Below are 137107 nucleotides of genomic sequence, written 5' to 3'. Positions count from 1 at the left end.
CACTTGTAACAGCTTTTCCATATCAGTATACATATTTTTCGTAGTAATCCTATTTACGAGAAATTCTATCTCTACATCACTATCCTAAGTTATGTCCTTATTTAAATACCCTCTCTATATTCTATTTTTACCCTTTATACCTTAAGTTTTATATTTACTCTCAGGCCAGGGATCCCATCTATTCCAAATTTGATAATACTCGGTTTCTTCCTTCTCCTTCATTTCCATAGACCGTCTGTCCATTTCTGCACATTCATAGATTTTCCTTCTTATAATCGGGTCTGGGGGAGTTACTGTTTGTTTCCAATTCTGTGCTAGTACAATTCTACTTGCAGTTAATATGTGTAATAATTATGTTTTGTAATTTTTTTCCATGGAAGTGGGGGGAAATGGCCAGCAGAATAACATGTTTTGCATCCAAGGAGACAGCAGGGGGCGCTGTTTCATCCCCGGCTATTATTTTCCTGTCTGAAATTGGAAGAGGTTTGGCTAGAAATCTGAATTTCTTCGATGCTGCAGCTCCTGCTTCGTTTTTGGACTCCTGTGGTTGTTTTGAAGATAAATGGCCAGACAGACAGAGAGACAGGCAGGCCCTGTTTTCCACCTCGTGTTGTGGGAAGCTGGCTGGCTCCTGCTCTCCCCACCTTCAAGAGTTGAGCACCCCAAACACAGGCTGGATTTTAATTTCCTTATTTTTTTATTTTATGGACAAGCATTCTGGCAGCCTTGCGGGTTGGGGAGAATGGACGTTGTAGTTGAATGCCTTAGAGATCATCTACATGTAGTCTTCGACTTACGATTGCAACGGAGTCCTAATTTGTTGCTCTTAAGTGAAACATATGTTGAGTTTTTACCCCACCTTACAACCTTTCTTGCTAAGTGAATCGCTGCAGTTGTTAAGGGAGTAACATGGTCGTTAAGTGAATCCAGCTTCCCCCATTAAACTTTGCTCGTCAGAAGGTCGCCAAAGGGGATTACGTGACACACACCCCACCCGGGACACTGCGACCGTCGTAAGTATGAGTCAGTGGCCAAGCAGCTGAATTTTGACCATGTGACCACGGGGACGTTGCAATAGTTGTAAGTGTGAAAAACGGTCTTAAGTCACTTTTTCAGTGCCGTTGCAGCTTCGGACGGTCACTAAATAAACTGTTGTAAGTCGAGGACTACCTGGCAGGCAGAGGCCCCTCTGATCTTGGGAAGTTTTGCGTTTAACCTGCGAGTTCAACTAAGAAGGAATTGCGTTTAACCTGCGAGTTCAACTAAGAAGGAATTGCTGACGTGTGGCATCCTTTCCGTGTTCAACTTTTCAAGGGTTTGAGTTGCGTCAATTAATTTGATTGATTGATTTCTAGAGCAGCCCTTCCCAGCAAACAACTCTGAGCGGCTCAGAATTCAAAACATATTTTAAAAATATTTTTAAAACAATTGAAGATGATTTTGCATTATTGTATTGCTACTGTGTGAACATCTCTCTCCAATGCAGTGTCTCTATAGCAGGGGTGTCCAAACTTGGGAACTTTAAGACTTGTGGACTTCAACTCCCAGAATTCCCCAGGGGAATTCTGGGAGTTGAAGTCTACAAGTCTTAAAGTTCCCAAGTTTGGACACCCCTGAACTAGGATGTCCAACAGGGGTGACTTTATGACTTGTGGACTACAATTCCCAGAATTCCCCAGCCAGCTCTTCCAACTTCCCCCAACAAGACCTATACCCTCCTCCTCTGGGAACTGTAGTCCCACTCTCTTAAAGGGGCCAAGAAACACTGGACTAGGCGACCTCATCCCTCCAACTCCATCCTTGTACAGGGAGGAGGATTCTGGGAGCTGAAGTCCACAAGTCTTAAAGGCACCAAGGTTGCTATAGAGCAGGGGTGTCCAAACATGCTGGCTGGGGAATTCTGGGAGTTGAAGTCCACAAGTCTTAAAGTTCCCAAGTTTGGACACCCCTGTCCTAGTTTATATGTAATAAACTGCTAGCTCTTCCTATTCCCAACTGCCCCCCAACCACATCCACCTTCTCTGCCAGGGGAATTGTGGGAGTTGTAGTTGGCTCCTCTTTTTTTAAAAAAAGTTTTTTTTTAATTTTTTTCATTTTCATAACACATAACCAACATTGTTTTATATTATTAAATCTTATCAATTCGTCTTACCATCAACTCCCCAAAAACGATTATTGGTTCCTCTGCTCTCCATACGCCATATTACCCTGTCCATCACTTTCTTCTCCCTCTCTCCTCCTCTTCCTCCCTACCTCCTTTCTTCCCTCTTAAAGGGGCCAAGAGACACTGGAAAAGATGACCCTTCTAGTCCCTTCCAACTCATTCCATAAGGTTGAGAAACACACTGGAGAGCAAGGCCGGTCCATGGGCTTGGCTGTCACCTGCTGGTCCATTCCTTTAAGCCCCTCGTTCGAATCCTGGCACTCGTTGCAGAGCGTTTTGCTCCCGATCCTCCAGGACAGCGTGTGGCCTCCACCTCTTTGCAAGTGAGACACTCCAAGAATTTGAACTCTATTTATTTTGAAACAAATGATCCAGTAACAAGATATGAAATCCTCTTCCCCCCCCTTTTTTTTAAATCCCTCCCCCCCCCCCCTGAAATGCAAAAGGGGCTATAGGGAAAGCGGCCCCTGAAAGCTACAGTAACAATCCTACAGTTTAAGGCTAGTCAAATCTCACTTTTCTTGCTCCACTAGCCTTCCACACTCGGCAGGGGGCAGTGAGAGTGAGAGAACGAGAAAGAGAAAGAGAGAAAAATGGAAAGGGAAGGGGAAAGAGGGGGAGGGAGAGAGAAAGAGAAAAAAGAAAAAGAGATGGATGGATGGGTAGATAGAACGAGAGAGAATGAGAGAGAAAGAATGAGAGAGAGGGGGGGAAAGAGAGGGGGAGGGAGAGGGAAAGAGAAAAAAAAAAGAGATGGATGGATAGAGAAGGAGAGAGAGAGAGGAGAGAGAGGAGAGAGAGGAGAGGGAAAGAGAGAGAAAGAAAAAGAGAAAGAAGAAGAGAGACAGAGAGGGAGGGAGAGAAGGGAGGTCTCATGGAAAGCATCCCCCCATATCTCCTGCTGCTAGACCCCCAAGGTAGGGGCTCCCCCACCAGGCAAGTTTTTCTTCCCCAGCACAGAAAGAGTCTTAATAATCACAGAACGAAGGAAGCAGGTGGGAAAGTTGCCTCAGTTGTCCCCAGCTGCCTTTACAAGCTTGGTTTCAGGGAAGGAAGGGCAGAAGGGGGGGGGCGTCAAAAGAGGCCCCAGCGTAGAATCCTGACACAGCCACAAACTAAGCCAACTTCCCTTCAATCCCCTCCACTCTAGCAGGGACTGACCATGAGACGATTCCCGGGGCTTTGAGCAATAAATCAGGTTCACTGAACCTTCACCTGGAGACCTGGCCTTTCCCACCTGGATTGGCCCAAGATGGGAAGGACCCCCCCCCAAATCGGCTGACACACAGATACACACACCCCCAAGCTCAATTTCATTGGGAGGAAGAGGAGCAGAGGGCAGAGGTGTGGACCGGTTCAGCTGAATAGGTAGTAACTGGGCCGGACAGGTGACCGTACCCGTTCTATCCTAGACGCTGCCATCTTTATTTTCTGTTCTGCACATGTGCAAGACAATCTTCATTGAAAAAATGTAATCCCCCCTTTTTTTTTAATGGTGTGCGCATGCACAGATCCTTTTATGTGCAGATGTGCAAGTGCGCGGAACAATTTTTATCGGGCACCAAACCGGTAGCAATGCTGGCAGGAACCCACCCCTGGCAGAGGGTGTCCAGCTGCAACCCATTGAGGGTGGCAAGGTGACTCTGCTCTTGGAGCGGCCCACCTGGCAGCCAGAGAGGGCGGGTGGCACGTTCTGCTCGGTCCCACCGTCAGAACATTGTGCCTCCGTCCCTGGCGGCTTCACATGCCCGTTGGCCAACAGCCTGGAGACCTCAAGGATCCTCCGTGAGGCCCTGCAATGGAGATGTCCTCTGCAGCAGGGGTCCCCCACCTTGGCCGGCTGAGGAATTCTGGGAGTTGAAGTCCACAAGTCGTAAAATAGTCAAGGTAGAGACCCCCCCCTCTACAGGATGGACTCTCCTTCTCCGGACCAACCCAAGAGCTGGCCCAGAAGGACCTTTGCTTCCTGGGGGTCCCATCGTTCTCACCCGGGGCCCAGCTGAAACCAGCAGGGTCAAAGGAGGGGCTGATGTCCCCCCCCAAAGTAGCAGAAGGCTTCCCTCCAAGCGGAAGGACTTTACAGGTGGTCACGGAGGAGGCAAAACTCACAGCAACTACAGAAGGCAGCCAGATGTTGGCAGTGAGCCAAGGGAAAGGGTCCGAACCCCAAAGCAGAGAAGGGTTGGGGGTCCACCTTCTCCTTCCAGTTGCACTTCATGCCCATCTTTGTATAGGTAGTCCTCGACTTACGACCCCAACATTTCTGTTGCAAAGCGAGGCATTTCTTAAGTCGAATTTTGCCCCATTGAACAAAAGGTCTCGCCACCGTTGTTAAGCAAACCACTGCAGCAGTTCAATTAGTAACACGGCCATTAAGCGGATCCAGCTTCCCCCATTGACTTTGCTTGTCAGAAGGTCGCCTAAGGGGATCACCGTGTGACACACACACCGGGACACTGTGATGGTTGTAAATATGAGTCTGAATTCTGATCACGTGACTATGGGGATGCTGTAACGGTCGTAAGTGTGAAAAATGGCCATGGGTCATGTTTTTCGGTGCTGTTGTAACTTTGGTCGCTAAGTGAACTGTTGTAAGTCGAGGACCACCCGTGAGGTGAGAAAGCAAGGGGACGTGCTACGGGTTGCAGTGACCCGTGGCCCAACAGCCAGTGCTTTCCACGAGGGCGGGGGGAGGGGGCCACGGGGCACAGGGGGCCCTTGGGATGCTGCCCTCGAAGCTCTGGAGGCGTTTTGTGCCCCTTGCCCGGGGGAGGCAGGCCAAAGGCAGGCAGACCCACCCTGGCGGCCCCCCTGACCCATCCCAGAACTAAGAATCTCGGGGAGACCCATGGGGGAGGGGAGACTCTTCTCCTTCTTGGGTCCAGAGATGGTGGGGAGGGGGCCTTGGCGCTATGTGTGTGCGTGTGTGTTGGGGGGGAGGGTGTCTTGTCCTGTGGGGAGGGGCTGTTTGGTAGGGTCAGATGCTGCTGTCCACTTGGATGCAGCCATAACACAACACCAAAGCGGCTGAAGGCTTCGAAACGCCCCCCCCCCCAACCCCTCCCAGGGCTTCCTTGGCCAACGCTGGAGGAAGCCGAAGACACTGGAAATCCAGCAGCCTTCCTCATCTTGCTGGGGGGGGGCATCAGCTATGTCCTCCCCCCAGTGAAGGCAAAAGGCTTTGCACGGGGGAGGGGGATTTTTCCCTGCCAAGGTAGCCCCCCCCTCCCGCCCCCTCCAAGGAGCAGTAGGTGACTTCATGGGAAGAAACGTCCTTCTTCCTCCAGATCATCTGCCTTTGTGCAAAGCTCAGGAAAGACACCCCCCCCACCGCTCTGCTTTCCCCCCCCCCAACCCCCCCAGGGCAGCCAAAGGAACGGGGCAGTTGCAGAAACAGCCAGGAAAGAAACCAGCCGCAGGACGGGGGGGGGGGGGGGTGTTTGGCCTGGGGGGCGGAGGGGAAACTGCCCACAGGAGGGGCCGAAAACTTTGCTCTCTGGCTGAAGCACCCCACGATCCCCCGACACCCCACCCCCACTCTGGAGCAGGAGAAAGAACCCTGCCCTACGACCGGCGTTAAATGAGGCCACCCCCCCTCCTCCTTTGCAAACCCCGGAGGGACCCAGAGAAGAAGAAGCCCAGGTGGAGAGGGGGGGAGGGTCAGAGTGGGTGGGGGGGCACGGCTCTCCCCGCCCTCCGCCTGCCCCCCCTCAGTTGAGGCTGTCCTCGTCGCTGCCCTCGGCCCGCTCCTCCTTCCCCTCGGCCAGGCTGCTCTCGTCGATGTTCTCCAGGGAGTCGGCGTGCTGGATGGAGAGCTCGGAGAGGGCCAGGCTGGGCAGGGCGTTCTGCTCCGGGTAGAGCCAGGGCTTGAAGTGGGGGCTGTGCTTCTGCTTCCACTCGGGGTACTTGGCGCAGGCCTTGTGCATCTTCTTCATGGCCTGGAAGGGGGGGGGGAGAGGGGCAGGAACAAAGTGAGACCAGGGAGGGAGGGAGGGAGGGAGGGAGGAGAAGGAGGAGAAGGAGAATTTTAAAAACAGCCCAATAAATGCCCTGAAATCAGCCCCAAAATGATGTGGATGGAATGATGTGTTCTCACACCTTCAACGTCACTGCTGAATGGAGTGCAGCATCTGAACCTACAAGGAGCCCCTGCCCACATGACGGGACACCCCCACCCCCACCCCCGCCCTCTGCCAAGGCCCTCCCCCCAACCTCTCTGGGTCCAAGGAGGAGCAAGGAGCCCCCTTTTCTGTGGGTCTCCCCAAGAGTCAACATTCCCTGCAAATCTCAGGGCTCGAAATGGGCCAAGCCACGTTTGCAAATCTCGTATCTAACCTCAAGAGCCACTGAGCCCGTCTCGGTCACGGGAGAGAAAGGCGACGCTCCCCTTTTCAAGCAGGCCGGCTTTGTTGGGGAAGACAAAGCCACCCTGGACACCGGAGAGCTTTTCCGTCTCTGGAAAACCGATACGCTTCAAGCCCACAACAAAGGCAGCCGCCTCCTCCTCCTCCTCCTCCTCCTCCTCCTCCTTTGTCCGCTTCTCCAGCAGGTTTTTTTCCCCACCCCCTTTTCATTAGCTGGAGGTTAGGTTGCATGTGCGGATGGGCTGGTTTTCCACGGCCATTGTGAGCAGGGCACTCGATGCCATCCCTCAGCCAGCAGGAAGGGAGGGGAAAGGGACCAGGGTACAGAATAGCAGGGTTGGGAAGGGACCTGGGAGGTCTTCTAATCCAACACCCCCCCCCCCACACTCGGGTTAAGAGCTTGTTAAGTCTTTCCTCGTTTATCGTACGGTTACCTTAACACAGGGGTGTCCAAACTTGGCAACTTTAAGACTTGTGGACTTCAACTCCAAGAATTCCCCAGCCAGCTCTGCTTTGGACACCCCTGCCTTAACAGAATAACAGAGGTGGAAGGGACCTAGTCTAACTGCCTACGCAAACAGGAGAGCCTGTTTCAGTCCAATGGCTGCCCAGCCTCTTCTTCAAAACCTCCAGTGATGGAGAAGGCACAACTTCTTCTGTTCCACTGGTGAATTGTCCTCCCTGTTAGGGAGTTTCTCCTTAGTTCCAGGTTGCCTCTCTCCTTGTTCAGTTTCCCTCCGTTGCTTCTTCTCCTGCCTTCCTTCAGGGGCTTTGGGGAATAAGTTGACCTTCCTCAAATACTGGAGCTCTGCTCTCCCGTCTCCCCTGGTCCTTCTCTTCCCTAGACGAGAGCTGTGCCCAGTGCTTGCAATTGTTCATCGCATACGTTCGCCTCCAGTCCCCTCGTCCTCTTTCTTGCTCTCCTCTGCACCCTCTCCAGAGTCTGAGAAGTTTGTGGGATGAGAAGTGAAACGTTTTCAAGGGGAAAAAACAAACAAGGAAGTCCAGTTGCCTTTTGAAAAAAGCACCTTTTGATCCTGGGTGCAAAGCACTTCACACAACCCAGAAGTGCAACCCCTTTGTGAGTTCGGAAGGCCTTGGCAATCTTCTCTCCTCTTCACGGCAGGTCTTCCTTGACCAAAACAAACCAATTTTGTCCAAAGCCCCCGAAGGCAGGAGAAGAAGCAATGGAGGGAAACTGACCAAGGAGAGATCCAACCTAGAATTCGGGAGGAATTTCCTGACAGTGAGGAAAATCTCAGGTGGTCCTGGACTTACAACCGTTCACTTAGTGACCATTTGAAGTTACAACGGTGACTTACGACCATTATTCACATTTATGGCCATTGCAGCATTCCCATTTGGATGCTTGGCAACTGACAGTTGCAACGTCCTAGGGTCACGTGATCCGCTTTTACAACCTTCTGACGAATGGGGAAGCCGGATTCCTTTAACAACCGTGTCACTAACTTAACAACTGCAGTGTTTCACTTAACCACTGTGGCAGGAAAAGTTTGTAAAATGGGGCAAAATTCACTTAACAACTTTCTCTCTCAACAAGAGAAAAATTGGGTTCAGTCGTGGTCATAAGTCGAGGACTACCTGTCACCAGTCATTTAGCCATCTTCCTTAAGAGCCAGTCAAAACCTTCGCTATCTTCAGTCAGTTTCACTTCCCAAATCCAAGCCAGTTTATATTCCAAGCCCTGAACTCCCTCTCAAACAGCAAAGCGATTGCCGGCAAAAACTTATTAAAAACTCTTCTTTGAAGAGCCTCATCATAGCTTTGAAATATTTCTTCTTCTTCTTCTTTTTAATTCCATCAACCTCATTTTAAGATCAAAGCAACCCCCCCCCCCAGCCGTTCACCGGCAGAGAAGATGCGAAGTCTTCCTTCCACGCCTGGCATCAATAATTCATCTCCATTTCAACTCCACTTTTCAGCTTCCCATAAAAAGGAATCAATGACACCGGAGTCTTGATTGATTAATCCCAAAACCTCCCAACCCCTGAAATTATTTTCAGCAGCAGCAATCCCGCCCCCCCTTCTCCTAAGAAGCAAGCGACCAAGAATCAGAGATAAAACTTTTGAAAATCTCCAAGAGTCGGTTTTGCAAGATCTATTTACTATCCAGAGTTGCTTAGCTGCAAAGGTGGAGAAACAGAGCTTTTCAAAATTTAAATCGCCTCTGAAGTCCAATTGTCTCTCACCCTCACTATCTCATCCCATATAAACCAACAAGGAGAACCCTTTTTTACCCTCTATTAAACATTTTCTTAGGCAGCCCTGCCAGGACAAGCTACACTGCACAACAGAGAGCAAACCCCACACTCTGTAGCACTGATGATGTTCCCTACTTGGGTCATGAAATGTCTAGAAGAAAACCAGCAAGCTCAAAGAGCATCAAGGACCCCACAATTCTCCTTCTCACCTTCTCTCCGCAAACCCCACGCCCTCCTAGCACTGATGATGTTCCTTAGCTGGGCCATAAAATGTCTGCAAGGAAACCATCAAGCTCAGAGAGCAACAAGGACCCCTTAATCTTCTTCCTCCTCCTCCTCCCATCCACAAACCCCATTCCCTTCTAGCACTGATGATGTTCCCTAGCTGGGTCATGAAACGTCTGCAAGAAAACCAGCAAACTCAGAGACTACCAAGGACCTCACAGTCCTCCTTTTCCTTCTTCTATTTTTTCTCCTCCTTCCTCTTCTTCTTCTTTCTCCTCTGTTCCTTCTCTTTCTCATTCCCTCCTCTTTCCTTCCTCCTCCCTCCTCCTCTTTCTCCCTGCAAAACCCATACTCTTCTAGCACTGATGATGTTCCCTGGCTGGGTCCTGAAATGTCTGCAAGAGAACAGCCCAGGTCAGAGAATGCCAAGGATCCCACAGTCCTCCTCCTCCCTTATAGCAATAATGACATTACATAGTTGGGTCATGGAACGTCTACAAGAACACCACCAAGCTCAGAGAGCACCAAGGACCCCACAGTCCTCCTCCTCCTCTCTGCAAATCCCACTCCCCCCCAGCACTGATGTTGCTCCCTAGTTGGGCCATGAAACATCTGCCAAGAAACCACCAATCTCAGAGAGCACCAAGGATATAACAGTTGAACCCCAAGCTATGAATATTATGATTTTAATCTTCCCATGAACTCCTAATCCTGAATGGATTTGAAATGGAATAAACAATGGATGAAGTTGGAGCTGCGCTTGGATCATCTCCTTATCCAAGGTGCGTCTCCCACTTATTCCCAAAGGTGTTTTTCCAAAAGACAACAGGATTTTCGCTTCTCATTCAAGAAGCTTCTGCAGTTCTGGAGAAGTTCTGAAGCTGCTTGGATGAGAAGCGAAACGTCTTCAAAAAAAAACAACCAAGTCCAGCTGCCTTTTGGGGAACAAAGCACCTTTGGGGACAACCGTGGCCTGGATGGCTGAGAATCTCCATGGACAGATTCCCAGCAGCCGTCCTGGCCCCCGTGACCCCAGGGGAAGAGGAAAAGGGCTCCCCGCTTACCTTGGGAGCCAGGAATTGAGAAGACTTGTTCACTACCCACTTTGGCAAAGATCCTGCAATGGAGAAAATCAAAATACTCGTCACGGCTGCCCCAAATGATGCGCAAAATGGACACAACACCTGGGAATTTTGTGCAGGTGCACCTACACAAACACACCCTTGCAACACCTGAGACACCCACTCCGGATCTGAAGCAGGAGGGAGACCCCAACCCAGCTTGTGACATACAGGCAGTCCTCATCTTGCAACGCTTACAAGTTCGTTCAGTGGCTGTTCAAAAGTTACAAAAGCACTGAAAAGAAGTGATTGTTCCATTGTTCACACTTATGACCGTTGCAGCATCCCCGTGGTCACAATTATTGTCAGGGAGTTTGGAAGCCGCACAAACCATGAATATTTGATGCCACAAAGCGATTCCATGTTGGCCCCAACTGGAGTCTGTGGAAGGTTGTAGTAGCTATTGATTTATTTATGCGATTGGAAATACAGATGCTCTCCTTTTCAGGAATCAACTGGCATCAACGGATGGGAGTTTGGGTAGTCCTCGGTTTATAGCCATTCCCTTAGCGATGGTTCAAAGTTACAACGGCACTGAAAAAATTGACTTATGGCCAATTTTCACCCTTGCAGCATCCCCATGGCCCCGTGATCAAAATTTAGTCAGTCGGCAATTGGTTTCATATTTACGACGGTCACAGTGTCCCAGGGATCACATGATCGTATTTTGTGGCCTTCTGACAAGCAAACTCAATGGGGAAGCCAGATTCACTTAACAACTGTGATACTAACTTAACCACTGCAGTGGTTCGCTTAACGACTGTGGGAAGAAAGGCCGTAAACTGGAGCGAAACTCACTTAACAACAGAAATGTTGGGCTTGGTTTGGTCATAAATTGAGGACTACTTGTATTTATGGCAGTTGCACTGTCCTGGGGTCATGGGGTCACCACTTGGAACCATTCCAGGCAGCCTCTGGAAAGCAAAGTCAATGGAGGAAGCCAGATTCGCTTAATGACATGAATCACTTAACAACTGCATTGATTCAGTTACGGCAGTTACGGCAAAAAAGGTTGTAAAATGAAGCACAACACATTGGACCCCTGCCTTGTTTAGGAGCAGAAATTTTGGGCTCCGTTGTGAACTATATAGGTAGTCCTCGAGTTATGACCAAAATTTATTTTGCTAAGTGAAATGTATGACCCGAATGGAACACAAAAATTCTGTGGACAAGCCAACATTATGTGGAGAAGAGAGGAAGGAAGAGGAAGATAGGGAGGGGTAGGAAGAGGAGGAGAGAGGAGAGAAAGGGGAAGAAGAAAAGGGAAAGAAGAGGAGGAGAGAAGAAAGTGGAGAAGGAGGGAGGGAGGAAAGGAAAGAAAAACAGGATTGTGGTAAAATAAAACAGGCATACGGGATGGCAAGCAAAGCGATCTCGATCATATATTTTAACTTTTATAGGGACAAATGAATATTTAAAATTGCTAATACACAATGTTAATAATAACTGTGAGGATGTATATTCGCAGATGTATGGATGAGATTAAAAATAAAAAAACTTTTTTGGAAAATAAAAATTCCGTGGACAAGCAAGACCGTTCTTAAGTGAGTTTGCCCCGTTTTACGACTTTTCTTGCCAATCGTTAAGTGAATCGTTGTGTTTTTTAAGTGAGTCACGTGGTTGTTAAGGGACTTGGTTCGTCGGAATGTCGTCCAAGGGGATCCCAGGGACTTTGCGGCCGTCATAAATATGAACCAGCAACCAAGCATCTGAGTTTTGATCATGTGGCCACGGGGATGGCTGCAATGGCCGTAAGTGTGAAAACTGCCTCATAATTGACTTTTTTCAGGGCCGTTGAGGCTTCAAACGGTCCCTAAAGGGAGGCTGTTAGGTCAAGGATTCCCTGCAGAAATATTTGCAAGCTTCCCCGGAAGCCAAAGCCTTGCCCCTCTGCCCAACCAGCGGCATTGCCTCCCTTGGCGCACCCTTACCTTTGGGATCCACCTGAGCCAGGTAGGTGAGGCTGCAGTTCTTGGCTCCTTTCCCCTGGATCAGGTAGCCCGTTTGGATAGAGACGGCTCTGACCATGTCCTTCCGTGGAGGGTATTTCTACAACGAGACCCATGGGAAAGTTTAACTCCCACCCGCAAAGTATTGGAACTGGCCCTGACATGATGTGTGCATTGATTTCAATCAGAAAAGATCTGGGAGGGACCTTGGAGGTCTTCTAGTCTGACCCCCCCTCCCACTCAAGCAGGAGACGCTATAGTTATTAAAAGCACAGGAAAATGAAATGCTTAAAAGGATATTTATTTGTTTGTTTTATTTATTTTTTTGTCAACTCAAGTCAGCATAGACCAGGGATGTCCAAACTTGGGAACTTTAAGACTTGTGGACTTCAACTCCCAGAATTCCCCAGCCAGCATGAAGCGTGAAGTCCACAAGTCTTAAAGTTCCCAAGTTTAGACACCCCTGGCATGGACCTACCAAACCCAAATGCTATTACTTATTTTTTATTTTACTTTGTTTAGTTTTGATGCTTCAACCGTAGGCCTTTCTAAAGTTAGTTCCTGGGTAGAGTTCTGGAGACAATCCCAAAAGAAAGACACATGCAAACAAAACTACCAAGAGCTTAAAATTAGTTCTGTGTTATCAGATATGCAACAAATATATAATGCTACAAAATGCAGATCTGGAAACTTTCACAGCTCAGGAGGTTTCATCAAATTCACTTCTAACACAAGGAATGCAAACTAGTGATGGGTTTTTTTTGTGTGTGTGGCCATGAACAGAAGGAAAGGGGAAACTGAGGTCATAAAATGGGAAGGACCACATTAACCGGCATAGGCTGGGCTTGTTTTTTCCCTGGGACTTTGGAGAGGGTTTTTTTAAAAAATTCCTTGTGATCCATTTTCAAACTTACACCACAGCTTTGAAGTTGTGATGGAAAACCATGGTAGCAGCTTCCAGCTCTTATGTTTGAGGACAGTGCCATGGGGCAGAAGTCAGTCAGCCGTTGCTGCACTGTATCATTTCATGGCTGTTCAATCTCTGCTTTAAAACCTCCAGTGTTGGAGCATTTGCAACTTCTGGTGGCCAGCTGTTCCACTGGTGAATTGTCCTCACTGTTAGGAAGTTTCTCCTTAATTCCAGGTTGCTTCTCTCCTTGGTTAGTTTCCATCCGTTGCTTCTTGCCCTCTGGCGCTTTGGATAATATTTTGATCCCCCCCCCTTCTTTGTGGCAGCCCCTTAAATATTGGAATGCTGCTATCGGGTCCCCCTTAGTCCTCCATTTCTCTAGACTAGGCAAACCATAAATCCTGCAACCGTTCTTCATAGGTTTCAGTCTCCAGGCCTCTCATCATCCTAGTTTTTCTTTCACTCGTTTTCTAACAGCCACAGACGGAGCCCGTGGAAGGATCCTAAAGGAGGCTCTCCAATCTTGGCAACGTTTTAGGATCTGTGGACTTCAACTCCCAGAATCCCCCAGCCAGCCAGGTTTCTTAGCCTCAGGTGGAACTAGGGGGCTGAGCCCAAAGGCACCCTGTCCGAACGGCCACCTCAGGGATTTGTTATTGGGAAGTGAAATGTTATAGAGAAAATTAGGTTTATGTAAATGTAAAGTTGGGTTTGCTGGAATGATACACCCCGAGAATCCATCGGAGAAAGTGAATGAGCAAGGCAGCAACGGAAAGGAGGGAGGAAGAGGAGGGAAAGGAAGGAAGGGGAAAGCAGAGGAAGGAAGGGAGGGGGAGTCAGAGTAGGAGAGAGGGGAATGAGGAGGAGGAGAAGAGAGGAGGAGTGGGGGGAAAAAGAGGGTGAGAAGGAAAGAGGAAGGAGTGGAGGAAAGGAGAAGGCAGAGAAGGGAGGATGAGGAGACGGAAGGAGTACGGTGGTTGCAAAATAAGATGGAGATACGGGGTGGCAAGAAAATGACCCAAACTTGTGTTTTTTATATTTATAAGAAGATAATGATAAATGTTAATAATTAATACATCCGTGTTAATAGTATCTATAAGACTGCATATTTGTGAATGTATTTGAAAGGAAAAAAAAAAACTTTAGGGGGGGGGAAAAACGGCCACTTCACATTTGGGAAAACACTTTTGCTTCCGTGCCCATCTGCCTGAGGGGTGGGAGGGAGGGAGGGAGGGAGGGAAGCCGAAGGGGAGGGAGAGTATGTAGGAGACCACGGTTCACTTTATCGGCCGGAGACTGGTATTCAAGGACAGCCGCCCAGGAAGGAATGTGGCCGCATACCAAGGAGGAGGAAGGTCCCAACAACATCAACACCTAATTTGAAAAGGATTGGACAATCGAGGGCTAAGGGGGGGCAGGGGGGGAGGATGCTGGCAAGGGGGAATTAGGCTTGGGAACCTTGCTTTGCTCTGCTGCATTCTGCTTGAAAACTCTGCCTTTTACACCCAATAGTATCAAGGACCGTTCTTACTGAAAGGCTGAGGCCGGGCAGAGCCATCGTCCACCTGGAGGACTATTCTACGGTGGGGACTGTGGCAGCCGGCCGGGAAAAGGAGGAGATGGAAAAAGTGGAAGGGGCCACGTCGAGGCCAGAGGGCACAGGTGAGATTCCCGAGCTGGAGGCGGAGGTGGAATCCCAGTCAGCTCAGAGAAGAACCTGGCGTGGCCAGGCTGACCTTGGCGCACGGAGGAAGACATTGAGATGGAAACCGAGCCCTTGGTCCCCGTGCCCCGAAGGGTGGTGGGAGCCCTCCCCAGAGAGAGGGCGACCTCGACAGTCCCTGGGAGTCAGGCAACTGGAGGAGGAGCCCCCAGAGGCAGCCACTGTCGCCCGAGGGCCTGGACCCAGAGATTGGCATCCCAAAGTGACAATCGAGCCAACACGGGCCGAACCACAAGACCGCCAAGCCACGGCTGTTGAGCGAGCAGTTGGCTTGTCTGGAGAGCGTTTTGCAAGGCTAATGCTTCGTGATCCAGTGGACCGAGCCATTGCTACAGCTCAGCCCGTCCCAGCACTGCTGGTCCCTGCCCTGCCCCCAGCCCGAGCCACCCCGATGACCAGAGGTGCTTGTGGGCCACTGCGGATACAGGGGAAATTCAACGGGGACCTGAAGCAGTTGTGGCCATTGCTCATCCACGTATATAATTTCATGTCAACATACGCAAACGTCCTCCCCAATGACGAGGCCAAGGTATACTGTGTAGTGAGAGTCCTGTACGGGGAGGCTGCCGACTGGGCCGTGACCCTGTACGAGGAGCAGGCCGAGGAGCTGCGTGACTTTGAGGCGTTCATGGCCACCCTGAAACAGCGCTTCAAGGACCCCCTGGCCGATCGGAAGGCCATGATAAAACTGCAAACCATCAAGCAGGGCGGACGAAAAGCCTTCGCTTACATCCAGGAGTTCCGCCCTCTGCACGATCAGCTCAGGAGAAAGGCAGAAGAAATGCTCATCGAGTATTTCCAGCGAGGCTTGGACCCAGAAGTGCTTTTCGTCTGCCTGCGCAGAGGTTCAGCCAAGACCCTCCAGGAGTGGTATGTCCTAGCCCAAAAGGTGGACTTTGACCTGGCTGAGATTTACAACCGACAGGACAGGAGCCCAGGACGGGGCAGGCAGGGACCCAGCTTCAGGCAACGCCCGACCTGGTGCGTCCGCTGTATGCAGCAGGGCCATGAGTTGAGCGACTGCCCTCGCCTGCGACCGAGCGCCAAAACCCTGAGGCGAGGGAAACTGGCTGCCAAACGCAATACAGCGGCACGCAAAACTCCACCATCAAGCGAAGACGAGGAAATTGCGATGGAAGACGAGGAGTCAAGCGTGGAAAGCGACAGCTGATCGCAGCTTTTCCTAAGGGAGGCTGAAGGTCAGGAGTACCACTTGACATTCGTCTTACACCTTTTCTGGGGGTGGGGGGAGACCGAAGGGGAGGGGGGTAGAGGAGCCCAGAGGTCGCTGTAGTGGCCAGAGACTGGAATTCAAGGACAACTGCCCAGGAAGGAATGTAGCCACGTGCCAAGGAGGGCCGTTCCAGCAACCTCAACACCTAGTTTGATTGGACCATCGAGGACTAATGGGAGGGAGGGGAGAGGATGCTCGCAAGGGGGGATTCTTTTTGGGAACTTGGCATAGGAGCCTTAGATCTGGCTTTGCTCTACTGTAGTCTGCTTGACCTTTAGTAAACTATACCTTTTTGCCCAATGGAGTCCAGGTTGGTTCTTACTTAAAGGTTGTAGCTGATTCAGGGCCGACTTTCATCCCAAGGCAGAACTAGAACTCACCCTCTCCTGGCGACTGGCTCAAAGTCCCCCAGCCAGTTAAGGCAGGACATAAACTCGCAGCCCCCTGCTTTCTAGCCAGGTGCCTTAACTGCTGGACCAAACTGGCTCTCATCTGGAGTTTTCCTTGGTCATAGTTGGGCAGGTTTTCCCATCAGAGGAAAGTGGAGATGGGATGGAAGGAGAAGGGACTGGAGATGGAGATGAGATGGAGATAGTCTTGGAATTGGAGATGGGATGGAGGTGGAGGTGGAAGTGGAGGAGGTGGAGGCCGAGATGGAGATTGTCATGGAGATGAAAGTGGAGATGGATGGAGGTGGAGGTGGAGATGGAGATTAGGGTGGAGATGGAGATAGTCTTTCAGATGGAATTGGAGATGGAGGTGAAGATGGAGAAGGTTTGGAGAAGGCGATGAAGAAGCAGGAAGCATTTCTCTTCTCTCTTGCCTTGGCTTTCCAAAGAACTGGGAAGGGGCTCTTCTGAGAGGCTTCACACTCACACACACACACACACACACACACACACACAAACACACACACGTTCCTCCCAGGGGCCAAGATCTCTCTTGCCTGCCTTGCCTACAGCTCTTCCTCCTGCCTCCCCAGGTGACTCTCGTCCCACCAGAGCTCCAAGGGCACAGGTGGTGGCTACAGAACCATCTCAATTTTAGGGACCCCCGCTGACTGCCCAGCAAATGCCCCCGCTCCCCCCACCCCACCCCAAAAACCCTTGTTACCTACAGGATGCTTGACCGAATAGTTCATGATGATGTAGTCGCTGCCCATCGGCAGCCAGGAACGCAGCGTGATGACGTCCCGGTTCTTCAGGGGTTTAGGACACTTCCCTGCCGGGGAAGGGGGGGAGGGGGAGGGAAGAAGAGAAGGGGACCTGGGTGAGTCGGGGGGCTCCAAACAGCCGGACAACCTCAGTGGCCCATTTCTGCTTCAGATGGGAAGGGGCTTCTGGGTAGCCAAATGTCCCGGGTGGGATTTGAATGATTCCACCAGCTGGGAGACTTTAGGGGACGGGGGGGGGGGACGGGGGGCGGAATCGGGACTCTAACGGAGCCAAGCCTCAATGCTTGTGGTCATTTGAGCCAAGCTACCCCCCCCCCCGCACCTTCACAGAAATGTATCTAGCATAAATAAACACCTGAGCTACTAAGGGGTCCCTGGTGCTCTCTGAGCTTGGTGGCTTTCTTGAAAATGTCTCATGGCCCAACTAGGGAACCTCATCAGTGCTAGGAGGGAGGGAGGGAGGGAGGGAGGGAGGGAGGGAGGGAGGGAGGAGGAGGACTGTGGGGTCCCTGGTGCTCTCTGAGCTTGGTGGCTTTCTTGCAGGCGTTTCATGGCCCAGCTAGGGAACCTCATCAGTGCTAGGAGGGGAGAGGGTTTGCTCTCCGTCTATATACAGAACCTGGCCCTGTCGATGGGAGCGGGGATGTCCTTGAGGGTTCCTTGATGAGGCCGTTCTTTACTGTTTGACTGGTGGTCTTGAGTTGGTTGTTCCTTGATCGGGGCAACACTGATAGGGCGACCCCCACTCCCTTCAAGCACGGGGGATGTTCCCTAGCTGAGTCACGAAAGGTTATCAAAGACCACCTATATGGGATGAGGACGTTTGCTGCTCTAAGTATCAAATCCGAAACCACCCCTGGGCACCCCTGGAGCGGATCCCTCTGGGACTTATCTGGTCCCACCGTCCCCCCTCCCCTCCCCACCCGTCCACCCCCGTTTCTCACAGGCGTAGTATCCCACGTCTGCGTTGACGGTCAGTTTGCCGATGTCGAAGGTCTCGATGACGTTGGTGTCCCACTTTTTCCTGTACTCGATGTCGTGCAGGACGTCGTACAGCGTTTCTGCGGAGATATCTTTGCAATCCATCCTGCACTGGAGAGAGAGCGGAAATCAGAATCCTCCGTGGGTTTACGCAGGAGTAAGCCCAGCCACGTTCCCCAGGAGGGCTTTCCCTCTGCGGTTAGCCCACCTCGACTTACGACCACAATGGAGGCCAAAATTCCGATCGCTAAGTGAGACACTGGCTTTGTCCCATTTTATGACCTTTCTTGCCACAGTCCTCTAGATACGACCACAACGGAGCCCAAAGTTTATTTTGCTAAGTGAAATATACGACCACAACGGACCACAGAAATTCTCTCAAGAAGCAAGACAGTTCTCAAGTGAGTTTGCCCCGCGGTATGACCTTCCTTGTCACAGCTGTTAAGTGAATCACGGCAGTTGTAAAGTGGGTCACATGATCGTTAAGTGACTCTGAGTTCCCCACTGGTCAGGAGGTCGCCAAAGGGGACAGTCATAAATATGAGTCAGTTGCCAAGCATCTGATTTTTATCACATGACCCTGGGGAATGCTGCAACCGTCATAAGTGTGAAAAATGGTCACAATTTTTTTCAGTGCCATTGCAATTCTGAATGGCCACTAAATGAAGCTGTTGTAAGTCGAGGACTATCTATATTGCCCCAAAGCGCCTTCCTCTGAATCCAGAGAGACAATTTCTGGCGTTTGGGTCCAGTTCCTTCCGGTCCAGTGTCCCCTTCCTAAAGCCTCCTCTTCCTCGTCCAGGGCGGCCGGCCAAACAATTAGGATTAACGATGAGCTTTTCAGCTGATGACTCTCATTGAAATAATGAAAGGAGAAACTCTGTCCCAGAAACAGAAACGCAGAGGCCGCCTTCAAAGCGGAGGCAAAGGAAAGCTGATATGCAAATTCAGATATGCTTTTTGTGTTAAAAATACTTTAGGAAGAGATGCATTATTTATATATATATTTCATTTATTCATTTAGAAACCGCCCTGCTCTCTCGCAGAGCGTGGAAGGAGGCATAAAAACAAAGCGGCTATATACTATATATATTACAAACAAGAATAAAACCATAGGATTTTAGTAGTGATGGAATAATAGCATTATTCATTCTTCCCCTTATGGGGCAGCCCTCTGCCTAGATTCTAGTAGGAAGAAGCCTCGGGGAATTCAGAGGATTTTACTGCTGGATAAAAGGAGTATAACATTTCAACATTTGTGTCATTACCTATATAGGAAGTCCTCGACTTATGACCACAACAGAGCCCAAAATTTCTATTGCTGAGTGAAACATTCAATAAGTGAGTTTTGCTCCATTTTATGACCTTTCTTGCCACAGCTGTTAAGTGAATCACTCGGTTGTTAAGTGAATTTGGATTCCCCATGGACTTGGCTTGTCAGAAGGTCGCAAAAGGAGATCACATGACCTTGGGACACAGCAGCTGTTGTAAGTATGAACCAGTTGCCAAGCATCTGAATTTGGATCACATGATCGAGGCTGCAATGGTCGTAAGTGTGGAAAACGACCGTAAATCATCATTCTCAGTGCCATGGTTACTTTGAAAGGTCACGAAATGGACTGTTGCATGTCGAGGGCTTCCTGTGCCTCTAACAACAGGAATGTAAACGACAGGACTTACGACCCTCCATTGAGTGACGGTTTGGAGTTACAAAGGCCCATGATAGATTCCTCGGACTTACGACCATCGCAGCATCCTCATGGTCAAAAGGTCTTTCCCACGCCCCCAGCCTACAGATCTAAAAGCTAGCCCTGGATGTGAACTTATAGGAGATGTCCAGGGACGGAGGGGTCAAACACGTCATCAGTCTCGAGTCCCTTCACACCGTTAGTAGCTCAGATTCTTATAGAGAATTTAAGCTTGTGATAAATCTCTACACCCATTTTAACTGCCTGGACTTCCTGATTTTCCCACGCTGGACAAGGCTTGTCTTAAGTACCAGAGGTCACTACCCTTTCTTGGCCCATCTGCTCCAACATCTGGACCCCCGGCCCAGTGCCACCAGCATCTTCCTCTTGCCCTGCCTTCTCCATCACACTGCCCTTTGCAGTGAATTTGCAATGCATTTGCCAAAAGACGACAAAATGCAGAGGGTCCCCAATTTACGGGCACAATTAACTGTCCTTAAATAAAGCGAGACCTTTATTAAGTGAGTTTTGTTCCATTTTACAACCTTTCTTGCCACAGTTATTAAGGGGATCTTTGTAATTGTTCCTGACTTGATGTAGCATCTTGAGCCACGCTTCTAGACCTCAAGAAGTTCAAGATGGGTGGACTTCAACTCCCAGAATTCCCCGAGGTCCAGAAACACAAATTTAGATTATTGTTTTGTTCCTGAAATCTGCCCAGCTCTTTTTCTACGGATAGTCCAAAGCTCCACCAGACACACGGGTGTGCGTTTGTGCATGTGGGCAGGCAGGCAGGGGTCCCTTGTGCCACGAGAGGACCGCCATGTGCCCGCCCTGCTTCCCCAGCCAAAAGGGGCCTCTGGTCTTGCTTTCCAAACTCACTCATTATTAATCAAGTTATAATTTACGCCGGCTGGCAGGCTGAGCTGCTAAATATTTCATCGACCCCGTGAAATGATGCCTCTTCTGCCACCCGGCCAGCGCCTGCCAAAGAAAAGCAGAGGGGTCTCTGCCCCACACAAAGGCCCTGCAACCCGAGACCCACCGCCAGCTGTGAGCCTCCTCTGCGGAGGAGCCTCAGGTGGGGAGGAAGGAGAATTCAGTCTTTTGTCCGGGGCGACATTGCATAACTCCGCTGGTTTCAAAGGCTGATTTTTCCACCCTGCGCGGATGACACCAAATAGGACCTCTTGCAAATGATGGGCAGTTTTTGAGGAGCTGCCCCAAAGAAGAGTGGGTCAAACTATTCTCCAGGGCCCCTGAAGGCAGGAGAAGAAGGGGTGGATGGAAAGGCATCAAGGAGAGAAACTTCCTAACAATGAGGACAATTAACCAGTGGAACAGCTTGCCACCAGAAGTTTTGGGTGCTCCATCCCTGGAAGTTTTAAGAAGAGGCTGGACAGTCATTTTTCTGAAATGATATCAGGTCTCCTGCTTGGAAAAGGGGTTGGACTAGAAGACCTCTAAGGTCCCTTCCAACTCTATTGTATTAAGATTAAGTGTGCTGGCACAGTGGTTAGAGTACAGTATTGCAGACTTATTCTGCTGACTGCTGGCAGTTCGAGCCTCACTGGTTCAAGGCTAACTCAGCCTTCCATCCTTCCCAGGTCGGTCAAATGAGGACCCAGATTGTTGGGGGCAAAAGGCTGACTCTTTAAACTGCTTAGAGAGGGTTGGGAAGCACTTTGAAGGGGTATATAAGTCAAAGTGCTATTGCCTTTTGTTCTTCTTCCCCCATTCTCCTTCCTTCCTTCCTTCCTTCCTTCCTTCCTTCCTTCCTTCCTTCCTTCCTTCCTTCCTTCCTTCCATCCTTCCCAGGTCGGTAAAATGAGGACCCAGATTGTTGGGGGCAAGAGGCTGACTCTGTAAACCGCTTGGAGAGGGCTGTAAAGCAGCCTTCCTCCTGCTCCTCCTCCTCCTCCTCCTCCTCCTCCTCCTCCTCCTCCTCCTCCTCCTCCTCCTCAAACCCCCCTCTCTTCTAGCACTGATGATGTTCCCTAGTTGGGTCATGAAACGTCTGCAAGAAAACAGCCAAACTCCAAGGGCTACTCAGTCTTCCTCCCCCTCCCCCTCCTCCTTTGTGGGCTGCCCCAAGGAAGAGGGTCTCAACCTATTCTCCAAAGCCCCCGAGGGCAGGACAAGAAGCAATGGGTGGAAGCCAATCAAGGAGAGAAGCAGCTTAGAACTGACAGTGAGCACAATTAATCAGTGGAACAGAAGTTGCCTCCAGAAGTTGTGAATGCCCCAACACTGGAAGTCTTTAAGAAGATGTTGGATAGCCATTTGTCTGAAGTGGTGTAGGGTTTCCTGTCTAGGCAGGGGGTTGGACTAGAAGACCTCCAAGGTCCCCTCCAACTCTGTTATTCAGTTTTCCTCCTCCTCCTCCTCTTCTCCACAACCCCCCCCCTTCCTTCTAGCACTGATGATGTTCCCTAGTTGGGTCGTGAAACGTCTGCAAGAAAACCACCAAGCTCAGAGAGCACCAAGGATCCCACAGTCCTCCTCCTCCTTCCTTCTAGCACTGATGATGTTCCCTAGTTGGGTCGTGAAATGTCTGCAAGAAAACCACCAAGCTCAGAGAGCACCAAGGAGCCCCTCCCATCCACCTCTGTCTATCCCAAGTCATCGGGAAGGAGTCAACAGGCTGACAAAAGTGCCAAACAGTCTGAACATCTGGTTGACTGATCCAATCGACTTAGCAATTAATTTATTCAACGCGTATGTCAGCCGAGCCCCAGCAAGTGCGAAGGAACGGCAAAGCTGAAAGGACTCCAACATCAGCACCACGAGAAAGTGAGAACAGATGTGCAGAAATATGCAAAGCGAGAGGAAAGTTGGATCCCAATGATAAAGCCTTTTGGGGTCTTTTGTTCCTTTATAGGTTGATGGTTTTACAGCTTATATCTCCTGTTCTTCTCCTCTCACTCTCTTTCTCGGCTCTCACCCTCCTTCCTTCCTGCTGGGTTTCAAGGTTGCAGAAGATTTGTTAAAAATAGTCCGTGGCATAATTGGGAATCTGGGATTTAAATTTTGTTTTTGTGTTTTATAATCTCCAGGAATTTTTTCTATCGGCCCCTCCCGGCAACCAGCAGCTTAAAATAAGAGGAGGAGGAGGAAGAAGAAGAGGAGGAGAATTGTGGGGTCCTTGGTGCTCTCTGAGCCTGGTGGCTTTCTTGCAGACGTTTCATGACCCAACTAGGGAACATCATCAGTGCTGGAAGGGAAGAGGGTTGTGGAATGGAGGAGAGTGAGAGGAGGAGGAGGAGGAGGAGGAGGAGGAAGAAGAGGAGGAGAATTATGGGGTCCTTGGTGCTCTCTGAGCCTGGTGGCTTTCTTGCAGACGTTTCATGACCCAACTAGGGAACATCATCAGTGCTGGAAGGGAAGAGGGTTGTGGAATGGAGGAGAGTGAGAGGAGGAGGAGGAGGAGGAGGAAGAAGAGGAGGAGAATTGTGGGGTCCTTGGTGCTCTCTGAGCCTGGTGGCTTTCTTGCAGACGTTTCATGACCCAACTAGGGAACATCATCAGTGCTGGAAGGGAAGAGGGTTGTGGAATGGAGGAGAGTGAGAGGAGGAGGAGGAGGAGGAGGAGGAGGAGGAGGAGGAGGAGGAGGAGGAGGAGGAGGAGGAAGAAGAGGAGGAGAATTATGGGGTCCTTGGTGCTCCCTGAGCCTGGTGGCTTTCTTGCAGACGTTTCATGACCCAACTAGGGAACATCATCAGTGCTGGAAGGGAAGAGGGTTGTGGAATGGAGGAGAGTGAGAGGAGGAGGAGGAAGAAGAGGAGGAGAATTATGGGGTCCTTGGTGCTCTCTGAGCCTGGTGGCTTTCTTGCAGACGTTTCATGACCCAACTAGGGAACATCATCAGTGCTGGAAGGGAAGAGGGTTGTGGAATGGAGGAGAGTGAGAGGAGGAGGAGGAGGAGGAGGAGGAGGAGGAGGAGGAGGAGGAGGAGGAGGAGGAGGAGGAGGAGGAGGAAGAGGAGGAGAATTATGGGGTCCTTGGTGCTCCCTGAGCCTGGTGGCTTTCTTGCAGACGTTTCATGACCCAACTAGGGAACATCATCAGTGCTGGAAGGGAAGAGGGTTGTGGAATGGAGGAGAGTGAGAGGAGGAGGAGGAGGAGGAGGAGGAGGAAGAAGAGGAGGAGAATTATGGGGTCCTTGGTGCTCTCTGAGCCTGATGGTTTTCTTGCAGACGTTTCATGACCCAACTAGGGAACATCATCAGTGCTGGAAGGGAAGAGGGTTGTGGAATGGAGGAGAGTGAGAGGAGGAGGAGGAGGAGGAAGAAGAAGAGAAGGAGAATTGTGGGGTCCTTGGTGCTCTCTGAGCCTGATGGTTTTCTTGCAGACGTTTCATGACCCAACTAGGGAACATCATCAGTGCTGGAAGGGAAGAGGGTTGTGGAATGGAGGAGAGTGAGAGGAGGAGGAGGAGGAGGAAGAAGAAGAGAAGGAGAATTGTGGGGTCCTTGGTGCTCTCTGAGCCTGGTGGTTTTCTTGCAGACGTTTCATGACCCAACTAGGGAACATCATCAGTGCTGGAAGGGAAGAGGGTTGTGGAATGGAGGAGAGTGAGAGGAGGAGGAGGAGGAGGAGGAGGAGGAGGAGGAGGAGGAGGAGGAGGAGGAGGAGGAGGAGGAGGAGGAGGAGGAGGAGGAGGAGGAGGAGGAGGAGGAGGAAGAAGAGGAGGAGAATTATGGGGTCCTTGGTGCTCTCTGAGCCTGGTGGTTTTCTTGCAGACGTTTCATGACCCAACTAGGGAACATCATCAGTGCTGGAAGGGAAGAGGGTTGTGGAATGGAGGAGAGTGAGAGGAGGAGGAGGAGGAGGAAGAAGAAGAGGAGGAGAATTATGGGGTCCTTGGTGCTCTCTGAGCCTGGTGGTTTCCTTGCAGACGTTTCATGACCCAACTAGGGAACATCATCAGTGCTGGAAGGGAAGAGGGTTGTGTAATGGAGGAGAGTGAGAGGAGGAGGAGGAGGAGGAGGAGGAGGAGGAGGAGGAAGAGGAGGAGAATTATGGGGTCCTTGGGGCTCTCTGAGCCTGGTGGTTTTCTTGCAGACGTTTCATGACCCAACTAGGGAACATCATCAGTGCTGGAAGGGAAGAGGGTTGTGGAATGGAGGAGAGTGAGAGGAGGAGGAGGAGGAAGAAGAGGAGGAGAATTATGGGGTCCTTGGTGCTCTCTGAGCCTGATGGTTTTCTTGCAGACGTTTCATGACCCAACTAGGGAACATCATCAGTGCTGGAAGGGAAGAGGGTTGTGGAATGGAGGAGAGTGAGAGGAGGAGGAGGAGGAGGAAGAGGAGGAAGAAGAGGAGGAGAATTATGGGGTCCTTGGTGCTCTCTGAGCCTGGTGGTTTTCTTGCAGACGTTTCATGACCCAACTAGGGAACATCATCAGTGCTGGAAGGGAAGAGGGTTGTGGAATGGAGGAGAGTGAGAGGAGGAGGAGGAGGAGGAGGAGGAAGAAGAGGAGGAGAATTATGGGGTCCTTGGTGCTCTCTGAGCCTGGTGGTTTTCTTGCAGACGTTACATGACCCAACTAGGGAACATCATCAGTGCTGGAAGGGAAGAGGTTTGTGGAATGGAGGAGAGTGAGAGGAGGAGGAGGAGGAGGAGGAAGAAGAGGAGGAGAATTATGGGGTCCTTGGTGCTCTCTGAGCCTGATGGTTTTCTTGCAGACGTTTCATGACCCAACTAGGGAACATCATCAGTGCTGGAAGGAAAGAGGGTTGTGGAATGGAGGAGAGTGAGAGGAGGAGGAGGAGGAGGAGGAGGAAGAAGAGGAGGAGAATTATGGGGTCCTTGGTGCTCTCTGAGCCTGATGGTTTTCTTGCAGACGTTTCATGACCCAACTAGGGAACATCATCAGTGCTGGAAGGGAAGAGGGTTGTGGAATGGAGGAGAGTGAGAGGAGGAGGAGGAGGAGGAGGAGGAGGAGGAAGAGGAGGAGGAGGAGGAGGAGGAGGAGGAGGAGGAGGAGGAGGAGGAGGAGGAGGAAGAGGAGGAGAATTATGGGGTCCTTGGTGCTCTCTGAGCCTGGTGGTTTTCTTGCAGACGTTTCATGACCCAACTAGGGAACATCATCAGTGCTGGAAGGGAGCGGGGCTTCCTCTCTGCAAGCAAGCTACCGGTACTTGTATATTGAGCAAACCCCACTTCCTTCTAGCACTGATGATGTTACCTAGTTGGGTAATGAAATGTCTGCAAGCAAACAATTGAGTTCAAAGACACAATTGTCCCCTCGAAATGCCTGCACTTAGAGGAGGTTTTTAAATATATTGATGCATTGGGCACAGCCATTAATATGCATAGCCATGCAGGAAGTTCTCGACTTATGACCGTTTGGCTCAGTGGCCATTTAAAGTTGCAGTGGAATTGAAAAAAAGTGGGTTACAGGCTGTCCTCGACTTACGGCCATTCACTTACTGACCACTTGAAGTTAAAACAGCACAGAAAAAAGTGACTTACAGGGAGTCCTCGACTTATGTCCATTTGCTTACTGACCATGTGGAGTTGTAAGTCAGAGGAAAAAGTGACTTTCAGGTAATGCTCAACCTACACCACTCATTTAATGACCATTCAAAGTTGGGTGCCAGGTGACGGTGAGTTCTAGTCCTACCTTGGCCACGAATGCCAGCTGGGTGACGTTGGGCCATTCTCTCCCTCAACCGGTCCTGCCCAACCTACCTCACAGGATTATTGTTGGTGGGCAAAATAGAAAGAGGGACTAGGAAGTATGTTTTTCACCTTAAATTATCTACAGTAATAATAAATGTGGGATGCAAGAAAGCAAATAAATATGAATCAAGAAAAATTCTCTCTTGATTCCCATGGATGAGAAGGTGATAAGGAAAATATTAGAATGTGCAGGAATGAACAGATCAACATTAGCAATTAAGGAGAAAGAGCAAACTGAATATTATAGGATTTGGGAAGTATTTTAGTAATGGTTGGAGAGAGAGAAAGGGAGTTTGGAAATGAAGAAAACTAAAAAAATAAGTAGATAATACACTTAGATAGAGATATAAAACGGTTAGTATGTGTATAAGGAGAATGATGATGTTTAATGTTGATATGATATCCTTACTAGAAGATATTAAGAAGAAAAATGGAGAGTTTTATAATGTTTTTAAATGCTCGATCTATTATAATACTAAACGTAGGGAAATAATGTTCATATGAATGTGAAAGATGTGGCAAAAGAGGTGTTTGCGCCCAGACGACACGCGGCAGAAGGAAAGATGGAATGCTTAGCTTTGTAATTGAAAAATAATAAAACTTTTTTAAAAAGGGAAAAATTCTCTCTTGCTTGGATTCCCTGCCACATGTGTGCCCCCACCTAGCCCCCCCTTGTGTGTTCAGGCTCCCCCACCCCACCTGGGTTTCTGGGGGCTCCCTCCAAAGGCTCCCCCCCCCAGACCGATCGCTCAGTCAGATTGGAACCCGTGCTGGGCGTCTCGCTTCCAATGAGGCCACCGAGCGACAGGATGGCATTTTCATGGCTTTCCCGTCGGTGCTTTGATCTCCCTTTGGCCCACCTGGAACCGCGCCAGACGCCACACAGGATGGGGGGAGGACTGTCTTTTCCCCCCAGTCCTGCAATTTTTGATATCCTGTTGGCGATTCACAGGTGCATTGCTTCCCCCCCCCTGCCCCCCAGGGACGGAAGGCCGGTTGTTGGCAGAGCCTCTGCGCATGACGGAGCCAACATGCCAACCAACTCCTGAAAAGCCTTTTTCTCACCTGGGGGGGAAGGGGGGGTGCCAGACGGTTGCTCTTTTCTTTTTCACCTGCGACTTCAGCAGCTGCAAAAGCTCTCCGGGAGCACGCCCAGCCGAAAAAGAGGGAGTCCTCAACTTACGACCATAATGGGGCCCAAGCTTTCTGCTGCTAAGTGAGACATTTGTCAAGTGGGTTTGGCCCCCATGTTATGACCATTCATGCCGCCGTTGTTAAGGGAATCGCTGCTATTGTTAAGTTAGCCACATGGTTGTTAAGTGAACCGGGCTTCCCCCTGCTTGTCAAATGGTCGCAAAGGGGGACCGTGTGACCCCGGGGAGGCTGCAGCCGTCATAAATATGAACCAGTTGCAAAGTGTCTGAATTTTGATCATGTGGCCATAGAGATGTTGCAACGATCATAACAGTGGTGGGTTTCAATTCATATTACTACCGCTTTGCTCGTGCGTGTACATGGGCATGCATCTGGATGGGCGGAGCCTCCCGCCGCCACCACTACCGGTTCTCCTGATCCAGAGCGAACCAGCATAAACACACCTCTGGATCGTAAATGTGCAAAATGGTCGTAAGTCACATTTTTCAATGCTGTTGTAGCTTCAAACCATCACTAAATGAAGTGTTGTAAGTCAAGAACTACCTGCATACAACAAGAGAGAGGTTGAGACTTGAAGGCATCAAATCCTAGGCTAGGAGGGGTCTTGGAGGTCATCTACACTATCAACTCACAGGGCCAGAATGATCAGATCAGAGAAGCCAGCTCACTCCTTTTTACACATCGGAGCAAAGGTTTCTTAAGTCTTTACGAAAATTGGAGCTGTATGTTGTGTGTGAGAAAGAGAAGCTGAGGAAGGGGCAGGGGATGCGAGGGGGCGGTTCACTCTTGCTTTACAATGGGGATTTCATTCTAGCTTTGCAATGGGGACGCAAGGGGATTTACTCCTGCTTTAGAATGGGGGTGCAAGGTTTAATTCAGCTTTGCAATGGGGACGCAAGAAGGCTTACTCTAGCTTTACAATGGTGATGTCAGGGGAAAGTTAACTTCTGGTTTTCAATGGTGTTGCAAGCAGGAGATTTACTCCAGATTTACAATAGGGACCCAAAGAGGAAGTTGGCTCCAGCTTTACAATGAGGATGCAAGGAGAAAGTTAAGTCCTGCTTTATAACGGGGCAGCATGGAGGAGTTTTACTCCAGTTTTACAATGGGGAGGCAAAGAGGAACTCTACTCTAGCTTTACAATGCCTGCCAGGCCTTGACTGCATAAACCCTGTCCTGATGTGGAATGCATTGAAGATAAAAGCATGTCCAACCCCCCCCCCTCCCCAAATTCTTCCCCTGAGAACCCAGTTTGCATAAACAGCGGAATAGGGAAGGGGGGGGGGGAGATAAAGATGCTCATTGCAGCGCCCCCCCCACCTGCAGCCAGGGCAAGGAAGGCAGAACTGGGAGGGGGGAAAAGACCGAATCAAAATGCGGAGGATTTGAAAGGGGGGGCTGAGACCCCTGGGGTGGGAGGGGGCTGTGAGCCGCAGAGAGAAGCCGAGATGGAAGTGGAGACATTAATATTGGCTCTCAGTGGGAAGGAGAAGTGAAAGTGTGAGTTCCCTTCCTTCATGAATTAGGTGCTGAAGAGGGGGAGGGAGGAGAGGGAGGGGGAGGAAGGGGGAAGAGGAGGGGGGAGGAGGAGATGAAGAAGAAGAGGAAGAAGGGGAGGAGGAGGAGAGGAGGAGGACAAGGAGGACGAGAAGAGGAGGAAGTGGAAGAAGAGGAGGGGGAGGAGAAGAGGAAGAAGAAGAGGAAGAAGAGGAGGAGGAGAGGAAGAAGAGGACCCACCGGTTACCACACTTATGACTCTTGCACCATCCCCGGGGGTCTCGTGATCCAAATTCAGACACTTGGCCACTGACTCATATTGGTGGCCCAGCTTGGGGGAGGAGGGGGGGGGCTGAGGTTGTGCAAGTGGTGGGCTAGTGTGCCTGCAGATGTGCACACAGCTCGACTGCAAGTGGAGTTGCCCAGTTACTCCAGCGGGGCCCAGTTGCAAGTAGGCCGAGGACCCCTGATTTAAGGGGCTACCCCAAAGAAGAGGAGGGGTCAACCTATCTTCCAAAGCCCCCGAAGGCAGGAGAGGAAGCAACAGATGGAAACTAATCCAGGAGAGAAGCAACCTGAATTAAGGAGGAATTTCCCTGACAGTGAGAACAATAAGCCAGTGGAACTCCTTGTCTCCAGAAGTTGTGGGTGCTCCAACACGGGAGGTTCTTAAGAAGAGACTGGACAGCCGTCTGTCTGAAATGGGATTGGGTTTCCGGCTCAAGGAGGGAGTTGGACTAGATGACCTCCAAGGTCCCTCCCAACCCTGTCATTCTATAATTCTGTTACAGTTGTTAAGCTAGTCACACGGTTGTTAAGTGAATTGGATTCCCCATTGGCTTTGCTGGTCAGGAGGTAGCAAAAGGGGATCGCGTGACCCCCGGCATGCTGCGACCGTCATAAATATGAATCGATTGCTGAGCCTCCGAATTTGGATTATGTGACCATGGAGAGGCCACAACAGTCGTAAGTGTGAAACATGGTCATAACTCGCTTTTTCAGTGCTGCTATAACTTTGAATGGTCATTAAACAAACAGTTGTAAGTCAAAGACAATCTGTTGAGACACGTTTTTAAGAGACAGGTGGAGACGCCAAGTCATAGAATCCTAGGGCTGGAAGGGACCTGGGAGGTCCTCTAGTCCAACCCCCTAAATCTCAGCCCCTGGGACCAGCATTTCCCAATCAGGGAAAGATTCGTTGTAACTTTGAAACTCAAGGTCGTAAGTTGAGGAGTACCTATATCTTAAGAGTTGGCAAGCAGGCCAGAGAGATGCCCCACCTCCCCCCAAAGCCCCCCGCCCCATTGTGCCCCATTTTTCTACAGTTTCTGGGAGAAAATGGGAAACCTTCAAGCAGATCTCAGACCGGGGCGGGGAAGGGGGGGAGACACACTGCAGAAAAAGCCTCTTTGTGGTGCCAGAGAAAAAACTCATCCGGACTTTGGTTGCTTTTCCTCTTAACAAAAGCGAAGGGGTTTGTGGGGCAGAACAAAGGCAACCGCACCTTCTGAAGTGGGGAGACTAGGGAGAAGGAGCCTCGGTCTCCCCGTGGGGAATGCGCCAAGGCCGCCTGCTGCACCGCGAGGGAAGCTGGCGCCGTTTGAGTTCTGCTTCCCCCTCTTGCCATAAAACACCATCACAACAGCCGCCACCCACCGCTCATAAACCCTGCAAATATTGACTCGGGGAATGTGTGAAAACAACACCAGGAGGATCCTCCGAGTAGGAGGCAGGGCAGGGGGGGGGGGAACCATCTGGGCTTTCGCAGCAGAAGTCAAAGCTGGGAGGCCCCCACCGTTTTGCTCAGCCCAGGCTTCAACTCCCAGAATCCCCCAGCCAGCAGACCCTAAGTGTGAAAAAACGGTTGTAAGTCACTTTAGTGTCGAAGAGTCACTAAATGAATGGTCGTAAGACTTACGGACACGATTGAACCCAAAATTTCTGTTGTTAAGTGAGACATTTCTTGAGTGAGTTTTGTCCCGTTTTATGACTTTTCTTGCCAGGGTTGTTAAAATGAATCACTGCAGCAGTTACGTCAGTAACACAGTCGTTAAGCGAATCTGGCTTCCCCATGGAGTTCACACACAGGGATCACAAGGGCCCCGGGGACACTTCGACCATCGTAAGTATGAGTCAATTGCCAAGCATCTGAATTTTTGGATCATGTGACCCTGGGGATACTGCAACGGTCATTAAGTGTGAAAAATGGTCATAAGTCATGGTCATGACCCTGGGACACTGCAACTGTCAAAAGTACATGCAAGTTGCCAAGCGTCTGAATTTCAGTCATGTGACCCTGGGGATCCTGCAACGGTCGTTAAGCGTGATAAACGGTCATAAGCCACATTTGTCAGGGCCGTTGTAACTTCAAATGGTCACTAAATGGATTGTAAGTACAGGTAAGTTGAGGCTACCTGCTTTTGGCTCTTTTCCTGCCATGGGGAGGGAGGGCCATGCACACAGCAAAGGGCAACAACCCACAACCCCCCCCCCCCGTGGGAATAGAGTGACATCCACCCTGAAGCCCTTTTGCCAAACTGGAAAAACAAGACGGGGGTCCCGGAAGTCCCCGTCAGCCCCCGCAGGAGGAAGCGAGGAACCGGTTCTCAGCACCCGGCATGAATGACGTGGCACCTCTTGGCACACAAGGGAGGCGCTCGGTTTTCCCCCTGGGGGGAGGGGAAGGTCACACATTGGGAGAAGTTGCCATTAAGTGAATGGGGGAGGGGGGGGCTGTTTGTCCAGGAAGAGTCTGACTTAGCTGTTTTATTAAGGATCGATGGATGGAGGGATGGGATAGGCTAGGAAGGGGGGAGGAAGGAAAGAAGAAGAGAAGGGAGGGAGGGAGGGAGGGAGAGAGGGAGGGAGAGAGGAAGAGAAGGGAGGGAGAAAAGAAGGAAGAAGAGAAGGGAGGGAGGGAGGAAGGAAGAAGAGAAGGGAGGGAGGAAGGAAGGTTCTATATATCTACCTTCTCTTTCTACCCACCAAAGGACCTTCCTCCAAGCTTCCTCTGGTTTTGGATGCAATCGATGGGGGGGCGGGGAAGAAGGCCGAATCCCAGGGCCGGGAGGGGCCTCCTGAGACCCAGCCAGCCACCTGAGCCACCGCTTCTACAACCCCTGTGCCTCCCCACCTTCATAGCTCCATCCTGGCCATAACTCAAGGGCTCCCTGTCTCAGAGCTCATGGCAGATCCAGATCTGGGCCTCCCCTGGGAATTCCTTCCCGTGCAGGTGCCGTGGTCTCAAGCAAACGTGGCTTGGACCCGAACGGCCAACCACGCCGGCTGCCAAAGGAAAAACGCTTCACGGCTGGCCTTCCAGCCCCTGCTGGGAATTTAAGCAGAGTTAGGATAAGCAGGGTGGGAGACGGGCAGCAGCTCCCAGACCGCCAGCGTAAACGGCGGCCGAAACGATAAAAACAACGCACACAGCTAACCTTTTACGAGGTCTATTAAGGAAGTGGAAAAGCTCAGGGTGCAGCAATTACTGGAGGGGATTTGGAGGGGAGGGGGCTCTGTCAGAAGGGCACTTTGCCCCAAGGGTCCCATCCAGGGACTCTGGAAGTGACCAATGGAAGGGAATATTTATCGCTGTGAACTGGGCTGTTCTCTTGCAGACATTTAATGACCCAGCTAGGTTATATCATCAGTGTTAGAAGAGAGTAGGCTTGCAAGGAGGAGGAGGAGGAGGAGGAGGAGGAGGAGGAGGAGGAGGAGGAGGAGGAGGAGGAGGAGGAGGAGGAGGAGGAGGAGGAAAAAGACTGTGGGGTCCTTGGTGCTTTCCAAGTTTGGTGGTTTTTCTGGCAGACATTTCATTACCCAATTGTGTAACATCATCAGTGCATGGAGGAGTAGGAAGAGGAGGAGGAGGACTGTGGGGTTGTTGTTCTCTGAGCTTGGCTGCTTTCTTAGACATTTCATGACCATACTAGGTAACATCATCAGTGCTACGGGTAGAAAGGAGTGTGGTTGCTCTCTATTTATATCACAGTAGCTTGCCGTGACATTGTTGGTGAGAATATATTGTTTTCTTCTTCATTGTTCCTTACTTGGCCTATTGTTTGTCTGGGGTGAGTCCCTGCTTATCTAAGTGTTGACTGGTGGAGGCCCAGCCTAATCAAGGAACTACCAAGGAAAAGACTACATATCCCCTGCAACACGGGCAGGGCAAGCTACTGATGTAAACAGGACTGATGATGTTCCCTAGTTGGGTCATGAAACGTCTGCAAGAAAGCAGCCAACCTCAGATAGCATCAAGGACCCCACAGCCCTCCTCTTCTTCTCCTTCTTTTCCTTCTCCTTCTCCTTCTTCTTCTTCTTCCTCCTCCACCTCCACTTCGCAACCCCCCTCCCTTCTAGCACTGATGATGTTCCCTAGTTGGCTCTTGAAACATCTGCAAGAAAACCACCAGGCTCAGAAAGCACCAAGGATCCCACAGTCCTCCTCCTCCTCCTCCTTCCTTATAGCACTGATGACATTATATAGTTGGGTCATGAAACGTCTGCAAGACCACCACCAAGCTCAGAGAGCACCAAGGACCCCACAGTCTTCCCCCTCCTCCTCCCATTCCCCCTCTCCTCCTCCTTCTCTCTGGAAATCCCCCCCCCCTTCTAGCACTGATGATGTTCCCTAGTTGGGTCATGAAACATCTGCAAGAAAACCATTAAGCTCAGAGAGCACCAAGGACCCCTCAACCTGGAAGTTACTTTGCCCTCCGATTTCTCCCTTTTGCTCTCTTTCTTCCCATGTTAATCAAACGACTGACACCCCCCCTCCTGCTGCTCCATCTCCTTCCCCTCTGACCACCAGGGATCCCCCCCCCCTTCCATCTTCCTTTGGCAGCGCATCCTTTGTCCTTTGGAGGTTCTTCTCCGCCAATAGAGCTTGCCAGCCTTTGCTCAACCAAGAGCAATTTAGAGCCCAGGCTCCCCCTCCCTTTGTGTGGATGGGTCTTATGGGGGGGGGGGAATGGAAAGGCACAGGGCCATTAGTGGCTGCTGACATCACAAAAAATACAGTCAGCTGCACTGCAACCTTTGGATGCAAATAAACTTCATTTCACGGCCTCCTTAAATTAATTAACTGGAGTAAGCATCGACAACAAGGCCCCCAAGATCAGATTTAAGCAGGCTGGCAAGGCCTCTGGACTCAACCAGAACAACATGCTGAGTAGAATTAGTCCTGGACTTATAACCCTTCGTTTGGTGACCCTTCAAAGTTACAATGGCATTGAAAAAGAAAAGAAGAGAGAAGAGAAGAGAAGGAGGGAGGGAGAGAAAGAAGGGAGGGGAGGAGAAAAGAGAAGGAGGGATGGAGAGAAAGAAGGAAGAAGGGAAGGGAAGAGAAGGAGGGAGGGAGAGGAGAAGAAAATAGAAGAAGAAAAGAGGATGGATGGGGAGAAGGAAGGAAGAAGAGAAGGGAAGAGAAGAGAAGGAGGGAGGGAGAAAAGGAAGAAAGAAAAGGAAATGGAGGGAGAGAAGGAAGAGAAAAGAAGAGAAGAAATTGGAAGGGACCTTGTAGGTCATCTAGTCCATCCCCACCCCCAAGCAGGAGGAGATCCTGCACCATTTCTGACCGATAGCAGTCCAGACTCTTCTTGAAAACATCCAGTGATGAAACTCCCACAAAAAATGACTTATGGCCATTTTTCGCACTTAACGTCCATTGTAGCATCCCCAGGGTGACATGATCAAAATTCAAACATTCGACAACTGACTCATATTTATGACGGTCGCAGTGATCCCCTTTTGCGACCTTCTGACGAGCAAAATGAAGGGGTAGGCCAGATTCACGGAACCGTTGTGTTGCTAACCACTGCAGTGATTCACTTAACAAAAGTGGCAAGGAAGGTCCTAAAATGAATCAAAGCACGCTTAACAAAAGTCTCATTTAGCCACAGGAATTTTGGGGCTCAATTGTGGTCATAAGTTGAGGACGCCCTGCCCCCTGGTTTGTCAGCATTTCAACCTGGTCCTGCTCTACCTTTGAAGGAGAGATCCCTCACCCCAGCAGAACTGAAAAGTTTATTTAACAGATGAACAGAGTTGGAAGGGACCTTGGAGGTCATCTAGTCCAACCCCCACCCACCCCGCCCAAGCAGGAGACCTAAACTGTTTCTGACAGATGGCAGTCCGGTTGTATTTCTGTTCTATGAAAAGATTTGGCTGCAAAACTCGTTGTTGTTGGACATGCTGACCGCAGTGAAAATCCTTTATGTGCCCAAACGGAACAAAGGAACAATTCCCGCAATGGGAGAACGGGTGAAGTTAGCAGAGGTGGCCCAATTAAGGTCTTTAACTAAAGAAAAGATCTGGTCCAGTTTCGTTTCTGCTGGGAAATCAGTTCTAGACTTCTGGGGGCTTGAAACTGGGGGGGAGGAATGAAATTTTGACTTTGGGATTTATTGATAAGTTTGTTGTTACAAAAATGCCTAGTATACAAAAGTAAAAAATAAAGTTGAAGCTGTATATTATTCTCTTTGTTCCACCACACTGAATAAAGTTGGAAATTAATGCTTTTTCCCCTTCTTTTTTCCTTTACCTTACACTTTTCTTAGACTCCATTTCCCTTCCCCATTTCCCTGATCTCTTTGTTTTACTTTGTATTTCATATGACCATAATTTCAATGAAACCTACATTAAAAAAAGAAGAGAGATATCTGCAGATTTCTGTGGGTGAACCTGCTGCTAAAAAGGCAAAAAGACATTCCTTTTTTATTTATACAGATAATTTCAATAAAATCATATTAAATTATATATCTTTAAAAAGAAAAGATTTATCTGCAGACTTCTGCCAATGGAAAAGGCAAAAGGACATTTCCTTTTTTCTTTATATTGTGATAATTTCAATAGAATGATATCAAAGTATATTTTTGTTAAAAAATAAGATTTATCTGCAGACTTCTGCTGATGAACTTGCTGTTAAAAAGCCAAAAGGACATTCCCTCTTTTTTCTTTACGTTATGACAATTTCAATGCAACGATATTAAATGACATTTTCAAAAAATTATCTGCAGATTTCCACCAATGAACCTGCTGTAAAAAGCCAAAATGACGTTACCACCTTTAGCTTATTTATTTCAGGACTGGCTAGGAATTTTAAACAGAGGTTTATAATCCACGTGTCAAAACCAGACCGAAGAAATCCGTAGCTTTTCACCCAAAAACGCAACTGGGGCCTCCTTGATCCTCTGGTTTTGAGTGGGATTCTTGGAGATAAAGGACAGATTGTGTCACTCTAAAGCTTTGGGGCTTTGATGGGGATGGAGAGGACAGCCAGCCACATAAAACGGATTGCTTCCCCTGATCTCTTGAGATTAAGGGAAGGGGGTCTTGGCTGAGACGGCTGGTCTGAAATCGAGAAATGGCCAAGGGAAGCTGGATGGAGGAGGGGGCCATAAAATCTCCCCTCCCTCTGTGAGGCAAATGGGCAGCTTAAAAATCTGATAAAAACAAATAGAATGCAGAATAGAATATAATAGAACCTAACAGAAGAGATGATTAGACTTGATTAGAATAGAATAAGAAATAGAATAGGAATAAAATAGAATTAAAATAGAATAGAATAGAATAACAGAGTTGGAAGGGACCTTAGAGGTCTTCTAGTCCAACTCCTTGTCTAGACAGGAAACCCTATACCATTTCAGACAAATGGTCATCCATATATATAATACAAAGCTATAAATATAATACAAAATGATAAGAAAAAATCATCCCAATTCCGTAAAAGAAAACCTTTGGGCCCGTTTGTATCCCACTTTTATTATTTTTTATAAATAATTCAAGGTGGCAAACCTATTCAATACTCCTTCCACCTCCTGTTTTCCCTACAACAACAACAACAACCCTGTGAGGTGGGCTGCGCTGAGAGAGAGGGACTTGGTCTAAATTACCCAGCTGGCTTTCATGCCCAAGGCAGGACTAGAACTCACAGCCTTCTGGTGAGTGTCTCAAAGTTACTCAGCCGGCTTTCATGGCCAAGGAGGGACTAGAACTCCCCCGTCTCCTGGTGATCAGCCCAAAGTCATCCTTTTGTGTCTAAGGTGAGATTAGAACTCACCGCCTCCTGGTGATTAGCCCAAAGTTACTCAGCCGGCTTTCATGGCCAAGGAGGGACTAGAACTCCCCCGTCTCCTGGTGATCAGCCCAAAGTCATCCTTTTGTGTCTAAGGTGAGATTAGAACTCACCGCCTCCTGGTGATTAGCCCAAAGTTACTCAGCCGGCTTTCATGGCCAAGGAGGGACTAGAACTCCCTGTCTCCTGGTGATCAGCCCAAAGTCATCCAGTCACCTTTTGTGTCTAAGGTGAGATTAGAACTCACCACCTCCTGGTGATTAGCCCAAAGTCACTCAGATGGCTTTCATGGCCAAGGAGGGACTAGAACTCACCGTCTCCTGGTGATGGGCTCAAAGTCCACCAGCCAGCTTTCATACCCACAGCAGGACTAGAACTCATTAACTCCTGTTCTCCAGCCTGGCGCCTAACCACTAGACCAAACTGCCTCAGCCTATTTTACTGTGGGCCCCTGGGTGACCCGGGAGTCCTTTCCCTTCCGTTCCCTGGGCGGGGCTGGAGTTTCAGCTTTATTTTCCTTGGCGTTTCGAAGCTTTTTTTCTTTCCCCCGGACGGACGGTGCAGGGAATTTTGCTAAATGCGCAAAGAATCTGCTAATCAGCTTTGAGCCAAGAGGCAAGAATGGCAGCTCGGAGGGAGGATTGTGGATTGTGCTTTTTGTGGTGGCCTGGAAGCGAAGTCCTTGGCAGCCTGCAGGCCAATTCAAAAGCCAAAGAAAAGAGGAGATAAAACACACGGAGGTGGAAAGGAGTCTTAGTGGCAGAGGTCAAACCTCCCTGGGGTGTGTGTGTGTGTGTGTGTGTGTGTATAAAACCTTTGTGGACGTGACTAGATGGGGAGGGGGGATCCCACCTGTCTTACTCTCCAGAAAGACCCCTGGGCTTTGGGCTTCAGGTAGAAAAAATGAAACTTTTGATTTTTGTGTTTTGCTGATAGGTTTGTTACCATAGAAATGGCTGGTCCATACAGCTGATGACTGTGGAAAAGTAAAAAGTTGAGGTTGTAAGTTACTCCGTTATTTCACTGTGCTAAAAAGAATGGGAACTTCGGTGTTTTCCTTCCTCTTTTCCCTTTTATCCTACACTTTTCCATCTTCCTGCCGTTTTCTCATGGTTTCCGTTTCTCTTCATTTCCTGCGTTTTGTATCTGGATAGACAAAATTTGAACGCAGACCAAAAAAAGAAACAAAATAATAAAAAGGAAAACTAGCAAAAAGATCACTGGGGGGGGGGTTGGAGGTGGGATTGGGTCTTTGGGATCCTTCGATCCCAGATCCCTCAGGGAATCCAAGGTGAAAGAAGGCCTTGGAACAGATCCCCAAGAGGGCATCAACGCGCCTCACCCACCAAGCGGGCTTCCACCCCTTTCGCAATGCAGTGCATGGAGGTTGTGGCAAAATTCCAGGTAGGGCATTAGGGGGTGCCCCCTTACACACACACCCCCACGCCCTGCACCCATAACCTCTCTTGTGCCTTGGAAGGAGACGAGGACACCCCAACGGGACTTGCGGGTGCCTTGCCTGATCCATCCTCTGCGGGAGGTCCAAGCCAAGGGCCACCAGATTCCCACCTCAGATGGGTCCACCTCAACCCAGGGTCTCCATCCAGCCCGAGACCTTTCTGATCACACCTCCCCCCTCCCCTAATCCCAGCTGCCCCTCCCCCCCTTAGGGCACAACTGGAGGCCAACCCACCAAGGGCAGGTTGGCCATGCACAACCGTCCACCAAGGAAGTCCAGCCTCTGCACCTGGCTGGGTGGGAATTGGGCTCTCCGGCCTCTGAACCTTCAAAGGAAGGTCAAACAGGTCAGAGTTCGAAATAAGCCTGCGTCCGACACAACCACGAGACAGAACCGGGGCCTGTTGCAAAGCCTGGGTTTGTGTCGCAGGCCAAACGAGGGTAAAACGTGTAGTTTGGGTCTGGTTGTGTGATGAGAATCCAACTGTGGGTGGAGTAGAGTTGGTGGGCGAAGGGCCACACTCCACCTAGGGGGGGCAGATACGCGAACCAACGCTTTGCTTCAGTTAACCTGGTTATCTTGGGGAGAGGCGTCACGCGGCCACGGCCACTGCTCCAGAAGGGGGCGTTATTGCAGAATATTTTGGTCCAAATGCAGGCAGCCTTCGGCTTACGACCACAATGGACCACACAAATTCTGTTGACCTGCAAGGCAGTTCTTAAGTGAGCTTTCACCCAGTTTACAACCTTTCTTGTCACAATTGTTAAGTGAATCACCGCAGTGGCTGAATATAAGTGAATTAAAAATGAATAAATACAAGTGGTCCTTGACTTACGGCCACAATGGAACCCCAAATCTCTGGCGCTAATCGAGAGAGCTTTTACGACTGTTCTCGCCACAGTTAAGAAAATTCAGCTTTTAGAAGAGATTGGATGGCCTTCGGTCTGAAATGGCATAGGATCTCCTGTTTGAACAGGGGGTTGGACTAGCAGACCTCCAAGGTCCCTTCCAGCCCTGTCATTATATAATTCGGTTACGGTTGTTAAGCTAGTCAATGGATTCCCATTGACTTTGCTGGTCAGGAGGTCGCAAAAGGGGATCGCGTGACCCCGGGACACTCCAAGCGTCATAAATGTGAGTTAGTTGCCTAGGCTCTGAATTTTGATCCCATGACCAATGGGATTATAACCATGTAACAACCATGCAATGGTCGTAAGTGTGAAAAATGGTTGGAAGTCACTTGTTTCAGTGCCGTTGTAACATTGAACGGTCACTAACCAAACTGTCGTAAATCGAGGACTACCTGAAGAACCTGGTTCACACAAGTAAGTCCCAGGATTCTTCCTTGAATGGCAATTGTGATTCACTTAACAACTGTGGCAAGGAAGATCATAAAACAGGGCAGAACTCATTTAACAAATGTCTCGCTTACCAACAGAGATTTTCTTCTCGGTTTTGGTTGTAAGTTGGAGACTATCTATATTTCAAGTTTCTCACAGCAAGTGTGTGTACATGCACAAACGCTCCTCAAATACACAAACGCACCACATTTGCTCCTTTTTGGAAGCTGCTCAGACCTACAACCTACAGGGGGTTCTCACAATGGAGCCCAAGCATTTATGTGGCTAAGCGAGACATTTGTTAAGGGAGTTTGACCCCATTTTAAGACCTTTCTTGCCACCGTTGTTAAGTGAATCACTGCAGTGGTTAAGTTAGTAACACCGTTGTTAAGTGAATCTCCCCCCCCCCGATGGACTTGGCTTGTCAGGTGGTGGCAAAAGGGGCATCTTGGACCCTCTGGGACACTGCGACCATCGTCCTAAGTACATGCCAGTTGGCAGGCTTCCGAATTTTGGTCCCATGACTGTGGGGATGCCGCAATGGTCATAAGTGTGAAAATGGTCATAAATATGAATTAGTTGCCAAGTGTCTAGATTTTGATCCCATGACTATGGGGATGATGCAAAAAAAAGAATAATAAGTCCCTTTTTTCAGTGCTGTGGTAACTTTGGACGGTCACTAAAAGAACAGCCATAAGTCGAGGACTGCCTGTATGGGAACTGGCCTTCTAAGGAGTAGACCCAGCGGCAGGTTCCTCTATCCAGCTGCAAAGTCTTCCAAAGTCCCATCCTGGTTTATGGGGTAAACCCAGAAGATCACAGACAGAGAGACAGACAGACAGAGGGAGCCCAGAGTCAGCCTTGCCGGCTTCCTCTTCCGGTGGCAGCAGCCCTGCCTGGCCGGCTGACCACACCGCCAGCTCCAGTGCTGCCCAAGTGCCTCTGAAGGGCCCCTCTGGCGTAACAGTCGGACAGCCCGAAATGCCCACAGCCCCAAGAGCCAGAAGGGGCAGGGGGGAAGTGGATGGGGCAGGGGGCTAGACCCAAGCGGCCCACCTGGCCAGTCCCAAGCCCAGCCCTGCCAAAGCCTGGCCAGCAAAGCAGCAGCGGGCAGGACCCCTCCCCCAGCCCCCAAAGGGGAGGGGGAGGCTGGGCAGGTGTGTGTGGGGGGGTGGGCTTACCTTGATTTTCTGCAGCGCCTTCTCCGCCTCCAGCACCTGGATCCAGACGGCGATGCCCCCTCGGTGGTAGGTCAGCTGCCAGCCGGCCTCGGAGTTGCATTCAGTTCGGAAGTGGCCGAAGTCGGCGTCGTCCGGGATCTGCACGCTCTCCCGGCCGGACATGCCGCCGCCGAGACCCCCGGCTGGGGAGGGGGAGGAGGAGGCAGGAGGAGGAAGGCTGGCGGAGTCCGGGATGCGTCTCTGGGCGCCTCGGGGCGGAGTGGCGTGGCGTTGGCGGGCAGCCAAGCGGACAGGTGACTCACGCCCAGGTGAGCCTCCGCCGGCCCTCCCTCTTCCTCCTCCTCCTCCTCTTTCCTCCTCCTCCTCTCCCTCCTTCCTCTTTTTCCTCCTGTTTCTTCTCCTCCTCCTCCTCCTCTTTTCCTCTTCTTCCTCCTTCTCTTCTTCTCCCCCTTCCTCCCCCTCTCCTTCCTCCTCTTTTTCCTCCTCTTCTTCCTTCTCCTCCTCTTCCTCCTCCTCTCCCTGCGGCTTCTCCCTGCCGCTGTCCGGGCTCCGCAGCCGGGCTGGGCGGAGGCTGCCCGGGAGCAGCTGCAGAGGGGCGGCCGGGCAAGCTCGCCTCTGTCGGGATGCGGCGCAGGAGCAGCGGCAAGCCGGCGCCCCCTTCGCCTCCCCCCCCACTCAAGCCGGGCGCCGCCGGTGTCCGCTGGGTCCTACCGTCGCTCTCCGGGGCGGCTGCCGCCTTCCCCAAGCAGGCGCCCCGCGGGCTCCCGCCATTCACACCCTTGGCCCCCAACGAGTCAGGGTGCTTGCTTAGTGAAGGGGGTCGGACCCCCGCGCCTATGCTCCACAGCCAAGGCAGGAGGGACGCCCTGCTACCTGGACTCCCCACCACCACCATAGCCAAGAGGGTTGCTTTGAAACTGGGTTACAAGTAGTGCTCGACTTACAACCGTTCATTTAGTGACGGTTCGAAGTTACAAGGGCGCTGAAATAAATGGCTGATGATCATGTTTCACACTTACGCCCATTGCAGCGTCCCCCATGGTCACATGATTGAAATTAAGACACTTGGCAACTGACTCATATTTATGACGGTCACAGTGTCCCCAAGGGAACGTGATACCCTTTTGTGACCTCCTGGCAAGCAAAGTCAAGGGGAAAACCAGATTCACTTAATGACCGGGTTACTAACTTAATAACTGCAGTGATTCACTTAATAATAGTGGCTAGAAAGGTCATAAAGGTCATAAAATGGGGCAAAATTCCCTTAACAACTGTCTTGCTTAGCAGTAGAACTGTGGGTCTCCCTTGTGGTCGTAAGTCGAGGACTACCTGTATTTTGTGGTTTCCTGTGGGTTCAGCTCCCTCTGCCTGCAAATTGACCCTCTGGCTATATTTGTTTATTTGCCATCAATGCAGAGGCTCCCTCTGAATTGCATTGGTTTATTGGTAATTTTACATCTGCCCCCTTTTGGCAGGCAAATGGTTACCAACGATCCAAACTTCATTAAATAAAGCAAAAAAATCAATAACACTAAAATTAAAATCACAACCCTCTTCCTTCTGCCATTTCAGAAAAGCACGGAAGATTGGGATGGTATGAGAACTTCTGGCCTGGGTGGGGGTTGGACTAGATGGTCTCCAGGGTCCCCTCCAGACCTAGGATTCTATAAATTAAGCCCACCTGTTACCTTTTCTCTTCAGGCCACAGTGAGAAGCATTTAGGGTGGGGGTTGTTTTGTATTTTGCTTTTTATTATATTTGATTATGTTTTTATTTATGTTTTTATTTCCCCCCCCCCCGCTGGTTTCCTAGAGTTTGCGACTGGAAATTCTCTGTTACTTCCAGACCTTATCACAGGTAGTCCTCGACTTACGCCGCCCCGAGTCCCTTGGTGGAGAGGGTGCGGCATATAAATTGGATTAATAAATAAATAATAAATAAATTACGACCTTGTCAATTAGCACCACAGTGCCACAATGCAGCCCACAGGAGCAAAGGCCACAGGGCACCCCTGGCTCTGGGTGAGGCTTTTACTGGCCCTGCCAGGAAACCTGGCCAACCCCCCAAAATAAACCACATTCCATGGAATATTTGCCCACGGAAAACAAACCGGATTTCCCCTCCCTGGGCAGGGAAGAGGGAGAAGGAGCAGGCAGGCAGGCAGGCAGGAGAGGCCGTGAGACAGGAGGGGCGTTTCCTTTCGCCTCTTTCCATAATGCTCGGGGAGGGAGAGCTGGGCCCCTGCTTTGCCCCCGGTGCCTTGCGAAGAACAAGGAGAAAAGGTACTGAGCCCCCAGGCCCCACACATCCAATGTATATGCCGCCTGCCTCGCTCTGTATGCGGAATTCATCTGGGAATTAATTAAATTAAGAACCACTGTGCTGTGATATTGAGGTGCTGGTCTGTAAACCAGGAGATGGGGAGTTCTAGTCCCGCTTTAGGCATGAAATCCAGCTGGGAGAGTTTGGACCAGTCCTTGTCATCTCAACCCACCTCACAGGATTGTTGTGGGCAAAAAGGGGGAGGAAGGAACATGAGATATATTCATGCGTTAAAGTCATAAATACAGGATAAAAATATAATAAACAAACAAAATAAACAAATGGGCTACCTGGGCTTCATTTCAGTGTTTCCAGCTGTGGCCTGAAGTCCCGTCTTCTGCCAGTTGTGAGCATGGCCAACAGCCAAAGACAAGACGGCAAACGCTTGGATCCCGCTACAAAGAGTCGGAAGGGCTGTGAAGGGAGTTGTGTGATTCATACACACACATACACAATCACACCCCACTGCCCCATTGTGGCTTTTTTCCCTTTTAAGCCTCGGATTTGGCTTAGAGGTTGACTTGGAGCCCGTGGGATACAGTCGTTGTTGAACTGGTTCACACGGTACCCTAAAACCAGGACTGATTTAACTACGGCTTGTTGATTAACCGTGATTGCCTGGATTTGGACAAGCCATTGACAAGCCATAAACCATCCGTCAGCCAGCAGAGCGGCTGAGCCCACAAAGTAGGATAATCCCCATGAATGTGTGCAACGTGACCATCCTTGCACACAACCCTTTTTTAAATTACATTTATACGCCACTTGTCTCACTGTTTCGAGCAACGCTTGGGTGGGTAAGAAAGCACACAGGTAATCTTCAACTTCCAACCACAAATGAGTCCCAAATTTCCGCAGGTCACTGTGCCAGGCCCATAAGGCCCATAAAGGCCCTGGGAGAAATGGGGGGGGGGATGGATGCACGACGAGCCTTGCCCGAATTCGGGGCTGCAGGTCGATTTCTTTGCACAGGATTTAGGGCGGGGGGGACACATTTGGCAGAATTTGCTGACACCAGCAGGCAGCTTAACCTTCTGCAGTAAAAACCAGGAGATTTTATTGCCCCTTCAAGCCCGGCTCCTTTATTCAGCACTTAGCCAGATTTCTGGGGAATCATAAGCAGAGGTCATGGAGTGTGTGTGTGTGTGTGTGTGTGTGTGTGTGTGTGTGTGTTTTGTAAGAATTTCTCCCTGCGTCTTCCAGGCCTGCAAAGTTGATGCTACGTGGAGTGGAATCTCTTCGGTTTCTTGGCAACGCTGCTCTAGGAAGATCGGCTTCCTCTGGAGAAATGCTGTGTCGAAAACCGTCTGAATGCGCCAGTGACCGAATTGTGCAGCTTGGAATAAATAAATAAATTGTCTAGGTTTGTAGAAACCAAGGTTTAAGGGACCATCCAAGATGTAGCTGGTGCACCCGACCTCTGCCTCTTTTCTGTTTTGTTTTGTTATGTTATTTTATCTTATTTTTATTATATTTTATTTTATTATTTCTTATTGCCACCTATCTCAACAAGAGTCCCTGGGCTTTATTTGATGCTTGATATTGGATTGGATTTCATTGTAGTTATTTTTAGCCCAATTGTGGGTTTTTTGTGTGTGATTTATTTATAGCAGGAATGGTTGATGGATTGATCTGATTTGATTTCTATAGTCGCCCATCTCAACAAGCGACTCTGGGCTTCAGCTGGTGCTTTATGTTGGATTGGAATTATTATGGTATGTGTTTGAATTCAAGTATTTTGACCCTCTTTTAGTTCTGTATTAGATTAAGGAGCAAAAGGGCCCCCTGGTGGCAGCCTCTAGCCAATTGAGGGTGAGGCGGATGGGAGACCACTTGGAAATCTCAGCCTGCAAGCTGGGCTGGAAAGTGGAAAACGTGTGGAAGGCTGCCCAGGTCATTGCAGGATGCATCACCAGGAATTGAGTGTGTCTTTGTGTAAGGGGTGAAGCTGGTACACAGGGCGAGGGCTGGCACGCACAGAAAAGCTTGGGTGAAAAGGAGTTCCCCTCTGCGGATGCCAGGAACGGATGGGAAGGTGGGTTTCCTGCAGCTGAGAAAAAACTACATTTGTCTCTCCAGCTGAGTAGCTGCCTGTCTGTCGCTTCCAGTGGCCTCACAATTTTGTCATGGATACTGCTGGTTCCATAACAATCCAGGAACAGCTTTAACAGATGAATAGAGCTGGAAGAGACCTTGTAGGTCATCTAGTCCAACCCCCCATCCAACCAGGAGACCCTACACCATGTGTCTCAGCTGTGGCAATGTTAAGATAGGCGGGTTTCAACTCCCAGAATTCCCCAGCCAGCATGGATGGATGGATGGATGGATGGATGGATGGATGGATGATAAATAGATCAAGATAGATGGATGGATAGTTAGATGGATGGATGATAGATCAAGATAGATGGACAGATGGATGGATGGGTAGGTGAAAGATAGATAGATAAAGATGGATGATAGATAGATAGATAAATAGATAGATGATAGATAGATAGATAGATAGATAGAGAGAGAGAGAGAGAGAGAGAGATGATAGATAGATAGATATAGATAGATAGATAGATAGATAGATCAAAATGGATAGATGGATGGATAGATGGATGGATGATAGATCAAGATGGATGGATGGATGATAGATAGACAGATAGACAGACAGACAGAAACAGACAGACAGATAGATCAAGATAGATGAAGGGAGAGAGCGAGGGAGGGATGGTAGATAAATCAAGATGGATGGATGGATGGAAAGTAGACAGGCAGGCAGATGGAACAGCTTCCCTCCAGAGGTTGTGGTTCCTCCATCACAGGAGATTTTGAAGAAAAGATTGACATAGCAGGGGGTTGGAGTAGAAGACCCCCTAAGGTCCCTTCCAGCCATATATTTCTTTGAGTCCATAATCAGGATCCAGATTGTTGGGGGCAAAATGCTTACTCTTAAACCACTTAGAGAGGACTGTAAAAGTGCTGTGTAGCAGTATATAAGTCTAACTGCTATTGCTATCTTGGGCAGGGGGTTGGACTAGAAGACCTCGGGGGGCCCTTCCAGCCCTGTATTTCTTTCAGCCCATGATCTTGGGCAGGGGGTTGGATAGAAGACCTCTAAAGTCCAAGCCGATTCTTGATTCTTTGCTGGACACCCAAGGGGTCCCAGGAGGAAGACCCCCTGCAGCTCCTTTGCTGGGCTCCAGGCACTGAGGCTGGACCCCCCCTGCCCCCATCCCTGCCTGGCAGTCTTTGCCTCCCTCCCTGGGCATGTGGGGGAGGCCGAGGAGAAGAAAGAGGGGTCTGGATGCCAACCTGGGCCTGTAAACAAGGGCAGATGGGGAGGCAGCAGCCCAGAGGCTGCAGGGATGAGTCACGCAGGGGCGGGGGCCGCCTCTCTGCCACAGTGAAGGTGCAGAGCACATGTCTGCCTGCGTGTGTGTGCGTGCGTGTGATGCCTCCGGGCGCTTTGCACACATGTGCAACTCCCTTTTCTTCTCTTACCGGTCCCCAGGCGCCTGCCTTGATTGCAAAGGCAGCTGGTTTAGCTGGCTACGATCTATGACAGCCTGGCTTTTCTTCTTTTTTTTAATAGCAAGAGGGCTGGGGGGGGGGGGCTAAGCAACCCAGCAGCTGTTCCCCACCCATCACTTCTCCAGATGAGCATGCTCGGCTGGGCAAGATGGGAGATGGAGTCCCAAACATCTGGAGGAGGTTCAGGAGGGGCTTGATCACCTCCCTTCCTCCTCCTTCCACAGTCTAATATCGTATTTCTCTCCCTCCCTTCTCTCCTCCTTTTCTCTCCTCCCTTCCTTTCTACCTCCCGCCTGCCTGCCTCCCTTCTCTACCTCCCGCCTGCCTTCATTCCTCCCTTCTCTACCTCCTGCCTCTCTCCCTCCCTCCCTTCCTTCCTTCTCTACCTGCTGCCTGCCTGCCTGCCTCCCTATTCCTTCCTTCCTTCCTTCCCTCCTTCTCTCTACCTCCTGTGTTTCTCCCTCCCTCCTTGTCTTCTTCCATCCCTCTTTCCCTCCCAAGTGGGATTTCTGGCCCAGATTACAGGCGGTCCTTTACTTTCAACAGTTCTGTTAGTGACCATCCAAAGTTACAACCATTGTTCACACTTACGACCATCGCAGCATCCCTGTGGTCACATGATCAAAATTCAGACACTTGGCAACTGACTCATAGTTATGACGGTCGCTATGTCCCGGGGTCACGTGACCCCCTTCTGCAACCTTCTGAAAGCGAAGCCAGTGGGGAAGCCGGATTCGGTTAACAGCCTTGTTACTCACTTATCAACTGCAGCGATTCACTTACCAACTGTGGCAAGAAAGCTCGTAAAATGGAGCAAAACTCACTTAACAAATGTTTCACTTGACAACAGAAATTTTGGACTCAATTGTGGTCGTAAGTCGAGGACTGTCTGAAAAAGGCCTCTGTTTCTTACTCTGCCTCCCTTGTGTTTGTATTTATTTACTTAACATCTGGCGTAGAGCGCATGGAACCAGTACAAGAAGTTCTCAGTTGAGCTCAAAATTTCTGTTTGCTAAACAAGATTGTTGTTAAGTGAATTTTGCCCTGTTTTATCACTTTTCTTGCTGCAGCTTTCCCCCCTTTGACTTTACTTGTCAGAAGAGGATTTTCTGGGCAGGTTGCACAAAGCTTTGGAGGATAAGCATTGCAAACTGTGGGGATTTGCACAATCCTCTCGCAGACACACATTCCATTCACAAAGGTGGCTGGGATAGAGCCAGAAGACAGCTGGAAGGGCTACTTCTCTGGTATTACACTTTTCCCACAATCCTAACCCCCAATAGTGGCTTCCCCGTGGTCCGCTCCCTCCGACGCCCCCCTCGGCGCCACTCGGGTCTCGAACTCGCGGAGCACGGACGGCTGCCGCGCTGCCAACTCGAGCCCACGCCCTAGATTTCCCCGTGACGTCAATAAAGCGCCTCTTTGTTTACGCATGCGCCCCGGCGCCTCCATGGGAATCGTAGTCCGATGTCGCTGGACCCCGGGACGCCAAGCCGAGCTGCACCTTTCCCGAGGACTACAGCTCCCATGAACGCCCCCGCGCCTCCCCTGGCGCGTCTCCTCCGCCGCGGCGCCGCCCTCCGTGCCGCCATCTTGGTTTCCCTGGCGACTGGAGGATCTGGCCGGCAGCGCTGGGCCGGGAGAGGAGCGCGATGCTGGCCTGCCTGATGACCAGGCCCGTGCCGCCCGCTCTCACCAGGCTCCTGCGGGCCGCGGCCGGGCGCCCGCTCGCCAAACACAGCGCGTCGTCGCGGGAGTCGGCCGGCCGAGAAGATGCGGCCCGCTGGGCCGAGCGCGAGGAGCTGCGGTTCCCCGCGGCCGCCGCTAGAGGCCGCCACGGGCCCGTCGGGGCTGCGGCGGAGGAGAGCGGCGCCGAGCTGCGGAGGCGGCCGGCGGGCTGTAGGGGGCGCCCGCTGGCCGGCGGAGAGCCCTGGGAGGCCTCGTGGGGGCCCGGCGTGGCCCCCGGGAGCGTCTGGCTGCCCAGGCTGCCCCGCCCGGAGGAGGAAGAGGAGGAGGAGGAGAAGGCCAAGCGCCCCCCGCTGGAGGAAGGCCCCGGCCGGCCTCGCTTGTGGCCCAACCCGGCGGCCGAGGGCCGGCAGCGGCGGAGGGAGGGCCGGGGTCGACGGGCCAGGACCCCCGCCCTCTCCGCCTCGGCCCTGGCAGCCGCCGGGCTCGCCCTGTGCTACAGCCGGGGACACCTGGGCAAAGGTGACTGGAGGGGGGAGGGGCTCCCCAAAGACCCCCTGGGGGGCAGGAGGGGGGGCTTAGCCTGACATGGAATAGTTTGTGCAGGGGGGCTGGACTAGACGACCTCCGAGGCCCCTTGTAGTCTAAAGTCCCTGCATCTCCACCTGGAATGTCATTTAGTGCCCCCTCAGCTCCTGACCCCCTTGAGAAAGGGGGCTTCCCCAGGACCCTCTTGAGGGCCAGGCCTGGGTCCCCTCTGGCCGTGCCCTCTTCTGCAAAGATACGATAGGGGAACTCCGGGTTTGATCCACCCCAGGAATCAAGAGGGACCCAGTGGGGCTTCTGCAGAAGGTGGGAGCTGCCCCTGGCTGGACTCTCAGGGCCCTGCCCTCCACCTGAAAGGCAGCCCCCACTGAGATGAAGGATGCGTGGGAGGGGGCTGGGCTGCTGGGTGGAAGAGCGTCCGTCATGCCTTAAGGGTCATTGTGTTGCTGAGTCCAGGCCGTCCCTGTGCCCATGCCAGCGACTTCTGTGCAAAAACAGGGCAGGGCAGCCTTGTCCCCCTGCCCAGAGCCCAAATGACTCCGTGGTCCTTCTGCAGAAGGTGGCAGCTGGTAGCACAGTTGATTCAGGGCGGGGGGAGATGCCAGCCAAGCTGCCCCCGCCCATCTTGCTTGGGTCAAGGGGGACTTTCACAGCCGTGGCAAGATTTAGCCCACCTGACAGGCAGGGGAGGGGACCTCGGGCCCCAGGACAGGCAGTCCTCAACTTACAACCACAGTGGAGACCTGTTTTTCCACTGCTTAGTAAGTTGATGGTTAAATGAGTCGCCCTCAGGTTTTACTCCCTTTGTGCCACAGTTGTTAAACATATCATACAATTGTTAAGCAAAACACACCGTTGTTAAGCAAGTTTGGCTTTGCCATTGATTTTACTTGTCAGCTGGGAAGGTCATAAATGGCGACCACGTGACCCCGGACAGTGCAGCCATCCTACATACATGACAGTTGGCAAGCACCTGAAAGTTGACCCCGTGACTGGGGGCGATGCTGCAAAGCTCCTGAGTGCGAGGACCAAAATCATGTCACTCTTTGCAGTGTTGTTGTAATGTGGCTAAATGAACGGTCGTTATGTCGAGGACTCCTTGCCCATGCTGGGACTGCCAGCCTCTTCCCTTTCCCTAGGAGGAGTTCAGCGCTGGTCCCCTCCCTCCTCTTCCTCACGGTCCTTCTCTCTCTCTCTCTCTCTTCCAGAAGAGTCCCTCCTGGAAGCCGTGCGGCTCAACAGTGTTCCTGAAGTGGAGAGGTGAGTCGGATCTCGCAGAAAGGTTTTCTGAACAGCGGGACTGGTGGTGTGTGTGTGTGTGTGTGTGTGTGTGTGTGCAGACACTGTCTGGGAATCTACTAGCTCTGCACACACCTACCTTAAGGGGCGGTTATGCCTGTGCCGGCACTGAGCGTGGTACTATGGGGCTCATGTTTCTTCTGAAATATGTCGCTTGGCTCACTTGCTTGAGATAGCAACGGCACTTAAACTTATATACCACTTCACAGTGCTTCCCAGCCCTCTCTGGGTGGTTTATAAATGTCAGCCTTTTCCCCCCAACAATCTGGGTCCTCATTTTTCCTTCCTTCCTTCTCAATAGAAGGAGCACGTAGACTTATATACCGCTTCACCATGCTTTCCAGCCCTCTTACAGAGATTGTTGCCTCAACAGTCTGGGTCCTCATTTAGCCATCCTGAGAAGGATGGAAAGCTGAGTCAACCTTGAGGCGGTCCGGATCAAACTCCTGGCTGGGGACAGAGTTTGCTTGCAATACTGCATTCTAACTCCTGGGCCATCACGGCAGTAGACAGACAGACAGACAGAGCAAAGATTTAATAGCATTAGCCCTTAGGCTTATATGCTACTCCACAGTGCTTCCCAGCCCTCTCTAAGCGGTTTACAAAGGTCAGCCTGTTGCCCCCAACAATTTGGCTCCTCATTTTACCGACCTGGGAAGGACGGAAGGCTGAGTCAACCTGGATCGAACCCCTGGCTCTGGGGCAGAGTTTGCTTCCAATATTCCATTCTAACCCCTGGGCCCCCAGGGCTCCTTGAGGTAGTCAAAGCTGATCTGGAACTAGTTTTATCTGCTCTTTGCTTCCATATTGTGCCCGTTGCCCATTTCTCCCTCCTGGCTCCTTTGCCCTGACCTGCCTTCTGGCATTGCCCAGGTGTTCCTGGGTCCTTTCGTGAGGTCACAGGGGCAGGCAGAGCATGGAAAGCTTTTGGGTGATCATTTGACTGGTCCTGGGTTCAGTTCCTACCGTAACAACCTGGGTAGGAAGGACCTGTGCAAAGGCTTTTGAATTTTCAGTATTTCTGCATCAGTGGGACCCAAAACACAATCTCTTCGCCACACAGGTTCCGAAAGTAGATAAAAAGGACCCAGTTAAAGAAATGAGTCAGAAATGATACATTTGTTCAGTTGTCTAATTCAAAAGCCTTTGAAAACATTTAAGCCAGGGGTGTCCAAACTTGGGAACTTTAAGACTTGTGGACTTCAACTCCCAGAATTCCCCAGCCAGCATGGCTGGCTGGGGAATTCTGGGAGTTGAAGTCCACAAGTCTTAAAGTTCCCAAGTTTGGACACCCCTGATTTAAGCAGTTCTGTAACTCGGGGCTTAATGATCGATCGGCCACTTCCGAAGGAGTCAGCCCTCCTGCCTCCCCTCTGGAGCAGGGGGGAAAAGATTAGTATTTCTAAGTATACTATTCTAAGTATTAAGCTGTCTGAAAATGGGCATTTTTTGACCCCGTCGTTTTAATTTTATTTATTTGCACCCTGCTTTTATTATTTTTTACAAAACTAACTCAAGGTGGCAAAGATCTATTTGTAAGCCTCCTGGAGTTACCAAGAGTGAGTTGAGCAGCCATATAATTTTTCTTAAATAAATAAATAAATAAAGTATCTAATACTCCTTCGTTCTCCTCCTCCTCCTCCTCCTATTTCCCCACAACAACTCCCCTGAGAGGGAGGGACTGGCCCAAAATCACCTGGCCAGCTGTGACACCTAAGGCGGGACTAGAATTCACCACCATCTAGTGATTCACTGAGTCACCCAACTGGTTTTCACACCTAAGGCAGGACTAGGACTCATTGTCACCTGGTGATTGACCCAAAGTCACCCAACTGGCTTTCATGCCTAAGGCGGGACTAGAACTCTCCGTCTCCTGGTTTCCAGGCCAGCCCCTTAATCGCTAGACCAAACTGCCTCTCACCTAAGAGGGCTGGATTTCCTTTTGACCGTCCTTCTGGAAGCCCTGGTTTTAGAGCCTCCGCTCCCAGTAGAATGATGTCTGGGCTGGTTTTGTTGGCTCTGGAGGTGCTGGCAGCCCCCCCAACCCCAGCTGTGGCCCTTGGTCCCCTCTCCGCTTGGTGGCCTGGTGGGGTGAGGCCTGTCCGCTTCCTCTCAGGGGTCTTTGCAGCAGAGACGGATCCTTTCCTAGCCAGCCAGGCTATGAAAGAGGAACCGAGTGAAATGGGATCTGCTCACCTCCCGAGAGGAGGAGCTGCTTTGTTACGGCTCCAGAGTTCAAGTTTGCCTCTTCCTCTCCTCTTCCTCCTCCCCTCACCTGCCGGGCGGGCGAAGCGCTTGGCTGGCAGCCCTGAGCACAAAGTCAAACATGGCCTTTGGGCTTCGGCTTTTAAGCAGTGGCTCCCGGAGTCACTCAGCCAGAACTCTGAATAGAGGCTCCATATGTCTTGGGCAGGGGGCCGGGGGGTGGGGGGTGGCAGGGCCTGGGCTGCAAGAGGAGATGCCCAGAGAGGTCCCCGGGTCATCTGCCTTTCCGGGGGGTGGGGTGGGGGGCACTGCTTAAGAGCCCAAACACATCCGGAATGCTACTGGGTGGGTGGGGAGACTTTGCCCCATCGGAAGGCCTTTGGGTCAGATGGTGGCTGGTGCAGGTGGGGGAGGGAGTCCTGTTAGGGAAGGATCTGCAGCCCCTGGGAAGGACCATAAGCTGAGCTCTGGCACGGGGGTCTCCCATCAGTCTTCCCGGGGCAAGTAGACCCCCTGACTGGCAGAAGAGAATATTTGTCGCTCGGGGTCCTTGCCACTCGGTTCCACACACACACAAGCCATCAGCCTGGTGGTTTTGCTTTCTTTTATCTTTAAAACCCCACCTGTAATTCAACCATCAGTGGAGCCGTGGGGTTTTCCAGTTCATCTTTGAAGCGCCAGGCCACCGACCCCAACCCGTTGCCCTCCAGAAAAAGTGGACTTCACCTCCCATAACCCTAAATTAGAGCGGTGGGGACTCCGGCTGAGCATCCCCAGAGAGCAGCAGGAGGAGGAGAATTTATGGCTTTATGGCTGGGTGAGCATCACAGGTGGTTCTGCCTTAGCAACTGGGGATGGATTCTGAGCAGAAAGACCCCGCCTCTGAAGGGCCTCAGGGGTGCATCCGTTGCCGCTCTAATTGCAGCCATTGAGTGTCCTTTCCCTGTCAACCTTCCCAAGCAGGCTGAGGAACCTTACAATAGAAGAGAATATTGGTAGCTCAGGGTCGAACTGTGGGGTCCTTGCTGGACTTTTTGCAGACGTTTCCTGACCCGACTGTGGAACATCATCAGTGCTAGAAAAGAGGGAGGATTGTGGAGAGGAGGAGGAGGAGGAGGACTGTGGGGTCTTCGGTGCTCTCGGAACTTGGCAGTTTTCTTGCAGGCGTTTCATGACCCAACTAGGGAACCCCATCAGTGTTAGGAGGGGATGGGGTTTGTGGAGAAGAGGAGGAGGAGGAAGGAAAGAGAACGGAATGAGGAAGAGAAAGAAAGGAGAGGAGGAAAAGGAGAATTGTGGGGTCCTTGGTGCTCTCTGAGCTTTGTGGTTTTCTTGCAGGCGTTTCATTGCCGAACTAGGGAACCCCATCAGTGCTAGAAGGGAGGAGGGCTTGCAAAGAGGAAGAGGAGGAGGACTGGGGGCCCCTGGGTGCTCTCTGAGCTTAGTGGTTTTCTTGTAGGCGTTTCATTGCCCAACTAGGTAACACGATCAGTGCTAGAAGGGAGGGAAGTATACTCTCTGTTTATATACAGTAGCTTTCCTTTTGTTGGGATATGTTTTTTTCCCCTCTTTCTGTTGTTTTTTCATTAGGATATTGTTTTCTGCTTAATTGTTTGTCTGGTGTCAATCCATGCTTATCTGGTTATAGGCCGGAGAGCAAACTCTCTTTTGGAGGATCTAAATATAGGAGAGAACAGGGATCCCTGGCTGTGGGATTACCCAGTGGGCTGTGGGATTATGTGGGAGGAGGACAGCACTGTATGCGCAGTCCTCCTCCCCCCCCCTCTCAAATTTGTATGTATCCCCTCTATTTCTTCATTATGAAGGGGCTGCACTTGCACAGCTAAATTTTGCAAGTTGGGAGGGAAAATTTGAGAATTTTCCTCCTTTGGCAGGTTTTATGGAAGGCAGAGAAATGCGTTTATGAATAATTGGGAACCGAAGAGGCTTTCAAAATATTTCAAACCCCTCCCTCCTATTGAAATATTAAGCATCCTGTTTATGAGAGCAATCAAATCGCTTGTTTTCATACTTTGCCTACTCCAAATGTAATTTATCATTGCGATATTATTCAGATTCATTTTGTTTACGTCTTTGTAATGATCACAAATAAAGCAAATGTTGCTTTTAAACCAAAAGCAAAAAAAAGGCAAAACATCAGAAGCTTTTCGGCTTATAACCTACGATTAAAACTCAAGTGATTCTCTTTGACTTAACAACCATTCTTAAAATAATCCAGTGCATAAGGTTGCAGGAGCAGGTGAGGGAAACTTTTTTTTTTTACTCGTGTTAGAAGTTCATAGAAATCAAACACAGGTAGTCCTTGACTTACGACCACAACTCATCCCAGAATTTCTGTTGCTAAGCAAGACAGAGAGCTTTGCCCCATATTACAACCATTCTTGCCACAGTTGTTAAGTGAATCACTGCTGTTGTTAAGTTAGTAAAATAGCTGTATAGTGAATCCGGCTTCCCGGTTGAATCTGCTCGTCCGAAGGAGTTGACCTGACCCCGGGACACTGCAGCTGTCACAAGCACATGCCAGTTTCCAAGCATCCCCATTTTGATCACATGACCGTGGGGAATGCTGCGACCGCCATAAGTGCAAGAACTGGTGATAAGTCACTCTTTTCAGCACAGGTGGTCCTTGACTTATGACCACAATTGAGCCCAAAATTAACGTTGTTCGGTGAGACGTTTCTTAAGTGAGTGTTGCCCCATTTTATGACCTTTCTTGTTGCAGTTGTTCAGTTAGTAACCCGGTTGTTAAGTGAATCTGGCTTCCCCATTGACTTTTCTGGTCGCAAAAGAGAACACAGGACCTTGGGACACAGCAACGGCCATAAGTAGAGCAACGCATAAGTCAGTTGTGTCTCAACTTTGGATCACATGAGTATGGGGCTGTTGCAACGGTCGTAGCCGTGAAAAACAGTCATATGTCACTTTTTTCAGTGCCCTTGAACGGTCACTAAACGAACTGTTGCAAATTGAGGAGTGCCTGTGCTGTTGTAACTTCAAGACATCCTTAATTCAACCGTTTTAAGTCAAGGACTCGCTGTGAGGAGAATGCAGGCTCTCTCTCTGTTTGGAAAATGGAAAATTGGATTCCTTGCATTGCGAAAGACTCAAAGCTGATGACTTATGAGACGCTTTTTGTCTTTTTCGTATGTTTGGAGTCATGAAATCCGTGGCTGCCTTAAAGGGAAAACAGCAGCCAGGCTGCCAGCGCAGACTGGCAGCAGCTCTCTAGAGCTTGGGGAGGGGTCTTTCTGAGCCCCCACTGAGCCCATTTCAACTCCTGGGCTCCTGGAATTGCAGAGCTGCAATCCTCCTCTGGATGAAGCCCCGTTGACCTCAGGGAAGTGAACCCTCTGGGTGATGTAATACGATGAGGGGCAATTAGCCCGAGACAGGCACCCTCCCCAAATGCAGCTGCTGGCCTGCATTCCCCAATCACAAAGGGACCTCTTGCTGCTGCTGTAAACACAACCGTCTGCCTTGTTGTCTTCCTCTGCCGCCTTGTAGACAACGGATGTGGCTTCTTAGATCGGGGGTCCCCAAGCTTGGCCACTTGGGAGGCTTGTGGACTCCAGCTCCCAGAATTCCCCAGCAGGCACTGCTTCAAAGTTCCTCCTGCGTTGTCCTGGCCTCCCCAACCCCTGGTCACAGGGACGAATTTCAGGATCTCAGCAACTCGGCAACCCACGTTAAGGGTTTTACTTCTGGTTTGGGGTGAATCCAAGCTGGCCCTGACAATGTAAACAGATGTGAAGTTGGGAGGGACCATGGCGGTCATCTAGTCCAACCCCTCGCCCAAGCAGGAGACCCTACAACAGTCGTTTCCTGCCCTGGGTAAATAGGGGGTGCTGTTGCATATCCTGCTTTTCCAGATCCCCCCACCGATAGAGCAGGCAGCGTGGATGGTGGAGTCCTTGAGTTGAGTGGTTTTCTTGCAGACGTTACCGTGACCCAACTAGGGAACCTCATCAGTGCTGGAAGGGAGTGGGGTTTATGACCAAGTAGCTTGCCCTGTCGATGTTGGTGCGCGCCTGTGTCGTGTATATAAACAAAGAGCTCCTATAGCCCTGATGATGTTCCTCCTTGGGTAATGCAATGTCTGCAAGAAAAAGAACTAAGCTCAGGGAGCACCAAGCCTTCCTCCCCTTCCTCCTCCTCTCTCCAAACCCCACTCCCTCCCAGCACTGAGGATATCACCTGTTTGGGTCATGAGACGCCTGCAAGAGCACCGAGGACCCTCCAGTAGTCCCCTTCCCCTTCTTCTCTTCTCTTCTTTCTCCTCCTCTTCCCCTTGGCAATCCCCCCTTTCCTTCCAGCCCTGAAGATCGGGTAGTGAAAGCTCTGCAAATAAACAGCCAGGCCCAGGGAGCCCCAAGGAGACCCTGGCTCCACCCCAGGCTACAGATACTCCCTTCTGTGAAGCTTCTAGCAACCCCGCTGTCCCCAGGCCATTTCCTTAGGGCTCAGTGTGCAAGCTCACCCCTGGGGGCTAACGGGGGTGCTGTCCATTTGTCTCTCCAGGTTGTTGCAGGAAGGAGTTGGCGTCAACACGCGGCATAAGCTCGGCTGGACTGCTCTGATGGTGGCAGCGATTAACAGAAATTCAAGGTAAATCATTGAAAACACTGGAACTGAACAGTCCCCCAAATTCACACCAATGCTAGCAGAAGTAAAAGTTCATAGAACAAAAAAATAAAACCCCACCACATTGCGGTGCAAATGGTCTCTTGGGGCCTTCCAGCCTGGGCTGGAAGTGAAATTGTGCTCCAAGGAAACCGTCTGGCAAGAATTCCAGGCTGGCAAAACCATCCCAGGATTTCAATGCAGGAAGTTTCTTGCCTTAAATCCATTTGTTTAGTGACCGTTCAAAGTTACAACGGCACTCAGAAAAGAGATTTACAACCAGTCCTCACACTTATGACTATTGCAGCATCCCCCATCATCATATGATCAAAATCCATACAAGTGCCAACTGATTCGTATTTATGACGGGCACAAGAACCCAGGGTCACGTGGTCCCCTTTTGTCATCTTCCTTCAAGCAAGGTCAGTGAAAAGCTGGCTTCATTTAACAACCGCCTTACTATCTTAACCACTGCAGTGGTTCGCTTAACAAGTGTGGCGAGAAAGGTTGTAAAATGGAGCAAAACTCACTTAACAACTGTCTTGCTTAGCAGTAGAAATTTTGGAGACCATATTTGCTGAACAAAACACTGCATTGGCGTCAGGAAGGGCATCTGGCCAGTAAATTCTCTGCCAGCTCCATTCAGTTGCCCAGGGTGCACCCTGCAAGGGATTATTTTTTTAGAAGAATGGGTGGTTTTTTTTGGTTTTCAAATTATTTTATTTTTAATACAACTTTACACATATTGTAGAAACAAAGCGTTGATGGGATTTTTCCTTTGACGTTCTCTCATTTACATAATCCATTTTATATCATAATTTGGTTTTCACTTTCAGCCAAATTATTTTCTTCCATTATTTTCCATTTTTTATGCTCATTTTTTCTTAGTACATAAAGAATATCTTCAGTTGCCCTTTCAAAAATTGCACCAAATTATCATTTCATATTTCTCTAATGGTCTATTTTACTATAAACAATACATATATCCTCTAGTTATGTTTTGACATAGAGAGCATTTCCTTCCACATTTTTTCTACAATGAACTATACTTCCTTTACTTCTTAATCAGTTGCATAACAATACCAGTCATGCTACTATTCCCTTAATCCAACAGCAACTCTTTTTCCTCCTCCTCCTTCCTCTTTGTCCATTTTCTCTTGGGCCCTCACACGAATTCCACTTCTAATCATTTTCCTGCTGAGTGTTTTTTAAAACTTGACATTTTCAAGATGTGTGGATTTTGACCCTCCCAGTCTGTCCCTTCCCTTCCCTCCTCCATTAGCATGGAGAACCTTTGGGTGTGGAGAAGGACATTTGCCCGCTCTGGCTGTGAGAAAGAGGGTCATCATATCCTCATCAACGTGGCAGCTACTTGTGGGGAAGTGTCGGGATTGAGTGGCAGCTCCGTAAAACTCTGTCCTGCAGGGGCCTCTGCTTTTGAGGTGGGGTCCTTGGTGCTCCCTCGACTTGGCTCTCTCCTTGCAGACGTTTTATGACCCAACTAGGCGACGTAATCAGCACTGACGATGTTCCCTTGTTGGGTCATGAAACATCTGGAAGGGAAGATCCCAGGAACCCCACAGCTCAACGCTGAGCCTCAGGTATTCTTTTCTGTTGGTACCAGGAAAAACATCAAGCCGAAAGCAAAACCTTAATGAAAGAGTCACCCGGGAGAAAACCACATTCCCAGCAGTATTGGCAGGGCAAGTTACTATATCTAAGCCAGGAGCACCCCCCCCACACACTCCCTTACACAGATGACGTTCCCTAGTTGGGTCATGAAACGTCTGGAAGAAGAAAACCAAGCAGAGAGCACCAAGGACCCTACAGTTCTCCTGTTCCTCCTCCTCTCCTTTCTCTCTCTCATTCCCTCTTCTTTCTTTCCTCCTCCTTCTCTTTCTCTCTGCAAACCCCACTCCCCGCTAGCACTGATGATGTTACCTAGTTGGCTGATGAGACGTCTGCTAGAAAACAACGAAGCTCAGAGAGCACCAAGGAGCCCATAGTCAGCATTGTCTTCCTCCTCCCTCTCCCCCTCTTCTTCCTCTCCACAAACGCTCCTCCCTCCTCGCACTGATGATGTTCCCTAGTTGGGCCATGAAACGTCTGCAAAGAGAGCACCAAGGACCCCACCGTTCAACCCCAAGCTACAAATATTCTTTTCTCTTTAAAAAAAAAAATTCTCCCCCTTCTCCAGGAAAAGCTATCCGTCCTGTGCCCTCACACCCCATAAGTTCCCAAGACAATCGGGGCTGCTCTTTGGTCCACAACTAAATTCAATTAACTTTTATTGAAAGACAAAAGGCGAAGAGGGAGAAAGAAATCCAATTTTGGAGAACGCGGGACGCCTGGTTGGAAGGGGCTTTGATGCCACAACCTCTCAGGGGCGCTTGACTTAGTCACAAGTTCATAAGCCCCCCAAAAAGGGTGCTTAATGTTTTGGGAAAACACTGGTATTAAACGGGCGGACAAAGGCCGAATATCCGCTCTCGGGCGACAACACTACCAATCCGTGTGCCGAGTTCGTGTGTGGTGGGAGCTTTGATGTGCTGAAGCTATGACAAGCTGAAAGTCACGACCTCCTTGGGGAAGGCCTGCTGCAGGGGAGGGCCGAGAGGCAGGCGGGAGCCTTGAATCTGTTGGTTTAACTTTGATGTCCCCACAGCCACAGGTCCCCTTGTTTACACGGCTGTGCAAGGATGAGTTTAGCACCCCCTTTGCACTTTTTGCCAAGGGACAATGGCCAGCAGCAGAGTGTGACCGTTGTTGACCATTCCGAGGGGCCAGTGGAGCAGAACGAGGTTTTTGGAGGCGCAGAGAGGAGGAGAAAAGGCTGTTCATGCTACAGCAGTTTACCCCAGAGGGTCTCCCATCCTGGCCTTTTCTGGCAGTTTTTCTGCTGGAGAGAGATGCCCTCAGCCACTCCTGCTGCCTGCTTCGAACCAATGTGGCCCAAGTCTGCAGTAAATAAACTTTCTAACAGAAGGACAAGGGCCGGAAGGGGCCTTGGAGGTCTTCTAGTCCAACCCCCTGCTCAAGCAGGAGACCCTAGACCAGTGACACAGAACCTTGTCAGCACCCAGTGCCCAAACCAGAACCCTCGGGCAGGTATGTCCATATGCAGGCGCTGGAGCACTGAAAACCCGAGGACTAGCTGGCTGGTGTGCATGCGGGCGCCAGCCAGCTGTTCTTCCAGCACATGCACGCACACTGGCACCGGAAACCTGAAGAGCAGCTGCCCGGCATGTACATGCCTGTTTTTCAGGCCGTTTTCCGGGTTGTTTTCAGGCCATTTTTTGGACCAAAAACAGCCCGAACAATGGCCTGGTTTTGGCCGTTTCAGGCCGTTTCCTGGTGCTCTGGCGCCCGCAAAGACCAGCCGGTGCCGGAAACCAGGAGAGCAGCTGTCGACAGAGAGGGCCCTGCATGCCACAGGTTCGCCATTGATCCCTGGGTGATGTCAACCATTCCATGGCTGTCCAGTCTCTTCTTGAAAGCCTCCAGTGGTGGAGCCCCCACAGCTTCTGGAGGGGAAGCTGCTCCACTGGTGGACTGTCCTTCCTCCCTGTCGTGGAATTTCTCCTTCATTCTAGGTTGCTTCTCTCCCCGATTGGTTTCCATCCGTTGTTTCTTATCTTGCCCTCTGGAGAGTAATGGCCCCCCCTTTCCTTCATGGCAACCCCTCAAATATTGGAAGATGCTATCATGTCCTTTTTTTCATTAAACTAGACATACCCGATTCAGTGGTGGGATTCAAATTTTTTTTACCACTGGTTCTGTGGCTGTGGCTTGGCGGGCGTGGCAGGGGAAGGATACTGCAAAATCCCCATTCCCTCCCCATCAGCTGGGACTTGGGAGGCAGAGAATAGATGGGCCAGCCAGAAGGGGTATTTACCGGTTCTCCCAACTACTCAAAATTTCCGCTCCCGGTTCTCCAGAACTGGTGAGAGAACCTGCTGGATCCCACCTCTGACCCAATTCCTGTAATTCTTCGTTGTATGCCCCAAAGGTGCTTTTTCCAAAAGGCCGCTGAACTTCCTTTGTTTTTCCTTTGAAGACGTTTTGCTTCTCGTCCAAGAAGCTTCTTCAGTTCTGACGGAATAGGGAAGGATGGGAAGGATTGATATTCCTTGCAGAGGTGAAGAAGCTTCTTGGATGAGAAGCGAAACGTCTTCAAGGAAAAAAACAAAGGAAGTCCAGTGGCCTCTTTAAAAAAGCACCTTTGGGACAAGCCTGAGGGAGAATCTCCATAGGCATCTTCTCTGTATGCCTTAGCCACTTTTTTCAGTGCCCTTGTAACTTTGGACGGTCACTAAATGAACTGTTTCACTTTTCAAGGTATATTACGTCAACCGCATTCCCACCATCTATTAAGAAAATTATCCAATTTTTAAAAAACGGATAAAGGTAGTCTAGGCACAATTTTTATTGTCCTGTTTTAAATCTAGTATGTTGGGCTGCTGTGAGGTCAGATCTAGGTGTGGGGTGGACTTCAACTCCCAGAATCCCCCGCCAGTGTATCAGTTTCCCATTTAATTCTTATATGTCACTTTTCCATTTAATTGTCACCCCACCTAGCTTACCTTAAACTTGTTTATTAATTTTAGCTTGTCATGGGTTATTCTTTTTTCACTTTTCTGAGGTCGAGGTATATTACGTCAACCACATTCCCACCGTCTATTAAGAAAGTTACCCAATTTAAAAAAAAATGGATAAAGGTAGTCTAGGCACTTTTTTCAATTGTCCTGTTTTAAATCTAGTTTGATGGGCTGCTGTGAGGTCAGATCTAGGTTCAAGTCGAGGAGGGACTGTACTGAGATGGGCTCTTCCCCCATCCTGCTGGGGTCTCACCGTAGCTTCCAACGCGAGCAGATGACGGGCATTCTGACAGGTGGGGGCAGGAGGGGGCCGCAGCCCGAGAGTGAGGAAGGTCGACTTGAAGCCGATCTAATAATTAATATGTAATTATCTGCCTGCTTTTGTTAAGCTCGTCCAGCGGGGGTTCACCTTCGCCAGGGGCTCCCTCGGCAGCTGGCGCCCCCCCCCCCACAACACACACACTCTGAGCTTCCTTGCAAGCATCCCCCACCCCATCTCCCCACCACCCACCCTTGGCAGCAGAAAGCACTTACTGTCATTGATTTAACTGCCTGGTGAACTTTAGTTAAAGGCTGCCCTCTGGGGTCAGGGCAGATTGATACGCCTGCAGAGGAGTGTCTTTGTGGGCTAATGCAATTAAGGCCTGATCAGCAAATTAAAGGCCTGGCTGGGAGAGGCAATGCACGCATTATTGAAGCTGCTCCCCCCCCCTTCCCCCATCTGGAATGACGAAGGGCGCCTCTTGCAAGAGCCCCTCGGTTTGGGGGGCACCTGTCCAGGCTGAATCCTTCCTCTTTCCCTGCGAGGCTCAGTCAGGTACTCCATGAGAACATGAGAAAAGCCCGGTGGGTCTCCAGGGAGTCCTCGACTTACGACTACAATTGACCCCAAAATGCAGGTTGCTAAGCGAGACACTTATTAAGTGAGTTTTGACTCCATTTTACGACCTTTCTTGCCACAGTTGTTAAGTGAATCAGTGCAGCCATTAAGTGAGCAACACGGTTGTTAAGTGAATCTGGCTTCCAAATTGAGAGAGAGATGACTGACAGACAGACAGACAGATATGGAGAGATCGATAGAGACGGATGGATGAATGGATATGGTGAGATGGATGGATACATAGATATGGAGAGAGAGAGAGACAGAGACAGATATATGGATAGATGGAAGATAGGTAGGTAGATAGGGATGGATGGATGGATGGATGGATGATAGACAGGCAGGCAGACAGACGGAGGGATAGAGATAGTGAAGTGAGATAGAGGTAGTAATTTTAATCTTGACTTTTTCCCTGCCTTTCCATTTGCTTGCAATACCTAACTGAAAGGCTCTCCCACAGATTTTGTCCTTTAGCCTCAGTTGCAAACCTTTGGTGTTTCAATGTTTTATCTCCTCTTGTTCTCTTCCAAGCCCCCCCCCCCCAATGCCCCCCATGCCCACTGGGTTGTGGGGCTGCCTGTCAATGCAATCCAGACCTCCAAATGGCCTTTTAATGGCTGCGCTGCTCCCCGTCCAGCTTGGCAGAGGCTAAGATCCCCTGGCAGGGCTCTGGGCTCTGCTTTTTAGGTACCTGCAAAATTGGACAGGCGCAACGCATAGCTGCCACCCCTCAAATGTCCGGCTGGCCCTGAAAGACGGGAAGGGTTCAGCCTGGCCTCCAGTTGGGGCCCTGGGCTGAAGGGCAGCTCCTTTGCCTGGCCCTCTGCGTGGAAGCCGGCTGGATCCCTTGGACAGGAGGCGATTTGAAGTGGCAGAATTGCTCCCCATCCTCACAAGGCAGGAACGACCTTCACCCCCCTGAATAGACGGAGCCCCCTGGGACACAAAAGGCCCTTTCTGGTCTCTTGACCAGGAATTGGCTAAAAATACCCAGGGAACCTTCCAGCCGATCGCATGAAACAATGTTAAGATAATACAAAAAACTGTGTATTTGGAAAAAAGGCTTTTTCCCCCTTCAGAACAAAGGACTTCAGTCAAAAGTGACTGTGTTATGTATGGGCTATTTATTTTATCTCCCGCCTTTATGGTTTTTTTATAAACAGCTCAAGGCGATGAAATAACTAATTCCTTCCTCATCCTGTTTTCCCAACAATAACAACAACCCTCTGAAGTAGGCTTGGTTGAGAGAGAGGGACTGTCCCAAAGTCACCCGGCTGGCTTTTATATCTAAGGCAGGACTAGAACTCACTGTCTCCTGGTGGTTGGCCCAAATGCCTGCCTGAGCGCCTCCCTACTCCTTCCTTCCTTCCTTCCTTCCTTCCTTCCTTCCTTCCTTCATTCATTCATTCATTCATTCATTCATTCCATCTTCCTTCCTTCCTTCAATCTTCCCTCCTTCATTCCTTCCCCCCTCCCTCCCACCCCCTGCCACTGTTTTTCTTCTCACCCTTTCTGGCAGATGTTTAAGTCCTTTCTCAGCTTCTTCCAGCCCTTCCTGGATCTGACCCCAGCCTCTCTTCTCTTCTGCCTCCCCAGCGTGGTGAAGGTGCTGCTGGCGGGAGGAGCTGACCCCAACCTGGGAGATGACTTCAGCAGCGTCTATCAGACGGCCAAAGAGAAGGGCATCCATTCTTTGGAAGGTAACAACACTCGCATCACATTCAGATGGTTTTTTCCCCCATCAGGACCCCTGGAACAGGTGTATCTCCCCCCCCCCCACACGCACACACATGTCTTCCTTTGAAACAATGCCGTTAAAAGCGTCTGTTCAGGTGGCAGCTTCACCTGGGGTCTCCTTAGAGGTGTCCCCCACTTTTTTTTTGCAAGCACAAAGCAAGGTTTGATGGTCCAAATCTTGCAAACAGAGAGCTAAAGTCTAGATCAGGGGAAGGTAAACTTCCCAGACAGAAGGAGAATTTTCCATCTTGAAGAGCCAACGGGATTTTAAGAAATCTTCCTTTTCATCCTGAAGCAGCAGCGGGACTAAAATTCAGCACAGCTTGTCTCTGGAACTGGCCCCTTCTCCCCCTCCCCACAAAACATGTTTGTTTAGGAAAGGCCAGCCTAATAACAATACAGTACAACAACTCAATGGTGACTTTAAAGCCTTGGTGACTTTAAGACACATGGACTTCAACTCCCATCACTAGTGGTGCGCAGAGGGATTTGAAAATTAGTGTAATGTTTGCACTAATCTGTTGATTTTTTCCCCTTTCTTTTTACATACATATTTTACATCAAGATTAGATGTTGGGTAAATTTGATTATGAGACAGATAGATTTCCTTATCTGAAATACTTGTTTATTCAATATAGTACTTTCCTTAAATAAGGAGGGGAAAGCTTGTAACAATTTGTAGACCCCTTACGTAAGGGGAAAAGAAAATTTCAGGCTTTTAAAATATATATTTACTTTTGAGCATCCAGTCAGGATGGATTCTTTATGTTTAACGTTAGATCCATTTGACAGTTGGGGTTTTTTCTCCCTTTTTTTTTGTACACAAGACTTACTACCAATAAAGGAGAATTACTTTTTTGGTTGTTTGTTAATGTTGGATGTTAGCTTTTCTGTTTTGTTTTGTTTTTTCTTGTTGATTAAATAAATAAATACAGGGAGTCCTCAACAGCTCACTTAGTGACCGTTCAAAGTTACCAGGGCACTGAAAAAACACACTTATGGCCATTTTTCACACTTACAACTGTTGCAGCGTATCCCCGTGGTCACGTGATCGGAATTCAGACACTTGGCAACTGATTCACATTTATGACGGTTGCAGTGTCCCTGGGTCATGTGATCCCCTTTTGTGACCCTCTGATAAGCAAAGTCAACAGGGAAGCCAGATTCGCTTAACAACTGTGGCAAGAAAGGTCGTAGAATGGAGCAAAACTCACTTAATAAATTTCTCACTTCTTAAATGTTGGGCTCAATTTTGGTCATAAGTTGAGGACTCTGTGTGTGTGTGTCTCTCTCTCTCTCTAAAGTCAGGGTCACGAGATCAGATTTGCCAGGAGAAGGAAATTCCCTGAGTCACAAGAGCCATTGTGTGCACACGCGCGCGCACACACACACACACACACACACACACACACACACACACACACAGTCAGCCGGCCTCTCACAGCACCGGCTGCACTATTAAGCACAGACAACAGGATGTCGATCTATCTTGCCAGACTTTATTTAAGCCCCAAATACATCACGCCGTAAAGTTAATATTTTTGTCTTCAGCCCGTATATATTGCGTGACGTTCTGCATTGGGGTGGGGGAAGCACAGAGGAAGAGCTGGAATGTAGGAAAACCAGCACCCCCCCCTCCCAAGGAAGCCGCCTTAATTTGTTTGCTTGACATGTTTTATTAAAAAGAATAAATTCACTTGCATTAAAAGAGAGAGAGAGAGAGAGAGAGAGAGAGAGAGAGAAACTGCCTTTGTTTTCCGCAGCTATTTTTTAACGATTTGCATATTTTGTGTGTAAATATTATTCTTATTTTTTTTGTCATAAAAGCCTCCAAAGCCAGGGAGAGGGGTGGGCTCCACGGCCGCCCTCCTCCTCCTCCGCCATCACCACCAGGCCCGCTGCACAAAATATATGAGAGGCATTTATATGGATGGCAGGGAGGAGAGATGGAGAACTGAAAATTTCCAGGCTCCGCGTGATGGATGGCGGAAGAGGCTTCCCTTGACGCTTTATTGGGTTTGCGATGATTATCTCTCTCCCGGAGACATTTTTTATGGATGACAGTTGAGCTGTCATGCCGGACCACAGGGGGGGGGGGGGGGAGAGAAGCTACCTAACAATAATAACACTTTAATCTTTTTACTGCACCGCTCCCTAGTATCTCAGATTCATCTTCCCTGACACCAGCCACTTGATTATCCCGGCCCCTCCCTGGATAGGCAAAGGAGGGAAATAAATAAGGGGACAGCCTCTCTTCTCCCCCCCCTCCCCAAAAACAGGGAAACACACAAAAGTGAGGAAGAAATGCAGCCCGGGAAAAAAAATACCTAGAAGGTCCACCTTATCACTCCTGACGCCTCCTTCTACAGGTGTTGAGATTTATTTGCCAGGAAGGATCCTGGCCATTAATTGCAATGTTTTAGATTTGGCTGGGCTCATCCTTAAGCAGCCACCACCCAGGAAGAAGGGGGGGGGGGCTGCCTGCTGCTTCTCAGGACCCACCTCTGCTGCAAGAGGGCGGGCACATGGGCTCTCTAAGTGGCTCTTAACGTTTTCAAGGGAAAAAAACCCCAAGAAAATCCAGTTTCCTTTTGGAAAAAGCACCTTTGGGATACTTAAAATAGTAAAAAGCAACTAAAATTCATGGCCTGGGTCCAAGATACCTGAGGAACCACCTTGCCCCAAAGAGATTGGCCCACCCAACCAATTTGGCAGAAGGGGCATTCTGCGGACCCCGAGGGCCAAGGAATTTTGGCTGGCAGGGTCCAGGGGAAGGGTTTTTTTTTTTTGCCACGGCTCCTACCCGCTGGAGCATTGTGCCCTTCAAGGCGAGATCTGTGCCCGTCCCTTTTGCCTTTGGAGAGGTCTTTCACACCTGGCTGAGGCCCTTGGCCTGGGGCCCTGGACAAGTCTTTCTGGGCGGGGCCCACCTTCCCCCACCTTTGCTAATGCTCAGTTTTAGCCGGAAGGAGCCAAGGCGCTACAGCTGGTTGAATTGGGGCAGAACTTAATCTTTTACAATGCGCTTTTAATGTGCTGTAAGCCGCCCAGATTGTGCATGACTGTGAGACGGGTGGCATATAAATTTAATAAGTAAGCAATAAAAAGTCAACGCAATAGGAATGACGTAAAATAACAAGAGCAGCCAAGCTGCCCAGAGTCACAAATGAGTCCAGCAGCCATGGATGTTCTCTTCATAAATTCAGTTGTTAAAAATGTGTATTGACAACCTGGAGCTTTTCAAGAGAAAAGCAACATGTAAATATAACAAATGAAGAAATTAAAACAGAGACAATAGATTGATCAAGCAGGGTGATTTTTTTTTTAAAAAAATATTTTCTAGTTTTTCTCTTCTGGAAAAATCTGGAAGGTTCCAAGGTAGGGAAAGAATAGGTCACTCTTCCCATTGAACCTCTTCTAATCTTTAAGTAAGGCGTGTGCTTCAAATTTCCCGGTCTAGTTCTACCCTTGGAAAAAACGCAAGGAATGTGTCTGTCAGGGGAACCTTTGCTCTGGAAGGTGCATGTTAGCAAAAGTAATATTTCATTTATTTGTTTATTTGTGCAGTCACAACATTAAATATAGGCTGCTCTATGCCAGATGACTTGCTACGTTCTATTAGGAAAACTCTGTTTCTTCGTTAGTTTTACATTGAATAAATTTACATCTCACCCCCTCCCTCCTCCGGGATTTCGAGGCATAGAAGTGTGCAAGGATGCCAGAAACGGACAAACCGCACTGATTCAGCAGGGGAATGGGCTGGTTAGATTGCCCAGCGGCTCATCCTTTCCTGGGCATCCAGAAGCTCTTTTTCTGGTCTGGGCAGAATTGTTTACGTTTTGATAGAAAAGAAGCTTTGCAGGCCAGGGCCCTCTGAGATTGGCTGTTTTCTTGCAGGCGTTTTTAGACCCAACTAAGGAACATCATCAGTGCTGGAAGGGAGGGCTGGTTTGCTCTTATTTTTATATACTAGGACCATGATGGCTGCAGGTGGCACCCAGAGCCCCCTCTGCGGGCATGGAGACCGTTGCCCCAGCTCAGCGCCACCAGCCATGCGCACCTGCCTCCTGCCAGCCAGCTGAGTCTCCGCTCTCTGCCACACATGCGGGAGGCACACATGCAGGCGCAGGAGGGACGGGGGAGTTTCGATGCAGGGGGCTGCAGGGAGGCCTGCTGTGCACAAAAAATGGGGTGCAGGGTGGTGGTCGCGCACACACACATGTGGGGGTGGCACGCGCATGCGTAGGGGGCAGGGCACGGGGTTGCACATGCGTTGCATCCTGGGTGTGCGAAGACAAAATGGTTAGCCATCCCTGTCCTAGGAGCTTTCCCTGCCAGCGTTGGTGGGGGTGGCCTTGGTGTGTCTCTCACACACACACACACACCAGACACCCCCCCTGAAGCCCCCTTGAGCCGGAGAGCGTTGCTTTGTCCCTAACCAGCCTTCTCCCCCCCCCCGCCCCCCCTGCAGTGCTGGTCACCCGGGAAGACGACTTCAACAACCGCCTGAACAACCGGGCCAGTTTCAAGGGCTGCACGGCCCTGCATTACGGGGTGCTTGCGGACGACTACACCACCGTCAAGCTGCTCCTGGAAGGAGGTAAGGGGGCCACGGCGGGTGGAGGTGGGGAGCTGGGCTCTCTCTCCCCCGGAGGAGGTCCCCGAGATCTCCCCCCTGTGGGGCTGGGTCCCAGGGTCCCAGATCTGGAGACAGGCTCTCCTGGAAACTCTGGAGGGTGAAAAGAGGAGGCTGGGCAGTTCCAGAGATTGGGGTGCTGAGGCCCTTTGGCCCCTCTCGGTTTTCTCCCTGGGTTTGTCCCCTTTGCAGGCCGGTCTTGGGCCCGAAATGTCTGTTGCTAAGTGAGACATTTGTGAAGTGGATTTTACGACCTTGCTTGCCACGGTTGTTAAGTGAATCACCGCAGTTATTAAATTGGTAACACAGTTCTTAAGTGAATCTGGCTTCCTCGTTGACTGGGCTTGTCAGTAGGTCCACAAAAGGGGCCACGTGATTCGGGGATGCTGCGACCGTCATAAACATGAGCCAGTGGCCAAGCATCCAAGTTTTGATCACGTGACCATGGAGATGCTGGAACGGTCGTAAGGGTGAAAACAGTCCTAAGTCACTTTTATCCATGCCGTTGTAACTTTGAACAGTCACTAAGTGAACTGTTGTAAGTTGAGGACTACCTGTAATTCGCGTCCTTCTGTCGCTTTAGAAGGGATTCACTTAAAACAGAGAAGCTGTCGGGGTTCCAGATAGCGCCCAAAATTAAATCAGGGTCCCAGGCAAAGGATTCCTCAAAGTTCCAATTTACAAAGATGTTGGCACATCTGGGAAAACCCGAATCTGAAAGCTTCTCGGTTTCCCCCACCCAGTTGAAAGTCCAAGATCTTTCCTCCCCCACCCAGAAGTCCCATCCCATGGTCCCATCTCCCACTGCCACACTGGCAGCTCCACTCCTCCAGTTCCGGTCAGGTGCAGAGGCAAAGGATGACCTTGGCTTTCTAGAAAGGAATTTTATTATGGCTACCTCTCACCCAACTCCTTACTGTTCCCCCCCCCCCAAATTCCCCACTAATGAAACAGCCTAGTGCAGAGGTGTCCAAACTTGGGAACTTTAAGACTTGTGGACTTCAACTCCCAGAATTCCCCAGACAGCATGGCTGGCTAGGGAATTCTGGGAGTTGAAGTCCACAAGTCTTAAAGTTCCCAAGTTTGGACACCCCTGGCCTAGTGGAATAGTATATTAGGGTGGCAGCCAAAGATCCCAAAAGGAACCGGCTGCAGGCCTGACAGCAGCGTCTAACCTCTCGGGGCAAGTACTGTTGAGGGTCCAGCTTCCCAGATTCTCCCTCCTTCCTCATCGGTTTTACTACAGATTCTCCCTAAAATTGTTTCCATCCAAGGGGTTGACTGGCAGCATTTGGAGGAAAGTCAAGCTAGGAAACCAAGGAGGACAGTCAGAAGGTTCCCAAAAACGGCTGGTCGGTGGGCGTGACTCTCAACCTTGGCAACTTTTAAGACTTGTGGACTTCAACTCCCAGAATCCCCCAGCCAGCCAGGAATCCTGGGAGGTGAACTCCACAAGTCCTCATGTTGCCAAGGTTAGACACACACAGACACACTCTCCCACTCACTCACACACACACACGCAGTAAGGTATATGAAGAATTGCCACCACTCCTACAAAGCGGCCTGCACTGCAGGACTGGTCAGCCAAACTCCTGCTGGTGAGCTAAGCTGGCAGAGTTGCAAGGGACAGGTCCTTTTTGGTGGTGGCCCCCTCTTCCCAAAAAGTATTCTATCGTGTCTAGCAAATCCCAGCTTGTGGCCTTCTGTGTCACGATGTTAAAAAGTTTGCTAGGCCTGAACTGCCTAAACTGACACTCAAGAGTTAAACTAAGAAAGCTTTATTGCGCAGGTCATAAAACAAAATGTTATCTGAAAGTGATTTATTGCGCACGCGTTACACATTCCAAAAATTCTTTTCTTCTTTGTTCGGCTGCCAGCTTGGCAGACGTAGCTTTCATTATCAAAATGTAACCATTAGTTATTTCTGTTTCATTTACCTTTTATTTTATTATTAAAGTTTGTTTATTAATTAGAATACTTTTAAAGACTTTTATTTTTCTCAATATCTCAAAAGATATGCGGAAGGGAATCAGCCACGGTCCATTGATCTCAGATTTCCCCAGGGCATTTTTTTCCCTGACATTCTGGATATCCCTAAAATTCCATTCCTGGGGGGTCTCAACCCTTTCCCCTTCCCACCCCGTTTCCCTTCGCCTGTCATGAAGCAACCTATCACACTCTCCCTGGGATTCTGTGGCGGTTGTGTTGACTTTTGTGCTTGCACTTGCTTGTGTGTTGTTCTCTCAAAGGAAGAAGCCACATCAGGGTGAGCCCAATCGTAGCCTGAGGGCACACATTCCTGGGACTTTGTTTGGAGACCAAACCTTCAGGCCTTCGAGGGCCCCCTCCCCACTTTGCTTAACGCTTCTGTTCAACGCCACTTGCACTCTGACACCCGAGAGGCGGGCACTTCCTCCCTGCCTTGGGCATACAGCCTCCCCCCCCTCTCCTTTCTCCAGCCCCCTCACCTGCCTTTTCGCAGGGTGCCCTCTGGTTCCTGAGCTGGCTGCTGTGCCCTGGGGGCCAAAGCCATTAACTCCCCCCCGCCAGCTCCCTGCTTACACCCAGAGCCCCCTTTTCCTCCCTCTTCCTGGCTGGAGGCAACCTCCCCGTCACCCTTCACCCCGCCGCCGGCCTTTGGGCTGAATCACTTGACCCTTCCTTGTGGTCAGTCTGTGTGTGCCCAGCAGACCGCGAGAGGCAAGCCCCTTCTCGCTCGGACCCCGCAGTCTCCTGACCCAAACTGACACACCCGGGGAAAGGCAGCAGGGGAAGCCCACGTGAGCATCCCGCCCTGCCTGGCCTGGCCTTCCACCCTCCATCGATCCAGAGGTTTTGTTTCCCTTTGATTGGAGACAAGAGAGCCTGCAGGCCCCCCACCACAATTGGGTTGGCTATTATCACACCCACCCACTCGTCCGCCCGCTTGCCTTTTGAAGCAAGACCGTTATTCTTACGGGGATTTCCATGGTTCGGGATGGAAAGATTTGTCACCCTCCTGGCTCTGGGGCCTTTGGGGGAAGTGGAAGGCACCCTAAGAGGAAGGAGAAGGCACAAGGCACCATGGCTGGACGGGTCGGGGCAGGATCGATGCGCAGCAGACTTAGCTCCAGGCCAGAGGCATTGGCAGCTTTTGACCCCTTGGCGAAGGGGCTGGGCTTGCATTTCTGGGTCATCACACGGGTGGTAGGTGCAGCATTCGGACCCCCTTTACGCTCGGTCACACAGTCTACCAGATGTCTAGGATGGATCTGGTCAAGGAACGGGGCTAGGCAGAAGTTGATGTTTGAGGGTGTTAAACGTATCCAGAATAACAATATAAAAGTTGGAAGGGACCGTGGAGGCCTTCTAGTCCAGCCCTCTGCCCTAGACCAGGGGTCTCCAACCTTGGCTACTTTAAGGCTTGTGGACTTCAACCCCCCTGGCCTAGACCATTCCAGACAAGTGATTGCCCAGTCTCTTCTTAAAGACCTCCAGCTCCCACAACTTCTGGCAGCAAGCCATTCCCTTAATCTGTTGGTTAATTGCTCTAACTGTTAGGGAATGGGTTATTCCAGATGTTTTGGTCCTCTCCTGGATTAGTTTCCATCCATTGCTGCTTGTCCTGTCTCCAGGTGCTTTGGAGAAGAGAATAACAGAGTTGGAAGAGACCTCATAGGTCGTCATAGGGTTGCAAGATGCCAGGTGTTTCTAGTCAAACTGCCTTTCGCAGTTGCCAGTGGCGGACTTGTCACTGCTGATGGTGCTCCAGATGTTTTGGGATTGCACCCAAGGTGCCTATTGTTGTTACTATGGTCGGGTGCCCAGTCAGCCTGATGTTTAGACTGGATTTGGCATTGTTTACCTAGCTGACAGGGTCTTTTCCAAGGATGTGGGATAGACAGATGTTTTTATTCGAAGGGTGCCAAAGGTCGTCACCGGAGGGAAACTGTTCCTAGCCAAACTGCCTTTTGCAATCAACCAGTGGTGGTTTTTGTCAGTGCTGATGGTATTCAAACAGTGTTCAAGTAAAATAATAATTGTTATTATTATTATTATGATGTACTAAATTTATATGCCACCCATCTCCCTGTCCAGCAGCTCTGGGTGGTTTCCAGCCTCTTAAAAGCAAAGTGTAAAAGAGAGAGAGAGCATTAAAAAACTTTTAAAATATTCAGCATGAAAATTAAAACATTAAAAGCATCCTGTAACAATCCTGTGTTGCCGTTGCGTTTGGCGTCTTTCTTTAGGTATTTATTCAACTTTAGCTCACTACAAGCACCAATTGAGCATAACCCCAGCACTGACATCATCATCAGTCAATCAGAATAGAACTGGAAGGGGCCTTGGAGGTCTTCTAGTCCAACCACCTGGCCAAGCAGGCGACCACTTCAGACAAGTGACTGTCCAGTCTCTTCCAAAAAAAACCCTTCCTTGTCCTCACCGTTAGGGAGTTCCTGCTTAATTCCAGGTTGGTTCTCTCCTTCATTTAAGTTTCCCTCCGTTGCTTCTTCTGGTGCCTTGGAGAAGAGGTGGACCCCCTCTTCTCCTCTGTGGCAGCCCCTCAGATATGGGAATCCCGCTATCCCGTCCCGCCTAGTCCTTCCCTTCTCTCGACTGGCCAAACCCAAATCCTGCAGCCGTTTTTCCTTTGTTTTTGTCTCCAGGCCTTTAATCATCTCGGTTGCTCTTCTTTGCACTTTTTCCAAACCCTCAACATCGTTTTCGTAACATGGTGACCAAAACTGGATGCAGGATTCCAGGTGTGGCCTTACCTTGGTTTTACAAAACCGTTCGAACATTTCACGTGGTTTTGATTCTGTGTTTCTCTTTGTACAATCAAGGATTGCATTAGTTTTTTTGGCTGCTGCCTCACACGGCTGGCTCATCTTTTAAGTGCCAAATGCTGAGGTTATAATATAATACAGTGAAATATAGTACAGTATCATACAATAGTAATACCATACAATATACTATTTAATTACAATAAGTAGCACTTATATTTAATGTAAGTAATCCTCTTACAACAGTCCATTTAGTGACTGTTTGAAGTTACAACGGCATTGAAAAAAGTGACTTACGCCTTGTTTCACACTTCCGACCGTTGCAGCATCCCCATGGTCATGTGGGCTTGGTCGTTGGCAACTGACTCATATTTATGACGGCCGCAGTGTCCCTGGTCATGGGACCCCTTTTGCGACCTTCTGACAAGCAAAGTCAGTGGGGAAGCCCGATTCATATTACCTGTAGCTGTGCACTTAACAACGGTGGTAAAATGGGGCAAAACTCACCTAACCACTGTCTTGCTTAGCAACGGAAATTTGGTCGTAAGCGGAGGACTTCCTACGATATTAGGAATGAGGGCTGCCCTGGTTTCCTTCAAAGCCACCGGACCTTTGGTGATGGGGCCGTGAGAGCTTCTGCCTAGGAGCCCTAAGAGGATCCAGAAGCCCCAGAGATTTCTTGGGGGTCCCTTCTGTGGGCAGCTTGCTATTTTCAGCCCCAATTCCTGGCTTCAGGAATGGTGGAGTGGTGGTGTGGCCCACCAGTGGAACTGGTGGCAGACTCGGACAGTGAGGAAGATGGGCCAGTCCTGGAGTCTGGGGAAGGGCTCAGAGGAGGGCTCTGTGTCGGGGCAGAGAGGGGGCCAGAGCCTGTTCCCAGTGTGCACATGCGCAGAGTTGCCAGACGAAGGGAACAGCTAAGGAACAGGGGTCAACCTGGGAGTAAGGCCACAGGTAGATGATGAATGGAACCTCCCAGAGGGAATAAAAGAGGAGCAAAAGGGGAGTGGAGTTTGCAGGAGACAATCAGTTCGCTTCATTGGTTTGTGAGACTCCTGGCCACGTTCTGCAGATCTCGGCCTGTCAGCTCTCCAAGCCAGAGAAGGTCTGTGACCGTAAATCCTCCCTCGAAAGACTTTGCTGGAGGTGGAGGAGCAGAATTCACAGCATATTAAAAAAAGAGTGGGGTTTTTTTTTGGTGGGGACCAGGAGTTGGCTTCAGGCTCTCGGGAAGCCTCGGTCAGAACAAGTGGCCATCCTGTGCCTCAGTTGGTAGCCAGGACCCCCACTTGCATCTAAGTCTGTTTGGGGGGAGGGAGGCTGTTGACTTAGTCGTGGCCGAATAGAAGGACACAAAGGGGGCCCCAAAGAAGGACACCCGCTACAAAAGACGGCCACACACGGAGAGCCTCCTTTGAGTTGACGTATTTATATATCCCACTTCTTAACTGGCCTCCGGGAGGTGTTCGATTTAATGAATGTAATGAAAGATTAAAAACCCAATTATTTAAGATTAATTTTTTAAAAAAACGTAGAACTGCATTGACAAGATGGAACGATCCATGATGGGAAGACTAGGAGTTTTTTTTGGGGGGGGGGGGATAGCAATGGGGGAAGCCAGTGTCACTTAACAACAGTAACTAAAAAGGTTATAAAATGAGGTATAACACAGTAAATGACCCCACAGTCATCCTCCCCCACCTCTACTCCACAAACCCTATTCTCTCCTAGCACTGATGATGTTCCCTAGTTGGGTCATGAAACGTCTGCAAAAAACCATCAAGCTCAGAGAGCGTCAGGGACCCCACAATCCTCCTCCTCCGCTCCACACACCTGTCTCCCATGTAAGACTGATGATGTTACCTAATAGGGTCATGAAAGATTTCTAAGAAATCAACCCTGCTCAGAGAGCATCAAGGACTCCACAGTCCAACCCCAAGCTACAAATAATTCCCTTCTATCGGTTTAATCCTGGTTTATGCAGGTGCAGGCTAAGTCCATCTACATTGTGCTCCATTATAAGGTATTTTGTTTCATTTCTGGCTTAACCCAGCGCACGGACCCAGCTTTCAATGTTCGCGCACCATGAATTCAGAGGGCTGGTCTCTTAAGATTTGGGCCGGGAGCAGGACATCCCCCATGCCCCTTGGAGAATCTCCAGCAGGAGTCCCAGAAGATGCAGGGGTCACCCCCACAAAGCTCCTTCACGAAGGGGCTGCAGCTGAGGACAGCCCACCTTCCCCACGTCGTGCCCCGAATTCACTCTCCTCCCGCTCTCAACATTTGCCAGAGAATGTGATAAATTCCGTATTGATTCCTTCGGTCACACTGTAAATTTTGCAAAAGATGATTAAATAGCTCAATCGTCTCTGCCGGTGCCAAAGCTCAATATTTTGCAGGCTGGCTGTATCGACCTCGCCTGCCTGCGAAGGCCACCAGCTCCAAGGCCGGAGCCCCAGATCGGCCATTAAACTCCGATGAGACCAGGATGTAAAAGCCAATCAGCTTGGGCATGCTGACACGGGCAGCTCCACCCGTGCCTGGCTGGCCACCGGTTTATGCCCGTGTCGAAGCTTTTAAGAATAGTTTCCCCCCCATGCAGCTAGAATTGCATTGGCACAACGTTGGAAAAGGGTAGAGATCCCCATGGATGAGAAGGTGATAAGGAAAATATTAGAATGGGCAGAAATCAACAGATTAACATTAGCAATTAATTCAGGGGTGTCCAAACTTGGGAACTTTAAGACGTGTGGACTTCGACTCCCAGAATGGCTGGGGAATTCTGGGAGTTGAAGTCCACACGTCTTAAAGTTCCCAGGTTTGGACACCCCTGAATTAAAGAGAAAGAGCAAACTGAATAGTATAGGATTTGGGAAGTATTTTACTAATGGTTGGAGAGAGAGAAAGGGAGTTTGGAAATGAAGAAAACTAAAAAAATAAGTAGATAATACACTTAGATAGAGATATAAAACGGTTAGTATGTATATAAGGAGAATAATGATGTTTAATGTTGATATGACATCCTTACTAGAAGATATTAAGAAGAAAAATGGAGAGTTTTATAATGTTTTTAAATGCTCAATATATTATAATACTAAACGTAGGGAAATAATGTTCATATGAATGTGAAAGTTGTGGCAAAAGAGGTGTTTGTGCCCAGACGACACGCGGCAGAAGGAAAGATGGAATGGTTAGCTTTGTAATTGAGAAATAAAAAACTTTTTTTGTTAAAAAAAGAATAGTTTCCCCACACCTCAGCCTTTCTGAAGGCCCCCCCCCCCTGGGCAGGTGGGTTTTGTACCGATAACAGCCGCGTACCAGCCGTTCAATGGCGTGAAGTGGCACCGTCAGGGGAGCAATGCGCGTATGCGCAGGCATGCTTGGCGGCAGGAGTCGGCTGCCTTGGTTGCCACTTGGCTTCTGGGTCTAATTCACAGTGTCGCCCACCACAGGTAGTCCTCGACTTACGACCACAATGGAGGCTAGAATTCCTGCTGTTAAGTGGGCCCATTTTACGGCCTTTCAGTGCTGTTGTCATTTTGAGCGTGTTGTAAATGGAGTGCCTCTGCTTGAATAGCCCCCTACGGCCCCTGGGTGCAGGGTGACTGAGGGGCTCCCCCAGCCTTCTCTATCCCTCCATAGCGCTTGGCAAGGCTCTCGGGAGTAAGTGGTGGCTAACCTTTCTCTAAAAGGGTGCCCAAGCTGTGCGTGCGCCTGCCCACCCCCCCCTGCACATGCGTGAGCGACCCTTGCACGGGGAGGGGACTTTCACCCCCCGGAGGCTTTTCTGAAGTCTGGGGGGGAGAAACGGCCTCCCCCGGCCCTCCGGAAAGCCGAGAATCAGCTGAGGGCTCCCTGTGCCACCTGTGCCATGGCTTCCCCATCACGGCTCTGAGTGGTTTATCATAAAATGAAGAAAGGTTTTTTAAAAAATAGACACCTGGTTGGTTTCTCTGCTCTCCCCACAACAGAGGGAAAGTGTGGATGGATCCCTGGGAAGCACACCTGGGATCTGCTCTCCCCCCCCCCTCTCTCACACACACACGCTCCACTCTGTTCTTGCATTGATGAGCTTCCCTAGTGAGGTCATGAAACGTTTGCCAGAAAAACCTCCCAGCTCAGAGAGCACCAAGGAGCCCACAGTCCTCCCCTCCTCCCCCCCTCCTCCCTTTCTCCATCTAGATCAACCCCCCTCACTCCTAGCACAATGCTGTTCCCTAGCAGGGTCATGAAACGTCTGCAAGAAAAACCACCCAGCTCCACCAAGGAGCCCACAGGTCCATCCAGAGCTTCCAAGGCTCTGCCCTCTCGCTTAGCCCAACAGCGGACGAGAGAAGACCAAGAGCCTGGTCTTTGTGTGGTGGGTGGGGTGGTCGAGACGTCGCTCCTTTGGAGAGCAGGCACCCGCGGCTACCCGAGGCGACGCTTCCGCCCCTCCTCTCAATCGGAGCCCCTTGTGGTGGGCTCCAAAGTGAGGGAACCCTGGCAAGCAGAGCGGAGGGGTTCTTCCACACACCCCTCCCTCTCTCCCTTCCTCTGCTCTCCAAGGCCCCACCTGCCTTTGAAGTGTCCGTGCAGCCCCCCCCCCCATTGGAAGTGCGTTTATTTTACCGGAAAGAAGGGCGATCATGTTAATTCAATCACAGACGGGCTCTGGAGGACAGGAGTCTCTTCCTATTACTTTAACTAGCCATGTAGAGCAATAAGGATGTCGGGCCTTGTCAGGGATGACGGCTGATGACACACACACACCCATCTCCTCCTCCTCCTCCTCCTCTCGCTCCCAGCACCTCTCTTCCTCCCGGCACACAGCCCAGCTGACACCTCACACCTTCCTGCGTGGGTCAGTGTGGGCATGCAGGCTCGCCCCGCACTTGTGAGTTGCTGCTGGAAGGGAGTGCGAGGTTGTGGCCCTTTGGAACTTGATGAATGCAACTCTTGCCTTCAGAGTTATTTCTTTGTTTGTTTGTGTATTTTGTGAGATTTCTCTCCCGCCTTGATTGCTTTTATATCTCAAAGACATTTCATTTCTTTCATGAGCACAGAGGGAGGTGCGGTTGCCTTTTAAGGTCCTGAAATGGGAAAGTTCAGCATCTGATCCCTACCTCAGACAACCCTCGGTCTTGAATAATTCTGCACGTTTATATCCATCCATCTACTATCTGTCTGTCTATCTATCTCCATCCATCTCTATCTAATTATCTATCTATCTCTATATATATCTATATCTATCTACCTACCTACCTACTTACCTACCTATATTTCTATCTTTTTATCTATCTATCTATCTACCAGCATCTATCTATCTATCTCTATCTAACTATTATCTATTATCTATCTACTATATATCTATTGCTCCTGGGGAGGAAAGCGATGGCAAATCTAGACAGCAGACTAAAAAGCAGAGACATCCCCCTGCCAACAAAAGTGCGTCTAGTCAAGGCTGTGGTTATTCCCAGTTGCAATGGATGGTTGCAAATGTTGGACCTTAAGGAAGGCTGAGGGCCAAAGAATGGAGGCCTTTGAACCCTGGTGCTGGAGAAGAAGACTCCTGCATTGAGTCCCTTGGACTGCAAGGCCATCCAACCGGTCAGCCCTAGAGGAGATCAACCCTGACTGCTCTTTAGAAGGCCGGATCCTGAAGAGGAAACTCAAAGACTTTGGCCATCAAATGAGAAGGAAGAAGGACTCCCTGGAGAAGAGCCTCAGGCTGGGAACGATGGAGGGCAAAAGAAGAAGAAGAAGGGGATGGCAGAGAAGGAGGTGGCTGGGTGGAGTCACCCAAGGCAGTTGGCGTGAGTTTAAATGAACTCCGGAGGATGGTAGAGGATAGGAAGGCCTGGAGGAACGTGGTCCATGGGGTTGCAATGGGTCGGACATGACTTCTCAACTAACAACAAATATATCTATTATCTGTCTACTGTCTGTCTGTCTATCTATCTATCTATCTATTCCATATTTATTATTTGTTTAAATAACTCAAGGCAGCAAAGTACTCCTTCCTTCACCTATTTTTACCACAACAGCCCTGTGAGGTGGGAGGCCTGAAAGAGAGGGACTGGGCCTAAATCACCCTGCTGGCTTTCATGCCTATGGCAGGACTAGAACTTGTTTTATGAGGCTTTTGAGCTACGTATTCCAAGAAACAAAGATTTTGAGGGAAAGGATCATTTCATTGGCATGTTGGAAACGGGCGGGGTACAGGCAGTAAAATGTGCGTAAAGTGGGAAATGCTGCATAGAAAACATGGACCCCAGACATTTTTTCCATCCGTCTTCTCTGTTTTCTTTCGGACAATCCACCAGGGGTACAGAAGTTGCCTCCAGAAGTTGCGAATGCTCCAACAGTGGAGGTCTTTAAGAAGATGTTGGATATCCATTTGTCTGAAGTGGTGTAGGGTTTCCTGCTTGAGCAAGGGGTTGGACTAGAAGACCTCCAAGGTCCCTTCCAACTCTGTCATTCATTCATTCTTTGCCACTGAAGTCAGAATGGGTGTTCTGGAGAGGCTGCATTCAATGTTGCTTTATTACACTTCTATGTCCTCTATACACACATACACACCCACATGTGTATGTTTGCTTAGTAGTTTGACCGCCAAACACCAGTGAAGACGACTCCCGCCCCCCCCCCCCACCCACTGGTGGGCTTTTCCGTCTCCTTCCCGCTTGGCACTCACCCCTCGCCCTGGAGTTATTAACTAACTCAGGCCTCTTCCCAGCAGGTTCTCCCCCCCCCCTTGCACAACCACTTCCCCAAGCCCCTCTATTGACAGCGATCCGGAATCTGGAGGAATCCAAGACAAATGATGAAGAGGATGGAGTTAATAAAATTTGAAAAATTGAGAGCTGTCGCTCCACTTAAACTTTTTTCCAATACCTCCGACGGAAACATATTTCCCCAATGAGTGACCTTCGGCAGCTGCTCGGGCTCTGTCGTGCTGCACTGACGCTGGGGGTGAGCCAGCCTGCTATTTATCAAATATTATAAGTCAGGGCCCACTCCTACCGGCCGAGATTTGGGGAGGGGGTGTCCCAGCGCCCCGCAGGGCCCCCGGGCGTTGCCCAGGTGTTGATTCTCGACCGACGACAGCTAGTGGGAGGTGACAAATGACCTCCTGCTCGGATTCCCAAAGGTTGGAGCCCCCTCGGCAGGCGTGGGCCTGGCTAAATCCAGGAGAGGCACTTGCTGCTTGGAGGAGTGGGGAGGGCAACTGCCCCCCCGCTACAGAAGGGGTCTGGGGTCAGGCCACGCCTCTTAGGACGGCCAGCAAGTGTCCTGCCACCGAGTTATTTATGAAAGCATAATATTTTATTGCCGTGGGTATCGGAGGAGGTAGGGATCGACCGGCAGACTCTGGTGGGTCTATCAATTATTGCAGCAATTAGTCAAGTCGTCAGAGCCATTAACAGGGGAATTAGACCAATATTGGTGAGCCATTATTAATAGATTGACGGCAGGACGAAGTCCTGATGTTCTCCGAAGACGAGGCAAAGGGAGCCTCCAGGCTGGCTGCCCCCAGGGACACCCCCCCCCCAAAAGAAAAACTTTTCTCCTCTTCCTTGGAGACCCCGGCCATTGTCTCCTCACAAAGGAGCTTCATTTTGTGCCTTCTTGAAAAGGTTATTGAGCGGCCTGCCCTGGGAGGCCATAGATAAGGTCACCTGTTTGGATGGTCTTTACGGGAGGCGACGAGGGCCGGAATGACTCTGCGTGGGAAGTTTATAGAAGGCCTTTTTCATTCCGTAAGCAAATACAGACAGGAGGACCTTGGAAAGGGCTAGTTTGGCCCTCTTGTGTCGGGGTCTCAGGGGAGAAGCAGGCAGGGACTCCTTTCAGAGAAGGGCTGCGATGTGCGTCCCATCTTGATGCAAAAACGTGGCCCTCCCCAAGGAACCTGTTGCTGGTCTCTGTACCTTTCTGGATTGTGATGGAGGAAAACTCTCCCTTCCCCCTCCTCCTTCCTGGGGGGAATGGGCCTTAACAATAACCGAGTTGGAAGGGACCTCGGGGGGCTTCTAGTCCAGCCCTTGCTCAAGCAGGAGACACTGGACCAGGGAGGGCAAACCTTTTTGTCGTTGCGTGTTGAAAGCACATTGTAAGGCAATGCGCGTGACCACGCCCCTGGCCCCTGTGCAACCCACCTACACTCCCCCATGCCCACGCAACCCCCCCTTCGCTCCCCCCGTGCATGCGTGCACAACCCCTCCCCCTGCACCCCATGTTGGGCCTAGTAGGCCTTCCTGCAGCATCCTGGGGGCATGCGTGGCAGAGACCCCACAATCCGTTGGCCGGCGGGAGGCAAGCGTGCATGCATGGTAGAGCTGGGGTGGGGTGGGGTGGCTCGCATGCCAGGAGACATGGCTCTGCGTGCCACTTTGGGCAGACGTGCCATACGCATGCTATAATGGCCCTACACCATTCCAGACAAATCCTTAAAATTGCTGTTCTTAGAAACCTCCAGCTTCTGGAGGCACATCGTTCTCATTCCCTCTTCTACAGAGCTGCAGAGACCCTGCTCCATCCTTTGGACGCTGTCTCCTCTGGCCTTCATACGTGACCCACCGTCCTTCCCTCTTTCAAGCCTTGCTCATCCCAGAGATGAAGGAGGGGCGGGGGCAGAACCTTCAGGGTCCATAAGCAGAGGGTCTTGGAAGTCCCCTCCCAGATGTTGAGTTGCGTTTCTTCCTTTCCAGGCGCCAACCCCCTGCAGAGAAATGAAATGGGGCACACGCCTGTGGATTACGCCCGCGAGGGAGAAGTCATGAAACTTTTGAAAAATTCAGCCACCAAGGTGAGGATTGGGAGATTCGTTTCCTGCGGGCTTCTCTCTCTCTCTCTAGCTCAGGGAAATATTTCCGTTAATTATTTGAACCCCAAATTAGAGGGCATATATCAATTCTCTAGAGGTTGGACGTACAATTCAGAATGATCTTTGGCGGTTGTAGAAGTACGAGTGAATGCAAAGCATGCAAGAGGGTCAGCGGTTTAATTGGGCCTGGGTATGCGGATGGCAGAATCCTGATCGAAGGAGCAGAAGAGGTAAAAACGTGGGAAAAGCAGTGTGACTGTATGCTGGCCAGGGAGGGTAACAGGCCAGAGGTTTGTTCTTGAGTAGCGTACCAAGAAAGACAGTTTCTTAATATGTTTCTTAAAGAAAACATGCGATAGAGTGGATCCAACGGAATACTTTGTGCCGAAGTATCAGAGAGTAAAGCTGGTTGCTCAATGCAATAAGAGAGAGAGAAATTGATTGATTGTGGTATTTATACGCTTACATTACCTTTATGTTAAGTCAATAAGAATGACCACTTAAAAAACATTTCCATCGCGGTATCTGCCTGTGATGAAAGGCCTGCCTGTGGGATGGGATGCTTAGAAATAACTCACTATTGAGCAGCGAGTAGGTTAAAAATGCGCCCGTTGTTAAGTGTATGGATAAATTTACAAGGAATGCTTGCGGTGACAGTAGAGGCAGGTTGCTCCAAGACATAAATGCATGTGTGTTTTATTTATTTTTACTTATTACATTTATATGACCGGCTGTAGCATATAAGCAACTATTTGTGTGTGTAAACGATGATGCCATGTTTCAAACACAGGCTTGAAGGCACCCAAAAATGTTAGGTAAATTGTAAAATGTGGTCAGAGGTACAGATTTGAGAATTCATATGTCAAACCAAGATAGATGCAGGTAGTCCTCGACTTATGACCACAATTGAGACCAAAATATATGTTGCTAACTGAGACATTTGTTAAGTGAATTTTGCCACATTTTGCAACCTTTCTTGGCCCGGTTGTTAAGTGAATCACTGCAGTTGTTAAGTTAGTAACCCGGTTGTGAAGTGAATCTGCCTTCCCAATTGACTTCGCTTGTCGGAAGGTCGCAAAACGGGATCACATGAGCCCCGGGACACTGCAACCGTCATAAGCATGAACCAGTTGCCAAGCGCCTGAATTTTGATCACATAGTCCACGGGGATGCTGCAACGGTCGTAAGTGTGAAGAATGGTCATAAGTCACATTTTTCAGTGCTGTTGTAACTTTGAACGGTCACTAAATGAACGGTTGTAAGTCGAGGACTACCTGTAATACGCAACAAGGGAAAAAATGAAATGTAAATTATACTCTAAATCAGAGGTGTCCAAACTTGGGAACTTTAAGACTTGTGGACTTCAACTCTGGCTGGGGAATTCTGGGAGTTGAAGTCCACAAGTCTTAAAAGTTCCCCAGTTTGGACACCCCTGGTCTAAATGGTGGATAATGAGATCAAATAGATAAACAGGTTAGTCCTGGACTTACAACCACAATTGAGGCCAACGTTTGTGTTGCTAAGCGAGGCAGCTGTTAAGTGAGCTCTGGGTTGGGAAGGAGGCAGGTGATACAAGTCCATTCTGTATTAGCCTTTTGGGAAGTGGATTCAGGACTTTAGGCTGTTCTCTGCATTACACACACACACACACACACACACACACACACACACACACACACAGGTCTGGTGTCTTTCTCACTCAGTTATTTTTTACTAATTTGTGGCAACCTTTGAGGTGACTGAGAAGGACCCACATATTTCATGCTGGTAGCCCAAATGGAGCCTCCTGGGCTTCCTTTGTGTTGACCCTCTACGAAAGACCTGGGTCCGAAGGCCTTCCAGCTGTTACAGATATGACTAGTCCCGCCCTGGTTCTTGGTCTCTCTGGTCAAAAAACCAGTTCTGGAGACCTCACTTAAAAGAAATATTGGTAAGATGGAGCAAATCCAGAGACGGGCAATGAAAACAGCGCAAAGTTGGAGGAGCAAAACGTATCAGGAGAGATTGCCGGAGCGGACTGCACCCAGCCTGGAAGACAGAAGAGAAAATGGGGAAGCCGATTGAAACCTTTAATGATCCTGACCTGGTGTAACCTCCTGATCGCAAGACCCATCACAAGACTCCCAGATTGACCCATCACCTCACTTGGCATGCCCACGCCTGAAGCCTGTCAGGGTTCCAAATAGCATCCGAAAGTGAATCAGAGTCCGAGGCAAAGGATTCCTCAAAAGTTCCCATTTATGAAGAGAGCCATGTTGCCACATCTGGGGAAACCCGAATCTGAAAGCTTCAAGGTTTTCCCCACCCAGTTGAAAGTTCAAGATCCTGCCCTAACACCTACCAGTCCATCCCATGGTCCCATCTCCCACTGCCACGCTGGTAGCTTCCACCCATTCAGTTCTGGTCAGGTGCAGAGACAAAGGATGACCTTGGCTTTCTAGAAAGAATGTTGTTATGGCTGCATATCATCTAACGCCATACAATCCCCCCTCCCATTTTCCCACAACAGAAAGTGTGGCAGGCCAAAGACCCAAAAGGAAAGATGGCGGCAGGCTGACAAAGCCCTTATCAGCAGAAGAACGCCGCAATGACACCCCCTACGCTCTGCTGATGACGTTACCTCGCCTGCTAACCAAACGCTTAGAAAGCAACCCACAAGTCTCGGAGAACGGCCCCCGACCCCCATGAGACCTTTGGATCTACGTATCCAGGGTGAGAGTAGGGCTCTAGAAGGCGGCATTTTCAATGTGAAGCAAAAACCAAGGACACAGCAGCATCCCCTCCAAGTGACGGAAGGCACGTTCAAAAGCCAGGCTGGAAAGGATGAGTTCTAACAAATACAACTTTTGCAACAGAGCGGTCAATGCCTGGAATGCTCTACCTGACTCTGAGGTTTCTTCCCCAAACTGCCATAATTTTAACCTTAGACTGTCAACCTCACCCCGTTCCTAAGAGGTCTGCAAGGGGGCAGGCATAAGCGCACCAGGGTGCCTTCCGTCCCTGTCCTAATGTCCCCTTGTATTCGTCTCCATTTCACGTATCCAAAATCATGTCTATACTTACATGATTTTGTATTTCTCGGACTATAAGATGCACCTTTTTGTCTCCCAAAAGGGGGTGAAAATGTCTGTGCATCTTATAGGTTGAATGTTTCTGAAGTCCCGCCCACCTGCTGGCCATTGTTTGGCCTCCGCACAGCCTGTTTTGGGGGCTTTTTTTTTTGGCCCATTTTGGAGGCTTTTCTTGGCCTGTTTTCGAGGCTTTTTTTACCTGTTTTTCCCCCAAAAAAACAGACCGAAAAACCCTTCAAAAACGGACCAAGAGAAGCCAAAAAATGGACCGAAAAAAGCCTTAAAAATGGGCCAAGAAAGGCTGATAAAACAGACTGAAAAAAGCCTAGAAAATGGGCTGAAAAAAGCCTCAAAATGTGCTAAAAAAGCCCCCAAAACAGGTTGAAAAAGCCTTGGAAATGGGTAGAAAAAGGTCTGGAAAAGGGCTGAAAATGAGGCACACAGAGGCCCAAAAACTTTTTTTGTTCTTGTTTCTTCTTCTAAATTTAGGTGGGTCTTATAATCTAAAAAATATGGTATATATGTTATCTAATACATGCTTGATGAAATAAATAAAACAAAAAATAAATAAACTCAGGAAAGAGTCCTGGAAGCTTGGAACCAACTTCTGGCAGAGGCAGTGGGTGCCAGCCATCAGAGCTTAAACATGGGTTGGGATAAACACAGATCCACCCTTTGACAAAACTTAAGAAATAAAAAATTAATAATTTTTAAAATAATAAATTAAAGAGAAAACCTCAAAGTGCAGACTTGATGGACCATGTTTCCGTATTTCTAGAATAATGTCTTATTTTGGAATTGGCACCATCTCTGCCTGCTGGGGAACATGATTTCAGTTGCTTTCCTCGCTGTCACAAAATCCATGTTGACTGCAAAATCCAGACGCCATCGGTTTTGGGGAGGGGGCAAAGGAGGACAGGCTAAAGCCGTCCCCATTTTAATGTGGGCAAATGAAACGTGGGGAGTTGGCATCCTTCTATCCCTTCGAGAAGGAGGAGGAGGAGAAGAAGACGAGGAGGAGGAGGAGAGAAACAACATCTTGCTAAGTCTGATGAGTCCCCGGGATCTTCTCCTGAAAGTCAAAGCTCTTCATTACTTAAAAGATGGTTGGAAGAGAGTTTTTATGTCTACAGACCCTTCAACCGTGAATGGAGGGAGAGAGACAGAGAGAGAGAGAGAGAGAGAGAGAGAGAGAGAGAGAGAGAGGCTGTGATTTATGGATAGATGGGAACCGCTGAAGGAAATGCGATTTTGCGCAGCACATAAAATCTTTCAACTCTTCCTGGCTTCTCTGGTGACGAATTCACCGCTTGGGGTGGGGTGGGGGGATGCCGAGGTCGATGTGGCCGTTCGCTCAGGAGAGCTTGTTCCTCCTGCCCCTTCCCAACCTTTGAGGACTTATGGGCCACTCTCATGCCCGCTGGAGGATGCACTGGGGCTGCTACTCAAAGCAGAGGCACGTCCCATCCCCGCATTGTCTTCGCACCCCAGGGACAAAGCAACAGGAGTTTGTTTGTTTTGGGAAGGGCTCCCTTCTTACTTGTAATGGGACAGAACAGAATCTCAGAGTTGGAAGGGACCTTGGAGGTCTTCTAGTCCAACCCTATACCATTTCAGACAAATGGCTGTCTTAAAAATAGAACAGGGATGGAACACCCACAGTTTCTGACAACTTTGTGCCCACCTGCACAAAATAAAGGTCAGGTTATGGGTGGAGCTTTTTCTGGGGCAGCCCCTCCCTCAGCATGGAAGTCTCTCCTGGAAAAACAGAATAGTAGGGTTGGAAGGGACCTTGGAGGTCCTGTAGTCCACCCCCTGCTCAAGCAGGAGACCCTGTACCATTTCAGACAAACGGTTGTCTAATCTCTTCTTAAAAGCCTCCAGGGATGGAACGCCTGCAACCTCTGGTGGGAAGCTGTTCCACTGGCTAATTGTCCTCTCTGTTAGGAAGTTTCTCCTTAATTCCAGGTTGCTTCTGTCCTTGGTTAGTTTCCATTCATTGCTTCTTGTCCTCAGGGGCTTCACTTAACAATCATGTTACAGGTAGTCCTCCACCTATGACCATAATCGAGCCCAAAACTGAGTTATGCCCCATTTTACGGTTGCTAGGTGAATCAATGCAGTTGTTAACTTAGTCACAAAGTCCCCCATTGACTTTGCTTGTTAGAAGGTCACGTAAAGCAAATCACGCGACCGTCATGAATACGAATCAGTTGACAGGTGTCCCAATTTTGATCACATGACTGTGGGGATGCTGCAACGGTCTTTAAGTGTGAGAAGCGTACAGGTATAGGTCTTTCCAGGGGCGCTGTAACTTCCAGCGGTCACTAAGTGAACTGTTGTAAGTCGAGGACTACCTGCACCCTCACTCCAATAGGTGTAATAGCCTGCTTCCAAGCCTGTTTGTTGAGGAGGGTCTGTCCTTACACATCTGTCCTGCTCCCTGCCACGGCAGCCACCCGTTCTCTCAAGCAGAAATCTGCAGCCTTGGCCTCTTGAAGCCTGGAGGACTTCAACTCCCAGAATTCCCCAGTCAGCCTGGCGAATTCTGGGAGTTGAAGTCTGCCAGGCTTTAAGTTCCCAAGGTTGGAGACCTTTGCTCTAAAGCAGGGGGGGTCCAAACTTGGGAACGTTAAGACTTGTGGACTTCAACTCCCAGAATTCATTCTGGAAGTCCACCAGTTCCCAAGTTTGGACCCGGCTGCTGTAAAGAATCCCAATGTGCAATAAACACCCGTTTTGTCGGCTTCAGCATAAAGCCCTTGAATTTGTTATATGAGAGAAAGAAAGAAAAGCTGATTTGAAATGTTGGCCGTTCTCTGACGGAATCCGCCTGTCAATCATCTGGGATAATATATCCGGCAAGCTGACTTCAAAATGCGTTATGGGGTGTTGTTGTTGTTGTTGTTTTTCCCCAAGCATAAAAAAGCAAGAGAGAAAAGAATTGGCCCATATATTCAGAGAGACATGGATGTATAGGCCGGTGGGGAGAGGACTTGGAGGCCGGTGATATATGCAGAGGCCGAGGGGGCTGGGGGGAAGCGACAGGCTCCGTGCTCCAGGATTCCGCCCTGCGAGGAGGATCCTTTGGGATCAGCCAGGAAGTTATTGCTCCATATTGAAACATCAGGGTGGATTGGGGGGGGGGGGGGGGTCCTTCCACTTCGACGGAAGGCGGTGGCCCAAAATTGGTTTGGTGGCTTTTGCTTTTTTTTGTTTTTATTTTTTAAAAAACCTCCTGTCACAGTCGTTCCCATCACAGGAAAAACCTCCCTGTCCCACAATCAGTTTTGAGGCTGAAGAAGCATTTTTTATGGTGGAAACGGAGAATGCTGATTAAATCAGTGGGAAGGTATTGATGGAAGAGAATATTTGTAGCTCAGGGTTGAATGTCCTCCCTTCCAGCACTGATGAGGTTCCCTAGTTTGGTCATGAAATGTCTACCAGAAAAGCTCAGAGAGCACCAAGGTCCCCACAGTCTTCCTCCTTCTCATTCTCCTCTTCCTCCTCCTCCTCCCTTTTAGCACTGATAATGTTCCTTAGTTGGGTCATGAAACGTCTGCCAGAAAACCGCCAAGCTCAGAGAGCACCAAGGACCCCACAGTCCTCCTCCTCCTCCTCCCTTCTAGCACTGGTAATGTTCCCTAGTTGGGTCATGAAAGGTCTGCAAGAAGAGACCAAGCTCAGAGAGCACCAAGTCCTCCTCCTCCTCTTCTCCACAGACCCCATTCTTCTCTAGCACTGATGATATTCCCTAGTTGGGTCATGAAACGTCTGCCAGAAACAACAGTGCAGCCATAGGAAATTGGAAAGGACAAACTCCCTTGTTAGGTCAGATCATTCAGCCAACTGTAAATCAAAGGCCATGTCTGCTGTGGCCGTTTTTGAATAGTGCAATTATCCCCCATGGAAGACGGTACATTTCCTGGCCAAGGATGAAGCCCCTCTGCCTACCACAAATCCTTTGGAAGGACTTTGGTGCAGCGATTTTGGTGTGAATAGATTTTTTTTCCCCTCCCGTTTGTTTTGGAGAGTCGGAAAGCTGTGGGAGGCCTAGGCGTTGCTGGATTGGGCACACGAAGCTTAAACTTCGGGCCTGCCAATGCCAGGATTCTTGGCCAGCTGGACGAAAAGGCGCCACCAGGGTAGGGAAGGCTACTAACACGGGTTTTGTGGTTTGGTGTTTGCTGCAGACGAATGTTGTGTCACTGCAGTCACAATGACACACTGGCCTTTGGCGATCTGCTTCCAGAAGTCCACAGTTTCTTACGGGTGTTTATCTACCTCTCGTCCACGAGTGGATGTTTTGGTTTATATCTGTGATATTTATACGCTTTTATATTAAAAGGAGAAGCGAAACGTGGCATGCAGTACAAATGAGTTCAATATCGGTAATCAAAATAAAATTTCTCTCTCCCAGCTATGCATAAATTATGCATCCTGCCGAAATTGGGGAAAAAGCATCCCTGAAAGAGCACAGCTAATGCTTTGGTAGAAATGGCTTAAAGCCGGAGGAAAAATTAGCCTGAACGGGGTCCCTGCACTTTGCAAATGGAGATTAAGAACGGAACGTGGAGGGCTGCTTGAAGCCTCCCCCTAAGGCCCAGGGGCCATTCTGCTGTGGGGGTCTCCTTGCGAGCCTGATGTGCCACATCCCTGAACCCCTGCAGCTGGCCTTGAGACCTCGGCAAAGGGGAAGAAGAATCAGTGTAGAGCTGGAAGGGACCTTGGAGGTCTTCTAGTCCAACCCCCTGCTCAGGCAGGAGACCCTACATCATTTCTGACAGATGGCAATCCAGTCTCTTCTTCAAAACCTCCAGGGACGAAGCACCCGCAGCCTCTGAAGGCAACTTCTCTTCCACTGGTTAATTGTCCTCGCTGAGACCTTGAGCTGATTATAGGTAGTCCTCAACTTACGACTGCTCACTTAGCGACAGTTCAAAGTTATGGTCTCCCTGAATCTCATCCCCCTGCAATCACGTGATCGCCCCTCAGGCCCTCTGCATTAACCCTGAAGCCACGTCTGGCTTTCAGCAAGCAGTGGATTTGCACTTACAACGGCCATGTTCACTTAATGACCGAGTGCAGCCACAGTGATTCGCTTAATGATCGCTGCAAAAAAAAGTCATAAAAGTTATCACCTACCTGAAAAGGGGAACTGAACTTGCATTTTGGGCCAGGTCTCCCCTCGGTCCCATGACTGAAGCACTCTGCCACAAGGCCCGCGTTAACCCTAAAACTGTAGCAAAGAAAGGGGTTCACACTTACGACCACCGTGTTTGCTTAATCACTCGCACTTACAAGTCTGATGATTCACTTTAATTACCATTGTAAAAAAACAAAAATTCCATAAGATCAGATTGGTCACACACCCGTTTTACAACCATTTCAACTTAACGCCCATAAGGAGCAGGCTCCATTGCAGTCATAACTTAAGGACTACTCATATTATGCCATCATACAAATGACGTAAATCAGCGGTCTCCAACCATCCTGGCACCAGGAACCGGTTTCATGGAAGGCCATTTTTCTAAAGACCTGGGGGGGGGGGGGGGGAGGGAATGGTTTCACACACAGAACCTGGTTCCTGCACATGTGCAGACGAAGCTTTGCGTTCCCACCCGCGGCTTGTGTGGTCCGGTTCCTAACAGACCACGGCACGGGTCGGGGACCCCTGATGTAAATGATCTGATCCGTGTCCTGGCACGTCAATCTGCCTTCCGCTCTGGATTGTGTCCTGTGTCTGCCGTCTTCTCCCCAAAGCCCTGAGACTCTTGAGCCTTTTTCCTAGAGGGAAGCCGAGCTGGTTTTCCACCCCTCTTCTATGACAGGGAAGATTGGGGGGGGGGGGGGGGGGGCTGCCCTGCAGCTTCCTCCAAGATGGCCGGGAGTTTCTCTGTCTCTCCGATCCAGCCACTTCTCCCCCCAGCCAGGCTGGGCAGGGCTGCGAAAGGGAGACTAGGATGTCACCAGCATCTCTTTTCCTGCCCTTCCCACAGTTCCAGGAAGAGAAGCGCCGGAGAGAAATCGAGGAACGCCGGCGGTTTCCCCTCGAGCAGCGACTCCGAGAACACATCATTGGCCAGGAGAGCGCCATCGCCACCGTCGGAGCCGGTGAGATGGGGAATCCGACTCATTAAGCCAAAGACTGTTCCTATGGGTGTTGTTTGGATGGAGGGATTGGAGGGAGGGATAAGATGAAAGAGCAGGATAAGAAGCAAAGGGTGGAAACTGATCAATGGGAGAAAGAACTAGAACTAAGGGGAAGTTTGGAGGGGAATGGTTTCCCTCCAGACGTTGTGGGGTCTCCATCACTGGAGGTTTTCGTGAAAGAATTGAGCAGCCATTGGTCTGTGTTGCTGTAGGGTCTCCAACTTGAGCAGAGAGGTGAACTGGGGCAGGGGGGGGGGCGTGTGAGTGGCAGGCATTAGTGCTAGCGCATGAAGCTCCATTCGCGCAAATGGAGCTTCACACCTGAGTGCAAGCGCCCTCCGCTCACACGAGTGGAACTTTAACGTGTGCGTCTTTGCCCATTTCTTCCACAGCCTGATTTCAAACAGGCCGCAGCCCGGTTGTGGGGTTAGGGAGCCCTGAACTAGAAGACCTCCAAGGTCCCTTCCAACCCTGTTGTTCTATGTTCTGTGAATGCCAGCTTGGGAGGGTGTCTCTGCCCACTAGGTCCCAGGAGACAAACCCTGGTTCTGTTGTGGTCCACTGGCGGCCTGTGGAGCTGGCAGCAGAGTCGGACAGTGAGGAGGTTGGGGAGGAGCATGGGCCGGTCCTGGAGGCTGGGGAAGGCTCTGACGAGGGCTCTGTGTCGGAGGCAGAGAGGGGGCCAGGGCCATCTGGGAGTTACGTGCTGCCTCCGGAGCCTCCAGTCGGAGATCAGCGAGGCAGAGGAACAGGGGGAGCCTGTTCCCAGTGCACACATGCACAGAGCTGCCAGGAGGCAAGAACAGTTAAGAGAGAAGGGACAACTCGGGAGGAAGGCTTGGAGGTGATTGGCCCCTCCCATAGGACATAAAGGAGGAGCAAAGGCAGGTGAGCTTTTAGAGGAAGCAACTTGGTTCATGCTGGTTGGTTTAAATTCTGAAGCTCCGTTTGGACTCTGTGCTCCGTGTGGCCTTGCAAAGCCAATTGCCAATTAAGCCTCTGGCAGCATTTCAAGGAAGATAAAAGGTGGGTGCTTATCAGCCTTATCCCGAAAGACTTTGGCAGCCTGCTGTAGGACTCTTTACTACTATTTGGGACTCATTATGGGCTGTGGATGAATACAATTCACAGCCTTTGAAAGAAAAAGAGGGGTTTTGGGACTAAGCGTGTGCTTTTCACTGCCTCAGGAAGCCTCGGCCAGAACAGTTTCCAGGCAGAGGAGCTCCATCCCTGTCCAGTTGCTAAAACCCCCGGCTGGACTCCCCGGCCTAGAAGGATTTCCGCTTACGGCTCTTTCTCGGGGAGCCTAGTAAATGAAGCCATGGTCATAAGTATGAACTCGTTGCCAAGAGGCTGAATTTGGATCACATGACCCTGGGATGCTGCAAGGGTCCTAAGCATGAAAGTCACTTTTTCAGTGCCGTTGTAACTTTGGACGGTCACTAAGTGAACGGTTGTAAGTCGGGGACTGCCTGTAAAGTCCGAGAGACACAGGACCCACCCAAAGTGCTGCAAGCCTCATCCTCTTCCTTCACCCTGAGGCAGAAACCTCGGAAGGCTCAGCTAGGAAAGGGGAGGAGGGCTATCCCGGAAAATGGGACCTCCAAGTGGCCTTTGGAGATTGGGGGGGGGGAGGTTGGGGGGGGAGAGGAGGCGGGTCCCCCCATGTACACCCACAGCTTGGCACCCGGGTGGGGCTGAAGCCGTGCCGGCCGGCAGCTGGGGAAGCTAATTCAGAGGCCGTGATTCATGGGGAGGGGTCCTCTGACGTGGGGGAGGGGGCTGCCTTGGGCACAGGAGGGAGCAGCTGCCTCCCTTCGGGAAGCTCTCTTGATTGAATTACTGGGGAGCAGGCGCCCTTCGCTCTTGGGCAAGGACCAGCTGCCCTCTGGCACCCGCTTGGCCAGAGCTGGTGGCTCTTCCTCCCACTGGGGTTGGCCTGCCTGCCTGGGGACTTTGGGAAGCAGCGGCCGGCTGGGGTCAGAGCCCATTCTTCCTCCCTCTTCCTCTTTCTTTCTTTCTTTCTTTCTCTGCCTTCCTCCCTCCCTTCCTCCTTTCCTTCCTTTACTCTCTCCCTCTTTCTTTTTTCTTCTTCCTTCCTTCCCCCTTTCTTTCTTTCTCTTCCTTCCTTCCTTCTTTCCTCTTTTACTTCCTTTACTCTTTCTCTCTTCCTTTTTTCTTCCTTCCATTTCCCTTTCCTTCCTTCCCCCCTTCTTTCTTCTTTCTTTCTTTTTCTTTTTCTTCCTTTCTCTCTTTCTTTCCTTTCTTCTCTCTTTCTCTTTCCTTCCCTCTTTCTCTTCCTTCCTTCCTTCTTCCTTTACTCTCTCCCTCTTTCTTTTTTCTTCCTTCCATTTCCCTTCCTTTCCCCTCCTTTCTTTCTGTCTTTTTCTTCCTTTCTCTCTCTTTCCTTTCTTTTTCTCTCTTTCTCTTTCCTTCCCTCTTTCTCTTCCTTCCTTCCTTCTTCCTTTACTCTCTCCCTCTTTCTTTTTTTCTTCCTTCCTTCCATTTTCCCTTCCTTCCTTCCTTTCTCTCTGTCTCTCTTTCCTTCCCTCCTCCCTCTTCTCGGTTTTTAAGACCTTGTGAAAGGCCAGCAAGGGGTGGGTGGGGGGCTGCCTAATCTCGGAGGGGAGGGTATCCCACAGAGCAGGGGCCTCTGCAGAAAAGCCCCTTCCTGTAGCTCCTCCAGCAGCCAATCGAGGGGGCTGGGAAGCCCCATGAAGCAGCAGAGAAGGGCGGTTGCTTCGGCTCTGCTGATCAAGGAGGGAGGCTGAGAGATGGCAGAAGGGACTAGCCCCTTGACAGCCACTGGCAGAGGTTTTCAAGAACAGACTGGAGATCCGTTGGCCTGGGGTGGAATGAGGTCTCCTGGCTTGAGCAGGGGGGTTGGACTGGAGGACCTCTCAGGCCCCTTCCGGCCTCAGGATTGTACGGTGTTCTGGTTCCGCCGACCCAACCGGCATCCCGTCCAGCAGCCCCACAAAATGAATTGATTTGATAAATGGACATTTATTACGCTCACAAATTGGCTGAAACCAATTTTGCTCACGTCGACCCCTGATAACTGCTGGGGTATTGATTTGTGTAAAGTAATACAGTGAATTTATCAGTTCAATCGCCCAGCTGAAGGGCCTCCCAGAGACCCCGGCACTCTCTGCCACAGGCGGAGTTGCAGACGGCAAAATAAAACCTGCCTTTGGAAAGGAAGGAAGGGAGGAAAAGAGGGAGGAAAAGACTCTCGGCCTAGGGCCAGGCTGACACCCCCACCCCACCTCCCTCCCTGCCGTTCCAGAGCCCCCTGCAGCTGCTGAGCTGGGGGGAGGCTCCCGGGGCCCTCGTGTCGGAGCTGGTAGGGTTTTGGAGTCCCTGAATGTCCGGGGATGAAAAATTAATGAAGTGGCAACACAAATAAGAAGTTAAACTTCTGACATTTTTAGTGCCTCGTCAGGCAGGGTTTGCTGGGCTGCTAAGTGACTCTCTTCACCTTCCAAGCCCAATCGTGACGGAGGCTGGAGCTGAAGCCCGAAATGTGGGCCTTTCTGCTTTCTTTGACCCTCCAAGGAGCTAGTCCTCATTGGAGAGGACAGTGTTTTCAAGGGGGGCACCCCAGGATTGGGTCTTGGGCCTGGTGGTTTTCTGCATTTTTGTTCCTTTTGGGGGCAGCTTTCTCTATAGCACTGATGATGTTACCTAGTTGGGTAATGAAACGTCTGCAAGAAAAAAGCCAGGTTCAAAGAGAGCGCCAAAACCCCCACAATCCTCCTCTTCTTTTCCCCCTCCCTCTCTCCTCCTCCTCCTTCTTTTTCCTTCTTCTCCTCCTCTTCCTTCTCCTCCTCCCCCCCTCCTCCCTCTTCTTCTTTTCCTTCTCCCCCCCCCGCACCCTCTCCTCCTCCTCCTCCTCCTCCTCCCTTCTATCTCTGATGATGTTCCCTAGTTGGGTCCTGAAACGCCTGCAAGAAAAGAGGGGAGCTCAGAGACCCCCAAGGACCCCTCTTTGAGCCCTGAGCTACATTCTCCCACGTTGACTCTCTTCCGTACGGCACAGGGCAGATCCCAAGGAAACAGAAGGCCGGCAGCCCCCGTGAACCTGGGCAGAGCCCGAGGCCACCTTCTCTGCTCGGAGTCCAGGCTCCGGAGGGAGGATAGCAGAGGTTGGGCTAGTGGGACCTGGCGCAAAGGATCTGGATTGCAGGCTGAACAGGGGCCTGGCTTGGGATGAGGATGAAGAGGATGCATTACTTAGCCTCCTCTTGGAGGCCGAAACATCAAAAGAACTGCTTTCCTTCCTTCCTCTTCTCTTTCTCCCTCTCCCTCTTTTTCTCTTTGCCTCTCCCTCTTTCTCTCTGTCTGTTTCTTTCTCTCTTACCTTCCTCCCTCCCTCCCTCCCCCCCTTGGGGATTGCAGGAATTGGGTATGTCTAAGGAGGAGAAGTTCTAGGGGGTGACATGATAGCATCCTACAATATTTGAGGGGCTGCCCCCAAAGAACAGGGGGTCAACCTATCCTCTGAAGCACCTGAAGGCAGGACAAGAAGCAACGGATGGAAACTAAGCAAGAAGGGAAACAACCTAGAACTAAGGAGAAACGTCCTGACAGTGAGAACAATTGAGGAGGGGGCCTTCAGAGGTTTGGGTGCTCAACCGGTGGTTTTTAAGAAAAGACTGGACAGTCCTTTGGCCAGAATGGCATAGGGTCCCATGCTTGAGCAGGGGGTTGGACTAGAAGACCTCCAAGGTCCCTATGAGGATTTTACGTGGCTTCCTTCTACGCAGACAAAATTAACGAAAACACAGTTTCCAAATTGTGGACTGGACTGATCCCTTCTCCCTTAAGGAGACACATCCACAGCCTTGAACCTTCTCTCCCATTCTGGGCGCCACGTCTCGGATAAAAGTTCAGAGAAGCCTTGAGAAGAAGAGGGAGGACCTTTATCCGAAGGAACCGAAGCCCTGAATCACCACCCAGATCCTGCAGCAGAAGGACTCACATTGAAATAAGAAAGTGTGCGTTGCCGTGTTGTTACCTCGCCTCCTTTCTGCCACTCGTGCAGAGGAGGTTAGAGAGTTGGGGCTGAAGCCCCCTCTCTTGGCTGCCGAAAATCCAAGGCAGCTTTGCTTTGACCAGCTGAGATTTTCTCACGAGGAAACTCACTGGGGAAGCCAGCAGGAAGTCAGAAGCCGCTGCTCCCATTCATTTCCCCCCACCCTTGGTCATTCTCTTTCTCTGTTTAGATAAGGAAATTCTCTGAAATGATGAGCCAACAGGACAGGGGTGATCGATAAATATTTTTGTTATGCTGATACTCTATATCCAGCTATTTTCCCAGACGATGGATTACATCAGATGCTGGGCAATTTTTGAAGAAAGAGCAGAATGAATCAGGGCAGGACAGAAAATGTTCCGAGCTCTCACGATAGCCGGGAGACATTGAAAAGGTCAGTTCCTGAGGAATTGACTAGATGAACGTTCCGTCTTTCTCCAGACATGCAAAGAGCTGAAAGCGTCGCACGCGGGTTCCTTGGTGCCCTCTGAGCAGACGTCTCATTGTCCTACTAACAAACAGCATCAGTGCTAATGACTATGCTGGCACTGATGACGTTCCCTAGTTGGGGCATCAAATGTCTTCAAGAAAACCAGCAGGCTCAGAGTCCACCAAGGCCCCCCTCCTCCTCTCGGGAAACCCCTCTCCTTTCCAGCACTGATGATGTTTTATTTTTATTTATTTGATTTGTCCATCGTTTACAAGATAATAGGTATAAGAACAAACATGGAAGCTATGAATGAAATGGGGACAATAGGATAGTTGGGGAACGAAACCCCTTCAGGAAAACCACCAAACTCAGAGAGCACCAAGGACCTCACCGTTCAACCCTGAACTCCATATACTCTGTCAAAATGCCGGGGGGAAATCAGCAGGGTCAAATAAGGATTTATTGCAAGCTTAAGTTCTCTACAAAAACCTGAGCTACTAACGGTCTAGGGAAACGAGCGGGAATTAAGGAAGCCGACCAAGTGGGTTGGATTTAGATCCCTTGCGGGGACTCAGGGACGGGGAGAGTGATGATGCCTTTGACCCTCAGGTTCAGCCTGGTCACCTCCTACCTACAGGTAATCTTCGACTTGCAACAATTCATTTAGTGACCACTCAAAGTGACAACGGCACTGAAACAAGTGACAGGAGCATTTTTCACACTTATGACCATTGCAGCACCCTGGTGGTGACAGGATTTGCATTTGGATGCTTGAAAACTGACTCACATTTATGACGGTTGTCCTGGAGCCACGTGACCTTCTGACAAGCAACGGGGAAGCCAGACTCACTTCACAACCGAGCTAGTAGTTTAAGAACTGCAAGTGATTCACTTAACAACTACAGAGAGGAAAGTTGTAAAATGGAGCAAACACTTAACAAATTTCCTCACTCAGGAAGATAAGTTTTGGGCTCAATTGCAGTCATAAGTTGAGGACTACCTGTATTCTATCGGGAGGATCCTTTCAGGAAATCATCAGAGGTCGGGGCAAAGTATCACAGGCCTTTGTTGGCCTTTTGAGGATTTCCCAGGGGTCCCTTCCTGGAAGAAGCGTTCAGCTGCCTTAGCTGGCACCCCTTGGAGACTGGCCGGAAGGTCCCCAGGCCTCGCGTGGCCTCCAGACCGCCCGTTTTTAAGCCTCTTCCTTAAAATTGACCCTCTGCGCCAAGGAAAGAAAATAGTTGAGCTTTACATATGACGTCTGAAGCCTTCACTGACTTTCCTGGTTGGTTTTGGCATGGCGCAGTGGTTTCCCTGAACATGTGGCCAAATTGGCAGTCCCCCCCCCGCCCCCCCTGACTGAAACCTGCTTCTTGAACATTTTCCAGGGCGTGTGGCGTCAGGGTCAGGAGGTGGGCTGGCTGGTGTAGTCAGCTGAGGGCTCCCCCCCCCCCCAGGCCGGAATGGCCTTGAAAAGTCACGCTGGGGTAAGTAGACCTTCTAACAGGAACCAGGGGGGATATTGGGCTGGGGAGGGGGGGCAGGAGGAGGGGGGGGAGAGACAAAGGGGGCACGAGATTTGTTCCAGACTCAGCTGCAGCCAGTTTTGGCCAAGAAAGGAAGCAGAAATGGTCTGTGAGCACGGGGCAGAGAGCAGGGCCCTCTCTGAAATGCAGGATGGAGCCTGAAAGCAAACGGTCCCCGGAGCACCTTTTCCAACCCGCCCCTTTTGCACCCAGAGACAGAAGCCTTTGCGAAGGTGCTGTTGGTTAGGCAGAAGCAGCTTTCACGGGAGACGCATCACAAGCAGATGATCAGTTACCAAGAAGGGGCAATATTTGTAGTTCAGGATTGAAATGAGGAGCTCCTCTGAGCTTGGCTACTTTCTTTCAGACGTTTCATGACCCAACTAGGGAACATCATCAGTGCTGGAAGGGAGGAGGGTTTGCAGAGAGGGTGGGGATGGGGAGAGGAGGAGGAGGAGGAGGAGGAGGAGGAAGAAAAAAAGAATGGTGGGTCTGTTGCTACATCTCAGCTTGACTGTTTTCCTGCAGACGTTTCTTGACCCAACTAGAGAACATCATCAGTGTTAGAAGGTAGGGGGGTTGGTGGGGAGGAGGAGGAAGAAAAGAACTGTGCAGTCCTTGGTGCTCTCTGAGCTTCTTGGTGTTTTTCTTGCAGACATTTCATGACCTACCTAGGGAACTTCATCAGTGCTAGAAAGGAATGGGTTTGTGGATAGAGAAGAGGAAGAAAAGGGGGGAGGGGGAGGAAGAGGAGACGAGGAGGAAAAGGATAGGAGGAGAAGGGGGGAGGAGGAAGAGGAGTGTGTGGTCCTTGGTGCTCTCTAAGCTTGGTGGGGGTTTTTCCTGCAGACATTTCATGACCCAACTAGGCAACATCATCAGTGCTGTCCTTATCATAATGAGCACTGAAGATATTACCTAGCTTGGTAATGTAACGTCTGCAAGAAAACATCCAAGCTCAGGCAGCACCAGGGACCCTGCAGTCCGTCCTGTGTCCCCCCCCTTCAAACGTCAGTCTGCTCATCTTTTTCCAGGGACCTTTTGTCTTCTGTGGAATCCAGACGCGACTTTAGAGGAAAAGCATTGGATCCTTTGTGTGAAGTTGGGGGTTGGGGGGAGCACATTGGTCTAGATGGGGGTGGGGCACAGAAGACTCTGAGGTACAACAGGTTTGCTCCCTGTGTGAATAATATTCTACTTGTTAGACTCTCCCCCTTGTTAGAAATATTCTACTTCTTAGAATTTGCTTCGGATGCTACCAGATTCCTTCTCATTTTTGCCTAACATGGGTCTCCTCCTCCTCCAATGTTTTGGAAGCAGGAGCCCCCCCCCCTGCCCCTCTCTCCTTGGGGCTGGACCAGATAGAAGATCTCTTAAGGCCCTTTCCAGCCCTATGATGCCATTACAGTCTGTTCTATTCTATTCTACTTTTCTCCTCTCCTCTCCTCCATTCCATACTTCTTCCTTCTTCTCTTCTCCATTCTTCCTTGCTCTCCTTTGCTCTCTTTACCTCTTTTCTCCCTTCTTCTCTTCTCCATCCTTCCTTTTTCTCCTTTGCTCTCTTTTCTTTTCTTCTCCTTCCTTCTCTTCATCCTTCCTTTCTCTCCTTTGCTCTTTCTCTTCTCTTTTCTCCATTCTTCCTTTCCTTTGCTCCCTTCTTTTCTCTTCTCCTCCCTTCTTCTCCTTTCCATCCCTCCTTTCTCTCCTTTGCTCTCTTTTCCTCTTTCCTCTTCCCCCTTCTTCTGTCCTCCATCCTTCCTTTTTCCTCTTTGCTCTCCTCTTCTTCTCTATTCTACTCTTGGTATCTCAGCCTTCTGTCCTCCTCGGCCCGAAGAGGATTTTCTTCCACGGCAGACTCGGCACCTCCTCCACATCCACCCACCCCTTGACCCCCACGTGCTGGTCTGTCCTGTGACCTTGATGGCTGAGTATGCTTGCCTTCCCGTCCGTCCGTCCATCCCTCAGCATCAAAGAAGCCGTGAGCCTCTCCTTGCCAACCCTTTTCAGGCTGACTGGAGAGCCCCCTCCTCCTCCTTCTCTCTCTCCCCCCCACCTTCCTGGTCCCTTTCTGGTTCATTCAGTCTCCATCCTCCTCTCTGGTTTCCCTGGCAACCCTAAGTGCACATCCTGGAAAACTTTATCCGAAATCTGCTCTGGGCAGCTTTCCAAATCCATGCTAACCTGATTAGGTACCTCTGGGGCCCTTGCTGGCTAATCAAATTAGGTAGCTCTAATGGCAGCCAGGACTCTGAGTGGGCAGAGAGCAATAAAACATAGTGTATACTTAGTGATAATTATCCTGGCTGTTGTGTCATTGATTTATACGCCATTCCCTTTTCTTTTCTTTTCTTTTCTTTTTTTAAACTTATGCGCCCAGATATATAACAACCCCCCCTTTTTTTCCCCCCCTCTTTTCTTTGTTTTTCCTTTTCCAGCCATCCGGAGAAAGGAAAATGGATGGTACGATGAAGAACACCCGCTCGTCTTCCTCTTCCTGGGATCTTCGGGAATAGGTAACCCTGCTTTCCTTCCACCACCACGGCTGAGAAGATGCTCTCCAGCCGCCTGGGGCCTTCCCTGTGTCGTCCTTCAGAGGGATAAGCGAGACAAATGGGGGGGAAAGGAGGCCACCAGGATCCCAAAACACTCCTCAGCTGGGTCCTTTCCTTGCAGACGTCTCATAACCCACGTTACGTGACACTGATGATGTTACCTAGTTTGGGTCATGAAACGTTTGCAAGAAAAGAAGCAAGCTCAGAGAGCACCAAGGGCCCCTCAGTCATCTTCCTCTTCCTCCCCCTCCATTCTTCCCCTCCTCCTCTTCTTCTCCACAACTCCCACAGCCTCCTAGCACTGATGAAGTTACCAAGTTGGATGATGAAATGTCTGCAAGAAAAGCCCCAAGCTCAGACATCGCCAAAGACCCCAAAGCCTTCCTCCTCTTCCTCTTCCTCCTCTTCCCTGCAAAATCCCCTCCCTTCTAGCACTGATGATGTTACCTACTTTGGGTCACGAGACGTTTGCAAGAAAACCTCATTGCAACCCTGAGCTACGTATATTTTCCTTTATTGACCTCAAACACCCTTCTGCCATACAATTTTAAAGTTTATCATTTATTAACAGAATTGGTAAGGCCACCCACACGCCCAGGGTGACTCCACAAGGCTTACAGAAGGAAAAACCCCAACCCCACAACAGTCAGACCAACTCTTCGGGGGGCTCCGTATACCTGCACTGCCACTCGAGGGGAAGGGGCTTCTTTCCTGGAGGCTACCTGAGTTTAATCTGGGGATTGTTGTCTCTGGGACAGTGGAAGCCCTCGGGTGAGAGGTAGGTTGGTTTAAGGGGCCTTGGCCTCTCTCAAGGCTTCTTGGACTTCCAACTCCCAGAATCCCTCAGCCACCTAGCAAAGTTGAGAATCCCTGGTCTAGATGGGTGTCATCAGCAAGTTTTCTCACACAAACAGACGCACTAATTCCACAAATCCAGATTGCAGGGAGTGAATCATCCTGAGTAGTCAAGAAATCCAAATTAATCCAGATTTGAGCATTATAAAAGAGGATAAATTTCTCTCCCAACAACAAATATATTAACCTCCATCAGGAACCCTACAGAATGCAGGGAGTCCTCCACTTACAACCACAACTGAGCTCAAAATTTCCATTGCTAAGCAAAGGCAGCTCTTAAGCGAGTTGTGTCCCGTTTTACGACCTTTCTTGCCATAGTTGTTAAGCGAATCACCACAGTTATTAAGTGAATCTGACTTTGCCGGTCAGAATGCCACAAAAGGGATCACATGACCCCGGGACATTGCATTGCTTTTATGCTGCCACAACTGGCAGCTTCTCAGGTTATAATTCTCACACCTGAAAAAGGGAGAACTTTCCTTGCAGACATTTCATCACCCAACTTGGTAACTTCATCAGTGCTAGAAGGGTGTGGGAGTTGTGGGGAAGAATGGGGGGAGGGAGTGGAGGAGGAGGAAGAGAAAGATGACTGAGGGGTCATGGCGATGCCTGAGCTTGGTGCTTCCCACTGAAATGTGCTCACAGGTTCTAGCATTTTCTTCCTTTCCCATCTTACATTCCGTGGCCACCGCTGAGGGTGCAGGGAAGAACAGTGGCAGCAGAGAAACAAAAATCAAGAATTTATCATTTTATGGTTTGTAATTTTTGCAATTTTAGAACCGTGAGCCACCCAGAGTTACTTGATTGAGTTGGGCAGCTGTAGAAATAATAAAACAAAAGGAAAAAAAGAAAAGAATTTCTCTAATGTTCCCCCTGAGCTGGCAGGATACATTTTCCATAGATTGATAATTTCGGGGGGGGGGGGGGAGTTGGTTCTGAATAGTTTTAATATTATCTATTTGTACATGGTTGTTTATAGGCTGCTTAGGGTCAAATAACTACAGTTGGGGGGGAAACCCTCGTAGTCCATAAATAGTAAATAAATCTCAAAGGTGCATTTGACCTTCGGGACACCTGCCAGAACAGCAGCTCCTTGCAGAGACACACCTGGCCAGGAACTCTAGTGAGCTGCCCTGCCTGCTGGTACATATCAAAATAGATTGGCTTTGCAGTATACATTTTGAATTATTAATGGTCTAGACTTTTACGACCAGAGCTGCATATAAATCCAGTTCTCAAAGAATATTGGGCTTCCTAGCATTCACTGCTCCTTGTCTCAAGATCATCTGCGTCTTAAACCAGCATTCCTGGCCTGATCCGTTGGCGACCTTCCCAGCTACGTTCCCACAAGTGAAGTCAGTGGGGAAAACCCTGCGATTCGCTTAACCAGCAGTGATTTGTTTAACAACCCTGGCCAAAAAAAATGTTTTCTTAAGATCAGCAACAACTGCCTTGCTTAACAATGGAAATTCTACAGATAATAACAGGATAAAAGAATTGGAAGGGACCTTGGAGGTCTTCTAGTCCAACCCCCTCCTCAAGCAGGAAACCCTACTCCATTTCAGATATTCAGTGGCTGTCCCATCTCTTCTTCAAAGCCTCCAGTGATGGAGGTCCCACAATTTCTGAAGGCAATTTCTGTTCTACGGATTGATTGTCCTCACTGTCAGGAAATTCCTCCTTAGTGCTAAGCTGCTTCTCTCCTTGATTGATTCTCCATCCGTGGCTTCCGGTCCTGCCTTCAGGGGCTTTGGAGAATAGCTTGACCCCCTCTTCTCTGTGGCAGCCCCTCAAGTATTGGAAGGCTGCTATCATGTCACCCTGGTCCTTCTTTTCATTAAAGCAGACATACCCAAAATTCCTGCAACCGTTCTTCGTATGTTTTAGCCTCTGTTCCCTCATCTTCCTGGTTGCTCTTCTCTGCACTCTTTCCAGAGTCTCCACGTCTTTTCTTTTGTTTAACGTTGTGGCAACCACGATGCTCACTATCTAAAAGTGGTTGGCTGTCACCAGCAGCTGGCTATTGTGCTGTGGTGGCAACAGGTGTGTGCAATGCCCTCACAGTTAGGGACACAAAGCCCACTTGGACTTCCTGCTTTTTGTTGTGCTCATGGGAGCCTCTCTCTTGCCTCCTGAACAGGTAAAACTGAGTTGGCCAAGCAGACTGCCAAGTACCTGCACAAAGACGTCAAGAAGGTAAGCCCTCTTCTCAGTGGGAAGCAGCAGCCCAGGTGGGCCCAGGAGAGGAAGGGTCAGGCTGATAACGTGTGGAATTGGAATCTCCATCCTTGACCCCTTTGGGGCCTGTGGACCTCAGCTCCCAGAATCCCTCTGGCTGGCTGAGGAATTCTGGGAGTTGAAGTCTACAAGTCTTAAAGTCAGAGAGCCTTGGTGTGGATGCCAGAGACCGTTCTGGACAGTCCTCGTCTTACAACCGTTTGCTTATCAACCATTCAAAGTTACACCCCCCAAAAAGGTATTTATGACCTGATTTTGAAGTTGTGATGACTGAGCCTCTCCCCCAATGTGCCCATAAGCAGCCTCTGTTCATGGCGTCCCGTGGTCAAATGGCCGTGGTTTACATTGTTTCCCCATCAGATGGAGAAGATGGGTAGTCCTTGTCCAGTAGAGGAGCCGAATCTTGATGGTAACTTGAGACTCGGGCGTTTTCAGCTGTTGCCCGACTGAAAAATCCAGGCACTCTTAGAGAGAAACGGATCTTGGCTTTCCATTCCAGCGAAGCCGCCTCTCTGCAAGCAAACGGGTGCTTTCCCCACGAGTAATAACCTACGCATCCCCCAGAAGCCTTATTTCACTTCCACGGACATCTGCGGATTTACTTTAGCTTGTGTTTTATTCCGCTCGTCATTTAAATTCTTGGTTTGTGGAGGGATGCCGTATATCTCTTGGCATGTTTGCAAACATTTCAGTAGTTTTAATGCTCTGCTGTTCTGTTTCACGCAGTAGCATTAAATTTCCTATTTTTTGGCCTAGGGGCATTTCAGGGAAGTGAGTCTTGCGAACGGCATCGGATGCACAGCCTGCCTCCGTGTCTGGTGTAGGTAGAATGAAGGAGTCCTCAGGGGTCCCTCCAAGAGGCCACCCTTCTTCCCTTGTTGGCAGGCACCAATTTAATCTTCAGAAGGGGTGAAATGTTGCCCCAAACCTTTGGTAGAGGCTGCTCCCTCACTTAAATGGCTTGAGAACGTCTGGCAACATTTCTAATTCCCCTTTGCTGCTTTCCTCCGCAGGGCTTCATCCGCTTGGACATGTCGGAGTTTCAGGAGAGACATGAGGTGAGGAGGAGGAGGAGGAGGAGAGGTGCCACTTCTGCCAGGCCTCACCAGCCTGGTGCCCTCTCAGCCCATAGCCCCCTCTTGCATACCCCAAGCACCCCTCTCGCCTTCACTGCCCCAGAGGTAGACCTCTCCCCAGGGGGCTTGGCTGTCTCCCTCCAGGAGCTGCTCTTTCTCTGACTAAAACTTCTTACTCTTTGCTAGTCTCAGGGGGAAAGCATCTTTGTAGCTCAGGGTTGGCATGAGGGGTCCCTGGTGCTCTCTAAGGCACTGGTTTCCTTGCAGACGTTTCAGGACACAACTAGGGAATATCATCAGTGCTAGAAGGGAGTGGGGTTTGCAGAGAGGAGGAGGGGGGGAGAAGAGGAGGAAGAAGGAGGAGGAGGACTGTGGGGTCCCTGGTGCTCTCTGAGCCTGGTGGTTTTCTTGCATTATTATTTATTTATTTATTTATTTGGATTTATAAACCGCCCCCTCTCCCCAAAAGGGACTCGGGGAGGTGTACAGTCAATGAAACACAGATAAAATACATAAATAACACTATAAATAATATATAAACAATTAAATACTTAAGCATATGAGTGGAGGAGGTGAGACTGTACAAAGAAATAAATATAGTATAAAAGCCCTAAAACATCCCAATTAAAATACCCAAACCCAATTAAAATATATCCCCGGGAGGTAAGACTAAGAGAGTGCCAGGCCAGCTGATTGAAACAGGTGAGTCTTTAGTTTTTGACGGAAGGAACGGAGGTCAGTGGTGGTTCTGATGTCGGGGGGGAGGTCATTCCAGAGGGTTGGGCCCATCACAGAGAAGGATCTACTCCTAGGTGTCGCCCGCTGGCATTGCCTGGTGGACGGCACCAGGAGGAGTCCCTCCCTGTGAGAGCGGATTGGTTGTAGGGACGTGTGTGGTAGGATGCGATCCTGCAGATAACTAGGTCCTATGCCATGGAGCGCTTTAAAGATGGTAATCAATACCTTGAAACGCACCCGAAAGGCCACAGGCAGCCAGTGCAGCTCGCGCAGGAGGGGTGTTACGCGGGAGTATCGTGCACTCCCCATGATGGCCCGCGCGGCTGCGTTCTGGACTAGCTGTAGTCTCCGGATGCGTCCCAAGGGGAGCCCCATGTAGAGGGCATTGCAGTAGTCCAGGCGAGACGTCACCAGCGCGTGAGTGACCGTGCGTAGGGCACTCCGGTCCAGCAGGGGGCGCAATTGGCGCACCAGGCAAACCTGGTGGAACGCCCCCCTTGCCACGGCTGCCACATGGTCATCCATTGACAGCCGGGCATCAAGGAGGACGCCCAAATTGCGCGCCCGTTCCACAGGGGACAGTTGTTCGCCCCCTATGGCCAGCGATGGTATCAGCTGGCTGAACTGAGGTGCCGGTAGCCACAGCCACTCAGTCTTGGAGGGGTTGAGTTTGAGTCTGTTGTCCCCCATCCAGACCCCGACGGCTTCCAAACACCGGGACATCACTTCGACAGCCTCGTTGGGGTGGTTTGGGGTTGAAATGTACAGCTGAGTATCATCAGCGTAGAGGTGATACTCAACCCCAAAACCACGGATGATCTCACCCAGTGGCTTCACATATGTGTTGAACAGGAGAGGCGAGAGGACCGATCCCTGTGGCACCCCACAAGTGAGTGGCCTCAGGGTCGACCTCTGCCCCCCTGTCAACACACATTGCTTCCGGTCGGAGAGGTAGGAGCCGAACCACCGCAAAACGGTGCCGCCGACTCCCATCCCCTCCAACCGGCGCAATAGGATACCATGGTCGATGGTATCAAAAGCCGCCGAGAGGTCTAATAGGACCAGGATAGAGGAACAACCCCTATCTCTGGCCCTCCAGAGATCATCAACCAACGCGACCAAGGCTGTCTCTGTGCTGTGCCCGGGGCGGAAGCCGGACTGGCGTGAGTCTAGATAATCGGATTCGTCAAGGTGTCGTGGAAACTGCTGCGCCACCACATTCTCAACAACCTTCGCCAAAAAGGGAAGGTTGGAGACTGGACGATAATTAGCTAGCTCCGTTGGGTCGAGCGAAGGCCTCTTGAGCAAGGGTCTCACCACCGCCTCTTTCAAGGCAGTTGGCAAGTATCCCTCACCCAACGAGGCGTTCACCAGGCCCAGAAGCCAGCCTCGTGTCACCTCCCAGGCTGCCAGTACCAGCCAGGAGGGACACGGGTCCATTGAACATGTGGTGGGTCGCAGCCTTCCACGCAACCTGTCCAAATCCTCGGGGGCAACAGAGTCAAACTCCTCCCAGAATGGTCTCTCAAGATTCGCTGCTGACGGCCCGTCCGGTCCACTGACGGAGGTCCATCCACTCCGGATCTGAGCGATTTTGTCCCGCAGATATTCCCCAAACTCCTCTGCTCTTCCCTGTAAGGGTGCCCCCCGCGTCCCCTGCGATAAAAGGGAGCGGGTCACCCGAAACAGGGCGGCAGGGCGGTTATCCGCGGACGCAATAAGGGCAGCACAATATCTACGCTTGGCCGCTCTCATTGCCACAAGGTAAGTCCGCAAATAGGCTCTTACCTGTGTTCGGTCAGATTCGGAGCGTGAGGACCTCCACCTGCTCTCTAGATGTCTCCTGTGGCGCTTCATCACCCTTAGCTCCTCAGTGAACCAAGGAGCCCGGGTGGATCGATGCCGCCGGAGAGGTCGCAAAGGCGCAACCCGGTCCAAGGCCCCAGCCGTCGCCCTATTCCAGGCAGTCACTAGGTCCTCTGACCGGGAGCGGGACAGGGCTACAGGTATTGGCCCAAGCTCCGTCTGGAATCTATCCGGTTCCATCAGGAGCCTGGGGCGGTACCAGCTTGGAGAGTCTGGTTCCGCCTCCTCGCGGTGGGGGATAGCGCCAGGGAAGTCCAGCCGGAGGGATGAGTGATCTGACCATGACAGGGGCGTGATGACTAAGTCCCCTATTCCCAGATCACTCGTCCACTGTTCAGATACAAAAATAAGGTCCAGTGTGTGGCCCCCTTCGTGAGTGGGGCCCTGAACTAATTGGCTCAGGTCCATGGCCGTCATGGAAGCCATGAACTCCCGAGCCGCCTCAGAGGCCGCTCCCGTCGACGGCAAGTTGAAGTCCCCCATGACCAAGAGTCTGGGGGTCTCAACTGCCGTCTCTGAGATTAGCTTGAGGAGCTCGGGCAGGGCTGCTGATGCATAGCGAGGAGCCAAGTATACAATCAGCAAGCCCCACTGCCTCCCTGGGCCCCAGTTCACACCAAGGGACTCACACCCGGGTATCTGAGGGACAGTGAACTCCCTCGGCTCTAAACATTCCCGAATAACCACCGCCACCCCACCACCCTTGCCCAGGGCCCGGGGCTGATGGAATGCCCGGAAACCTGGTGGGCACATTTCCACGAGGGGTAAACCACCCTCGTGGCCCAACCAGGTCTCCGTTATCCCTGCAAGGTCTAGCTCCCCCTCTGAGATCAACTCATTGATGAGGGGGGCCTTGTTAGTAACAGACCTTGCATTGCAAAGCATCAGCCGCAGGCCCTGGCTCTGTAGTTCCTGTCCACCTAGACTGCAGGGGTTGGTACAAGCGACCGGGCGTAACCAACAGCCACGGTCTCCCAACCGACCTTGAGATCTTCTCCTGTCCTCGCATCCCCCCCTCCCCACGACTGTTGTAATAGAACAACCCTCTGTTGAAGTGACCTTTGCTTTCCCCCCTCCACCTCACTCCCGTCCTTCCTGGACTCACCTGTTTGCCTGGCACTGGCTCTCCTCCCGGTCTGATTGGCCCTCCCCCCCACCCTGGAACCCCCTAAAAAAGATAAAAAACATTTTATTAAAAATCCCCTTAACTTCCGTCTCCTGCACCTCTCGGGGTTCACGAACCCGTCATCGAGGCGGGCCCTTGAGAGAGCCAAGGGCCATACCTGCGAGAGAGGGGCCTCCCGCAGGCGGAGCAAGTCTAACCTCGAATAAGTTATTATTAAAATTCCAATGGGGGTTAAGGTGCTATAGATGGTGAAAATAAGTCAATGTGGGGGGATAAGAGGCATTGTCCTGGTTCGTCCTTCGATGAGGGGGGGGGGAGTAGGTGTCCAGATGATAAGGACTTGCAGACATTTCAGGACCCAACTAGGGAACATCATCAGCGCTAGAAGGGAGTGGGGTTTGTGGAGAGGAGGAGGAGGAGGACAGGGGGGTCCTTGAGCTTGTTTATTTGCTTGCAGACGTTTCATGACCCAACTTGGTTACATCCTCAGTGCTAGAAGGGGGTAGCTAATGAAGCTGTGGGCGAGGAGGGTCTTCCCATTTTCCTTCCTTGGTCCTTCTCCCAGCTCTTGCCAGATGCCAAAAAGCTTCTGTCCAGATTGAATCAGAGAACCCATGTTTCTCCCGAGAACCTCCCACGAAAAAACACGGATTCCTTGGGATCGCAGCTGGTGGGGTTGGATTTGCCATGTTCCAAATACGGCTACCCCCTCCCCAGGTTGTGGCCTCCTCAGGAGCAGCATCCTCTTTCACTGGGGGGGGGAGGGACAGCTTGGTTTGAACCCCCAGAAGTCTCGATGGTGTAACTCTGGGGGGGGGGTGTCTTGCAGGTGGCCAAGTTCATAGGCTCTCCGCCAGGCTACATTGGTCATGACGAAGGGGGGCAGCTCACAAAGAAGCTGAAGCAGTGCCCCAACGCCGTGGTCCTCTTTGATGAGGTGGACAAGGCCCACCCAGACGTCCTGACCATCATGCTGCAGCTCTTCGATGAAGTAAGATCAGTCTCCCTGGGGTTGTTCTGGGTTCCAGGTCATTCGTTTGTTCTTTTCTTCTGAGTTCCAGGTCATTCAGTCATTCTTTTGTTTTGGGTTCCAGGTCATTCATTCATTCTAGGTCCCAGGTCCTTCAGTCATTCTTTTGTTTTGGGTTCTGGATCATTCAGCCATTCTTTTGTTCTGGGTTCCAGGTTATTCATTTGTCCTAAGTTCCAGATCATTCTTTTCTTCTGGGTTCTTGGTCTTTCATTAATTCACTTGTTCTAGGTTCCGGGACCCTCAGTCATTCTTTTGTTCTGGGTTCTAGATCATTCAGTCATTCTTTTTGTTATGGGTTCCAGATCATTCTTTTCTTCTGAATTCTTGGTCATTCCATTTGTTCTAGGTTCCAGTCATTCTTTTGTTCTGGGTGCTGGATCGTTCAGTCATTCTTCTGGATTCTTGGTCATTCATTAATTCATTTGTTCCAGGTCCTTCAGTCATTCTTTTGTTTTGGGTTCTGGATCGTTCACTTCTTCATCCGTTTGTTCCTTGGCTGTCCATCTCACTGTAGGGACTCTGGGTAGCGTGTCGAGTTAAAGCAAACAGCTTTTTATGCAACACTCCACCAGTTGAATCCCCTCCTCCTCCTCCTCTCTGACTTCCGGTGAAGTTGGTCCAGGCTGGGGGTGGCTCATCATTCATTCATTCATTGGACCTTGGGCCCTTCAGATAGCCCTGCCAGACTCTTCTCCAAAGCCCCTGGGGGCAGAACAAGGAGGAACGGGTGGAAACTGACCAGGGAGAGAAGAAGCAACCTGGATTTGAGGAGGAATTTTCCTGAGAGGGAGGACGATTCACCAGTGGAGCAGAAGTTGCCCCCAGAAATCGTGGGTGCTCCATCACCCCCGGAGGCTTTTAAGAAGAGATTGGACTGAAATGGTAGAGGGTCTCATGCCTTGAGCAGGGGGTTGGACTAGAAGACCTCCAAGGGCCCTTCCAACTGTATTCTGTTCTGTTGAGCTGGACCCCTAGAAGCTTCCAGTAGTAGCCAATCAGGAGCCAAGCTGGTAGATCCCCTCTCCACACCCTAAACCTCCCCAAAAGCCTCAGAAAATCAGGTCAGCCGTGTGGGTGTCCCACATTACGACGTCCTGACTTAACATCTGTAATGGGGCCACCATGCCCAGCTGTGTCATTGAGTGCCACGGAGCCTCTGCACCCAGCTGGATCGGGGGAGGCAACCCCCACCCCTAAATCCCTTTGTCAGGGTTCCAAATAGCATCCGAAAGTGAATCAGAGTGCGAGGCAAAGGATTCCTCCAAGTCCCAATTTTTGAAGAGAGCCACGTTGGCACAGCTGGGAAAACCTGAATCTGAAAGCTTCCCGGTTTCCCCCACCCAGTTGAAAGTTCTGCCCCCACACCCACCATCCCATGGTCCAACCTCCCACTGCCACACTGGCAGCTTCCACCCATCCAGTTCCGGTCAGGTGCAGAGATGCAGAGACAAAGGGTGACCTTGGCTTTCTTAAGAAGAATGTTGTTATGGCTGCATATCATCTAACCCCCTCCCATTTCCCCACCATAGAAAATGCATGGTAGAATAATGGAAAGTCCGTCAGGCCAAAGACCCAAAAGAAAAGATGACACCCTCAGCTGGCACGGAGCGTCCTGACCCTCTGCCAACCTCCATTCTTTGCATTTTGTTGGGGGGGGAGGGGAGAGGAGAATGGCGGCGTCCTTGGTGGTGCCACCTGAGGCTTCTGCTGTTGTTTCTTCCTTTTCCCCAGGATTAATAACGCTGGCATTTTTCTTGCATAGATCACGGTGGCAGCCGCTAAATGCGAAATCAATTCCTGAACTGCCGGTCTGACAGAGCAATAACCGAAATGTTAATCCCCAGCTCTGACACAAATGTGTGTCGTTCGGCTGGACAGGACCGCTCCTGGCGACACTTAGAAAGGGGAGGGGGAGCAGACAACACCCCCCCCCAATTCTCTTTCCTCCTTGCTCCTCTCATCAACCGTTGCTGCCTTCAAAAGATCCTTAGTGTTCTCAGAGGGGAGAACGGACACCCTACAGGGGCCAGGGGCCCTCCTGCCCTGCCCCATCTCCCTTCGGGGGGGGGGAGGGGTTGGACCCCAGCTCAGAGGCCGAAGCCCAGGCGGTTCCTTTCAAGGGGGTGGATTCATTTACCCTGAGCCCAAGTCCTTCATTCGGGGCCACAGTGGCCAAATGAGTTTTTGATCATTTCACCAAAATGGACGGGTGTTAAGTGAGAAATTTGTTAAATGAGTTTTGGCCCATTTTATGACTTTTCTGGCCGCAGCTGTTAAGGAAACCACTGAAGTCATTAAATTATTACCCTGGTCGTTAAGTGAATCCGGCTTGCCCTTTGACTTTGATGGTCAGAAAGTTGCCCAAGTGGATCACACGACTCCAGGATACTGCGGCCGTCATAAATGTTGGGCCAGTTGGCCCTTGCAGACGTCTCGTGACCCAACTGGGGAACGTCCTCAGTGCTAGAAGGAAGTGGGGTTTGCAGGGAGGGGGAAGAGGAGGACTGTGGGGTCTCTGGTGGTCTCCTTGCAGACGTCTCGTGACCCAACTGGAGAACCTCATCAGTGTTGGGGGGAAGGGTGGGTTTGCTTTCTTTGATACCCTTAGGGGGGAGGGGACTTCCCTTGGGCCTGAAGCCCCCTTCCCCTTCCGCAGGGCCGGCTGACGGACGGGAAGGGGAAGACCATCGACTGCAAGGATGCCATCTTCATCATGACCTCCAACGTGGCCAGTGACGAGATCGCCCAGCATGCCTTGGAGCTGAGGGAGGATGCCACGGAGCTCAGCCGCAAGAGGATCGCCCAGAAGCTGGGTGGGTACCTGGCCCTGCCCTGCCAAGGGGACCCCAGAGCCCCCGGGGGAAGGGCGGAAAGGCTGGCGGCTCAGAAAAGTACTCAAAAAAGTTTCTTTTTTTTTAAAGTTCCGAGGAACTTTTTTTCCTTTTTGAGCATTTTTTTTACTACAGGTTCTCCAGAAACATGGGGGTGGGGAGTGGGGGGGGTCCGTTTTTGCTCCCAGCAGGCTTCCCTGAGGCCTGCAAGGCCACAAACGGGGGGTGGGGGGGTTTCTGAGAATGGAAGAGAGAGAGAGAGAGAGGGAAAGGGAGAAAGAAAAAGGGAGGGAAGGAGGACTACAAGCCCCAGAAGCAGCTTCAGAGGATTAACCCAGGGCTGGAAGGGACCTGGAGGTCATCTAGTCCAACCCTGATCCACATTGTTAAAGTGAACTTTTGTCTTTTGGTCCCCCAGTTGCATGGCTAGATAGCCACGCCCACCCAGTCACATGACACCCACCAAGCCACGCCCACAGAGCCGGTAGCAAAGAACATTTCGATTCCCCCATAGCCCTGGAGCCTGGTGGGGCAGCCCCCTTCCCCCCTCTTGCCTTGACCGCTTGCCCTTCAATAACGGGGGAGCCCTTGACTTACGACCCCACTTGAGCCCCAAAGTTCTGTTGCTAAGCAAGACAGCGGTCAAGTGACTTGCGCACCATTTTACGACCTTTCTCACCACGGTTGTTAAGTGAATCACTTCCGTTGATAAGTTAGCCATGTGGTCGTTAAGTGAATCTGCCTTCCTTGTTGGCTTTGCTGGTCGGAAGGTTGCAAAGGGGATCGCTTGGCCCCAGGACCTGCGACCGTCATAAGTACGTGCCAGTTGCCAAGGGTCCAAATTTTGATCACCGGGCCAAGGGGGGGGGGCTTGCAATGGTCGTAAGTGTGAAAAATGGTCCTAAGTCGATTTTTTTCAGGGCGGCTGTGATTTTTAACGGTCACTAAATGAATGGTGGTGAGTTGAGGCCCACCTGCAGGGGAGCTGCTGACCACCGGATGGCCGGATGGCTCCTCTTCTCAAGGCACAGAAGGCCCCTCCCCTTTGGGAGAACGAGGGGAGGATGGAGGGATGGATAGAAAGAGGGAGGGATGAATGCAATAGAGGGAGGGAGGGAGGGATAGAGAGATGGATGGAAGGATGGACGGGGAGGGAATAGAGAGGGAAGGAAGGATGGATGGGTGGATGGATGGAATAGAGGGAAAGATGGATAGGGAGGGAGGGAAGGAGGGAGGGATAGGGAGAGATGGAGGCCAGCCATCCCTTTCTCCACCCCCAGAAAGGATGCTCTCTTCCCCCTCCCCCCCCCCCCGCAAGGGCTGTGTTTTGGGGCCCCGTCAGCGCTGCTTTTGTCTTCCAGACGATGTCCAGGTGAGGGACAAGATAACCATCTCCAAGCAGTTCAAGGAGAACGTCATCCGGCCCATCCTGAAGGTACAGATGGGGCTGTTTACTGCCCTGGAGGTCCGGAAATGGCAGCTGTCTTTTGCCCGCTGCTTCCACCGCCAGCTGGGCTCCGAAGGCCTCGGCCCTTCCCTAGCTCCCCCAGACTCCAGGCTGGTACCTCTGGAGGCCTGGCTTTCCCCCACCCCCCTGGGAGAAATCTTGGAAGCCCCCAGGGCTTGACAGAATGACAGAGGTGGAAGAGGAGGTCATTAGAGGTCATCCAGTCCATCCCCCTGCTCAGGCAGGGGTCCTTATAGCAGAGGGTTGCCAGGAATTCCTGGAATTGAAGCCCAGAGGTCGTTAAGGGGCCATTGTTGTCCACCACCCTTGCCCTACACAGGCAGTCCTCGACTTACGACCGTAATGGAGCCCAACCTTTCTGTTGCTTAGAATCTGAATGCCTATTGTAAGTCGAGGACTGCCTGTCCAGTCTCTTCTTGGAAACCTCCACGCACAGCTCCACAAGGGGCTCCAGTCGCTTTCATCAACAGCGAGGCCGTAACTTGGTGGCCGTCGTGATAGAACGGTTAGCCAGTGGAACAGCCTGCCACCAGAAGTTGTGGGTGCTCCATCAGTGGAGGCTTTCAAGAAGAGATTGGACAACCATTTGTCTGGAATGGTACGGGGTCTCCTGCTTGAGAAGGGGGTTGGACTAGATGACCTCCAGGATCCCTTCCAATTCTGTTATCCTTTCATCTGATTTAATTGAATGTATACCCCCCCCTGCCATCCCGCTCCCTTCCCCCAGCAATTCCCAAAGGGAGGGTAGCAGATGGGTCTGTGCCGGCCAGTCCCCCTCCATGCTCCGTTCTTTGCCCTTCCGCAGGCTCACTTCCGGCGGGACGAATTCCTGGGCAGGATCAATGAGATCGTCTACTTCCTCCCCTTTTGCCAGTCGGAGCTGATCCAGCTGGTCAACAAGGAGCTGAGTTTCTGGGCCAAACGGGTAAGTCCTGCCAGCCTTCCCCCCGCTGGACCGAGCGCCACTCCCACTTCAGTACAGGCAGTCCTCGACTTACAACCATTCATTTAGTGACCGTTCAAAGTTACAGCAACACTGAAAATAAGTGGCTTACGTTTTCACGACCGTGGCGGCCCCCCCCCCCATAGGTCACGTGATCAAAATCAAGACACTTGGCAATTGGCACATTTTACGACGACCAGTGAAGTCAGATTCACTTAATAACCGTGTTGCTAACTTCATAACTGCAGTGATTTTACTTAAGAAGAAGTCGTGGAATTGGGTTTCAAAACTCACTCAAGGAAAGTTTCACTTAGCAACAGAAATGTTGAGCCCGATTGCGGTCGTAAGTCGAGAACTAACCTGCATTCAGGGGGGCAGAATCTTTTTCCTGATGAAAACTTCGCTCACTGCTGCTCCTGCCTCCCCCTGCAGGCCAAAGCGAGGCATAACATCACTCTGGTCTGGGACAGGGAGGTGATGGACGTGCTGGCCGACGGCTACAACCTGCACTACGGAGCCCGGTCCATCAAGCACGAGGTGAGCTGAGGCCGGCTTGGCTCTCCCTCCATGCCCCCCCCCACCCTCCCACCCCCACTTCACCCCTTCTTCTTTTGCATTGAGGTCATTCTTTACTTTCCCCCCAAAGTTTCTGCGCCTGCTGTTCATTTATTTATCTGTTTCTGTCTGTCTATCATCTCTCTCTCTCTCTCTCTCTTTCATCTGTCTCTCTGTCTGTCTATCTATTTTCTCTCTCATCTACCTATTTATCTCATCTATTTATCTCATTTATCTATTTATCTCATTTATTTATCTCATCTATCAATCTGCCACCTTTTTTTGTTTTTATAAATGTGCAGCGGATGTACTTAATACTTCTTCTCCTTCCTCCTATTTTCCCCACAACAGCCCTGTAAGGTTGGTTGGGCTGCGAGAGAACTGGCCCAAAGTCACCCAGGTGGCTTTCAAGGCCTGGCAGGACTAGAGCTCCCCGTCTCCTGGTGATTGGCCCAAAGTCCCCCAGTCAGCTCTCATGCCGAAGGCCGGCCCAGAGCTGCTCACTCAACCTAGTGGCCACTCAGCCATCTTCCAAGCAGAGACAGAACTAGAACTCACCGTCTCCTGGTTTCCTACTTTTCCCAGGTGCAGTGAGTCAAGAAGCAAAAAAAAGAAAAAAAAAAACCCTTCTTTCAAATTCATTTTCCCTGAGACATGAGGACGTTCTGCCAATCCCCAACCAGTTTGGGTCCCTCTGCATCCCAGTTATAAATTAGCCCCCACCCCCCTTTCTGTAAACTCTGAAGGTCCCTCTCACGGGGTTCATTTTCCCTCCCTGGAATCTGAGATTTGGGGGCTGCTGGAAATTCTTTGGAAAAGGCAGCCCGTGCCAGTCCTTAGGCGCCAGAAGTGGCATCTGCCGTGCCCGGTTTCCCTCTTCCCCAGGTGGAGCGCCGGGTGGTGAACCAGCTTGCCGCGGCCTACGAGCAGGACCTCCTTCCCCACGGCTGCACCTTGAGGATCGCGGTGGACGACTCGGACAAGCAGCTGCTGAAGGCCCGAGGCCAGGACGGCTCCCTGCCCACCGAGGGCCAGCGCAGAGGGCCCTCGCTGCGCCTGGAGATCCTGGAGGACAGCAAAAGCCGGAAACTGGACATCCAGGCCCCGCTGATCCCTGACGAAGTCTCCTACCCTTCCTAGGCGCCGGCCCTCCGTGCCCCGGGGCAGCGCCTGGCAGAACAAGAGTTGGCAATAAAGCAGTCGTAAGACATGGAGAGATGTCCGTGGGGAGGCAGCTTTCTCTGGAGGGCAGCAGGAAGGGCAGCTCTCCACCCTCCAGGCACCGGCTGGGTGCGTGGGAGTTGTAGTCCAGGTCAATCGGAGGGGGTCAGAAGGAGGAGGGTCCCCAGGAAGAGGAGGGGATCGCTTAGAACCCAGGGGAAGCGTCAATCTGGTGTCCTCATCATGTTTCAGGTAGTGGTGGTGGGTCCTTCTCCCATCATCCAGCAACACCCCCCCCCCAGGTTGAGCGCCTGATCTCTGCTCCAGAGGGCGAACGAGGTGTTGGGGGGAGGGGAGGTGGTTTCCAGCCCCCCCCCCCCCCCCAGGGCAATAGAGGGAGGTTTTAAGTTATTGCAATTGTGGTGGAATAAATGCTGTGTGATCTCAGCTGTGTTTTCTTCTCCTTGGTCCTCAAAAGACCACCCGGCCAGGTGAAAAGGGGCTTTTCGGTCCCTGGATCTCTTATCCTCTAACCGGGTCCTCTTCTGGAAATGCAGGTAGTCCTTAACTTATGACCATAATTGGGCCCCAGATCTTGGAGTCAGTTTTTACGACCTTTCCTGCCACTGTTGTTTGGTAAATCCCCGCAGTTGTTAAGTTAGACACAGCGTTGTTAAGTGAATCTGGCTTCCCTGTTGACTTTGCTTGTCTGAAGGTCACAAAAGGTGGTCACCTGACCTTCCAGGACACTGCGACCGTCATAAATGTGAATCAGTTGCCGAACATCTGAAGTACGATCCCATCTGGATGCTGCAGTGCTTGTAAAGTGTGAAAAACGATCGATCACAAGTCACTTTTGGATGGGGGCCAATATAACTTCAAACGGTCACTAAATGAACCGTTGTAAGTCGAGGACCACCTGTAATAAACTGGTTCTTCTTTCAGGGCTGTCCAAACTTGGGAACTTTTAAGACTTGTGGACTTCAACCCCCAGAATTCCCCAGCCAGAGTTGAAGTCCACAAGTCTTAAAAGTTCCCAAGTTTGGACAGCCCTGCCCTAGACCAACCATCCCCAACTCCTGCAAGCCGCCTTTGCAAGTTTCAGCCTCCTGATAATCTTCGATGCTCTTCTCTGCACTCTTCCTAGGGTCTCAACTAGCGGTGAAATTCAATTTCTTTTACTACCGGTTCGGTGGGCGTGGCTTGGTGGGCGTGGCAGGGGAAGGATACTGCAAGATCCCCATTCCTTCCCGATCAGATGGGACTCGGGAGGCAGAGAATAGATGGGGGCGTGGCCAGCCAGAGGTGGCATTTGCCGCTTCTCCAAACTACTCACAATTTCTCCTACCGGTTCTCCAGAACCTTCTGGATTTCACCCCTGGTCTCAGCCCCATTTTTCTCCCTCGCAGCATCCTTTCTGCTCCGTTCCCGCAGCTCCCCATAGTGGCACAGCTGCTCGCTGCCCTTCGCCAAAGCCTCCAGGCCTGTGCAGAGGTGCCCAGCAAAGGCATTTCTTCTGGGGGGCACCGGGGCGCCCTCTCCAGCTCCCTTCCCCCCCCCCCCAGCCAGCCAGAACCCCAGCGTGCGTTTGATCGATGGCTCACCACAAGCCGAGCTGCCTCGGATCTCCCGGTGTGGCGTCTGCCCATTGATTGAGCTTGCCTGGAGGTTCGGCTCCTAATCGGATTAGGGAGGCAGGATGGAGGACGAGAGGAGCGAGTGGGAGGCGAAGGCCTGGGCGATGAGGGGCATTTATCATCCTCAGCTCTGCTCTGCCATTTGCACGGGCTCCTTTAAAGGGAGGGGGGACTGGGGCTCATGCAGCTGAGAATGGGTGGAGACCCCCACCCACCCACCAGATACGTCAGCCTGGGCTGGAGAAAGTGAGTGAGAAGGAGGGGAGAGAAGCTGCCATCATCTCTCCGTTATCAGAGTCACGGAGTTGGAGGGGACGTTGAAGGTCAGGGAATCGATCAGAATAGAGCAGGAGGTCTTCTACTCCAATCCCCTGTTCAAGCAGGAGACCCTACAACATTTCAATCCAATCTTTCCTTAAATACCTCCAGTGACGGAGCACCCACAACTTCTGGTGTCAAGCTGTTCCACTGGTCAATTGTTCTCCCTGTGTGAGGGAAGTTTCTCCTTAGTTCCAGGTTGCTTCTTCTCTCCTGGATGAGTTTTCATCCGTTGCTTCTTGTCCTGCCTTCAGGGGCTTTGGGGAATAGGTTGACCCCCCCCCCTCTTCTTTGGGGCAGCCCTTCCTCAAATATTGGGGGACTACTAGGCTGCCATCCCTACTCCTTCTTTCCTTTGGACTAGACAGAGTGGCTGCAGGTTGGACCTGTGGAGGGAGACTGTTGTCCTGGAGAGGACGGGGGACGGAAGAAGGGAAATGGCCCTGAGATTCTAAGGCTAGGTTTCAATTGCCACATTTTTCGGAGTATAAGACGCACTTCCCTCCCCCCCACACACAAAAAAAGTGGGTGGAAATGCCTGCACCTTATACAGCGAATATTTGGGGGGGGGGTGTTGCCGATCAGCTGTTTTAGAACGGGCTGCGTTCCAGGTGGACCTGAGTGGATGCTGGGAGGCAGATGCAGATTTCCCCCCCCCCTTGTTTTCCTCCCCCAAAAACTAGGTGCATCTTAATTCTTATAGTCCGAAAACTACAGGCACTCCCTCCTTTGCCCTCTTGGAGCCTCTGTTCCTGCAGTCTCCATTGGCACAAGAGCCCCCGGACCTACAAGCGGTGCTGGTGTATGCAGAAAGCTTTTGGCCCTCCCAGGTCAGTCTCCTTGGTCAGGGAATAAGGGCAAAGGGGTCAGGGTTCCAAATAGCATCCAAAAGTAATAATAATAATAATAATAATAATAATAATAATAATAATAATAATAATAATAATAATAATAATAATAATAATAATAATAATAATAATAATAATTTTATTTGATTAGCCGCAACCCTCTCCCGAAGGACTCGGGGCGGTGTACAATCAAAACGGATAAAAATACACATAAAACAAACATATATACAAAAAGAACAGAGACATATACATATGTGCATGGAGGAGAGTTGACTTATAAGTGAAAGACAGTTAAAAACACAATTTAAAATCCCCTTAAATAAAATTACTAAATTAAAAAACCCATCAGGAGCGATACGAAGTTATGGTTGAGCCAGGCCAGCTATTTGGAAAAGGTGGGTCTTGAGCTTGACACGGAAGGAGCGGAGGTCAGTAGTGGTCCTAATATGCGGGGGGAGGTCATTCCACAGGGCTGGGCCCGCCACAGAGAAGGCTCTGCTCCTAGGCGCCGCCCCATGGCACTGTCTGGTGGACGGCACCTGGAGAAGTCCCTCTCTGTGCGAGCGGATGGGTCGTAGGGATGTATGGGGCAGAATACGATCCCGCAGGTAACTAGGTCCTGAGCCATGGAGCGCTTTAAAGATCGTAATCAAGACCTTGAAACGCACTCGATAGACCACAGGAAGCCAGTGCAGCTCGCGCAGGTGTGGTGTCACATGGGAGTACTTAGTACTCCCCATAATCACCCGCGCGGCCGCATTCTGGACCAACTGCAGTCTCCGAGTGCATTTCAAGGGAAGCCCCATGTAGAGAGCGTTACAGTAGTCCAGGCGAGACGTCACCAGCGCATGGGTGACTGTGCGCAGGGCGTCCCGGTCCAATAGGGGGCGCAATTGGCGCACCAGGCGAACCTGGTGGAACGCCCCCCTGGCCACGGCTGTCACATGTTCATCCATGGACAGCCTGGCATCTAGGAGGACGCCCAAATTGCGCACCCGCTCCACGGGGGCGAGTTGAATGCCCCCAATGGCCAGGGATGGAATTATCTGATTGAACCGGGGAGCCGGAACCCACAGCCACTCCGTCTTGGAAGGGTTGAGCCTGAGTCGGTTGTCACCCATCCAGACCCGTACGGCTTCCACACACCGGGACATCACTTCGATGGCCTCGTTGGGGTGGTTCGGGGTGGAAATGTACAGCTGAGTATCATCAGCGTACAGATGATATCCCACCCCGAAACCACGGATGATCTCACCCAGCGGCTTCATGTATGTGTTGAACAGGAATGGCAAGAGGACCGACCCCTGTGGCACCCCACAAGTCAGGGGGCTTAGGGTCGACCTCTGCTCCCCTGCCAACACACGTTGCGTCCGGCCAGAGAGGTAGGAGCCGAACCACCGCAAAACGGTGCCCCGGACCCCCAACCCCTCCAGTCGGTGCAACAGGATACCATGGTCGATGGTATCAAAAGCCGCCGAGAGGTCTAATAGGACCAGGATAGAGGAACAGCCCCTATCTCTGGCCCTCCAGAGATCATCTACCAACGCGACCAAGGCCGTCTCTGTGCTGTGCCCAGGGCGAAAGCCGGACTGGCGTGGGTCTAGATAATCATTCTCCTCCAGATGTCGTGGAAACTGGTAAGCCACCACACTCTCTACAACCTTCGCCAAAAAGGGAAGGTTGGAGACAGGACGATAATTGGCCAGCTCCAAAGGATCCAGGGAAGGCTTCTTGAGCAAGGGTCTCACCACCGCCTCTTTCAAGGCGGCTGGGAGAGACCCCTCGCTCAGCGAGGCATTCACTAGGCCCAGGAGCCAGTCTCGTGTAACCTCCCAGGATGCCAGTACAAGCCAGGAGGGACATGGGTCCAATAAACATGTGGTGGGTCGCAGTCGTCCACGCAATCTGTCCAAATCCTCGATGGCAACCAAGTCAAACTCCTCCCAGATCGATTCCTCAAGACTCGCCATGGACGTCTCCATTGGACCACTGAAGGGGACCCAATCCTTCCGGATTTTAGCGACTTTATCCTGCAGATATTTCCCAAACTCCTCTGCCCTGCCCTGTAGAGGGGCCTCCCGCGGCCTCTGAAACAAGAGGGAGCGGGACACCCGAAACAGGGTGGCAGGGCGGTTCTTTACGGATGCAATGAGAGCGGCACAGTATTGGCGTTTGGCCACTCTCAATGCCACAAGGTACGTCCTTAAATGGGCTCGTGCCTGTGCTCGGTCAAATTCGGATCGGGAGGATCTCCAACGACTCTCTAGGCATCTCTTACGGTGCTTCATCACCCTTAGCTCCTCGGTGAACCAAGGGGCCAGGGTGGATCGTTGCCGCCGGAGAGGCCGCAAAGGCGCCACCCGGTTCAAGGCCCCGGTAGTCGCATTATTCCACGCGGCCACCAGGTCCTCTACCCGAGGGCGGGTCAGGGCTGCAGGGGGTGGCCCAAGCTCCGTCTGGAACCTGTCTGGTTCCATCAAGCGCCTGGGGCGGAACCATCTAGTGTTCTCCGGTTCCGCCTCCCCGCAGCGAGGGGTAGCACCAGGGAAGTCGAGTCAGGGGAGTGAGTGATCTGACCATGACAGAGGAGTGATGGTTAAATTCACTCCTCCCAGATCACTCAGCCACTGGCCAGAGACAAAAACAAGGTCCAAGGTGTGACCTCCCTCGTGTGTCGGGCCCTGAGTCATTTGAGTCAGGTCCATGGCTATCATGGAAGCCATGAACTCCCGAACCCCCTCTGATGCTTCTCCCACCGACGGCAGGTTAAAATCCCCCATACAACGGCACTGAAAAAAGCACCGTTTTTCACACTTACGACCATTGCAGCATCCCCAGGGTCACGTAAAGAAACTCCAATGCTTGGCAACGGCATGGACTTACAACGGCTGCAGTGATCCCCTTCCCCAGCATTATGACAAGCAAAGTCAATGGGGGAGCCAGATTCACTTAACAACCGTGTGACTAACAAATGCAACGATTCACTTAACAACTCTGGCAAGAAAAGTCATAAAACGGGACAAACTCACTTAAGAAATGTTTCACTCAGCAACATAAATGTTGGGCTCACTTGTGGCCGTAACTCGAGGGACACCTTGAGTTTTTCTTTGAGTTTTTTCTATGCTCCGGCTTGTGTCGGCTTTGAGGGTGTCCAGTCTCAGGTCAGTTTCCCCGCGTGACACGGCCGAAGAATCCCCTTTCGTGACTTTGCTTTCTAGTGCCACGTCCAGTGTTAGGCACTCCACTTTTTTCAGTTGTTTGTGACTTTGGTCGCTAAACGAGCTGTTGTAAGTTGAGGACTGCCTGTACTTGGTTGTAAGTCCCCTTTGCCGTCCAGCTCAAACAAGCCCATAGAGCCGTGTTTCTCAGCCTTGGCGACTTGAGTCCTGTGGACTTCAACTCCCAGAATTCTCCCATGGCTGGCTGGGGGATTCTGGGAGTTGAAGTCGCCAAGGTTGAGAAACACTGCCGTAGAGCGAACTAACCAACATCGATGTGGTTGCCAGGCTGAGGCCCCTCTATTTGCCTCCTGTCCATCCTCCCTGTGCTACGTGGTGCAATCCAACCGCTTGGGCTGCAGGCGCCGGTTTGAGGGATCGGCCACCCCAGGGAGGTGAATTCTTCTGCCTTTGTGTTTGCTGACGTTTATTTCGGTGATTGAAACTTCCTCGGCTGCACAAAACCTTCCCCGTGTTTCGGGAGTGGGGCGTGCGAGGCAGATGAGGCGGCTCCTGGTGGCATGGGGTTACGTCCCCTGGGCGCAGGGCCCGTGCTGCCCAGCTCTCCTCCCGAGCCCTTCACTCGCCAGGGGTGGGCACCCTCCCAGCCCCAGCCAGTCTGGCATCCGGGCTGTCCTTGAGCAAATTGTATTTCCATGACGGGGGAAAAACATTCAGGCCTCAACTGAGACCTGGCAAGCATCAAGAGCACCATAAACATCTCTCCAGAGGAGGCAGCCTTGGGCGAACCGGGCTGAAAGTCGTTCTGCTTGATAGATTTATCCTGGTGGGGCAGAAACTCCGTCAAACACACATACACACACACACACACACACACACACACACACACACACACTTGCAGAAGGAAGGCGGCCTGGCTTGGCTTGGCCCTGGGGTGAAATCAAACCCACGTTGCTTAGGGAGAGACTATCCTGGCTTAATTCTCCCAGAAAGAGAAGGACCAGGGGAGGCAGGAGGGCACCTTCCAATATTGGAGGGGCTACCATAGAGAGGAGGAAGGGGTCAAGCTACTCTCCAAAGCCCCTGAAGGCCAGACAAGGACAATGGATGGAAACCGACTAAGGAGAGATTCAACCTGGAAATGAGGAACTTTCTGACAGGGAGAGCAATCAACCCACGGAACAGAAGCTGTGGGAGCTTCATCCCTGGAGGCTTTCAAGAAGAGACTGGGCCGCCCTCTGTCAGAAATATGGTGTAGGGTCTATTTGGGTGGGAGGTTGGATTAGATGACCTCCATGGTCCCTTCTAGCTCTCTTCTGTTTGATTGATTCAACCTGGAACTAAGGAGGAATTTCCAGACAACAATCAATCCATGGAAGAACAGAAGTTGCCTTCGGAAGTTGTGGGAGCTTCATCCCTGGAGGTTTTCAAGAAGAGACTGGACTGCCCTCGGTCAGAAATGGTGTAGGGTCTCCTGCTTGGGCGGGGGGTTAGACTAGATGATCTACAAGGTCCCTTCCAACTCTGTTATTCTATGTTATGCTCACAGTCGCCCACACCCTAGTCAGCTTCTGTCTTGACTGCTACAATGAGCTCCACGCGGGGCTGCCCTTGAAAACTATCCAGTAGCTTCAATCGGCTCAAACTGCAGCGGCCGGCGTGGTTCCGTGCCAGGCTGGGTTTGCACAGGGCTCTCCTCTTTTGCAGGAGCTGCATTGGCTGCCCATCTGCTTGCGGGTCCAATTCAAGATGTTGGTTGTCACCTTTAAAGCCTTACCTGGTTTCGGGCAGGTCATTTGAAGGACGTCTCTTCCCAGTGACATCCACCTGGCCCACCAGAGCAAGGAGGCAGGGGGGTGTTGGGGGTCCCCCTCCTCTTTAAGGAGGCCCCGTTTTAGTGGCACCTAGAAGAAGGGCCTCCTCCGTGGTGGCTCCCTCCCCGTGGAGCATCACGGATACGATGGGCCCCCTGCTCGGCCTTTTCTGAAGGGGGAAACGGAGCCCATCAAGTGACTTAGAATAACTTTATGGTCGCTTTGTAGGTACACTAATCGGCATGCATTAAAATGAAATTTCGTTGCGCGCAGCTCTCAAAGGGTCCCCACCCCCAATAGACACTATATCACCAGAATAAATAAATGAAATAGAAAATTATGCCTATGCCCACATGTATGACACAACACAGTCTAGTTCATATGCATACATGTACCGGTACATGGCCAGAAAAATGAATCTTGGGAGTTTACGAGACGGAATGGCCTAAAGAAGAAAACTCAGAATCTGGTAGTCCTGCTATAGACACTTTGAAACCCCCTCCTAGAGGGGAGCTACAGAAACGGACCGTCGAATGAGTGTGTGGGGTCTCTAACAATGCTTCGAGCTCTAAGCACATAGCACTTATAAGCAGTACCCTGAAGTCAGCTTCCTATGATCTCCACTGTCCTCGCCACTCTCTGTATGGACTTTCTATCTGAGGCACTGCTGCCACCAAATCAAACTGGGATGTGCTTTGTTCAAATGCTCTCAATCCTGCCTGTGTAAAAAGTGGCCGGGACAGAAGGAGAAAGAGGTTCTCATCCAATGCTGGTTTGCACGCTTCACTAAGGACGACGTGTGGAGATGGTTGGTTATCTGCACCCCCAGATACTTCACACTGTTCACCACCCTCTACAACTGCACCCTTGATTGATCCTTGATTAGTGCTTGGTTTGATCGTTGTCCCCAGGTGAATGGAAGGTTTATTGGGGTTTTATCTGTCACTGAGAGTGGGTTGGGGGGGGCGTGTAAATTGTTTTAATAAATAGAAACGCCCCCTTTCCCCCCAGCAGGAAGGCAGCCGCCGTAGAGCCCGCTGCCCCACCTGTTTGATGGCTTTTCCGCGGTGTCTACGTGGCAAAGAGGCGTCGGCAGTGGCACGCTTTTTCTCAGGAAAGCGGGCGAGGGTGACGGGGCTGCCTTTGACAGATGAAATGAATGTGCCAGAGCAGCCGAAGCAAGAAACAATAAAAACCAGGCCGAGGCTGCCGGAGAGAAACAGCAGCCTGTGACGCTGAAATTCAATTACCAGCAGCCTTCAGCCTCATGTCGGATGGTAATTCAATTAGGGCCAAGCAGGTTCCCAAAAGCAGAAGGGCTGCTGAGCAGAGGGGGGGGCAGCCCCACGGCAGGCCCGCTTCAGCTGCTTGCTGAACAAACAAGGCTACCGAGGGGAGCAGGGGGGGGGGAGAGCGATGGGGGGCCTGCCAGAGCCGTGGAGCTCCCATGGCCTTGGGCCTGTCTTCTCCCAAGGTAGGAAGGCGAAGGCTACCGGAGAATGGCCAAGGGAGGCTTGGCCTGAGCTGGCCTCCTTGCCCCACAGTGGCAAGGGTGGCCTTCCATGCCTACTTCCTGCTGCGGTTCCTCCAGGCCTCTGGGTCCCTTTTCCAAGCCCTTGAAGGTGGTGTGGCCACCACCATCCCCTCCAGGTCTGAGGAGCACCAGAAATCTTGATATTGGTTCATTGGTCTTCTCTGTCCTGAACATCTGGTTGAAGAGGCTCCTTGGTGTTCCTCAAGCTTCAGCCGTCCAGGCCTCGGGCAGGAACCTTTTTGTGGTCGTGTGCCAACAACATGCAAGGCTCCTGCCTCCCTGCAGCCTCCTGGGAGCAAAAATGGGCCGCCGGGAGGCATGTCACTCCCCCGTGCCCCACGCATGCACATGTGACACACACACACACACGGCCACTGCGTATATGTGCATGACTCCCCCAGCCCCCCACGCATGTGCATGCATCTCCCACATGTGTCCCGCCCCAGCCCATGCACGGAAGAGGCCCGAAAACTATCTGGCCAGTGGGAGGCACATGCGCATGACATGTGCAGTGAGGCTGAGCTGGGGCGACAGGTAGCGTGCCCGCAGAGAGGGCTCCGCGTGCCATCACGGGCTTAGGGCAAGGGTCTTTAAGACTGGTGGACTTCAACTTCCAGAATTCCTTGGACACCATGGCTGGCTGAGGAATTCTGGGAGTTGAAGTCCACCAGCCTTAAAGTGGCCAGTTTTGGAGACCCTTCTCCTGGGGCATCAACTCTTTGTGTTTTGGGAAGCTCTCTAGGGTAGGTGGGCGTCTTGCTACACAACCAGTCTTGAACCCAGCAACTCACGAGGAGCTCCTGCCACGAGGGAGGCTCAAAGTCCCCCAGGGGTCTCTCCCCGAGAAGGCCTCGCTTTGTCCCCTGGTTGCCACCCCACCTCACCTTCCCATTGATGCCACCAGAGAAGGAGAGAGGTTTTCAACGGAAGATCTACAGTTCACGGTTGAGCTGCGGAGTTCTTCTAAACAGGAAGCAAAATCCTCCCTCCCTCACACTGGTGATGTTCCTTAGTTGGGTCATGAAACGCCTGCAAGGAAACAACCAAGCTCAGAGAGCACCTGGGATCCCACAGTTCTTCTCCACTCTTCAACTGATGATGTTCCCTACTTGGGTCATGAAACGTCTTCCAAAAAGCCATCAAGTTCAGAAGGCACCAAGGATCCCACAGTCCTCCTCCTTTTCCTCATTCCATAAACCCCACTCCCTTCTAGCACTGATGATGTTCCCTAGTTGGGTCATGAAAGGTCTTCCAAGGAAATCACCAAGCTCAGAAGGCGCCAAGGATCCTCAGTTCAGCTCTGAGCTACAAAGATTCTCTCCTATTGGTACCAGGCAGGAAATCTAATCAAAGGCCTATCAAGGAGAAACCATAACCTCACCAACATTGGCAGGTCGAGCTACAGTATATCCCCAGTGAACCAACTCCTCTTCCTTCTAGCACTGATGATGTTGCCTAGTTGGGTCATGAAACGTCTGCAAGAAAACCACCCAACACAACGAGCACCAAGGGTTCTGCAGGGAGATGCGTTTCAAGATAGGCCTGGATACCAGGAGGTCCAGGACTCCGCAAGTGAGCAGATTCTCTTTGTACCAACAGCCCCTCGTCAAGCAGTTTTGGGTCCAATCCTGGCAGCTGCTTTGGGAGCCCATAATTGGGCAGAGAAGGACCCTCCGTCCAAGCCTGGTCATCAGGAACCCTCCGCTTAATGGCTCTTGGATAAATCCTCTGGTCTTGGGGAAGCCAGTTGGCCTCCGCCCATCTGCCAAGAGAGACATCGAGCTCAAAGTGATGGGTCTCCACCCTGACACACCGCAGGGGGAGGGTCTCACTCTCTTTCTGCTAAGGCATCTCTAAGGCCCTTTAGTTCTTATGTCCTACCTGCCGTACTTACTTATTCCAATGTCTTGTATTACTGTGAGACCGAGGGCTGGCAGAGGAATTTAAATTATTACTAATATTTTTGCAGCTCCCCTGCGGTGCTCCTCCGAGCCTCGGGGCAACTCTGTGGCCTGGAAGTGGGTCTCCCCACTCTGATGGCAGCACCTTCACTGGGACACACCAGAGGAGAAATCCAGCAGGTTCTGACCAGTTCTGGAGAACCGGCACGGAACTTTTGAGTAGTTCAGAGAATCAGCAAATACCACCTCTGGCTGGCCTTGCCCCCATCTATTCTCTGCCTCCTGAGTCCCAGGTGATGGGGAGGGAATGGGGATTTCGCAGTATCCTACTACTACTAGGCAGAACTACTAAACCCCTGCCATGCCCACCAAGCCACGCCTACAAAATGTTTGAATCCCACCACTGGCGACACATGTCTGGCTGTCAGTGGGCTTAGAAGAGGACATGGTTGTTTTGCCAGCTCTTGCCAAAGTCTGCCCAGAAGAGAAGGCAAAGTTGGAAGGGACCTTGGAGGTCTTCTAGTCCATCCACCTGCTCAAGCAAGAAGATCCTTTATCATTTCAGCAAAAGTGGCTGCCCAGTCTCTTCTTAGAAACCTCCAGTGATGGAGCATCCAGAACGTCTGGTGGCAAGTCGTTCCACTGGTTAATTGTCCTCACTCTTCTCCTTAGTTCCAGGTTGCGTCTTCTCTCCTTGATGAGTTTCCCTCCATGGCTTCTTGTCCGGCCTTCAGGGGCTTTGGAGAAGACGTTGTCCTTGCTGGATAATATGTTCAGGTGGAAAACCAGGGCTTGCCCCCTAAACTGGGAATCACCCCATGGCCCCCAATCCCTCCCCTTGTGTGGTGAGGAACCCTCTGCTTTCTGGCTCCAGTACAAAATGTGGGGAGGGGCCCTGGCCTGTCCAAAGCCACCCCCCCCCTCCATGGGCGTCCATAGGATATGGTCAAAAAAGGTTTTAAGAGGGCAGCCACCAAAGGCAACACGAAACCCCCAAGGCCTCCCTGGCCCAAGTTTGATCATTTTGAACGCCCCCTGCAGAAAACTCCCCTCCCCTCCCCCACTGCCTGGATTCACTCCTGTTTTAACCCTGGCTCAGATGTTCAGGAAGTCCTTGACGTATGACCACAATTGAGCCCTAAATTTCCGTTGTTAAGCAAGACAGCTGTTAAGTTTGAGTTTTGTCCCATTTTAGGACCTTTCTGGATACGGTTGTTAAGGGAATCACTGCAGTTGTTAAGTGAGTAGCACAGTTCGTTAAACGAATCCTTCTTCTCCACTGACTTTGCTTGTCAGAAGGTCGCAAAAGGGGACCGTGTGACACTGAAATGGTCATAAATATGAGTCAGTGGCCAAGCATCCGAATGTTATTCAAGTGGCCATGGAGATGCTGCAATGGTCGTAAGTGTGAAAAATGGTCATAGGATCATTTATAACAGCACCGAAAAGACCATTCCAAGTGGCCCCAATTCCAGTTTGTCTTAAGATGCATGCCTGAATGTAGGCAGTCCTCGACTTGCAACAGTCCATTTAGTGACCATTCGTAGTCACTGAAAAAAGGGACTTATGAGCATTTTTCACTCTTATGACCATTATATCTTCCCCATGGTCACATGATTTACATGCGGATGCTTGGCAACTGACTCACATTTAGGACGGTTGAAGTGTCCCAGAGTCACGTGATCCCCTCTGGCCACCTTCTGACAAGCAAAGTCAATGGGGAAGCTGGATTCACTTAATGACCGTGTGACTAATTTAACAACCGCAGCTATTCACTTCACAACTGTGGCAAGAGCGGTCGCAAAATGGAGCAAACACTTAACGAATGTGGCAACAGAAATGTCAGGCTCCATTGTGGTCATAAACCGAGGATGCCCTGCGCTCGTGCTGATTGTGTCGTGTGGATGGGGAACCTTATGGGTTTTGGTGCCATCATGTGACAAGAGCATTGCCAACCATCCAAATCTTGATCACATGACCATCGGTGTACTGCAATGGTCGTAAGTGTGAAACACGGTCATAAGTCCCTTTTTCAGTGTCGTCGTAACTTCAAACCATCATTAAATGAATAGTGTTGTGGGTCAAGGACTACCTGTACTTATCTATTGATTGTTATTTATTGACACCCCCATTTTATGTCGGGGGTCGCTTGCAATCCAGTCTTCCTAAACTCCCTTCTTTCCCAGGCTCTGCATTTCTTCTGGGGGCAGAAAAATACTTCCCTAGAGAGACCCCCCCCCAGCCTAAATGAAGACCCTTGCTCCAATGCAGGACTCTTACTCCCCACTCCTCACCCCCGCGCGCGCCTTCTCCACGGAGCCCACCGGCGCTTCAGCAGAGAAGGATGACCTAACTCGTAGCAGGTGGGGGACAAAAATAACGATGCCCCCCGTCGCCTTCCCCCGCCCACTCCCCCGCCCACCCCGCTCGTGGCTTTTTGCAGCAGCCTGGCCGCAAACTCAACCTGCGACTTTCGATTTGCAGAGCAGGTGCTGCGCTTCCCCTCCCGCCTCTCCCCTCTTCTCTTTGTCAGATTCCCCCCTCCCCTCCAGAAGTGCCCATCTCTGCCACCACCCCCTCTCCGGCTTCGGGGCAAGCGGGGAAGCGCGCCTCCACTCCTCCTCCTCCTCCTCCCCTCGCGTGGCAGCCTCCTGCCTAATTAGTTTAGAGGGAAAACTTAATTCAATTAACTTTTTCACAACTCCGGCAGGCTGACAGTTGGGACTCTCTTTCACCAGGCGCCTTGATCTAATTAGCTTGTTTAGCAACCTGCCCGTCTCCTTCCCTCCCTCCCTCCCTCCCCAGCCCGGTCTCCCCTCCAGCTGTGGGGAGAAGGGGGGAGGCTTCCATGGGATGGGTTGGGGAGGGGGGCGATGGCATCCTGCTGGGCTCCCTCTGCCAAGGGGAAGGACGGTCCCTCCGCTGACCAGTCAGCCCCAGATTGGGATCCAGGGTGAGGGGGGGTGTTGCCTCTGGGCATGGGGCTGAGGAGCCCATATCACGCCCAGGGGGGCTGCTGGGGGGGCATGGCCCTTCCCTTTGGGCCCATCCCCCCCCCATGCTTGCAAATATAAAGTCGTGTAACATACAGTTAATCCTCGACTTAAGACCCTAACTAAGCCCCAAATGTCCATGGCTAAGCGAGACAACTCTTACCTGAGTTTTGCCCTGTTTTACAACCTTTCTTGCCACAGTTGTCATTAAGCAAATCCCTGCAGTTGTTAAGTTAGTCACACTGTTGTTAAGTGAGTCCGGCTTCCCGTGGACCCTGCTTGTCCGAAGGTCGCAAAAGGGGATCATGTGACCCCAGGAACACCGCCAATAGCCAAGCGTCCGAAGTTTGATCACCTGACTACGGGGAGGCTCAGAATGGTCATAAATGTGAAAAATGGTTCTGTCAAAAAAAATTTCAGTGCCGTTGTAACTTTGAACACTAAATGATTCCTTGTTAGCTGAGGACAACCTGTAATTTTAATGTGATTACACACACACACACACACACACACGTATATGTGGGTTTATGTATATTCATTTCAAACTTGTAAAGCCACCTAGTCACCTTATGGCCTGATGGACGGAAAACAAAATGAATGAATGAATGAATGAATGAATGAACGAACGAACGAACGAACGAACAGCAAGGCTGAGAGACCCAACTCTGTTGTGGACCATCCAGGAAGGTAGGTTGGATGGTGGCTCATCATAGCCACGTGCTGGTTTTGCCCTCAGAACGTCCCTGGCATCTAACTTGGCCACCTGTGGCTTCTCCGAGTCTGGGCTGAACTGGTCAAGTGTCCAGATAAACCCCTCTTGCCCAACATGGTCACAACTGACCTGCAACCTTCGAGCGATGAGGGCAGCGAAGGGATCAAGATCCTGTTTCACAGTGACCAAAAACAAGATCTGCAAAATTTCATAGAAGGGAGGTGATATATTGAAATTTGAGGGCGCAGTGCAGGGCACATCAAATCCAATCCTGCCCAAAGTCTCTAAATCAAGAGTGTCCAACCTTGGCAACTTTAAGACTTGTGGATTTCAACTCCCACAATCCCCCAGTCTGGGTGATAGGTAGATAGGAGAGAGAGAAGGAGAGGAGAGAGGGAGAGATCGAGAGAAAGAGAGAAAGAAAGAAGGAGGGAGAGAGGAAAGACAGAAAAGAAAGAAAGAAAGGGGAAAGGGAAGGAAGGAGCGAGGAAGGAAGGATTGATTCAGTGTTAGGCAAACCTGTAGAAACTAGGGACCCTCAAATGTAAAAAAAACCTTTAAATTCTCCCTTTAGACTTCTTTTAAAAAACGAAATCTCCCCACTCTTGAAGCGTTCTCCGGTTATAATCTAACATAATTTTAAGCACGGAAAACACTTTTTTTCTTAAATGAGCATCCATTCACGAAACTGGTGGGTCCTTTGATTAACAATGTGGGGACTCGGAGGTGGGCTTGCAAATTTCTCCGCGGGGGCCCTTCCCTTCCCCAACACCCCCACACCAACCCCTTACACAAACGCTCAATGGAGCGACCCCAGCCTTCTCGCCCCAAACTTGATTTCAAGCAAACCGCGGGATGAAACGCGGCCGGGGGTGTGTGTCTGTGTGTCTCCGTTGGCTGCTGACAATCCCGTTGTAAGCCGCTGGAAGTGCCTTGAGAGCGAGATGGGCGGCGCAGAAATTTAATAAATAAAGAATAAGACCAACATTATCCGGTGCCAACCCCCCAACCCCCCACTTGTCCAGGGACATCAAGCTGGCATCGAGCCTTGGGCGAGGCTCTTCCGTGCAGGGAGCTTCACCCAGCCGCTCTCACGGTGGTGGGAAGGAAATTGCGCGTGCACGCCGGCCTCCCCAGGGCACCAGTTGCGCGCCGGTTTTCCAGCGAGGTTGCCAGGGCATTTTTTGCAGCGCGGCTCCCGCTTCGGGTCTCCGATTTCCTGGGCCGTTTGGAAAATCGCGGTGGATGCCAGCGCTTTGCCCTGCCGATCACCAACCTCCCCTCCTCCATTCCCCCCCCCCCAACAAATTCTCCGGGAAACTCCCCCGCCCTCGAAAGGGTGGACAAAAGCTCCGATGCTGATTTAGACTTTGAAATCTCCTCCAGCGAAAGTGTTTGTCTTGAAAATGCCCTTAATCCTCCTGCTTTGCGCCCCTGGAAAGCAAAGGAGGGGGTGGGAGCGGGGGGGAAGGGCCTGGGCTTTCAAATGCATCCGTATCCAGGGCAGGGGGCTTTTACCCTAACGGGGGTGGGTGGGCTGCATAAACAAAGGGCTGAGGCAAACAGAGCCCAGCTGAAAACGATGGGGAGGGGCAGCAGGATGGGTAAATAGTTTCCATTATTATTTTCAAAATGGAAAGACCTGGAAGAGTCTTCCACCTTTCCCCCCCCCCCCCAAAATAGTCCTCAGAAGGATGGACCACCACATCCATCATCCCCAGCAGTTGTTAGGAAGGCAGACTCCACGGGAGGGGAATTGGCGCCCAGATTGTCTCCCCAACAAATCCCACTCAAAAGAGATGGAATGGTAGCACTCCAGTCGCCAACTTCTGTCCTGGGATCTATTGGTAGGGCGGTTTTGGGGTGCGCTAGTGATTTATTGTGCAAGGGGTACACACCGGGCAACAGCATTGGTGTGCAAGAGAGAGGACTGCTGGGTTTTTTTTAGTGGGTTACAGGATAACAGAATAAACACACCAAAGTTGGAAGGGACCTTGGAGGTCTTCTAGTTCGACCCCCTGATCAAGGCAGGAAATCCTCTACTCCTCCAGACAAACGGCTGTCCAGTCCCTTTTTAAAAAACTCCAGGAATGGAGCAACCACAACTTCTGGTGGCAAGCTGTTCCACTGGCTGATTGTTCTCACTGTCAGGAGATTTCTCCTTAATTCCAAGTTACTTCTCTCCTTGATTAGTTTCCACCCGTTGCTTCTTGTCCTATACCCTGAGGTGCTTTGGAGAATAATAGGTTGCCCTTCAAATATTGGGCGATGCTATCCTGTCTCCCCTGGTCCTTCTTTCTCTTAAGCTAAACATACCCAGTTCCTGCAACCGTTCTTCGTATGTTTTAGCCTCCAGTCCCCTAATCGCCTTTGTTGCTCTTCTCTGCGCTCTTTCCAGAGTCTCAGCACCTTACAAATGAAGGCGAATCTACGTGTCCCAGGATACTGTGGAAGGATCCAATCTGGATCGGTCACCGGGACCGGAAGTTTAAATACCACACCCAGAACAGCCCGAAGCCCACACTCTGCTAGAGAGAAAGTCTGGCTGGATGGGCCCCAGCCAGTCCAAGAACTCGGAAGATAAAACCAACCAGATGGGATCTTCCCAACAACTTTTTGATATACTTTCTGGCAGTGGTGAAATTCGATCTTTTTTTTCACTACCGGTTCTGTGGGCGTGGCTTGGTGGGCGTGGCAAGGGAAGGATATTGCAAAAATCCCCCTTCCCTCCCCACTCCTGGGGCCAGGCAGAGGTGGTATTTGCCGGTTCTTCGAACTACTCAAAATTTGTGCTACTGGTTCTCCAGAACCTGCTGAATTTCACCCCTGCTTTCTGGAGCTCTGTCCCAACATTGCTAGGAAATCTGGAAGGGACAGAAAGTCCCACCTAGACACCCCCTCCCCCACCGGCTCTGCAACCACAGCCAGGCCCTGGACGTCAAGACTCAGAATCCTCTCAGGCTCGCCAAGGGAATTCTGGGAATAGGCCCATCCTATTAAAGCAGAGATCTTCAAACCTGGCCACTTTAAGACTTCCAGAATTCTGGGAATTGAAGTCCACAAGTCTTAAAATGGCCACGTTTGGGAACCCCTGTATTAAAGTATGCAGCTGGGGGAATTCTGGAATTCCACAAATCTTAAAGAATGGGGGAAGGGGGGATTCTGGGAGTTCAGGTTGCTGCGGTTGAGAAATGGGGTTCTAATTTATGGGCTGACTTCACTCAAACCGGAGGAGGGGCAGGTTAGAAATTTAGGGGGACCGAAGAATCTTCTCTGGCTCCCTATACTCCCATCCTTGTGGCCATGAGTTCCCTATGTTCATGAATGTGTTTTCAGTTGGTTCTCGGGGACTCCAGACTTATAACTCCGGGGCTGGCTTGGTTCGCACATGACATCCTGGCCCAATCCTAGGTACACTAAAATAAGTATACGGTTTTTTTAAAAAAAAACACCCCCCCCCCCACTTTTTTCGAACGTTTCCTTCTGTGAATTAATAGGGAGGAAGTGTTTGGAGATGTCCTGGTTAAACAGAAGAACTTGGGGGGCGCGCGAGAGAGTGTTTGTGTGTGTGTGTGAGAGAGAGAGAGAGAGCGCACATCGCTTGCCTATCTTTCTGTCTGTCTGTCTGTCTGTCTGCAGGAACAAGGCAGGGAAATTAGCAATCCCTTTGTTTTCCTCCGACATTCTTTCTTTCCATTTGTTTTATTTTGAAAGGGTACCGACTTATTCTCCCCTTTCCTTGGCATTTCCAAACTCCGTTCAAACAGAAAGAAAGAAAGAAAGAAAGAAAGAAAGAAAGAAAGAAAGAAAGAAAGAAAGAAAGAAAGAAAGAAAGAAAGAAAGAAACACAGCGGCCAAGGACACCCCGTTTTCCTTAAGTCTCCCCCCTCCTTTTTTTTGTTAATCCTTTCAGCCCAGTGGCCGTGCTGGGCAAGGTGAAGAATGCGATGCTGGCCCCTCCTTGTGGATTCACCCCAAGTGAATAACCCTTCTCCCCCCCCTCCCAAGAGCACCCCAGGGTTCAGTCCGGCTGTGGTGGGGCGGGAGGCGGTGGGATTGGGGAGGAGGGGAGCCAGGCCCAGAGACGCGCTTCTCCCCACACCTGGCCCATCCACACAAGACGCTTCACCAGGCCCATGAAAGACCAAGCGACTCCCTAACAAGGGAGGATTAAAGTTAACCTGGATTGATCTGAGAGAAATCCTGACACGCGGCATCAGCCCCTCCCGTTGCCTTCACTGCTTCTCCTCCTCGGGGGAAACAGAAAAGACGAGGGGGGGGAGGAGATACCTAGAATTTGCCTCCTGAAAGCTGATGTATTGCCCCTCAACCAATTTTTGGGGTAATTGGAGGGCGGGGTAAGCCCTCCGGGAGGGGGCACAATGGAGCCACCCTGAAAAAATGCCCTGGAACGGGGGTCCCGCCAAAGACCCTCGGCCACACTGGGAGGTCCGACCCAACAGCAACACCTGATAAGGTGGGAAAGTTCGTACTCTTCCTCCTAATATTCGCCCCCCCCCCTGTTTCTTAGCTGGATGGGGGGGGGAGGTGGCTGTCCCACACCTCCCTCCCATTGGGCTCTTGAGAGCAACGCGCAGTCCAGGCAGGCCGGAGGGACTCGGGAATCCTGGGAGTTGAAAGTCTCCACATGGCCCAGACTGGAAACCCCCGGGGCTCTGAAGCTGCCACACACCAGCCAGACCAGGTAGGCCCTCTTGTGCCCAC

General features: G+C 50.8%; 2 protein-coding genes across 4 annotated transcripts; one reads left to right on the top strand and one right to left on the bottom strand.

Moving 5' to 3' along the window:
* Positions 1-2591: 2591 nt before the first annotated feature.
* STARD10 (StAR related lipid transfer domain containing 10) lies at positions 2592-41438 on the bottom strand. 2 transcript variants are annotated; one of them, XM_081950673.1, is made up of 6 exons: positions 41149-41438; positions 18031-18178; positions 17030-17133; positions 12028-12145; positions 10040-10092; positions 2592-6102 (listed from the first exon to the last, which is right to left on the bottom strand). In XM_081950673.1, exons 1-6 carry the CDS (start codon positions 41308-41310, stop codon positions 5875-5877), a joined length of 813 nt encoding a protein of 270 aa, XP_081806799.1. In that variant the 5' UTR covers positions 41311-41438; the 3' UTR covers positions 2592-5874. The 2 variants fall into 2 exon arrangements, with proteins under 2 accessions (XP_081806799.1, XP_081806800.1); XM_081950674.1 differs by having other exon boundaries at positions 17026-17133; positions 18031-18173; positions 41149-41285.
* A 7118-nt stretch (positions 41439-48556) lies between these two features.
* On the top strand, positions 48557-117893 carry CLPB (ClpB family mitochondrial disaggregase). Of its 2 annotated transcripts, XM_081951755.1 has the most exons (16): positions 48558-49194; positions 50427-50478; positions 57262-57348; positions 64438-64541; positions 69050-69178; positions 82671-82768; positions 91857-91971; positions 101440-101517; positions 104552-104607; positions 105663-105707; positions 110285-110446; positions 113145-113301; positions 114681-114754; positions 115593-115712; positions 116163-116267; positions 117171-117893. In XM_081951755.1, the coding sequence occupies exons 1-16, from the start codon at positions 48639-48641 to the stop codon at positions 117423-117425; spliced, it is 2193 nt and encodes a 730-aa protein (XP_081807881.1). In that variant the 5' UTR covers positions 48558-48638; the 3' UTR covers positions 117426-117893. The 2 variants fall into 2 exon arrangements, with proteins under 2 accessions (XP_081807882.1, XP_081807881.1); XM_081951756.1 differs by lacking the exon at positions 69050-69178 and having other exon boundaries at positions 48557-49194.
* The last annotated feature ends 19214 nt before the right edge of the window (positions 117894-137107 follow it).

The sequence above is a fragment of the Natrix helvetica genome (assembly GCF_964273705.1).
Source record: "Natrix helvetica genome assembly, chromosome: 4".
Lineage (NCBI taxonomy): Eukaryota > Metazoa > Chordata > Lepidosauria > Squamata > Natricidae > Natrix > Natrix helvetica.
Note: the sequence above shows the minus strand (reverse complement) of the source record. Positions and strands in the feature narration are given on the sequence as shown.

Bases quoted from the DNA above. Each gene is read 5' to 3' on its own strand.
- CLPB (XM_081951755.1), top strand. From the start codon at position 48,639: ATGCTGGCCTGCCTGATGACCAGGCCCGTGCCGCCCGCTCTCACCAGG. The intron at 57,349-64,437 runs GTAAATCATTGA...CTGCCTCCCCAG, and splicing joins GCGATTAACAGAAATTCAAG to CGTGGTGAAGGTGCTGCTGG. The intron at 82,769-91,856 runs GTGAGGATTGGG...CCCTTCCCACAG, and splicing joins TGAAAAATTCAGCCACCAAG to TTCCAGGAAGAGAAGCGCCG.
- STARD10 (XM_081950673.1), bottom strand. From the start codon at position 41,310: ATGTCCGGCCGGGAGAGCGTGCAGATCCCGGACGACGCCGACTTCGGC. The intron at 12,146-17,029 runs GTAGGTAACAAG...GTCTCGTTGTAG, and splicing joins ACTATTCGGTCAAGCATCCT to AAATACCCTCCACGGAAGGA. The intron at 10,093-12,027 runs GTAAGGGTGCGC...TCTCCATTGCAG, and splicing joins GGCTCAGGTGGATCCCAAAG to GATCTTTGCCAAAGTGGGTA.